Source organism: Bos mutus, chromosome 2, assembly GCF_027580195.1.
Source record: "Bos mutus isolate GX-2022 chromosome 2, NWIPB_WYAK_1.1, whole genome shotgun sequence".
NCBI lineage: Eukaryota > Metazoa > Chordata > Mammalia > Artiodactyla > Bovidae > Bos > Bos mutus.
The window spans coordinates 4,829,391-4,934,083 of NC_091618.1; the positions used below are offsets into that span (position 1 = coordinate 4,829,391).

The 104,693-nt window shown below is 51.7% G+C and overlaps 1 protein-coding gene and 1 non-coding gene across 5 annotated transcripts; one reads left to right on the top strand and one right to left on the bottom strand.

Moving 5' to 3' along the window:
• Positions 1-2,011: 2,011 nt before the first annotated feature.
• Positions 2,012-89,078, top strand: ALPL (alkaline phosphatase, biomineralization associated). Of its 4 annotated transcripts, none has more exons than XM_070382681.1 (12): positions 2,012-2,633; positions 68,117-68,280; positions 73,477-73,596; positions 73,894-74,009; positions 75,443-75,617; positions 76,585-76,760; positions 80,148-80,291; positions 81,881-81,950; positions 83,935-84,069; positions 86,435-86,626; positions 87,103-87,222; positions 88,083-89,078. In XM_070382681.1, exons 2-12 carry the CDS (start codon positions 68,220-68,222, stop codon positions 88,346-88,348), a joined length of 1,575 nt encoding a protein of 524 aa, XP_070238782.1. In that variant the 5' UTR covers positions 2,012-2,633; positions 68,117-68,219; the 3' UTR covers positions 88,349-89,078. The 4 variants fall into 4 exon arrangements, with proteins under 4 accessions (XP_070238782.1, XP_070238777.1, XP_070238797.1 ...); XM_070382676.1 differs by lacking the exon at positions 2,012-2,633 and adding an exon at positions 25,393-25,552; XM_070382696.1 differs by lacking the exon at positions 2,012-2,633 and adding an exon at positions 61,534-61,726.
• Positions 66,943-67,050, bottom strand: LOC138985092 (U6 spliceosomal RNA). Its single transcript, XR_011462362.1, has one exon. It is a non-coding gene; the product is annotated as a U6 spliceosomal RNA (small nuclear RNA).
• Positions 89,079-104,693: the final 15,615 nt, after the last annotated feature.

Below are 104,693 nucleotides of genomic sequence, written 5' to 3' on the forward strand. Positions count from 1 at the left end.
TTTTCTTGGGCTCCAAAATCACTGTGGATGGTGACTGCAGCCATGAAATTAAAAGATGCTTGCTCCTTGGAAGAAAACCTATGAAAAACCTAGTGAGTGTATTAAAAAAGCAGAGACATCACTTTGCCACAGAGGTTCATCTAGTCAAAGCTATGGTTTTTCCAGTAGTGATGTATGGATGTGATAGTTGGATCATAAAGAAGGCTGAGTACTGAAGAACTGATGCTTTCAAATTGTGCTGGAGAAGACTCTTGAGTCCCTTGAACAGCAAGGAGATCAAAGAAGTCAATCCCAAAGGAAATCAACCCCAAATATTCACTGGAAGGACTGATGCTAAAGCTGAAGCTCTGATACTTTGGCCACCTGATGTGAAGAGCTGACTCATTGGAAGCCCCTGATGCGGGAAAGATTGAGGGCAGGAGGAGAAGGGAAGGATGAGATAGTTGGATGGCATCACTGACTCTATGGGCATGAGTTTGAGCAAACTCTCGGAGATAGTGAAGGACAGGGGAGCCAGGGTGCTGCAATCCATGGGGTTGCAAAGAGTTAGACACGACTGAGCGACTGAACACCAACAACTAGGGATAAGAAAAAAGAGCCGGCTACCCACGGAGAGAGAAAGTGTTGCCCCAGGGCCACCAGTTCCAAGGTTGCAGTCCCAACCCCCAGCACCAGGGCCCATTTCAGACCTTAGCTGCCTGAGCACTGTGGTAGCCCTTACTATTCTCTTCCCATGGAATTAGAAATATTTGTCGCTGTTGTTCCGTCACTAAGATTTGTCTGACTCCTTGCAAACCCATAGACAGCAGCACGCCAGCCTCTTCTGTCCTCCACTATCTCCCAGAGTTTGCTCAAATTCATGTCCATTGAGTCAGTGATGCTGTCTAACCATCTCATCCTCTTTCGCCCCCTTCTCCTCTTGCCCTCAATCTTTCCCAGCATCAAGGTCTTTTCCAATGAGTCAGCTCTTTACATCAGGTGGCCAAAGTACCGGAACTTCAGCTTCAACAACACTTCCTGCAATGAATATTCAGGGTTGATTTCCTTTGAGATTGACTGGTTTGATCTCCTTGCTGTCCAAAGGACTCTCAAGAGTTTTCTCCAGCACCACAATTTGAAATATAAATAACATTAAACCGCAAACACCTAACACGTATGCCAAAGTTAAAACTAGTTTATGCTTCCATATTTGAAATTTACTGATTGTAGAATTTTGAATGAGATCGTCCAAATAAACTTTTAAAAATCATTTATCTATTTAGGCCAGACCAAGCAGCATAGGGGATCTTAGTTCCCTGATCAGGGAATCAAACCAGTGCCCCCTGCCTTGGAAATGCAGAATCTTAACCACTGGACCACGTGGGAAGTCCCTGAAATGAACTTTTGCTCTTGAGTTTTGTTTGGATTGGGGGGGATTTCTACTCTTCTGGCACCCTGGGCACATCTTTTTAGCCTAATCACTAGCTGCTAAGGGAGGGTGGGGTGGAGGGGTGGGTGGCGGGAGCGCGGCCCGGCCGGCCCAGGGGCTGCCGCTGCCCCTCGGCCCTCAGTGTGGACACGCCGCCTGTCAGGCTCACTCCATGTTGTCGGGCTGACACCCGCCTTTCCGCCAACCGGACAGGGACCTGTCTTATCTCCCTGGCATTAACCGGGTTTTCAGTAAGCAATTATCACTTTACTCCACAAAGACCCTCTTGTGCTGGGGACATGGAGAGATCAGGACACAGATGTAGAAAATGGCCCAAGAATAAGGAAGAAACTCATGCACCATCCGTTATCATGATACACGGTAGCCATGAGACATTCCATTTCTAGACTATCAGAGCAAGGCGGGGCCAGAGACCATGTCTTGCCCAAACTTGTCATTTCACGAATAAGGAAATAAGATGTTGGTGTTAACAGTGTATCCTGCCAAGAAGGGATTAGTGTGTGTGTACTTTAATTATAGGCGGGTCATAGCACACAGTGGGTTCAAAACAAGTGTTCACTGAGAGCTTCCCCAGGGGCTCAGTGGTAAAGAATCCTCCCACCAGCGCAGGAGTCAGGTTGGATCCCCGCTCTGGGAAGATCCCGCGTGCCATGGGGGCACTAAACCCGCATGGCACAACAATTGGCTGTGCTCTAGAGCCTGGGAACAGCAACTGATGAAGCCTGTGAGCCCGAGGGCCCCTGCTCTGCAACGTGAGAAACTACGCAGGGCAACTAGAACCTGCTCGCTACAACTAGAGCGGCCCCTGCTTGCATAACTAGAGGAGAGCCTGCGCAGCAACAAAGACCCAGGACAGCTGGAAATAAATAACGAAATAAATTTTACCAACAAAGAAAGACGCTTTCCTGAATTTGAATAAATCTTCAGATTTGCTGGAGGAGAAAGGAAGCTGGAATCAGCTCTCGGTTGAGCAGGGCTTCCCAGGTGGCACAGTGGTAAAGAATCTGCCTGCCGACCAAGAGCTGCAGGCTCAGTCCCCAGGTCTGGAAGAGCCTCTGGAGGAGGAAATGACAACTCACCCCCAGTGTTCTTGCCTGGAAAATTCTATGGACAGATGAGCCTTGTGCGTTACAGTCCATGAGGCCGCAAACAGTCAGACAAAACTGAGCGACTGAGCACACACTGGGGTGAGCTACTTCACAAGGTAAGGACGTGGTGGGAAGAGAGGGAGCTCTGTGACCGACTCTGACCCACCTTCCTCCCAGTGAATGGTTGCCTGGTCTATGAACAGCTTCTGAAGCTAGTTAAGTGCAGGAGCACCAACACCGGTGCTTTGCAGGAATCATTTTTCTCAAAGTCCTACTCTGGCTCGTCTTTGACATGCCATGACCAGCCCAGCTGTGGGGACTGGAGAAGGGCCATGCACTCTGGGGACCTTCACATACTGTCCCCAGGGATGCCATGCCCACCCTCTGGGGCTGCGGTTGTAATGATGGTTCCTACAGGCCTTTTTAGGAAATCTGCTTTCTGCCACCTCCCTCCTGGGGGAGGTCAGGTGGCATTGGGACAAGCAGAGCACTGTGGTGCCAGCCATTGTTCTAAGTGTTCTTAAATGGATGTTTCTGGTATACTCTCCGGGCGCAGAGGTCCATGACGCTTTAAGCAGGAGGAACAAGGGGGTGGGCTGGTTGCATCTTCTCTCCTTGGAGAAATAAGGAAGTTGGATAATTTGTGGTTCATTTTAGGGAGAAATAAGGAAGTTAATCTTTCTGAGTAAGGCATTTTTGGTGACCTGAAACAAAAATTTGGATGGAGGGAATTGTGAGGCTGTAATTGGAATTTTCAGGGATCTCCATGGGCCCAGGAAACAAGGCAACCTTACCACAGCCAGGCCCCTCTGGTGAGAGACATGGGAACTGGGAAGTTGGAGACTGAAGTTACCTGCCCAGTGCCTTAGGGTCCACGTCTCTCTTATCTCAGTTCCTCTCTGATCTCTCATCAACTGCTCCTTTCTCCCCTCGTTCAGTGGGCACACTCACCTCCTCAGATCCCATGGAAGTCCCAGGAGAACCCGAGCTTTCCTCTCTCATGGTCAACAGTTGCCCTCCCATTAGCGGTTCTGATTGATCATGGAGTCACGGGACAAGTCTAGGTATTGGCCAAATCTGAGCTGATCAGCTGTGTCCAGAGGGATATGTGAGTGTGAGTGTGTGCGTGTGTGTGTGTGTGAAAGCATGTGTTGGGATAGTGTATGTGGGTGTGCGTGTGTGTGTGTGAAGGGATGTGTTGGGCTAGTGTGTGTGTGTGTGTGTGTGTGTGTGAAGGATGTGATTGTGTTAGTGTGTGTGTGAAGGGATGTTTTGTGATAGTGCGTGTGTATGTGTGTGAAGGGATATGGGTGTGTGTGTGTGTGAAGGGCTGTGTTGTGATTGTGTGTGTGTGTGTGAAGGGGTATGTTGAGATAGTGCATGTATGTGTGTGAAGGGATGTGTTGTGTTAGTGTGTATGTGAAGGAGTGTATTGGGGTAGTGCATGTGTGTGTGAAGGGCTGTGTTGTGATTGTGTGTGTGAAGGAATGTGTGTGATTGTTTGTAAAGGGCTGTATTGTGATAGTGTGTGTTTATGTGTATGTGAAGGGATGTGTGTGATTCTGTGTGTGTGTGAAGGGATGTGTTGTGATAGTGTGTGTGTGTATGTGTGTGTGTGTGAAGGGCTGTGTTGTGATTGTATGTGTGTGTGTGAAGGGATGTGTGTGATTGTTTGTGAAGGGCTGTGTTGTGATTGTGTGTGTGTGTGATTGTGAAGGGCTGTGTTGTGATTGTGTGTGTGTGTGTGAAGGGATATGTGTGATTGTGTGTGTGTGTGAAGGGCTGTGTTGTGATTGTGTGTGTGTGTGTGTGAAGGGCTGTGTTGTGATTATGTGTGTGTGTAAAGGGATGTGTGTGATTGTGTGTGTGTGAAGGGCTGTGTTGTGATAGTGTGTGATTCTGTGTGTGAGTGAAGGGCTGTGTTATGATAGTGTGTGTGTGTGTGTATGTGTGAAGGGCTGTGTGTGATTGTTTGTGAAGGGCTGTGTTGTGACTGTGTGTGTGTATGTATGAAGGGATGTGTGTGATTGTGAAAGGCTGTGTTGTGATTGTGTGTGTGTGTGATTGTGAAGGGCTGTGTTGTGATTGTGTGTGTGTGTGTGAAGGGATGTGTGTGATTGTGTGTGAAGGGCTGTGTTGTGATTGTGTGTGTGTGTGTGAAGGTATGTGTGTGATTCTGTGTGTGAGTGAAGGGCTGTGTTGTGTGTGTGTGTGTGTGTGAAGGGATGTGTGTGATTCTGTGTGAAGGGCTGTGTTGTGATTCTGTGTGTGTGTGTATGAAGGGATGTGTGTGATTGTGTGTGAAGGGCTGTGTTGTGATTGTGTGTATGTGTGTGTGAAGGTATGTGTGTGATTCTGTGTGTGAGTGAAGGGCTGTGTTGTGTGTGTGTGTGTGTGTGAAGGGCTGTGTTGTGATTGTGTGTGTGTGAGTGAAGGGATGTGTGTGATTGTGTGTGTGTGTGTGTGTGAAGGATGTGTGTCATTGTGTGTGTGTGTGAAGGGCTGTGTGTGATTGTTTGTGAAGGGCTGTGTTGTGACTGTGTGTGTGTATGTATGAAGGGATGTGTGTGATTGTGAAAGGCTGTGTTGTGATTGTGTGTATGTGTGTGTGAAGGGCTGTGCTGTGAGTGTGTGTGTGTGTATGAAGGGCTGTGTGTGATTGTTTGTGAAGGGCTGTGTTGTGACTGTGTGTGTGTGTGTGTGAAGGGATGTGATTGTGTGTGTGTGTGAAGGGCTGTGTTGTGATTGTGTGTGTGTGTGCGTGAAGGGCTGTGTTGTGATTGTGTGTGTGTGTGTGCGTGAAGGGCTGTGTGTGATTGTGAAGGGATGTGTGTGATTGTGCATGTGTGTGTGTGTGAAGGGATATGTGTGATTGTGCGTGTGTGTGTTTGAAGGGCTGTGTTGTGACTGTGTGTGATTGTGTGTGTGTGAAGGGCTGTGTTGTGATTATGTGTGTGTGTGTGAGTGAAGGGCTGTGTGTGATTGTGTGTGTGTGAAGGGCTGTGTTGTGATAGTGTGTGTGTGTGTGTGTGTGTGTGAAGGGATATGTGTGATTGTGCATGTGTGTGTGTGTGAAGGGTGTGTGTGTGTGTGTGTGTGTGAAGGGCTGTGTGTGATTGTGTGTGTGTGTGTGTGTGTGTGAAGGGATGTGATTGTGTGTGAAGGGCCGTGCCGTCACAGCTCCCTGGGGTGACAGGTGCCAGGGCGGGGCTTCACCTGGGATGGCGGCGCTGCAGGCAGGCCTTCTCAGTAAGCGCGTCTTCTCTCCGGGAGAGCAGTGATGAGAGGCTGTCCTCTCAGTCTGAGAACCAAAGGGTGAAGGTGGTTTGCAACAGAAGAAAGTGGAATGGCAGCCTTTCATCGGCTGCATGTCCAGACGCCCTCACAAGCCAGTCCTCAGTTCCTTATGCGCTGCCGTGCTGGCCCTGCGTGACCAAGCATCCACAGCTGATCGGACCAGGAGTGGACATGTGCCCAGGGGACCGATCCCGTTCTTTCCTGGGCACTGGCACTGCCACACCCCAATGGGGTTGCTAGAAGCCCTAGGGGATGGGGTCAGGTCCTGCTGCAAAGACTGGCAAGAATAGAGAGTGGGCTTACAGGGAGAGGAGAGTGAAGTGAGTACAGGGAGAAGAAACGAAGTCTAAAAATGGTCTGAAAGCCTAAAACCGGTGACTGATCAAATCCCTGCTTTCAGCCAGCCACTTTGGAAAACAGTATGGAGGTGTCTCAAAAAACTCAAAATAGAACGATTAGGTTGGTGAAAAAGTAATTGCGGTTTCGGACTGTGGATGTTAAATCATTGTAACTAGGCTCGAACACATCTTCGTTAATCAAAGTAGGAACCTTTACAATTAACACATGTTTGTCAATGAGAAATAAGTTTGCTTATTCCTATAGCATAACAATCTGCGGTTCGGGACTTGAGGGGCTCTTGCACACCCTTTTCTGCCTCCTGCTGGTGGTGGAAGCATTTTCCCTGCAAAAAGTTGTCAAGATGCATGAAGCAGTGGTAGTTGGGTGGCAAGAAGTCAGGTGAATATGGTGGATGAAGCATAACTTCGTAGCCCAATTTGTTCAACTGTGGAAGCTCTGGTTGTGCTATGTACAGTCAGGCACTGTCGTGGAGAAGAATTGGGCCCGTTCTGTTGGCCAGCGCTGGCTGCAAGAGTTGCCATTTTCGGGGCATCTCATTCATTTGCTGGACATACTTCTCAAATGTAATGGTTGTGCCAGGATTCAGAAAGCTGTAGTGGATCAGACGGGCAGCAGCCCATCAAACAGTGACCATGACCTTTCTTTGGCTTTGGGAAGTGCTTTGGAGCTTCTTCTCAGTCCAACCACTGAGCTGGTCATTGCCGGTTGTCATATAAAATGCACTGTTCATTGCGTGTCACAATCCGATCCAGAAATGGTTTGTTTTTGCTGCATAGAATAAAAGAAGACAACACTTCAAAATGATGATTTTTTTTGACTTGCAGTCAGCTCATGAGATACCCACTTATCAAGCTATTTCACTTTTCCAGTTTGCTTCAAATGCTGACTGACTGTAGAATGGTCGATGTTGAGTTCTTTGGCAACTTCTCGTGTAGTTGTAAGAGCATCAGCTTTGATGATCTTCTCAACTGGTCGTTGTCAACTTCTGATGGCTGGTCATTTCGCTTCTCATCTTCAAGGCTCTCATCTCCTTCGGACAACTTCTTGAGCCACCACTGCACCGTACGTTCCTTAGCAGTTCCTGGGCCATATGTGTTGTTGATGTTACAATTTATCTCTGCTGCTTTACAGCCCATTTTGAATTCGAATAAGAAAATTGCTCAAATTTGCTTTTTGTCTAACATTATTTCCCTAGCCTAAAATAAACATAAAATGCACAGCAAGTATTAAGTCCTTAGCAAAAGACATAAAGTAAGAAACACACATTAAAATGATGTAGAACATAACCACATTTATTTCAGAACATATTCCTATATAAAATAGCAAATTTCAACAATGCAAAACCACAATTATTTTTGCACCAACCTAATGCTTTATGGCTCAGAAGTAGAAGTAATGGCAGATTTTATTTTCTTGGGCTCCAAAATCACTACAGATGGTGACTACACCCATGAGATAAAAGACGCTTGCTCCTTGGAAGGAAAGCTGTGACAAACCTAGACAGCATATTAAAAAGGAGAGACATCACTTTGCAGGCAAAGGTCCATATAGTCAAAGCTCTGGTTTTTCCAGTAGTCATGTACGGGTGTGGGAGGTGGACCATCAAAAGACTGAGCACCAAAGAATTGATGCTTTCAAATTGTGGTGCTGGAGATTCTTGAGAATCCTTTGGACTCCAAGGAAATCAAACCAGCCAATCCTAAAGGAAATCAACCCTAAATAATCATTGGAAGGACTGATGCTGAAGCTGAAGCTCCAGTACTTTGGCCACCTGATAGGAAGAGCCAACTTATTAGGAAAGACCAGGATGCCAGGAAAGATTAAAGGCCACAGCAGAAGGGAGTGGCAGAGGATGGATGGTTAGATAGCATCACTGACTCAATGGACACGAACCTGAGCAAGCTCTGGAAGATAGTGGAGGACAGAGGAGCTTGGTGTTCTATAGTCTATGAGGTCGTTAAGAGTCAAACACAACTTAGCGACCAAACAGCAACTACAACATGACTCAGAAATTCCACTCCTCGATATATATCTGGAAAAAATAAAAAGAAAGAAAGAAAAGAAAACACTAATTCAAAAAGATAATGTTCCAGTGGCTCAGAAGTAAAGAATCTGCTCGCAGTGCAGGAGACACAAGAGATGAAGGTTTGATCCCCTTGTCAGGAAGGTCCCCTGAAGAAGGGAGTGGAAACCCACCCCAGTATTCTTGCATGGTGAATTGCACAGATAGAAGAGCCTGGTGGGCTATACTCCATGGGGTCACAAAGAGTAGGATACGACTGAAGCAACTTAGCATGCATGTACACAGAAGAAGGGAAATTAAAATGGAGATAGTCCAGTTCAGACTTCAGAAACAGGAGAGTAGACCTTTGACCTTGCTTCTGAACTGTCTGGACACTGCCCAGACTCCATCCCTGCCTGCAAACACAGCTAGTCATGCAGCACTTTAGATAAGAAAGGGAGTGGGTCTCCAAATTCTTGAGCCCCTGGAGGCCTGGCCAATCACCCCAGGGTTTAAGGAAATCCTATGACTCACAGATGATACCACTTTAATGGCAGAAATTGAAGAAGAACTAAACAGCCTCTTGATGAGGGTGAAAGAGGAGAGTGAAAAAGCTGGCTTAACAAGGTGAAAAGGCAGTCTTCAGAATGGGGGGAAACAATAGCAAACAAAGCAACTGACAAAGAACTAATCTCTAAAACATACAAGCAACTCACACAGCTCAATACCAGAAAAACGAACAACCCAATCAAAAAGTGGGCCAAAGAACTAAACAGACATTTCTCTAAAGGAGACATACAGATGGCTAACAAACACATGAAAAGATGCTCAACATCACTCATTATTAGAGAAATGTAAATCAAAACCACAATACGGTATCATCTCACACCAGTCAGAACGGCTGCCATCAAAAAGTCTACAAACAAAAAATGCTAGAGAGGGTGTGGAAAAAAGGGAACCCTCTTATGCTGTTGGTGGGAATGCAAACTGGTACAGCCACTATGGAGAACAGTGTGGAGATTCCTTAAAAAACTAGAAATAGAACTGCCATACGACTCAGCAATCACTGCTGGGCATACACACTGAGGAAACCAGAGCTGAAAGAGACACGTGTACCCCAGTGTTGACTGCAGCACTGTTTACAACAGCCAGGACGTGGAAGCAAACCAGGTGTGCATCGATGGATAAGGAAGTGGTGGTACACATAACAATGGAACAGCACTCAGCTGAAAAAGAGCGCATTTGAGGCAGTTCAAATGAGGTGATGAAATTGGAGCCTCTTGTGAAGGAAGCCTCCAGAGTGAAGCAAGTCAGAAAGAGAAACACCAATACAGTATGTTAATGCATGTATATAGAATCTAGAAAGACGGTAACAACAATCCTATATGCAAGACAGCAAAAGAGACAGAGCCGAAGAACAGACTTGTGGACTATGTGGGAGAAGGTGAGGGTGGGATGATACGAGAGAAGAGCATTGAGACATGTATTTTTTCAGTGTACATGACATGTACAAGTTGCCGTATGTAAAATAGATGATCAGTGCAAGTTTGACGCGTGAAGCAGGGCACTCGAAGTCGGCTCTCTGGGACAACCCAGAGGGATGGGGTGGGGAGAGAGGTGGGAGGGGGTTCAGGATGGGGGACACATGTGTACCTGTGGCTGATTTGCATCTATGTGGTGGCAAAAACCACCACAATATTGTGAAGTAATTATCTTCCAATTAAAATAAATTAATTAATTTTAAATAAGGGAAAGCTGCCTTAAAAATCAACATTCAAAAAACAAAGATCATGACATCCAGTCCCACCACTTCATGGCAAATAAATGGGAAAAAAAGCAGAAACAGGGTTGGATTTCATTTTCTTGGGCTCCAAAATCACTGCAAACGGTGACTGCAGCCATAAAATTAAAAGTTGCTTGCTCCTTGAAAGAAAAGCTATGACAAACCTAGACAGTGTATTAAAAAGCAGAGACATTATTTTGCTGATAAAGGTCCATATAGTCAAAGTTATGATTTTTCCAGTAGTCATGTATGGATGTGAGAGTTGGACCATAAAGAAAGCTGAGCACCAAAGAATTGATGCTTTCGAACTGCGCCACTGGAGAAGACTCTTGAGAGTCCCTTGGACTGCAAGGAGATCCGACCAGTCCATCCTAAAGGAAATCAGTCCTGAATATTCACTGGAATGACTGGTGCTGAAGCTCCAATACTTTGGCCACCTGAAGGGAAGAGTTGACTAATTGAAAAAGACCCTGATGCTGGGAAAGATTAAGGGCAGGAGGAGAAGGGGGCGACCGAAGATGACGTGGTTGGATGGCATCACTGACTCAGTGGACATGGAGACAGTGAAGGCCAGGGAAGCCTGGTGTGCTGCAGTTCAAAGAGCCTCAAAGAATCCGACACAACTTAGCGACTGAACAACAACAACAAATCTCACAAGATGAAACAAACAGCCTTGTAAAAGTGTTGAAGAAAAACCAGAGCTGCATTTTTGCACAAACTGATGATGATATCAGTTTGCAGTCTGGGGTCTTAAGTGGGAACCCCCAAAACTGCAATTTGAAGTCTCACCTGTGGAGTGAATGGACTGCCTGGGACCTTCCCAACGGGGACTCCACATGGCTGCGACTCGGGACTTCCCATCACTCTGTTTAGTTCTGGATGTTGGTCGACCCAATTTGGTGATGTATGTGCTGTTCCTCTTCTCTATTGTTTCTATTTCCATTTTCTTTTAATGACTGCATATTGAAATTAAGTTAAACAATCCTTTATTAAATATTAAAGTTGTCTATCTGTGTCTAACAAGTGGTTTCTTTTGTATACAAATCCTTCGAACCCGAAATGAAAGTGAAACTTTCAGCAAAACAGATACCAGCACCTAATGTTTATAGCAGCATTGTTTACAACAGAGCAACCTAAGTGTCCATCAGCAGATGACTGGATAAAGATGTGGTGTGTATATACAATGGAATACCACTCAACCATAAAAAAATAATGATATTTTACCATTGCAACAACATGGACGGACTTGGAGGGTCTTAAGCTTAGTGAAACAAGTCAGACAGAGAAAGAAAAATACTGTTTAATATCCCTTATATGAAGAATCTAAAAAATAAAACAAATTAGTGAATATAACAAAAGAGAAACTGACTCACCGATATAGAGAAGAAACTAGTGGTTCCCAGAGGGGAGAGGGAAGCAGGAAGGAGCAAGAAAGGGGGAGTGAATTAAAAGGTGCGAACAACTATATATAAAGCACAAAGATATACTGTGCAGCACAAGGACTACAACCAATATTTGACACTAACTATAAATGTAGTAAAACCCTTAACAATTGTGACTCGCTTTATTATACATCTGAGACTTTTACTGTGTAGCAGCTCTATTTCAGTAGGAATACAAAGGCTTTTGAACATCTTCCCTGAGGGGGAGGGGGGGGAAATCTCTGCTTCCAGTCGCTTCTGGAACACCGACTGCCTTCCTGCCCTTGGCTGTCATGGACAATCTTCCCTTTAATAAATGCCTCTTTTCTGTTCATCCAGCAGGAGTGGTTTTCTATTACCAGCAAGTAGAACACTCATTAATACATGTACAATAGAATAATAATTATACTTATCGAATGTTTATTGTGTGCCACTCTCCCCAGGGGTTTATATGGATTTTAAACCCCTCAACAGCTCTGTGGGGGGTGTGCATTATTATTCCCATTTCACAGTCAAAGAAACTGAGGCACAGATAGGTTCACTTGCTCAAGGTTGAACACAGCTAGTGGAGCAAGATTTTTTTTTTTAATCAGTTGATATTTATTTTTACATTATTTTGAGAATCTATACCTGGGAACACTTAAAAAATTTTTTATTGGCATACAGTTGATTTACAATGCTGTGTTAGTTTCAGTACAGCAAGGTGAGTCAGGCGTACACATATCCACTCTTTTTCCTTTAGATTATTTCCCCACATAGGCCATTATAATGTATTAAGTAGAGCTCCCTATTCTACACAGTAGGTCATTATTAGCTATCTATTTTATATATTGGGTTAGCCAGAAGGTTCGTTTGGATTTCTCCATAACATCTAATGGAAAACCCAAATGAACGTTTTGGCCAAGCCGATATAAAGTACTGTGTATATGTCAATCCCAATCTCCCAATTTATCCCTTCCTCCACCTTACCTCCTGGTAATCATAAGTCTGTTTTATTTTTTTTTAATTAACTAATTTATTTTAATTGGAGGTTAATTACTTTAATATTGTAGTGGGTTTTGCCATACATTGACATGAATCGGCCTGGAGCAAGATTTCGTTTTGGCGGCTGTTGGTCTCCATCGCTTCGTGGGTTTTCTCTAGCTGCAGTGAGTGTGGGCTGCTCTCTTGCGGTGTGCAGGCCTCTCACCGCGGTGGCTCCTCTGGGTGTGCAGCAGGGGCTCTGGGACACGGGCTTCAGTAGTTGTGGCTCCCAGGCTTTAGAGCACAGGCTCAACAGTTGTGAGGCAGGGTTTTCGTTGCTCCCAGATCAGGGATCAAGCCCGTGTCTCCTGCCTTGGCAGATGGTCTTTACCACGGAGCCACCAGCGAAGCCCGTGGAGCGGGCTTCAGAGTCTGGGCCGCTGTCCATTATGACAGATTTCAGTTGAGACCGCTGGGAGCTGGGGGCTTATCTGGGGGCCTTCTGAGCACACCCCTCCCAATCGTATGCTCACTCCAGCCCTGCATCCACACAGAAAACTCAAGCAGGAGGAGCTGGCATCTGAGGTGGAGGGATTGCACTCTGACCCCTTGCCCTGTCCACCCCCACCCCCAGAAGTAGAGGGAAAGTCCGGACTCCCCGGGTTTCCATGACACTGCACTTCTGGGCGGGTAAACATTAAACCCACTGGTCTTCCTTCCTCCGAGTGCTCAGAGACGTCTGCAACCTCGGAAGAGGCTGGAAAGGGGACGAGACTGTTGGGAAGGTGCAGCATGTGGTCACTCCCCTTCCAGAATCACTTTTGGGACACTTCCTTCATGACCAGCCGCGCATCCTGTCTCCACTCGGAGGCTGTGAGCCACCACGGCTAGGGGCCTGGGCTGGGAACTGCACACTGGCCACCTGCTCCTGACTTGACCGCCAAGCCGCTGATTTTCTGTCTGTAAAATGGGGCTCATAATAACCCCACCCAGAGGAGAAAATAGGATAATACATTCAGAGGGCTGCAAACCCTGGATGGGATTGTAAAAATGTGTATGTATTAAGCCAGAGAAACAGAGTCTTTGGGTTTTTCTCCGTAAGGGAGAGAAGCCACGTCCTGAATACATCACTGAAATTGAAGTCGCTCAGTCGTGTTCAACCCTGTGCGACCCCATGGACTGTAGCCCACCAGGCTCCTCCGTCCATGGGATTCTCCAGGCAAGAATACTGGAGTGGTTGCCATTTCCTTCCCCAGGGGATCTTCCCGACCCAGGGATCGAACCCAGGTCTCCCGCATTGGAGGCGGATGCTTTGAGACACTGGGGAAAATCTTACCTGAAGGTAGGCTGTTTCATACATCTCCTGTGATCCCCTTCTTTGAGTTTTTGTTTTATTTTGTCTTGCTTTAAAAAAAAATGGTTTATTGATTCTATTTATTTTTGGCTGCACGGGGTCTTTGTTGCTGCCCACGGGCTTTCTCCAGCGTAGAGAGTGGAGGCTGCTCTTCCTGTGGCTCACGGCTTTCTCACTGCAGCGGCTTCTCTTACTGTGGAGTACGGGTTTGGCTGCTCTGCGGAAGGTGGGATCTTCCCAGACCAGGGATCGAACCATGACTCCTGCCTTGGCAGGTGGATTCTTAACCACTGGACCACCAAGGAAGTCCTGTTTTGCTTTTAAGTTGGGGAAAATAGTTTCCTGGTGGCCGAGTGGTTAGGATTCTGGGCTTTCACTGCCAGGGCCCAGTATATTTCTTATTTGGTACAAATTTGGCCCAGGTTCGACCCCTGGTCAGGGAGCTGAGACCCCCACATGCCTCAACTAAAGATCCTGTGTGCCAACACTAACATCTGGAGAAGTCAACCAAAACAAATAATTTTTTAAAAAATAAGTAAATTGTGAAAGAGAAATACCAAAGTGTTAAATGGATTCGCTCTGTGTGATAAAACTACAGGGTATTTTAATTTACTTTTTCTTTTTTGGATTCAGAGTTTCTACTGTGAACCGAGATGATTTATATCTTTAAAAACATACCTTACTGTATCCATATAAAATATTTTTATTATTATTTATTCCAAAGTGCCAAGTATAGAGCCCATAAATGCAAGTGTGTGAGTACTCGCCTAAGTCCTAGAGCCACGTGGGGGAGACATTTGTGACTTACCTCCCCGTCACCCACCCCCTCCTGGCCTTTCCGAGCAGGGTGGGTAGGCTGGGACCTTATCCTGTCTCTACGGGTGGGCCTGGATTAGCTTAAAACTGTGGAAAATTCTGAAAGAGATGGGAATACCAGACCACCTGATCTGCCTCTTGAGAAATTTGTATGCAGGTCAGGAAGCAACAGTTAGAACTGGACATGGAACAACAGACTGGTTCCAAATAGGAAAAGGAGTTCGTCAAGGCTGTATATTGTCACCCTGCTTATTTAACTTCTATGCAGAGTACATCATGAGAAACGCTGGGCTGGAAGAAACACAAGCTGGAATCAAGGTTGCCGGGAGAAATATCAATCATCTTAGATATGCAGATGACACCATCCTTATGGCAGAAAGTGAAGAGGAACTAAAAAGCCTCTTGATGAAAGTGAAAGAGGAGAGTGAAAAAGTTGGCTTAAAGCTCAACATTCAGAAACCTAAAATCATGGTATCCGGTCCCACCATTTCATGGGAAATAGATGGGGAACCAGTGGAAACAGTGTCAGACTTTATTTTCCTGGGCTCCAAAATCACTACAGATGGTGACTGCAGCCATGAAATTAAAAGACGCTTACTCCTTGGAAGAAAAGTTATGACCAACCTAGATAGCATATTCAAAAGCAGAGACATTACTTTGCCAACAAAGGTTCGTCTAGTCAAGGCTATGGTTTTTCCAGTGATCATGTATGGATGTGAGAGTTGGACTGTGAAGAAAGCTGAGTGCTGAAGAATTGATGGTTTTGAACTGTGGTGTTGGAGAAGACTCTTGAGAGTCCCTTGGACTGCAAGGAGATCCAACCAGTCCATTCTGAAGGAGATCAGCCCTGGGATTTCTTTGGAAGGAATGATGCTAAAGCTGAAACTCCAGTACTTTGGCCACCTCATGCGAAGAGTTGACTCATTGGAAAAGACTCTGATGCTGGGAAGGACTGGGGGCAAGAGGAGAAGGGGACGACAGAGGATGAGATGGCTGGATGGCATCACTGACCCGATGGACGTGAGTCTGAGTGAATTCCGGGAGTTGGTGATGGACAGGGAGGCCTGGCGTGCTGCGATTCACGGGGTTGCAAAGAGTCGGACATGACTGAGTGACTGATCTGATCTGATCTGGGGTGGTTGGTTTAGGGAGCTCATGAAGGAGGCTTGCCTTTTCATACTATACAAGGGGCTCTCCATGCAAAAATACTGCAGTGTGTTGCCATTTCCTTCTCCAGTAGACCTCATCTTGTCAGAACTCTTCCCCGTGACCTGTCCATCTTGGGTGGCCCAGCACCGTGTGGCTCATCACTGCACTGAGTTACGAAAGTCCCTTTGCCACGACAAGGAGAAGCGGGTGGCAGAGGATGAGATGGTTAGATTCATCACCAGCTCAAGGGACATGAAATCGGGCAAACCCTGGGAGATAGTGGAGGACAGAGGAGCCTGGTGAGCTCTGTCCATGGGGTTGCAAAAGAGTCAGACACAATTTAGGGACTGAACAACAGTGGAGGTTTGGTCCATGAGACAATTCCAAGACTTGTGTGTGTTTGGGGAAACAGATTTCCATGTTTTTGATGATACATTGCAGGTGATCATCTGGGAACCTTCCCCTGGATGCAAACGGGGCCAAAAGGAGCTCAGAAATGAAAAGAGAGAGAAATCAGGTCCTAGGACATCACCGAGCCACCAAGGATAAAAGCCTCTCCCACGTGTAGACTTGCCTGTTTCATGAGCCAATAAATTTCCTTTAGTTTCAAAACTGGTTTGAGGACTTCCCTGGCAGTCCAGTGGTTAAGAATCCGCCTGCCAGTGCAGAGGACAGGGGTTTGATCCCTGGTCCAGAAAGATTCCACGTGCCGCGGGGCAACTAAGCCAGTGTGCCACAACTACTGAAGCCCACATGCCCTCGAGTCTGTGCTCTTCAACAAAAGGAGCCACTACAAGGAGAAGTTGTATCTCAACTAGATACATCGCAACTATAGAGTATTGCAACCATGCATCGCAACTCGAGAGTAGCCCCTGCTAGACACAACTAGAAGAGAAGCCTGCGAGCAGTCAAAAATAAGTAATAAATAAATTAAAAAAATTTTTTAAAGTTCGACAAATTAGATTTTGTTATTTGTGTGTGTGTGTGTGTGCTAAGTTGCTACAGTCGTGTCTGACTCTGTGCAACCCTATGAACTGTAGCCCGACAGGCTTCTCTGTCCATGGGATTCTCCAGGCAAGAATACTAGAGTGGGTTGCCCTGCCCTCCTCCAGGGGAACCTTCCTGACCCAGGGATTGAACCCATGTCTCTTATGTCTCCTGCACTGACAGGCAGGTTCTTTACCACTAGCACCACTTGGGAAGCCCAGATATTTTTATTTACAACTTAACTGATGAGCAAACGGGGACCTGAGGTAGGATGCTGCAAATCACAGATACTCCAGTGCAGAACTTGCGGGGCAGAGGAGGGCAATACAGCACAGGTGGAACAGGGATTTTTGGCTGGGAAGTTGGTTATTCTGAAATAGCTGGTGGTGAAGGAGTCAGTGTGGTCGGAGTCTGCTGAATCTTGGAATTCAAACCAGGGGCCTCCAAGGCTGCTCTTTTATGAAACTCGTGGGAAAATCTCAGGATTTTGGAGGCTGCTCATTTCTTGCAGTCATTAATAAATTCCTACAAGAAAGAGACGTGCGTGACTCCTTTGAAATTGGACAGGTTGAAAGGAGAGAAAGAAAAACTAGGCAATTTAGACCTGAGGCCTGTGGTCCAAGTTGACAGTAAGCCCAGGATTCCAGCCAAAAAGTGGAATTCTCCACGCTCAGCTATATTTAGTGTAAGCACAGGCCAGCAGGCGGGGGACTTAGCAGGAGATAAAACTGAAGACTCCTCAGGTCCCTCCTAAGCACATTCCATGAAGCAATCTTTGAGATGATTTTGGGGGGGACTATGCCACATGACTTGCAGAGTCTTAGTTCCCCGACCTGACATTGAACCCAGGCCCTGGTTGAAAGCACCAAGTCCTAACCACTGGTCCACCAGGGAATGTATGGATGTGAGAGTTGGACTATAATGAAAGCTGAGCGCTGAAGAATTAATGCTTTTGAATTGTGGTGTTAGATAAGACTCTTGAGAGTCCTTTGGACTGCAAGGAGATCCAACCAGTCCATCCTAAAGGAAATCAGTCCTGAATATTCATTACAAGGACTGATGCTGAAGCTGAAGCTCCAACACTTTGGCTACCTGATGCGAGGAGCCAACTCATTAGAAAAGACCCTGATGTGGGGAAAGATTGAAGGCAGGAGGAGACGGGGACGACAGAGGATGAGATGGATGGATGGCATCACCGACTCAATGGACATGAGTTTGAGCAAGCTCCGGGAGATGGTGAAGGACAGGAAAGCCTGGTGTGCTGCAGTCCATGGAGTGCCAAAGAGTCAGACATGACTGAGCAGCTGAACAACAACAAATGCATGGAGACTTTGCCACATTTTTGTGTTTACAAGTGTCCTGTGGCTGTTCGTCTCCTGACAACTGGTCTTGGGCTCAGTGCAGCCTCCTGTCCTCCCTTTAATGGATGGCTTCTTCCTTTTCATGTCATAGCCAGTTTAGAGAGATATTTCTAGTTTGCCTCATGTCCACAGTTTGCAGGGGCTTCCCTGATAGCACAGTTGGTAAAGAATCTGCCTGCAATGCAGGAAACCTGGGTTCGATTCTTGGGTTGGGAAGATCCCCTGGAGAAGGAAATGGCAACCCACTCCAGTATTCTTACCTGGAGAATTCCATAGATGGAGAAGCCTGGCAGACTACAGTCCACAGAGTTGCAAGAGTCGAACACGACTGAGTGACTAAACCACCACCTCCACCTGACTACTGGAAAAAATCATAGCTTCGACTAGATGGACCTTTGTTGGAAAAGTATTGTCTTTGCTTTTTTAATACACTGTCTAGGTTTGTCATGGGCTTCCCCCATAACTCAGTTGAATATGCCTGCAATCCAGGAGACCCGGGTTCGATTCCCAGGTCGGGACAATCCCCTGGAGAAGGAAATGTCAACCCACTCCAATATTCTTGCCTGGAGAATCCCATGGACAGAGGAGCTTGGCGGGCTACAGTCCATGGGGTTGCAAAGAGTCGGACACGACTTAGCGACTAAAGACAGAGAGAGAGGTTTGTCATAGTTTTTGTTCCAAGGAGCAAGTGTCTTTTAATTTCATGGCTGCAGTCACCATCTGCAGTGAGTTTGGAGCCCAAGAAAATAAAGTCTGTCACTGTTTCCATTGTTACCCATCTATTTGCCATGAAGTGATGGGACCAGATGCCATGCTCTTCATTTTTTGAATGTTGAGTTTTAAGTCAGCTTTTTCACTCTTCTCTTTCATCAAGAGGCTCTTTAGTTCCTCTTCACTTTCTGCCATAAGGTGGTGTCATCTGCATATCTGAGGTGATTGATATTTCTCCCGGCAATCTTGATTCCAGCTGAGCTTCATTCAGCTTGGCATTTCACATGATGTACTCTGCATATAAGTTAAACAAGCAGAGTGACAATATACAGCCTTGAGTACTCCTTTCCTAGTTTGGAACCAGTCCATTGTTCCATGTCCAGTTCTAACTGTTGCTTCTTGACCAGCATACAGGTATCAGAGGAGGCGGGTGAGACGATCTTGTATTCCTAAGTCTTGAAGAATTTTCCACAGTTTGTTGTGGTCTACATAGTCAAAGGCTTTAGCATAGTCAATGAAGCAGAAGTAGATGTTTTTCTGGAATTCTCTAGCTTTTTCTATGGTTCAACGGATGTTGGCAATTTGGTCTCCGGTTCCTCTGCCTTTTCTAAATCCATCTCGTACATCTGGAAGTTCTCGGTTCACATACTGCTGAAGCCTAGCTTGAAGTATTTTGAGCATGACTTTGCTAGCATATGAGATGAGTGCGATTGTGTGGTAGTCTGAACATTCTTTGGCATTGCCCTTCTTTAGGATTGGAATGAAAACTGATCTTTTCCAGTCCTGTGGCCACTGCTGAGTTTTCCAAATATCCTGGCATATTGAGTGTAGTACTTTAACAGCATCATCTTTTAGGATTTGAAATAGCTCAGCTGGAATTCCATCATCTCCACTAATTTTGTTTATAGTGATGTTTCCTAAGGCCCACTTGACTTTGCACTCCAGGATGTCTGGCTCTAGGTGAGTGATCACACCATCGTGGTTATCTGGGTCATTAAGATTTTTTTGGATAGTTCTGTGTATTCTAGCCACCTCTTCTTAATATCTTCTGCTTCTGTTAGGTCCATACCATTTCTGTACTTTATTGTGCCCATCTTTATGTGAAATGTTCCCTTGGTATTTTCAATTTTCTTGAAGAGATCCCTAGTCTTTTCCATTCTATTGTTTTACTCTATTTGTTTGCATTGTTCACTTAGGAAGGCTTTGTTACCTCTCCTTGCTATTCTTTGGAACGCTGCATTCAGATGGGTATATCTTTCCTTTTCTCCTTTGCCTTTAGCTTCTCTTCTTTTTTCAGCTATTTGTAAGGCCTCCTCAGACAGTCATTTTGCCTTTTTGCATTTCTTTTTCTTGGGGATGATTTTGTAGGCTTAGCAGGTGTCTGATCTATTTGCTATAAGAGCCATAAGCCTTTCAGAACATTGCTAAAGAAATCCCCAAGCTGCCAAATATCAGCTTGCCATCGTCCAAGCCCTAAAGTATTCTTGGGCCCTCAAGTTTGCATCTAACAGGAAGTGGGAGGCAAAAATGATACAGCCCCCGGGGGAGCATCTCCAAGGCCCATCTCAGATGTGTCCATTGAAGACAGGGAGAGGGATGGACGGCCAGGAGCATGGATGAATCTTCAGGAAGACTTTATCAGAGGGGATCCAAGTCCTGGTGGGGGGAGCGGGGGAGGAGATCTCTCCACCACCCTGGGTACAAGCTCTCTTCCTACTTATTTGGGATGCCTTCCTTCCTGTCTCCATTCTGGAAATGCCATGGGACTGCTATGGCTGGGCCTGCCTGAATCCGCTCTGATCTCTGGAATCCAGCCCCCAGCAGACAGCCTTGACCCTTCCTTTTGGCCTGCAGCCTTTTCCAGGGCTGAGAATAGGAAGCAACACTCTCTGTCTTGGAACTTGGAGCCTGCTCACAAGTCCCTTTAGAAATATAGGAGAAAATAGAGACATTGTTCCTCAGACAATGGGGTTTTCTCACAGGGCGGGCGCCCCAGGGTTTTGTGAGGAAGGCTTCCTTTAAGTACAGCGGGGGCTGGGGGACACTCTCTGGTCATTTCTTAGGGTACTGGGCACAGGGCTGACTGCCGGGGGGTGCGCGAGGGGGCTGGGACTGCAGATGAGCTGGAAGCTTGGATTAGCACTGCCTGGGAGACCCGGCCTGAGACAGAGAAGAGGAGGGCTGAGCCAGGATGAGGCTCAAGGTGGCATGGAGCAGGCGGCGGGCGGAACTGGGGAGGGGGCAAGTCTGGGACTAGGGCTGAAGCTAGAGCTGGTCCTGGGAAGGACTGTCGAGCACTGCTCAAAAGCTCAGGTAGGGGCTACCTTGGTGGCTCAGTGGTAAAGAATCTGCCTGCCTGCCAATACTGGAGATTCGGGATCGATCCTGAATGGGCAAGATCCCACACGCTGCAGAGCAACTAAGCCCACGAGCCACAGCTATCGAGCCGGGCTCTGGAACTCAGGAACTGCAACGGGAGAAGCCAGCGCAGAGAAAAGACCACACACGGCAACTAAGACAAGGCCCCACTTGCCGCAACTAGAGAAAAGTTTGCTCAGCAACAAGAGCCCCAGCAAGCCAAGAATAAACACTTACATAAAATTATTGTTTTAAAAAATCAGCAATTGCAGCAGCAAATGATTTAAAAAAAAAAAAAAAAAAAAACCCAAAACAAAAAAGCTCAGGCCTTGCCTATATCTGAAATGGTAAAGAATCTGTCTGCCATGCAGGAGACCCGGGTTCGATCCCTGGGTAGGGAAGGTCCTCTGGAGAAGGGCGTGGCAATCCACTCTAGTGTTCTTGCCTGGAGAATTCTACGGACAGAGGAGCCTGGCGGGCTACCATCCACGGGGTCGCAAAGAGTCAGGCATGACTGAGCGACTAACACTGCTACTCCCCACAGGTAGCCTGATCCCCCTGGTGGGCTGGGTGGCCTCAGGAATGCTTTCTCTTGGCTTCCATCTTCTCTATCAAGTGGCCTTGGGCTCAGAGCATGCCCCTGCCCTCGGTTTAAGGGTTGGCTTCTTCCTTGACGTGTCTCAGCAGGGACAGAGCGTGTGTGCGTGCTAAGTCGCTTCAGTTGTCTCTGAGTCTTTGTGACCGTGTGGACTGTAGCCTGCCAGGCTCCTCTGTGCATGGGGATTCTCTGGGCAAGAATAGTGCAGTGGGTCGCCATGCTCTTCTTCAGGGGATCTTCCCGACCCAGGAATGGAACCTTCGTCTCTTATGTCTCCTGCATCGGCAGGCGGGGTTTTTTTTTTTTTTTTTTTTTTTAACCACTAGCACCACCTGGGAAGCCCAGCAGACAGAGAGAGATATTGCTAGTTGGCCTCTTGTCCACAGTCCGCTTCCCAGCAGACGCATCCCAGAGAGGAGTCAGGTCTCCTTGTTAAAGAATGCTTGGGAATTCCCTCGTCTTCTCTCCCCTGAACACTCTTATGCCACAATCTGTCCCCTTCCCAGCACGCCTCCTCTCCCTAATATCTGCTCTAGTTCTTTATTCATTCCCTTATCATCTTCTAATTTACATATAACTTACTTAACTATAATGTTGATTATTATCTGTCTTCCTTAATTGGAATGTCAGTTCCATGAGGCCAGAAGTCTCTGTCTTGCTCACTTGTGTCGCCAGATCCTAGCATAGTGCCTGCACTGAGCAGGCGCCCAGTGAATATTCTTTAAAGAATAAGTTGTTAAGCCTCTCTAAGCCAAGAGCTTCCTCATTTGAAAAGCGAGGGTGACATTAATGACCCTGCCTCAGTCTTACAGAGAGAAGTCAACAAAATTTCACCTGTAAAGAGCTTTACACCAGGCTGCTGGACACTTCTGCAAATGACAGCTTGTATGTGCCTGTTTTCTCATCTGTAAGGTGGGAAAAAAGTCCCTACTCGGTAGGACTGTTGTGAGTATTAGCTGGGTTAATATGTACAAAGACTCATATTGGACCAGAGCCTCACACGAAGTCAGCACTCGGTGATGCTGGGCGGTACCAGCCTTGGTTTAATGATACTGCCTCAGTTTTCTATTTGTTTTTGACTGTGCTGGGTCTTCGTTGCTGTGAGTGGGCTTTCTCTAGTTGCGATGAGCGGGGGTTCCTCTCTATTGCGATGCAAGGACTTCTCATCTCCGTGACTCCTCTTGTCGTGGGGCACAGGCTCCAGGGTGTGCAGGCTTCGGTAGCTGCAGCCCGCGGGCTCTCGAGCACAGGCTCAGGAGTTGGTGCACAGGTTTAGCTGCTCTGAGGCACGTGGGATCTTCCTGGCTCAGGGACTGAACCTGTGTCCCCTGCACTGGCAGGTGGATTCTTAACCACTGAACCACCAGGCAAGCTCCTGCTTCAGTTTTCTTAGTTCCTTTCCTCTGTCCTCTCCTGTCTCCCAGAGTTTGCTCAAATTCATGTCCATTGAGTCAGTGATGCTATCTAACCATCTCATTCTCTACCATCCCCTTCTCCTTTTGCCTTCAATCTTTCCAGCATCGGGGTCTTTTCCAATGAGTCAACTATTTCCATTAGGTGGCCAAAGTATTGGAGCTTCAGTTTCAGCGTTAGCCCTTCCAATGAATATTCAGGGTTGATTTCCTTTAGGATGGACTGGTTTGATCTCACTGTCCTAGGGACTCTCCAGAGTCTTCTCCAGCATGACAATTCAAAAGCATCAATTCTTAGCCATTCAGCCAGTGGTACCTGGGGAAAAATCACTCAGACACAGGGGGCCCAATGCTGGCCATGTGGTGCAACTAGAAGTGTCCATCCCCCAACAGTTTTGGGGAGGTCAGAAGTCAAGGGCAGGCGTAGGAGCCCATAATCGGTGAAACAGGGTCCATCCAAGTTGCTGTTGCCTCAGCCCCCCAGCCTCTGTTCAGGCTAGGACGGGTGGGAATATGCCCCTGGCTCACTGACAGTGACATCATCTCAAGTGTCTTTGTATCTCTAACCCCTTCCTTGGAGTTTGTGAGCAATTACAGAACCCCTCCAACGTTGGAGACTCCGTTCTGGATGCCTTCACTCACCATTTCTCATGCAAAAGTGTTGTTTCCCAAACTTGATTCATTGACCACCTCCATGATTTTTGCCATAATAATCTAACTCATTGAATACATAAATAATATTTAATCAATGTTTTGATTCACTTTCTAAAAACAAACTTATGTCAGGAAGGATGCTTCATATCACTCCTATAAATAAAGAAGCAATATCAGTTGCTAAAAATACAAGAAAAAAGAAAAATACAAAGACCCTCTTGGTCTTTGGTGCTAGTCCCCAGTTCTGGTTCCAGTACACTGACAAGCTGTCTTCATGCTCTGTCTGGGCCTCTGTTTTCTCCTCTCTAAAATGGGGTTGTTGGGAGAAAATGCATGCAAGATGACTGGCCCAAGGTCGGCATGTCCTAGGTAAGATAGAGAATTCTGGGCCAGGACTTTCCTGGTGCCTCAGATGGTAAAGAATCCGCCTGCCAATGGGTTCGATCCCTGGGTCAAGAAGATCTGCTGGAGAAGAAATGGCAATTCACTCCAATATTCCTGCCTGGAAAATCCCATGGACAGAGAAGCCTGGTGTGCTGCAGACCATGGGGTCTCAGTGACTCCGACCCAACTTAGTGACTCAACAACTGGTTCTGCCGGTACTGACAGCTTCTCTGCTCAGGCCTCAGTCTCCTCCAGTCCTGCCCCGCCTCCCTTTATCTTTGAGAGCTTTTAGTTTCCTGTGCACTTTTCAACCACTGTCTCATATTAGTTTGCCTCTCAGAATATGACAGTGGAGATAGTGGAGGACAGAGGAGCCTGGTGTCCTGCAGTCCATGGAATCCCAAAGAGTCGGACACAACTTAGCACCTTAGCACCCGAACAGCAACAACAACAGCAAGTGATACGGGCAGCTGGGGGAGCTGACCTCTGCGGGTTAAGGGGCCGGCCAGGCCACAGGGCTCAAGTGATTTGCCCAAGGTCACCAGGGTGGAGTTTTGAACCTGGGCTGTCTGATTCCACCTGGTGGAAAGTGTGGGCTTCCTCCTCTAGTCACCGGGGAGGCAGGTCCTCACCTCTGGAGGGGATGCAGTCAGCAGGAACCCTGGCTGGCTCTAAGGACAAAGAGGGAATAGTCGTCGTCTAGGAGAGGGGGCTCCCGCCCCAAGCCACCCCCTCCGAGGTATCCCTCCGCTTCCTCTGCTGAACAGAGGAGAGAGTCCAAAGCCAGCGGAGAAAGGGCCAGGCCAGTGGTCTGGTTGGAGTGGGAAGGCGGGATGGGACAGGGAGGAGAGTCACACACACGGGTGGACAGCGGCCGAAAGACACGTGCACAGAGATGGGGAGAGACAGAGGTCCCAAACAGAGCCAGGTGGGTTGTCAGACAGAGAGGCAGACAAGTCCGAGGGCGCGAAAGACACAGCCACGAAGAGACACAGCAGGAAGTTGGAGCCAAGGATAAGGACAAACCCAAAGAGACGGAATCAGAGCCGGAGCTCGCGGAGAGAAAGGACAGAGCGTGGCCTCGCTGGGAAGCGCCCGCCCCAACCCGGCGCAAGGGCGGGAGCCGAGCCGGGGCTCAGGAAGACGGAGGGCGCCCCGCTGCCCGGCAGGCGGCGCGCTGGCCGCGCGGCGCGACCGGCCGGCAGGGCCCGGGCCGGGGGCGGGCCGGGGGCGGGGGCGGAGGCGGGGGCGGGGGCCGGGGAGGGCTGCCCCGGCCGCGCGCGAGCCCCGCGATCGCCTTTATAAGCCCGCGGGGGACTTGGCCGGGGCAGCGTCGCGCTCCCGCCCCTCCGCGTCCGCGCTCCCAGAGCACCGACCCCGCGTCCCTTGCGCCGGGACAGACCTTCGCCCACGAACTCTGCGCAGGTAAAGACTCGACGCTGGTTCCTGGCTCTCCAGGACCCCCGGGATGTGGAGCGTCCCAGGCCCCCTTTCCTCATCCTCCCCTCGCCGGGAGAGGGCGGCGAGGCTGGACATCAGGGGCCGGGCCGGGACCTCCGCGCGCCCCTCAACACCGCCCAAGGCAGCCCATTCGGAACCTCCAGCCACCTGTCCCGCTCCCGCGCTCGCGCGCATCCGCTGCTCCCGGCGGGCGCACTGGGCGGGCCCAGAAAGTGGACGTGGCCCCAGCGGAGCCGGCGAGGCGGGCTGACTGCGCTCGAGTCGGCCGCTGCAGCCCTGCGGTCTCCCTGCCGCTGCCTGAGACCCCCATCTTCGGTCTCGGCACCGCCTCCCGGTGCCCAGTGGCTGAGCGGCTTCTGCGGCGCCCCCTTGGTCCGCGATCAAGAGACTCGGGTTGCCCACCGCAGAAGTGCCAGCCATCTAGCCGTCTCGAGATCTTGGCACAGCCGCCAGGGGAGGGGGCTGGTCTGCCTGGGTGGGCTCCAAAAGTAGTTTGGGCCGGAGCTGGGAACAGTACAGAGAGGAAGGCACTTGGGTCCGGGAGTCGCAGGGGGGCGGGGAGGGGGCGGGGTGGGGGGCGGGGAGACGGGCATCCGGCGTGTTGGAGTCTGTTTGGAAGTTGTAGCCGTGGGGCGGGGGGCGCAGCGGCCTTGGGGCCGAGCTCTGGAAGCCCCCGAAGCTGAGGGAGTTTGCTGCGATCCATCTCTGGGCGTAGGCAGGTGAGCGGCTGGCCCGGGGTGGGTTCCTGCAATTCTTGATTAAGAAAAGGTTAAAAGCCTGGTCACAATGGTGGGGCGGGTAGCTGAGCGGAGCTCCAGCCTTCCCCCGCATTGTCTCTTCAGACCCTTTTTCAATGCAAAATGGGGCTGGGGAGGGGTCTTTACAGCGGCTTGTGGGTGGAGGAGGAGATCTCAAGACCGGGCCGTTCTCAGGCCAGAAAGGACCTCTGGGCTGTCAGAAAGGAAAAGACTTCCAGGTGGGCGCGGCTTCCCTGGTAGGCAGGGGGTGGGCTCCCACACCTGCAAAGTTGACAGCAACCGTTTGTTGAACACCTACTGCGTGCCAGGCTCCAACACTTGACATGCATCATCTCCTTTACAAACAGGGAAACTGAGGCCTGAAGAAGTTAAGCAAGTCTGAGGCCAGGATTTGAAGCCAGACTCTAAACCTACAACCTTATCCCTCTGCTACTTCTACACAAACCCAAGAGATGAGGGGCTGATCTTGGTTCCTCCTTCTGACTCTTCTGATGTTCAGTCTTGCCTCCCCCCACGCCCTAGACCTGTCTTCCAATCTTTAGACCTCCCCAGGGTGTCTTCCCCACCCTACTCTCTACTCCCTGCCCACTCTTGTCTCCCCTCATCTCCCACTCTTGTCTGTCCTCTCCCCTCCACTCTTGTCTCTGTGTCTCCTTTTCTCTTCCTGAACTTCATACATCTGAACTCCATAAGCAGAAAAGGTTCTTGGACGAGGCTTCCCAACTTCCCAGCCCCTGGAGTGAGATAGAGGCTTCAGTGATGGCCCCTGTCTGTATCTGTGACCCCACCTGTAAGATAAGGGAGTGTACCTCTCTCATAAGACTTTTGTGAGCAATAAAAATGAACTGAGGGCAGAAACAGAACGCCGTCTCCATTCAACAAACATTTATTAATGCCCCAAACCCTGTTCTAGGTGCTGGGAATGCAGCGATAAATTACACAGACATCTGCACACTTGTATAACAGAACTTTTTCAGGCTCTGCAACTGACACTTTAGAAAAGGAATCAAGCAATTCACAAGCAAGGAGATTAACAGGCAGTAACATGGGTAAAAGGGATCAGCCAACCTTTCGTTTTCACTAATAGAAAAAGGCAACCTAGCTGTGTGACCTGGGACAAATTCTGTTGCCTGTCCTGCCCCAGTCTCCTCCTTTTAGCTGGGATTAGTAAATAGTATGATTAACGTATGCAAAGTGTTGAGCTGATGCCTGTGTGCTTAAGAAAATTTTGGCTCTCATCAGCTCTAATCTCAATGGAAAATGCAAACTTGAGGTGGGGTGTAGGGTTTTGTCTTGCCCCGAACCCTGGAAACCTGTCACCCACCACCTAGCCCTTGCCCATTCCCCGATGGGTTGTGTTGTCGAGTGGCACGGTGTCTGCCTTGCTCACAGTCAGATACCACCTCCTGTCATCCTAGACTCAGCCTTGGCCAGGAGCCTGGAGCTCCGTGCTTGGAACAGGCCTGGGACTGTTAACCGCCACAGTCCCTTCCGCCTGGATGTGTCCCAGCTTTGAAATGAGGTGAAACCATACTCAAGCCCTACCTGTTGTTACATACCCGACCAACCCTGCAAACTGGATGCAGTCCTACAGATGAAGAAACCCGTCCTGCAGAAGGGAGGTGACTTGTTCAAGAACAAGAGATGCTACCTGGGGAGCTGGGGCTGGAGCCCTGGGGACCAGCTCCAGTGATCTTGGTATTGTATACGTCTTTGGGGATGAGTCCTCCTAATCCAGGGGTAGGATCCAGTGGCACAGCTCAGAGTGCTCACTTTGAATAGGTCCAGCTGGAGTTATTAATACAAAACTCAGAGCTTGAAGAGAACATTACGGGGAGAGTGAGCAAGCTGGGCTGAGGACCAGCTCTCAAAATCTCCGTGTGGCCACAGGAATGCAAACTCAGCTTTCCAGTGCTACGTCGTGGTCCTCGTCCTCCGCAGGCTGGAGCTAGGCTGAACAGTGTGTATTTTTGGTTTTTTTTTTTTTTAGAGATGTCCTTAGTTTTTTGAGGGCTTCCCAGGTGGCGCTAGTGGTAAAGAACCCGCCTGCCAATGCAGGAGACATCAGAGACGTGGGCTCCATCCCTGGGCCAGGAAGATCCCCTGGAGGAGGGCATGGCAACCCACTCCAGTATTCTTGCCTGGAGAATCCCATGGATAGAGAAGCCTGGCAGGCTACAGTCCACAGGATTGCTTTTAGAGGGCAGCTGTGGGCAGTAGATTGGAGGTTCATTCCCAGCACTGCTGTATGACTCTAGACAAGTTTCTTTCCCTCTTTGAGCCTTAGGTGAGGAAATCATCTGTCATATGGGTTAATAATATATAGTTTGCAGAGTTGTGAAGGGTTGGCAAGATTATAATGGTTTTTCACCATTGAATGGCTCAGTTGGAAATGACCACTGTTCGGGGTTGTTGTTGAGGAGTTAATATTCTCTGTGAGACATTTCTGGCCGCTACCAGGTGATTCATGAGGGCCAGAGGGAAGGCCCTGTGTAGGTTACAAAGGCCTCCACAGGAGGCACAAGAATGGCTTTAGGATCAGCACCTTGGGTTCCAATCCTAGCTGTGTGACCTGAGGCAACTCACTTGACCTCTCTAAGTGCTGGGTTCCTAGTGGGCATCCAGCAACTCTTCTCTGATGCTCGGTGTCCAAAGAACATTCAAGAATAGTCTTCCTATTTTTCCACCCCCTCATGCCATCCCCCAACATTTCCTAATTGCTCCCAGAAAAACATCATGCTTAAAGTTTTCCATGCTGGAATTCTCAGCCTCGCTGTGGCATGAAATCAATTGTTTGCATTTAATTTGACTTCTCAAATTAAGGGGTAAAATTGAGACGAGGGTGGGGGTGCAGGAGCTGGGGAGGAGTTGAGGAAAATGAAGTCAAACCAGATGTGTTTTTGTTTAACTGTTGGATGGTGGTTAAACTGCCTGGGTATTTACATCGTTCTTTCTGAATTCCAGTAACTAAGAGTCAAGTTTCACTAAAAATTGTAGTGTTCCTTCCCGGCTACCGTGGACTTGTCCTCCCCATTATTATTATTATTACTATTTTATGTTCATCTGAGGCCACAAAGTACTGGCTGCAGAAGAGACCTCATAGATGCCTAGAATTTCAGAGTTGGAAGGCATTTAAAGGCTGCTTCTGTCAACTGGCTACTTTGCAGACCAGGGAGACTGACGTCCAGAGAGAATAAGGGTTTGCCCAGGGTCTCCCATGACCTTTCTGAAAAGTATCCACTGTCTTGATTTTGGTGTGTATCATTTCCATGGCATATCTTCAATATATATCTATTTTTTAAAAGAAAGAATTGCTGGTAAAATGAGGGGCAGGGAGACAGTTTAGAGGAAGCAACGAACATGTTTGATGGGTAGATAGTAGGTGATACAGAAAAGATACTAAAAAATATTACCACTAAAAATGTCTCTGGTCAGAGGGACAAAAATAAGGAGATCTTAGAGTCTTCAAATATATAAAATTTTAAACAAATTTTGTTAATATAGTTTTACATTTTAATAATGGATTAAATATGAGGAATTTCAACATAAAGACTCTTCAAAAAATAATGACATATTTGGAATATAAAATTATTGAAATGTTAAAAAAAAAAAAAATTGTTAAGGATACAGATGGTGTGAGTTGGTGGGAAAAATCTGCAACTCAGGACAGAGGTTAAGCCGTTGAACTGGTGCTACCCTGCTTGTGTGACCTTGGGCAAGTCACTTGCCCTCTCTGAGCCTCAGGGTCCGTGTCTGTATCCCAGGATGCCCGAAGGGCATGAGCTGGGGATTTAGGACATCCCTAAGACTTGGCGTGGGTCTGATTTAATTTGAGTTGGTCCTCAAACATCTGTGGCTGAAGTTATGGTAGGTCAGTCGCAAACTGCCCTCCTGGGGCAGCAGGGGTGGGGGTAGGGGAATTGTTGACTCCTGCAGTGATTTAAAACTTGGATTTAGTTGTTGGTGTTGTGAAAACAAGTGATTTCGTTTTACATAAAACTAAGGGTTCTGGTTTCTCTGGGAAGATCAAAAGATGTGGCCACGCTGGGCTGCATCCCGCCCGGCCGCGGTGGCTGGAGCCGATCAACAGCCGGTCTGTCCTCTTGACCACAGTCCCCTCTGCACCCTGCTCTCACACCCAGCCCCTTCGTCTCGTTGCCATTCCCGGCCTGCCTTCTGAGTCTGCAGTTTCTGAGCTAGGTGCGTGTGGCTCGAGCTGGCCGTAATGTGGGGCATAACAGACCCCAGCCCCTCTTCTGGGGCCTGGCAGCATCTCTGGAACATGTCAGCCAGGACGAGGGTGCTCTCTTCCTGCTTTGCTCGTCCCGGGAAGGGGCTAAGGGCTCGAGAGTTCGGGGGCTGACCAAGCATCAGCCTGTCGGTCTTTAGGGAGCTAGGGAGCTGGGCCTGGGGTCCACCCTCTTGGGGATAGGCAGCCCTGGGTGCTTCAGACTAGAGATTCCGCAGCCCCCTTAGGGAAGGGACTCCCTTGACATCTAGTGCTCCCAACAGCCCTGTGCACTGGTGATGCTTCACAGACAGGAAGCACCATCCTGCACTCTGAAGCCACAGTGGTCTGCTTTTTCCCCTTTTCTGGGGGCCTAAAGTGAAGTGAAGTTGCTCAGTTGTGTCTGACTCCTTGCGATCCCATGGACAGTGGAGCCTGGTAGGCTACAGTCTCCTCCCCATGGACTGTAGCCTACCAGGCTCCTCTGTCCATAGGATTTTCTAGGCAAGAATACTGCAGTGGGTTGCCATTCCCTTCTCCAGGGGCTGAGGCCCATGAGTAACAGGCAGCATAACAGCTGCAGCACAGATCTCCAGATCGCCATGTCTGAGCTCGACTGTGAGGAAAGCCGTGAAGTCTCATGGTTAAAGCTCCTGGTAAACCGTCTGGAGGGCTTCCCTGGTGGCTCAGTGATAAAGAACCCGCCTGCCAATGCAGGAGATGTGGGTTTGATCCCTGGGTCAGGAAGATCCCCTGGAGAAGGAAATGGCAATCCATGCCAGTATTCTTGCCCGGGAAAATCCCATGGACAGAGGAGCCTGGGGTTGCAAGGAGTTGGACACAACTTAGCGACTCAGCATGAAAGACTCTGGAGGCAGCTGAGATTCTAGAAGGTCTCCACAAGCAAACTGCTCTGGGGGTTACGAGGTGAACGGGGAGAGCCCTGATTCCTGATAGCAGCCACAGGGCCCCTGGTCCTTGCACCCGCAGAGGAGTTCAGGAATGACCTTGAGTGGGAAGTAGCATTTTTGTGAGTACCCGCTGGGTACCATGCAATTTCCCCATCATCCTTGAACCTCCCCTGGCCCTCACACCCTGCTGTTTTGCAGTTGAGGCTCCAAAAGGATATCTTAGGTCCAAATCCCTCCCCTTGGTGGCTCGGTCACCCTGCCCTGACCTGGCAAGGGAGAGAGGGGAAGGGCAACAAAGGCTGTTTCCTTAGCGACCCTGTGATGAGGTGCTGACCCCCAGGCTCATTCGAGAGAAGCATTCTCATCCTCCCAGATCTCAGTCTGTGATTCAAGTGGATGAATTTCACCCAGCCGGGTCTGCAAGCTGCCAGGCAAAGCCCAGGAAACATTTGATGTTCTTTAAAAAAAACTGTTTAGGTGGCTTTTATCTGAAAACAAGTAAGTCCCACCTTTAGAAGGGTCTGCCATGTGACTTTCTGTTAAGTCAAGTTCTTGCCTGCTCTGAGGGACCTTTCACTTTGTCCACAGAACAACAGCGTGGACACCGGCAGCTCTCAGGTTGAGGTGGTCAGGTCACTGTTGGGTTGGTCCTCTAGGCTGACTGTCACTCAGCTGCGTCAGGCGCGGCCTCTCCGAGCATCATTCATCTCTTTCTTCCTCCACCGGCCTCTTAAATACAGGAGTTAATAACTTTCTCACCTGCCACCGTTTTGGCTAGAAAGTGTGTCAGCTGACTCTGAGACCCCCCTCCCTTCACTCCTTCTTAGCACCTCGATAGCTGCCCTGTCTTTCCTGCCTAATTCAGCTCGCTCCCCTCTGCCACCCACAAACACACCCGCTAACACTGCCATGCCCGGTGGCACTCAGCGCGTCTCCTGGAACCGCTCATTTATCTAAACAGCAGCCCTGTGTGGCAGGTGCAATTATTCCCACTTTACTGATGAGGAAGCTGAGGCACGGAATCACCCCGCTGGGAAGTGGGAAATACACACATTCATCTCCTACCATTGCCAATCCACCCACTCAAGGCTGCTTCCTTCTTTGTGGTATGAATGACACAATCTATCTTCCTAGAAGAGTTTGGTTCCTTGTTTTGAAATCATCAAATCTGGTAATTCATATTTCAGCTTTAGCTAGCCTAGCAAGATAATCAGAGATCAATAGATTCCTCTGAACAGCTTATCTGAGCTCTCGCCTTCATCACTTGAGTTCACTTTTGTGAAAATGCTGTGTGTTTTAATTTTTCCCCTTGACCTCATCCTTCCAACTAACATTTAAGGCAGTGGTTCCCAACATTTTTGGCACCAGGGACTGGTTTCGTGGAAGACAATTTTTCCGCGGATGGCAGGATGGGAGGGGTGGTGGTGATGGTTTCCAGATGACTCATGTGCGTTACATGTATTGTGCACTTTATTTGTATTATTGTTATATCAGCTGCCTCTCAGATCATCAGGCATTAGATCCTGGAGGTTGAGGACCCCCAGTTTAAGGTCTTAACTCTGTCAGGAACTGAGCAAATCACTTTTAATGAACTTATTTAACTTGTTATCCTCTCTGTTTTATAGAGGCGAAAATTTGAGCTCAGAGAAGCTGAGTAACTTTCTCAAGGTCATATAGCTAGAAAGTGGCGATGAGACTCAAATTTAGGTCTCATGCCTTCTGTCAGATTAGCGTCTGGATTCAGATTTTTGTCTGGATACAAGCCCTTGCTGTATATATCTGTTTTCAGTAGAACCATCTGTCTCTGGGGTTTGCAGAGTCATTTGGGGTGGGCCGTGTCAGAGGGAGGGGACCCAGCATAGGCACAATCCTGGTTGGGCAGTGGCTTCTGTTCTCCCAAACAATGGGCTTTGGCCTGGACATCCCCTCTTGTAGTCAAGAGGAAGGACACGATGACCCTAGCAGGCAGCATCCTCAAAAAACCAGAGGGGCCTGTGTTCAAATCCCAGCCCTGCCATTGCAAGCTATGTGACCTTGGGCAAGTCCCTTCCCCTCCTTGGCTTTTGGTTACCCTGCCTGACAACTGTGGCTTGTTCCAGGGAGTCAGTGTTAGGACTTTTCTAGTTCTGCTGCTGCTAAGTCACTTTAGTCGTGTCTGACTCCATGCGACCCCATGGACTGCAGCCTACCAGGCTCCCCCGTCCCTGGGATTCTCCAGGCAAGAACACTGGAGTGGGTTGCCATTTCCTTCTCCAATGCAGGAAAGTGAAAAGTGAGAGTGAAGTCGCTCAGTCGAGTCTGACTTTTAGCGACCCCATGGACTGCAGCCAACCAGGCTCCTCCATCCATGGGATTTTCCAGGCAAGAGTACTGGAGTGGGTTGCCATTGCCTTCTCCAATGCATGAAAGTGGAAAGTGAAAGTGAAGTCGCTTGGTCATGTCTGACTCTTAGCGACCCCATGGACTGCAGCCTACCAGGCTCCTCCATCCATGGGACTTTCCGGGCAACAGTACTGGAGTGGGGTGCCATTGCCTTCTCCCTTTTCTAGTTCATGTGTGGCCAAATAGTTGGCATGCATACCGCACCTTCTCCTGTGTTATACATGTCAGACGTTACTAATCAACCACTGTTCTCTTTCCTTCTAAACCTCAGGTCCCTTCTAAACGCAGTCATCCAGGCAGCCATTATTCACTCAATAGAGTTGGCACACACCAAATGGAAAGACATCCTGAACCAAATTCGACTTAGGCATTGTGTGAACAGCGACGAGAAGGGACAGGCCCAGGGTGGTGCCCTGGTCGCTATGCTCTTGAATCTTTCTTTCCTGGTCTGGGAAAGCTGGAGGAACCCTGAGCTAGACCGCCCCAGAACTCGCCTTGGGTGTGGGGTGGAGACCTGCCGAGGAGCACCCGGCTGTGTCCCTGTCCATTCCTCAGAGAAGGTGGGGGGTGGCGGTGGGCTTCTGAGGCTGGTCACAACCCAGGCTTGTTAAGACTGAGAAGAAAGAGGCTGGTTTCAGATCCCTCTTGGAAAGAGTTCCACTCACCGCTTCCCCCACCCTCCATAATAATATCTGTAGTAGTAGAATAGTAATGATGAGTTATTAACATTTACTGAGTATCTGTTAGGCACCAAGCCACTCAGCTAAATGCTTCTATACATTCGTGCTTTTAATCCTTCTAACAGCCCACTTTTCAAGGGAGGGAAATGACTCAAAAGTGAAACACCATGCCTGCGTTTCCTCGGCTGGTGAACCAGTGGAGTTGCTGAGATTGGGGTTTGCCCGTCCACGCAACCCTTAGCTGTCTCCCCTCCCTGCTCAGTCTCCGTACTGACTCCTCCTTACTCACCATCGCCATCTGTCCTTCATGCCTATGACATTCCTTCACCTGTGGAAAGTGCTCTACTACCTGCAGAGCCATCGTGTACATACGGGAGGAGCGCGGCAAGTGGCATCTCCATGTTTGGTTAGAAAATTGGGTCTGGGGTCACCCCTGGGTCCCGGGACGGCCCAGGGGAGCCTGGGGTGAGGGGTGGGAACATGGGTGTGTTGCAGCTGAGGTCGGGCTGAGTTACCCACTCTGTATCCTGCATGAACCAAAATGAGTTCCTGTTTTAATCAGCCTTTGGACCATGGATGAGTCACTTTGATTCTCCCCCACCTCAGTATCCAGGCTCTCAGATGTTTTCCTCTTTTAAAGCTCTTTCTTATTCATGAACCCAGTGAATCCTGGAAACAGCTGGATAAAGTATTATCTTCATCTGCAGAAGGGAAGCAGGCTCAGGTCGAACAGACGGCAGAACCAGCCCTCGCCTCAGGCCGGGATCCCAGGCTCATGCTCTTTCCCCAGGTGTGGCCCGCCCTGTCACATCTTTGCCTTTGCACCTGTGTGCCCGCCTCTGCCGTGTCCTCCCTGCCTGTGTCACCGGTTGGCACCATCACAGCTTTTCTAGATCTTGCTTGGAAATCTTCAGCCCTTTGTAAACTGATCATCCTCGTAGTGTCTGGCCCTGTGTGAGTTTCTGGAGGGCAGGAACCCCATCTGAGTCATTCGTGAATCCCAGTGTCTAACAGTGTACCTGCCTCCAGCAAGTGTCCAGTGACGTTCATGTATTGAAAGGCTGCCCCACCTGGCAGGGACTTCCACAACCCAGGCAGGCTTGGTTCGCATGGGGAAAGCTGGAAATGCTGTCCTGCTGGGTTTGACACCTGAGCTACTCCAGGCTAAGCCTGGCTGCCCTTCCCATGTCTGCATCTTCTTTTTTTACGACTGACATCAGCTCATAGTCATCAGTGATTTGTCAATGATTGGCAGCAGGACGAGCCAGTTTCCCTATTGGTGGCTCAGACCTTAGTCAGGTGTGAGTTTCCCCAGCGTCACACCTCTGACCAATCCTCTTGTCCAACTTGTTCACAGATGTACCCTCAGTGCCAAATAACCTCAGCCAGGAACAGCCATCATTTGCTGAATCTATTATATGTACCGTATATACTATAATGTCTGTACCAAGCATCCTGTGTGCACTTAATACATATATGGTGAATGAGTGAGTGAATTCTTGCAGAGAATAACATCCCTTAGGAACAAAGACCTTATAATGCCTCTGTGCCTCAGTTTCCCCACATGTCTATGAGAGGTACTCGGAGGAGTGATTGACACATACATCAATAGGTGTTTGCTTTAAATAAGTCATGAATCAGGCTCTGTATTAAGTGCATTACTTATATATATTCGCTTATCCTCACAGCTGAGCTCCAAAAAATGTAAGTAATGTCTCCTAGGTCACATAGTCAGTACCAAGTGTAAATATTTTCATACCTTCCAGGATACATGTATTCCAATCTATGGAACATGGTGACCACTTTCCCCAAAGCTCTTTCCATAGCACAGAATGCCCCACCCTGAAGCCTATGGTCATAAGTAGTAGGAGAGTCCAGGGGTCGTTCTGCCCCCTGATTGAGAAACATCTCCATGAATATAAAATGCTTAACACAGGACTTCCCTGGTGGTGCAGTGGATAAGAATCCACCTGCCAATGCAGGGACGCAGGTTCGATCCCTGGTCTGGGAAGATTCCCCTTGTGGCGGAACAGCGAAGCCTAGACACCACAGCTGCTGAAGCCCGTGTTCCTAGAGGCCTGTGTTCTACAACAAAAGAAGCCTTGGTGATGAGAAACCCACGTGCTGCAATGAACAGTAGCCCTCGCTCACCGCAGTTGAGAAAGCCTGTGCACAGCAACGGAGACCCAGTGCAGTCAAAATAAAAAAATTAAAAAAAAATGCTTAACAGGGTGCCGAGCACATGGTAGGTCTTGTGATCATCATCCGTGTAACAGGCGTGGATCCTGCCCTGTGCTGAAGCCCGCAGGAGGAATCTGAGCCTGCTGGGAAAGCTGAGAAAGCCTTCGTGGAAGAAGGGAAAGCGGTCATGAATGACTGTAACAGCGTCAGCTCATGCCTCTTGGGGGGCAGACTCTGCTCCAAGTGCGTTAGATGTAGGAACTCCTTTAATCCTCCTAGCGGGTGAGTATTGTGATGACCCCCACCCCACGGAAGAGGAAACAGAGAAATGAACTCGTTTGTCCGGGTGATGGCAGCCTGGTGTGTGCATCCTGGCCTTCCAGCTACGGTGTCTGGCTGCCTCCTTTTGTAAGGAAAGGCTCATCGAAGTTTCCTGCTGGTCAGTTCACTTTCGCCTGTGTTCAGGCCTGGCTGTTGGCTGGCAGGCCTTTGTCAGGGTCCGCACTGCTATTACATGGTCCCCGGAGTGGACTATTTCCTGGGGAGGCTTCCCCACATCACATCCGAAGGCTGAGCCCGGATGGAAGTTCCAGAAAAGGAAGCCAGGCTATCACCTCACCCCTGCCTGGGGCAGTCCCGGCACGTGTCAGCTCCGTAATTCCCCGGGCACTGCTCACAGTGGACAGCAGCAGGGCTTAGCATCCTTCCTGATGGGGAAGATTCATGACGGTTCTGAGGGAGGTGCTGCTCTGGTTTGTAGTACATAGAGGCAGAAACCAGGTTCATTGTGGTTAAGTAACCTGCCCAGGGTTGCAGAGCTGATGAGTGGTGGGGCTGGCGTTTTAAGCCGGAGCCTGGGGCCTTTCTGCTCTGCCTCTCAGTCTGCTCTGAGTTGACTGGTTTTGGCTCTGGTGACGGAAAAAAGGTCTGTCTTGAGGATGTCTGCTGCAGAGATTCAGGCCAGCCTCCGAACAATCTTAATTTGTTTAGTAATACTAAGAGCTGTCATTTGCCGAATCCCCCACGTATAGCCAGCTAAGTAAGTATTTTACATACCCTTTTTCATTTGGTCCTCTTTAAAAAAAAACAAACTATTTATTTCTTTGGCTGTGGCTCATGGGATCTTTGTTATGTGACATGTGAACTCTTAGTTGTGGCATGTGGGATCTAGTTCCCTGACCAGGGATCGAACATGGACCCCCTGCATTGGGAGCGTGGAGTCCTAGCCTCTGGACTGCCAGAGAAGTCTCTCGCTTGATCCTCTTAAACTTCCCACAGAGTAGGTACTCCGATCCCAGTTTTTACAGGTGAAAAAAAGCACGGAAAAGGAAAGGGACTTACCCACGGTCATGCAGCTCAGACGTGGTTAAGCCGGAATTCGAACCTGGGCAGCTTGGCTCTGGAGTGTGGGCGCCTAATCACTTAATAAATATTAGATAAAACTCTGCAGGCCAGATGCATAGACTCTTCTTGAACCTGATGGTTCTTCCGGAGTCCAACTCAGGGAAGCGGGTGCAAGGCAAGAAACGAGCAAAAAGCAGGAAAAGACCGCGGGATACTCCCCGGCCACCTGAGCTGAGCATGTGGAGTTTATCTACCCCGGTGTGATTCCTGGGTGAAGGCAGGAACAATGGGTGGGGGGACACGGCGGGGCGGTCCTGCTGTCTCCAGAACCAGGGTCAGGAGGAGGGCAGGCAATCAGCCTGGCTGAAGCTACTGCTAACTGCGAATCCTCAGTGGGGGACTGGCCCCAGCCTCTGTCCAGGGCTCAGGCCTGACCCTCCTGAGTTTCCATCTCAGGTTTCAGGAGTCTGCCTGGGGTGGGAAATCTCAGCGCGCTGGTTTGTGCAAGAACTTTGCAGTTTCCTCCTTTGGCACCCAAGTCCCTGGGCTGGTCTGCCTGCCCCACTTTGTGCTTTTGGAGGAAGCAGATCGTTTCCTCTTGAGTGGCTACATGATTTGAATAATCAAGTATTTCCCCACTGGCCCACGGCCAGACAGAGCTCAGTGTGCAAGGCCTCCCGTTCGGGCTCCGGAGCAGGCCTGCCAGCCTCCTGGACCCACAGCTTGCTCTCCTTTGCGCGGCTGAGATGGACAGGAGACCCCCATCCTGCTGGCTTTGCTGGGCAGGCCCCAGATGGTTCCTGTGACAGAGGCAAGGCTGGTCTCGCGCTTTGTCACCTCGCTGTCTGGAGTGGCTCCTTTTGGAGGAAGGGGGGACTGTCCTCCTTCAGGAAATTCATGCTGGAGTGGCCTTTCTTGTCAGCTGGGTGTGACCTCTTGGCGCCTGTTGGTCTGTAGAAAGGAGGAAGCAGAGTCAGGAAGCGGGAAGATGGGTGCAGAACATTCGTTCATTCATTCAGTGAACATTTCCTCAGCCCAGCTGCCTGCTCAGCCCAAGACTGGGTGCTGGAATTCACAGATGAGCCTGGTCTAGTATTTCCTTCAAAGATCATCCAGTGTGTGAGGAGATGGTCATGTAAACAGAGTCCCAGTGGCACAGGATGAAGGAAAGTTTAAGAGCTGTGGGACCAGGGGAGTCCACCTAACCATTCCGCAGGAGACAGCATCATTCTCTTTTTTTTTTAAGCATCTTCTGTAGGCATGCAGAGTTCTAGGTGGAGATACAGGAGTGAACCACACTCTCCTCCCTCCTGGAGTTCCTCTAATGCAAAGGACAGACCACAGAGTGAAACTAGGTTTTATATACAGCAGTGTGTATACATCAATCCCAGCCTTCCAATTTACCCCTCACCCCGCTTACCCTCCGGTAATCATAAATTTGTTCTACATCTGTGACTTCATTTCTGTTTTCTAAAGAAGTTCATCTGCGCCCTTTTTTTAGACTTCACATATAAATGAATGATATATGAAATTTATCTTTCTTTGACTTCACTCAGTATGACACTCTCTAGGTCCATCCATGTACACACTGCTATATATAAAATAGATGACTAATAAAAACCTACTATATAGTACAGGAAACTATTCAATATTCTGTAATGACCTATGTGGGAAAAGAATCTAAAAAAGAATAGATAACATGTGTCTGTATAACTGATATGTGTATATGCATATGTGGGAAGAGAATCTAAAAAAGAGTAGATGTGTCTGTATAACTGGCATGTGTTTGTGTAACTAATCAGAGTTGGACGTGACTTAGTGATCGAGCACACACGCATGGTTGATTTACAGGGGTGTGTTGCTGTACACCTCACACTAACACAGCATTGTAAATCAACCATGCGTGCGTGCTCAATCGCTAAGTCACGTCCAACTCTGTGACTGTGTGCCACGGACTGTAGCCCGCCTGGGTCCTCTGTCCAGGGGATTTTCTAGGTAAGAATACTGGAATGGATTGCCATTTCCTCCTCCAGGGGATCTTCCCGAGCCAGGGATTAAACCCACGTCTCCTGCATTGGTAGGCAGATTCTTTAGCACTTAGCCACCTGGGACTCTGTACTCCAATAAAAAAGTAAATGAAATAAAAATTCAAAAATAAATAATAAATAAAAATTAGGTTAATTTCAGCCAACGACAAGCACTGTGAAGAGAAGAAACGGGATTGTGAAATAGTGAGAGACTGGGTTCAGAGGTGGTGACCTTTGACCTGAAGGAGGCGTGAGCCAGGCGAAGACCTGGATAGCGGGGGATGAGTGTTCCAGACAGGGGGAACAGGAGGTGCAAAATCCCTGGGGGAAGACAGCAGAGCACAGAAGGTCGGAGTGGTCAGGGGAGGGGGCCAGGAGATGACCTCAGAAGCTGGGCTTAGACAGAGCTTGCAGACCTCTGACCCTACTCTGGGAGAACCAGCAGCACCTGCCAGGGCGCATAGGTGGTGGGTGACCTGTTTGTGGGATGGCCCTTTGAAAACTTTTAAAGCAGGAACCTTCAGTGTTCACCGTACCAGTCCTCTCCAGGCACAGAGAGGGCAGCTGAGGCCCAGAGGGAGAGGGAAGGGGACCCTTCCAGATCTCAGAGGGAGGTGATGGACTCTAATCTGGGTCCCCTAGCCTCCCACCGTTTCTCTCCAACATGCCCATGCCGCCCCTCTAAATTAAACACTTCCTCTTTGCCAAGGAAGTTATCTATCTTGCCTCCTTTGTCAGGAGGAAGGTGAGGCTCAGGGAGGTGACCAGGGTTCCATGGGATTGACCCTGGGCAAGTGACTGAACCTCAGTTTACTCTAAAATGAGGACAATAATGATCTCTCACTCACAAAACTGTTGAGCAGTCAGTGAGATGCAACAGGCGTTGAGCTCTTACTGTTCAATTCAGCCGCTCAGTTGTGTCTGACTCTGCGACCCCATGAACCACAGCACGCCAGGCCTCCCTGTCCATCACCAGCTCCTGGAGTTCACCCAAACCCCTGTCCATTGAGTCAGTGATGCCATCCAACCATCTCATCCTCTGTCATCCCCTTCTCCTCCTGCCCTCAATCTTTCCCAGCATCAGGGTCTTTTCAAATGAGTCAGTTCTTTGCATCAGGTGGCCAAAGTATTAGAGCTTCAGCTTCAACATCAGTCCTTCCAATGAACACCCAGGACTGATCTCCTTTAGGATGGATTGGTTGGTTCTCCTTGCAGTCCAAGGGATTCTCAAGAGTCTTCTCCAACACCACAGTTCAAAAGCATCAATTCTTCGGCACTCAGCTTTCTTCACAGTCCAACTCTCACATCCATACATGACCACTGGAAAAACCATAGCCTTGATTAGATGGACTTTTGGCAAAGTAATGTCTTTGCTTTTTAATATGCTATCTAGGTTAGTCATAACTTTCCTTCCAAGGAGTAAGCGTCTTTTAATTTCATGGCTGCAATCACCATCTGCAGTGATTTTGGAGTCCAGACAAATTAAGTCAGTCACTGTGTCCACTGTTTCCCCATCTATTTGCCATGAAGTGATGGGACCGGATGCCATGATCTTTGTTTTCTGAATGTTGAGCTTTAAGCCAACGTTTTCACTCTCCTCTTTCACTTTCATCAAGAGGCTCTTAGTTCTTTCTGTAGTGCTTGTCAAAATGTGAATATTTACCTAGCATTTTTATTTTAATTTATTTTACAGACTCTGGGATCTTTCAGTGGAGTCCTCATGACTCTTGTTCAAGCATATGTCACTGGTTCATAATGGCTCTCTTGTCTGTTTTTTAAAATTAATTTATTTTTGGCCACACTGGGTCTTTGTTGCTGCTCATGGTCTTTATTTGGTTGCAGCAATCGGGGGCTGCTCTTTGTTGAAGTACGCGGGCTTCTCATTTCCGTGGCTTCTCTTGTTGCAAAGCATGGGCTGTAGGGTGTGCGGGCTCAATAATTGGGCGAACCAGTGTCCTTTGCGCTTCAGTGCAGATTCCCTTTTTTTTTTTTTTGTAAATCAAACTAATGCATATTTACTTATTTTTCCAACACTTTATCCTAAAAATTTTCAAACATACACAGCAGTTGAGAGAACTCCATAATGAAAGTTCTGGCCCCTGAGGGCCTTCACTCTGCTGAGCTGGGTTCTGTTCTCCACGGAGCTGTATGTCTCTCATACAGACGCTTTGTCAAAAAGATCGGGAGTCATTGGGCAAACAGGAAAGGGTGTGTAAGAGCTTGTAGCTGCTGTAGTTACTCACGTCTCTCTCTGAAGCCTTGGCTTTTATCTTCCTGCCCCGTTGTGTGGTGATGTGTGTCACTTTGCAGCAAGGCATGTTCTTAACCACTGGACCACCAGGGAAGCCCTGCTGTTTCCGTTTTTAAATGTAGTCTTCTTATTTCTTCCTGAGTCAGTTTTGGTATGTTATGAATATATGGACTTCTTTGGTGGCTTAGACGGTAAAGAATCTGCCACCAAAGAATGTGGGAGACCTGGGTTGATCCCTGGCTTGGGAAGATCCCCTGGAGGAGGGCATGGGAACCTACTCCAGTATTTTTGCCTGGAGAATCCCATGGACAGAGGAGGCTGGCAGGCTGCAGTCCATGGGATTGCATGTATTTATATCTTTTTAGAAATGTATGCATTTAATCTACATTTTTATACTTATTGGCAAAGGTTGCTTATAGCATTTTCTTATTGTATTTCTCTTTTCCGTAATAACTGTATATTATCTCTTTCTGCCTCTATTTTTTAAAATTAATCTTGCCTCATTTATCATCTTTTTTAAAGGACCAATTTGTGGCTTTGATCTTTTCAACTTAATCTTTTTTTCCCCTGTTTTGTTGATTTTGCTCTTTATAATCTTTCATTTTGTTTGAGTTTCTGTTCTAATTTCCTTAATTGGAAACTTAGTTTATTAATTTTTAGCCTTTCTTTGCTGCATTGCACAATTTTTGGTTTATCGTGTTTTATCATCAATTGGTGCTAAGTAGTGTTTAATTTCCAGAGAAGGCAATGGCACCCCACTCCAGTGCTCTTGCCTGGGAAATCCCATGGAAGGAGGAGCCTGGTAGGCTGCAGTCCATGGGGTCGCTAAGACTCAGACACGACTGAGCGACTTCACTTTCAATTTTTACTTTCCTGCATTGGAGAAGGAAATGGCAACCCACTCCAGTGTTCTTGCCTGGAGAATCCCAGGGACAGGGGAGCCTGGTGGGCTGCCGTCTATGGGGTCGCACAGAGTCAGACACGACTGAATCGACTTAGCAGCAGCAGCAGCAGCAGTGTTTAATTTCTACTGCGGCATTTCTCTGATGTATGAGTTACTTAGGAATTTTTTTTTTAATATCCAAGTATATGGGGGAATTGTTTGTTCTTTTAAAAAATGACTTCTAAGTTAATGGTCACAGAATGTGTGAAGACCTGCTATTTAAAATGTGAGACTTGTTTTGTGGCCTGGTATGTGATGAGTGTTCCTGAAAAGAATGTGTGGGTAAACTTTATTTCTCCTACCCCACTTTTTCATTACAACTTATCTTGTTTTTCCTTTAATAGTTTATTACTTTAAAAAATTATCAGCTGTAGCTTTGCCTACAAAGACAAGATGAGCATTTTCTCATATCCCTTGGTCTCTCTCCTCCCTTTCAGCTCTTAAGCTCTTCAACAACTGGCCTTTGAGCCCCCATGATAGCACTTTAAAGATGTCTAGAGTTTTCAGTTCTGAGGGGGTGTGTGTGTGTGTGTGTGTGTGTGTGCACGTGCTAAGTCACTTCAGTCATGTCTGACTCTGTGATCCTACGGACTGTAGCTATATATATATATATATATTTATCTTACTCTTTTCTTTGATCTGGGAATTTTTTTTTAAAACACCAAACTTTACTAAGTTATTTGCTCAGCTTTCATATATCTTAGTATCATCTGAGGAATTTGTTTCTATTACTGAAGTGTTAATAATTACTTCAAAGAATTTGGGGGTGGGGGTTGTATAAACCTTTAACATTTGAATGGCACTTGAGCTGGATATAAAATGCTCAGTTCAGATTCTTTTCCTTGGGTGCTTTGGTCTATTCAATTTGACACTTGCACCTTTGTAAGTGATCCGTTTTTCCCTGGACTTTGAGAATGTTTTTTTATTCTGATGTTCACTCTAATATTTCTCAGTGTGCATTTTTCATTATTTATCCTGTTTGGTGTATTTGGGGCTCTTTCAAAATGAGATCTATCATCTTTCTTCAGTTCCAAGGTTATCTGCATTATTTCTTCCAATATCTCCTCCTTTGATTTATTTTCCTCTCCTGGAACGCTTAATATCTGCTGCTACTGCTGCTAAGTCGCTTCAGTTGTGTCTGACCCTGTGCGACCCCATAGACGGCAGCCCACCAGGCTCCGCCGTCCCTGGGATTCTTCAGGCAAGAACACTGGAGTGGGTTGCCATTTCCTTCTCCAACGCATGAAAGTGAAAAGTGAAAGTGAAGTCGCTCAGTCGTGTCTGACTCTTAGCGACCCCATGGACTGCAGCCTACCAGGCTCCTCCTTCCATGGGATTTCCCAGGCAAGAGCACTGGAGTGGGGTGCCATTGCCTTCTCCAGCTTAATATCTAGATGTTAGCAATTATATTTCATCTCTCTTTTTTTGTAGTTGATATATAATTTCATTCAATAAAATGTACAGATCTCAAGTGTTCAGTGTAGTGGGTTTTTTTTTTTAACTTTATTTTTGTATTGCAGTACAGCATAATAACTATAAAACTCACAGAATCGGACACGACTGAGTGACTGAACTGAATTTATAGCCAAGTAACAATGTTGTGATCATTTCAGGTGAGCAGTAAAAGGACTCAGCCATATGTATGCATGTATCCGATGTTGTGAGTCGCTCAGTATGTCCAATTCTTTGCAACCCCATGGACAGCACCATGCCAACATTTCCTGTCCTTCACCATCTCCCAGAGTTTGCTCAAACTCATGTCCACTGAGTCAGTGATGCCATTCAACCATCTCATCCTCTGTTGTCCCCTTCTCCTCCCGTCTTCAATCTTTCCCAGCATCAGGGTCTTTTCCAATGAGTTGGCTCTTCTCCTCTGGTGGCCAAAGTATTGGGAGCTTTAGCTTCAGCATCAGTCCTTCTAATTTTAGTATATGTGCTGCCAAAGTGAGCACGTACATCAATCCTTCTAATGAATATTCAGGGTTGATTTCCTTTAGGATGGACTGATCTGATCTTACAAACCAAGGGACTCTCAAGCGTCTTCTCCAGCACCACAGTTTGAAAGATCAATTCTTTGGTGCTCGGCTTTCTTTATGGTCCAACTCTCACATCCATACGTGACTACTGGAAAAACCGTAGCTTTGACTATACAGACCTTTGTTGGGAAAGTAATGTCTCTGCTTTTTAATATGCAGCTATGTTTGTCATTGCTTTTCTTCCAAGGAGCAAGCATCTTTTAATTTCATGGCTGCAGTCACCATCTGCAGTGATTTTTGGAGCCCAAGAAAATAAAGTCTGTCACTGTTTCCATTGTTTCCCCATCTATTTGCCATGAAGTGATGGCACAGGATGCCATGATCTTCATTTTCTGAATGTTGAGTTTTAAGCCAGGTTTTTCACTCTCTTTCACCTTCATCAAGAGGCTCTTTAGTTCCTCTTGGCTTTCTGCTATAAGGGTGGTGTCATCTGCATATCTGAGGTTACTGATAATTCTCCCCAAAATTTTGATTCCAGTTTGTGTTTTATCCAGCCTGGCATTTTGCATGGTGTACTCTGCATATAAGTTAAATAAGCAGGGTGACAATATGTAGCCTTGACGAACTCCTTTCCCAATTTAGAACCAGTCCATTGTTCCATGTCCAGTTCTAACTGTTGCTTCTTGACCTGCATGCAGATTTCACAGAAGGCCGGTAAGGTGGTCTGGTATTCCCATCTCTTTAAGAATTTTCCACAGTTTGTTGTGGTCTACACAGTCAAAGGCTGTAGTGTAGTCAATGAAGCAGTAGATGTTTTTCCAGAATTCTCTAGCTTTTTCTATGATCAATGGATGTTGGCGATTTGATCTCTGGTTCCTCTGCCTTTTTCTAAATCCAGCTTGTACATCTGGAAGTTCTTGGTTCAAACACTGTCGAAGCCTAGCTTGAAGGATTTTGAGCGTTACTTTGCTAGCATGTGAAATAAGTGCAATAGTGTGGCCGTTTGAACATGCTTTGGCGTTGCCCTTCTTTGGGATTGGAATGAAAACCGACCTTCCCCCTCCAACCGCAGTCAATGTAGCAGTTTGACCAATCACATTACCTTATAAACAGAACCCCAAAATAAGATTTTAAAAAATTTTCTCTCTATCGAGTTCCCTCATACCCCTTTCCAGTCTATTTTTCCTCCCAAATAGCATTCATTATTCCCATTCCTTTTACCATAGATTAGATTGGTCCTCTTCTAGAGTCTCACAGAAATGAAATCATACAGCAGGTACTCTTCTTTGTCTAGCTTCTTTCACTTAGCACAATGCTTTTGATATTTATCTGTGCTTGTTGCCTCGGTAGCTCTCTTTTTTTTCCCGCCAAGGGGTTTTCCATTGTATTGATATACCAAACCACCACTGTTTATTCATTCTTCAGTTACTGAATATTTGAACTATTTCCAGTTTGGGGATATTATGAATAAAGTTCCTTTGAATACTTTGTAATCTTTGAGTGTAAATACTTAGGAGTGAAATTGCTGGATCGTGTCATAAGTATATGTTTGCTTGACAAACTCTCTTTCAAAAGATTATTACACAGTCATGAGTTTTTCTACATTTTTGTCATGGTGACTTGGTTTTAGTCATTCTGGTAGATGTGAAAGGTGTTTTAATTTTCATTTACCTGATAATGATGTGGCGTACCTAGAGCTATTGGTCATTTGTATGTTTTCTTTTTTTTTTTGAAATGGTTAAGTCTCTTTCTGTTTGTGTGGGGTGGGGAGGAAGAGTTAATCATTTTATTGTGAACTTCGTGTGCGCATGCTCATTCATGTCTGACTCTTTGCCACTCCATGGACTGTAGCCCACTAGGTTCCTCTGTCCATGGGATTCTCCAGGCAAGAATACTGGAGTGGGCTGCCATTTCCTCCTCCAGAGCATCTTCCCAACTCAGGGATTGAACCTGCGTCTCCTGCATTGGGAAGTGGATTCTTTACCACTGAGCCGCCTGGGAAGCATTGTCAACTTCAGGAGTTCTTTATTTCCTGGATACAGTCTTTTGTAAGCCATGTGTATTGTGCATATTCTCTTCCAGAATATGTCTTATCTATTCAGTTTCTTAATGCTGTCTTTTTTTTTTTTAAGATTTATTTATTTATTGGCCATGGTGGGTCTTGTTGCTGCACCCTGGGGCATTCTTTCTTATGGAGCGCAGGCTCTAGGCATGGAGGCTTCAATAGTTACGGCTTGTGGGCTTAGTGCTCTGTGGCATGTGGGATCTTCCTGAACCAGGGATGAAACTGGTGTCCCTTGCATTGCAAAGTGGATTCTTAACCACTGGACCACCAGGGAAGCCCAGTGCTATCTCTTGATGAGCAGAAATTTTAAATGTTGGATGAAGTCCAACTTATCAATTTTTTAAATGAAGTCAAGACTCCTTGTCTTACCCAGAGTCACAAAGATATCTGCTTATGTTATCTTCTAGAAGCTTTACGGTTCTGGCTTTTTATTTATTTTCAATTGAAGGATAATGCTTTATAGTTCTGACTTTTATAATTAGGTTTATGATCCATTTCAAATTGACAGAGTAAGATTGGGGTTGGTGTTCAACTTTTAGCCAATCTTTTACCGTTTCTTTCATATTTTCTATTTCTTCATCCCTCCTGGCTTCTTCCTAGAGATATTCCTCCATCTGATATCCCAGTTCCCTATTTCATTGCTCAGATGCTGTATCTGTTCTATAATTCATTCTACCTATTATATTTGTTGTTTCAACTGGTTTTTCATATAGAATATTTCCACCTGGGTCCTTTAACAATTTCTTATTCTCTTTTATTTCACTAATATCATATTTCTTTCACGTGTTTCTAATGCTTGTTTTAGAATTCTTGTTTTAAAATCCATCTGTTGAACCTGGCCAGTTCCAGTGGTATCTCTAATCAGTTATCTCTAATCAGTTTGTTTTTCTTTGGAAGCCCGTCTGCTCCCCAGATTCCCTGTTCTTTAACCTGTGATCTCATTCCTCAGGGGAAGGGAACGTTCAGCTAGCCTGTCTGGGGCTGCACATTGGGGTAAAAATCCAAGCCTGACCCTGGTCTCTGTCAGCATCGTTGAGCCCAAGGAGAGGCCAGCCCCAGAGTGGAGACCCTCAGGTGCCAGAGTTGGATAGCTCCTCCCCGGGTTTAGCGTCACAACACCCCCCACCCCCACCAAGTACCTAACTCTACAGGACTGAGCCTCACTTTCTTTTCTTTAACTGTTGAATTCGGGCTGTGCTGAGACTTCATTGCTGTGCACAGGTGTCTTCTAGTTGTGGCAGGCGGGGGCCAGTTGCGGCACGTGGGGGCTCAGCAGTTGGGGCACGTGGGTTTAGTTGCCCTGTGGCATGTGGAATCTTCCCACACCAGGGACCGAACCCACGTCCCTTGCATTGGCAGGCGGATTTTTACCCACTGGATTCCCAGGGAAGTCCTGAGCCTCACTTTCTGAGTGCTAGGAAGAAGCAGCCAGGGGAGGGGGCTCTCTGCCTAGGTCAGAATCCTCCAACCTCCAGGTCTGGAAGAGAAGGGCTGGTGCAGTGGCTGTGTCAGCCTGTTAGTTCGCTCCTGATTTCTGCAGTTCCTCAGTGCCTGCTCCGTGGCCCTGGTTTTACTCCCGCGGGCACTTGGGCTGTCTGCCTGGTCCCTGCCTGTTCCAGTGAGAATGCTGGCCTTCATTTCTGAAGGGCAAGTGGGCATATTTGGGGTGCGGGGGCCGGGAGGGGGGATGGAGGGGTTGTGCTGGGGAAGTCTTGATGCAAAAAGGCAAGAGCAGAGCTCACACTCTGTTATCTGTTCCATGGTGTTCTCCACGCCCGCTCCAGGCCCTACCCCTTCTCCCGGCTGCTAGGTCCCCACCCCCTACCCCTGCACACACCGATTTAACCACCCCCTTCCATCTCCCCAGGAGATTCCGCTTCCCTCCACAAGTTCCTAGGCTTAGTGACGTTTTGCTCTATTGTTACTCTGGTGTTGATTTGCGGGAAAGGGGCCCAGAGCCACATGTCTTCCCTCCTGTTTGAAGGGAAAGTACATGCAGCACCCCCACCGCATCGCCAGCCAGAGCACAAAACTTCAAAAGGAAAACAGCAAACTGACTCAGGATAGCACTGGAGTCAGCGACGTTGGGACAGAAAGGCCCAGAACTTATAATTAGCATTAAAACATAGCTTTATCATCTGTTCCTGCCCCAACCTTTGCATGCAATGGGAGAAGGCAATGACACCCCACTCCAGTACTCTTGCCTGAAAAATCCCACGGGCGGAGGAGCCTGGTGGGCTGCAGTCCATGGGGTCGCTAAAAGTCGGACTCGACTGAGCGACTTCACTTTTGCTTTTCACTTTCATGCATTGGAGAAGGAAATGGCAACCTACTCCAGTGTTCTTGCCTGGAGGATCCCAGGGACTGGGGAGCCTGGTGGGCTGCCATCTATGGGGTCACACAGAGTCGGACATGACTGAAGTGACTTAGCAGTAGCAGCTGCTCACTGTTCTCTAAAAAAAGGACTTTCTCCTCCAGACCTTCACCTGTGCTGCTGTTCACTTTAATTAGTCTGTTTTCCATGCACTTCTGCTGGAAAAATTCTGGTACATCCTCAAGATTCTTTCCCTGAAGGCCTCTCATGGGCAATGTGATACTCATTGATAGCATGGGGTTCTAGAGTTAGGAAACCAGGTGCCTGTCCTGTTCTTCAACTAACTGACTGTGTGACTTTGGGAAAGTCTCACTATCTCTCTGGACCTTTAGGCCCCTGCTGGGAAAAAATGAGAGTATTGAGTTTGATTATTTTAGAGCCCCTTTTAGCTCTGACAGGCTGGTACAGTTGTTTCAGGAAGTGGGGGGCCCCATTCAGGGTCTGGAAGTGGGCTCTTGTCTAACACTCAGAATGAATTGTCTGGGGAGACACATACTGACGAGGCAAGAGACTGTTTTGAGAATCCAGGAGTGCTGCTCCGCTACGTGGCTTGCAGTCTCGGGGTTTATGGTGATGGGATGCGTTTCCAGGTTGTCTGTGGCCAACCATTTTGACTCAGAGTCCTTCCTGATGGTACTCGCGTTGCTCAAGCCACGATGGATTCCAACAAGGAGGACTCTGGAGGGTTCGTAGGACACATGGCGTCTCCTTTTGACCTTTCCCAAATTCTTCCGGTTGGTAGTGGCTTGTTAGTTCCTTACCAGGACCTCCTGTCATAGAGTAACTTATGCAAATGGTTACTGTGGTGCCTGGCCAGGGCAGTTTCCCCTAACAACTCCCTGCTGAGAGACTTCAGTTCCTACTCAAGATACTTCTTGGGAACTGGGGCAGCGATCTCTTTCTTCTGTAACTGCTTCCAGCTGAGATGACTGTAGTCCTGCCTCCACAAGATCTGCATATAGGTATTCTGTGCCCCAAACCGATACTCACCCTCGTGGTAACAATTTAGCCTGAAACTATTTGACCCTGTCGGAGATGAAACAGAGACCAAAACAGGAGACCTAGCAGGATGGTCATCACCAGGCCCCAGAAAAGGAAGGCGAAACTGGGTTGGGGGCTTCAGGGTGTGATTCTCCTCTGATTCGTTGATGATGAGGTAATAGGTCCAGTGCTGTCTTGCCTGGAGAATCCCAGGGATGGGGAGCCTGGTGGGCTGCCGTCTATGGGGTCGCACAGAGTCAAACATGACTGAAGCGATTTAGCAGCAGCAGCAGCAGCCAGGTGTCTAACATTCAGCCTGAAGTTACCATCCTCCACCTGGGTGGGGGCCCCAGTTCTCAAAGGTATTGTTACGCATGTTTGGTGAGTGGGCGCCAGGATCCTGCCCCAAGACTCGAGCGCCGCTTGACTGCTTTTCCCCTGTTTCTGTACTGCCTCCCTTCCCTTATCAGCAGTGGCTTGAATCTGAGTTCCAGAGAACTCAGAAAAGGTCAAGGAGGCCGAATGACGCCTATACCCTACAAGGATATAGAGAAGGATCTGAATTCCAAAGGCCCACAGAGTCCTGCTCAGTTTTAATTCAGGGAACTGGGCCACTATGGCTCTGGCAACTTCCTGTCAAAATGTGGCATGATGCTGCCTCAATTTGAAGAATAAACTCTGAACTGTAAGTTTTTCTGAGTTGCAAGTCCTAGATCTGAGTCTTCTTTGATTAAAACCTCAATCCCTTGGTCTGCCATGTTGGTGTAACCGACCCAATTAAAGGTAGTTGGGGGAGTGACAACTGGAATTTTAATAGAGTAAATCTCATTTCTTTTCAGGAGAGTAAGCCTGAAACCCAGTCTGGACCAGGTATTTTGGGGAAACTCATCTAAGTAGGTTTTAACTTTAAATGTAATATTAACATATAGATACAAGGTGCAATTGGTCATCATATATGTCTCCTCTTTTTGTTAGTGTATGATCTAAAACAATTTCCTTGTCTAAAAATGTAACAGTTACAAGAGGAGACCTTTAAAAAGTAAGGTTGCAGTTACTAGCTGCCGGCAGACATTGTTTTGAGAACATCTGGTGGCATCCAAGTCTGACACAGCTCAGAAAACAATTTCTTGGCAATACAAGGACTAGCCTTAAATTACCATAGTGTCATCTAGTTATTTCTTTGGGTGTCTGAATCATAGTTACTCCATTTTTACTTTTAGTTGTAATATTCTCCTTAATAGCCAAAGCAGATGTCACCATTAATGATGTTAGTATTTCTCTAGGTATGAGAAGATGCTAGAATTGAGACTCATAAAATCTTCTCCTGGAAATACCTGTTTGAAGACCTCTTCTTCCAGCTTTTCCCTGAGCACAAGTGCCCCCTTCCCGGTCTCCACCCTGAGCTGCCTTCAGGAGGGTGTTGAAGGTCAGCAGCTGCAGTAATTTGATCCTTGTAGAGGTAGATGAAAGTGCCAGTTTCCAGTCAGCAGATTCTTTACTAGCCTCTTAAGATACAGGAAAAGATTCCCTCTTGTTGCTTCTTCCCATATCTCAAATTAGACACTGTTGTAATTATTGATCTCATATGGATCTACATGGCATCATTTTATCAGAGGCTCATTCAAACATTTGGTTATGTAGGAAATAGCAATTTTATAAAATAGATAAAATACAAATAACATAGATAGCAGTATTAGTAAAGTCATAAGAATTAAGCCAAAACTTCCCTTAGGTGTAGCCCAGTATATCCCAGGTCATCTAATGTAGTCTATTCTGTACCAGTCCTTATCTTTCAAGGAAATTATGTATTGGCATTGTCCATAAAGAAGATCCCCTGGAGGAGGGCATAGCAACCCACTCTAGTGTTCTTGCCTGGAGAAGCCCCATGGACAGAGGAGCCTGGTGGGCTACAGCCCATAGGGACGCAAAGAATTGGACACGCCTGAAGCAACTGAGCACGCATTGTCCACAAGGCACAAAGTCCTAGTGTTACTAGACTGATCATCCTTGCTGCTGCTGCTAAGTCACTTCAGTCGTGTCCGACTCTGTGCGACCCCACAGACGGCAGCCCACCAGGCTCCCCATCCCTGGAATTCTCCAGGCAAGAACACTGGAGTAGGTTGCCATTTCCTTCTCCAATGCATGAAAGTGAAAAGTGAAAGTGAAGTCGCACAGTCCTGTCTGACTCTTTGCAACCCCATGGACTGCAGCCTACCAGGCTCCTCCGCCCATGGGATTTTCCAGGCAAGAGTATTGGAGTGGGGTGCCATTGCCTTCTCCGATTATCCTTAGTATGATTTAATTGTTCCCAACATAGAGGAAACTTTAAATTTAAATTACCATAGCCTGGTGTTTTCTACATAAATCCATCCCATAATTGTGGGAGATTTTATTGTTTGGCTGAAACTTTGCTTGTTGGTCTGACTGAGCTTGATTCACAGAAGAAAACTCATATTTATGGCCAGAGTCAGAGTAGACATTATGAACCGACCAGGTGAGGGGATTCTACCTGGGAAAACCTGAACAGGACTGGTGGGGCACACGTTGCTCAGCCAAAACGGGTTCCAACGAGGAGGATTCTGAGAGGTTGGTAGGACACGTGGCATCTCCCTCTGCCCTTTCCCGAATTCTTCTGGTTGGTGGTGACTTGTTAGTTCCATGTTCCTTACCAGGATGTGTCGTAAAATAAAAGTGGTTACTGTGGTGCCTGGCCGGGGTGAGCGGTTTCAGTCAGTGGTTAAGAGCCTTCCTTCTTAAGAATGAAGGTTCTGGACTTACTTAATCTCTGTGTTTCAATGAGTAGCTAGTTCAGTTCGTGAAAGCTCATTTACTGACCTAGCATAGTGGTTAAGAGCTTACCCTTCGGGCTTGGACAATTTGGGTTCATAATCCCAACTCTGCCACTTGTCTGCTGTGTGACCATAGGCAAGTTGCTTAGTCTCTATGCTTTTCCCCCCAGCTTCTGTCTAATAAGGTTGATCCGAAGGGTCCCTACCTCAGGGTATAGGAGCCGAATGAATGCAGCTGGCGCTGTGCTGATGGTGGTGGTTCACCATCACACAGACCTTTTCTTCATTCCAGTCCATAGAATCTTGATGTTTGCCTGCCAGGTTCTATCTAAATTTTTAAAAATTCTACCCAATATTATTGTCTAACCGATACTCTCTATTGCATTGCATCTTTAAAACAGCCTTGCAAAATCAGGATGTTTTAAAACAACCTTGCAACCTGTAACCCTGTCTTACATTGCATCTTTAAAACAGCCTTGCAAAATCAGGATGTTTTAAAACAACCTTGCAACCTGTAACCCTGTCTTACAGATAAGGAAATTGCAGCCTCAAACATAAAATCACTTTCAAAGCCGTACCGCCAGGACCTAACCTTGTAACCAGCTTCTCCAAGGCCAAGGCCTTTCCACTCTGCCTCATAATCAGAAAGATCAGTCTGGGGTTTGGGAGCTTATTGAACAAATCCAGATGGGAAAGCTTGGTGAGAACGCCCCCTCCCCCTTCCATACTTACGCCCGCTGTCTGCCTGCCCTAGGCCTTCCCCAAGATGTCTTTTGTATGTTTCATGCAAATACAGGTTTTGTAATGGGCCAGAAGTTAATTGAGGAGACAGAATGACGGTGGGTTGGACAATCAGCGGCTCAAGGAACCTGAGATAGGGAGCCAGAGGGGCTCTGGGAAGGAGAGCAGTAATCTTGGAGGACACGGAGTTGGCAAAGAAGAGAACTGAGATTCAACCAGCCCGGAGCTGATGCTGGAGAGCGAGGCCTGCGGAAACAGTTGTAGGTCTTGCTAAGAGGCAGTTCCAGACTGTGGCACCAGGGCTGACCCCAGCCCTGTCGTTTATTCTTGCAGGTTTGAACATGTGGCTTTACCTCTCAGAGGCTGCAAAAGGGCTGCTAGTAACCTTTGGTAAGGGAGAAGTATCAGTGCACCAGAATCTCAGCTCCACGGCTCGTTAGGTTGGTGTGCATGGACTTTATTTAGTCCTGAAGTCTTGGTTTCCTTATTTGCAGTTCTCAGCTGTGTGGGACTATTGGAAGGCTCCGGTGAGATGATTTCCTGGTGAGACCTTCTCTGATCTCTCTATTTAAAACTGCAAAAAAAAAAAAACCCACCCCAAAACAACAACAAAAACTCCCCTGCAAATACCACCTCTCCTCCCTGCCTTCTATTTCTCCATCTCACTTACCTACTGATTTTACTTATTTTCCTGCATTATCCTACTGATTTTACTTGTTTTCTTGTTGTCTGCTCACCCCACCAGCAGGGATTTTCCCCTGGTATATAGTAGGTGCTCAGTAAGCAGTGGTCAAATGACGGTTGGTTGATAACGTATAGGGAAGCCCCTAGGGTATATCGGGGATGTTGAGGCAGTGTCAGTTGGATCTTAAAGATGCTGGACAGAGGTAGCAGGACAGCTCGCTTGGGATACCATGGGCTGCCCGTGAAAGCATTTGGAGCCTGGATTTTAGGGTGGTGGCTGGACCCTCTCCGGCCACAGCCTGCAGGAAGTGAGCCCTGTAGGAGAGCCCTGTAAAGCCGGATGGGCCTGAGTACTGGGGCCTCTCATGGAGCCAAGACCCTCAGGGCAAACAGGAAGCCCATGATACTAGGCTTCCCTGCTTTCTTTGGCTTTTTAAACCGCTCTGATTGCCGTGTGCAGGTGTGCTCAGTAGCTCAGTCGTGGCCTCCTCTTTGTGGCCCCATGGACCACAGCATGCCAGTCACTCTGTCCATAGAATTTTCTAGGCAACAATACTGGAGTGGGTTGCCATTACCTCCTCCAGGGGATCCTCCCAACTCAGGGATCAAGCCTGCATCTCCTGCATCTTTACCACTGGGCCATCTGCAAAGCCCTCTGATTGCCCCTAAGTGGAGCAAACTACCTCAAAGAAAGGCCAGTCCTAGCACCGTCCTTACCGTCCAGAAGGCCAGGAGAAAAGGCACTGGGTTTGGAGTCAGATAGATCCAGGGGCATTGCCCCTCTTTAGCAGTTGGGAGAGTCACTACACCCCTCTGAGTCTATTTCCTTCTCTGTGAAATGGGTGCATCAATTTCCCCCTTGTAGGCCAGCCTCCTAGGGCTTTGTGTAAAATATAGTGTAAGTGTGTTTGGTGACCTAGCATCATTAGACCAAAGGGCCTAGAAGGCTGATTGTACCTGTGGCCCCCAGCACAGGACCAGGCACATAGTAGACACTTGGAACCAGGTGGTCAAAGAGTTGTTAAACTCAACTGACGACAACCTGTTGGAAGCGGAGGGTCTGAGTCTTGCATGTAGAAGAGCTTTTAGGCAAATCCTCTCCATGGACTTTCTACAGTTCTACTAGTTAATAGATTCCACGAAGACCTAACTTGTATTGGTTGGCCTCATTTTATCACCCACTTGAAGCTTACTGATCCATCTTTAACTCGTTTGCAAGATTTTTTCCTTTGATAGAGACAACTAGCTGAGTGACATGATGTGGTTGTTTACAATGTAAGTAGCTGAGAAAAATGGGCTAAACTGGAGTTCTGAGCTCAGGCTCTATGTTCCACATAACATAAAATCCAAGATAAGCAATATGGGGAGGTAATTAGCTCATATAACTTGGATATTCAGAGGTAGGCTTCAGGCATGGCTGTATCCAGGGGCTCAAGCAATGTCATCAAAGATTCAGATTCTCTGCATCTCTCTATTCCACCTTCTGAGAGCTTGCTTTATCTTCAGGCTCTGCACAGTGCACCTCCCCATCGCCCCACACTCTCACATCACACCATCCAGGTGGGAGAGTCTTCCAACTGAAGCCATCAGGACCCACCTGCAGCTGCTGGAGGTAGGATTGACTCAGACCACTTGGCTGAAAAAGGGAGAGTTGCTTCCCAAAGGAACTCTGCAATATTGTTAGGAAAGGAGAATGGATTCTGTCTGGGTGGCCAAAAATGACAGCAGATGTCCACCACAGTCCTCAAGGGGAAGCAGCAGAAAGCAATAGAAACATCTGATAGCACTTGACAGTTTGCAAAGTTCCTTCCCTCTCAAGAAGCTATTTCTGGAAGTGGAGTGGCGTTTCTTGTCCCTGCTTTACAGATGAGAGAACAGCCCTTGCTGACCAGCCACGACTCTGACTTGTAACTCTGAGCTGTCACCACACACCTCAGCCCCTTTTATAAATTTATAAACCCAAAGGGACTGACCCAGGAGGGAGGGGCCAGTGTGACTGAAACCCCTCCTTAAGTGCCTGTTCCAGATAGGAGAGGTCCCGAGGAGACTGCAGTCATGTGGAGGCCCAGGAGGAGCCAGTCTGGGGACAGAGGCCACACCCTGATGTGAGGACCGGTCACGGGGCTGGACGCACGCACAATGGGAGCCCTGCTTTGCTCACTGCCAGGACTCTGCAGCATGCGCACGTGCACACACACACACACACACGTCACATGGCACACTGACGCAGGGCTCCCTGTACTGGGGGTGGCTGAGCCATCGGGATCTGCTGTCCGTGATGGTGACTCTGATGGAGGTTGTCCGGCATGTGACTGGGCTGGGGGAGCCAGTGCCCTGGATACGGAGCCAGACATGCCTGGCCTGCATCCCAGCTCTCCCACATGGTTGCGGTGTGACCCTGCATCCCCCCGCCCCCTCTCCGAGCCTCAGCTTTCTCTTCTGACCCGAGCTGGTAATTCCCACCCGGCCAGGTTCTTGGAAGGTTGAACAAAAAGCTCCCGGTGCGTAGTAGGTGCTTCATTCATTAAGCTTTTCCCTTTCCCTCTTCACAGTGGTCCTCCTGTTGACAGTTGTGTGACCCCAGCCAAGTTACTTAACTTCTTTGTGCAGGGGGAGCAACGACCTCCTGTACTGTGTGTTGTGAGGATTAGACGAGGGAAGGCCTGGAAAGCGCTTAGTGCCTGGCAACCTTGTTATCACTTCTCCCACTAGCTAACATTTATTTGGGTGTTTAATATGGGCCAAGCCCTGGGTCTTTGTCTTACTGTTTGTTGTGAAATTCGGTCTGGTGATCGCCCAGTGATACAGGTACAGCCCGCGAGAAAACTGAGGCCCGGAAACGGCAAGTGACGTGCCCGAGGTCACAAAGCCAGCAAGAGATGGGGGCTCTGCTCAGCCGCGCACCCCTGGGTTGGGACCCTCACCTCTGCAGGCCCGTATTTCCTGCCTGAGGTGCAGGGTGCATGCCCTCCCGGAGTCAGCAGGGATATCAAATAGCAGGAGTGCCAGGAGCCTCCATCCACCGGAAGGTTCCCTGGGAATGTGAGGAGCGCTGTTATTGTGGGCCCAGGGCAGTGAGACCCGTCTCTGGGAACATCCGTGCCCTTCCTGTTCCGACGGGAGCCGGGCATTCGAGAAACCAGACACACGCCACCCAGGGATACTGCTTGAGTTGGCTGCTGCCCAGAAGGTTACTAGTTCATGGCCCATTTCTCTGAAGTCCAGAGCCGCCTCAGCCCCCCACTTGCAGGGCCTGTGTGGGCCGTCTGTGGAATGGAGGTTTCTTCTCCTCGGGGAAGGCTGCCAGGGCACGTGGCGCAGTGGGGGCAGGCGGGGAGAGCAGCCACGGTGGTCCAGGGTCCTGCAGGAGGGCCAGCCGAAGTGCGGGATGGTGGGGGAGGAGGGGTGTGTCCAGGGGTTGAGACAGGCCTCCAGCCGAGGTCCGCCCCTCCCCCCACCCCGCACACCTTGGGTGGTCCCCTCTGCCGGACGGGCCTCCTGTGATCAAAGACTTGGACTCAGCCACTCTCTGTGTGACCTGGGGCAAGTCATCTCTCCTGTCTTTGGTGATGTCGGGGCAAGAAGGCCTCCCGCAGGGGCTGAGGTGCACATTCAGAAAGAGCGAATCGTGAGTGTGAGTCAAATGGTAGCTGTGTCTATTCCATTAGTCGACACACTTATCACATACACATTGCAGGTAGAAAAGATGTGGTTTGTTTCTAACCTGACTGATTGCTTCAGGAGTTTACCCTTGGCCCCGGGAGACAGGAACATCCATAAGCGATGTTGAATTCTTGACTCGGTCGCTTTCTGGCTGTGTGACCTTGGATAAGGTGCTTAACCTCTCTGTGCTTATGTTTCGTTACCTGGAAGTTGGGTGGATGGCATCACCGACTCAATGCACATGAAGTTGAGCAAGCTCCGGGAGTTGGTGACGGACAGGGAGGCCTGGCGTGCTGCAGTCCACTGGGTCGCAAAGAGGCAGACACGACTGAGCGACTGAACTGAACCAAAGTTGGGTGTAATCATTGTGGAGACTGAATGAATTAATATAGGTGAAGTGCTTAGAACAATGTCTGGCACCCAGTAAGAGCTATGAAAAGATATGCTATTTTTGTCACAAATGTAATGACCAAGTATGTAAAATAAGGATTTTTCTAGAATAGGATCAATTTGAAATGTTCTTTTCAGTTGACAGGAACCACTAATGTTTGGAATTCCAAGACACTGGCATCCAAGCTGTGCCTCACAGACGGCCCAGTGCTTCCCATAATAGTGCCGGAAATCTTAGCTGGTTGGTGGGGTTGACTGCTGCGTGACCCTGGGGAGGTTGCACACCCTCTCTGTGCCTTTCGTTCTTGTCCGCTGTGAGAGTAAGCATTGGACAGCTTGTCTCCTGGCACCAGAGGGGCTTCCGCTGCAAGAGTGCTGAGTGAGGGGCCCAAGGGCAAGAGACAGCAAACACCCCGGATGCAAAACACATTCCCCACCCCCACGCCACTCAGCTCCCAGGCTTGGCCGTGAGCAAGGTGGACTGGGAACATGTCCTTCCTGTGGGAGGAGGGGAGCCCGTGTGGGAGCATCCCGGACCCCCCTCTGCCTGGGCACGGCGTCTCTGGGCCCTGCCCTCTCCCTCCCCCACCTCCCTGCTGCCAGCTCGCCTCTCTCCAGTTGAACCTTGACTGGCTTCAGTCCTTTGCCCGGGGAGCCAGTGTGTGGCACCCAGACTGGGCCAGGCGCCCCAGAGAGCCTCAGAAAAACCTCCAGCTCTAGAACTTAGACCCTTGAGGCTTTCGGTTCCAGCTCTGCTGTGTGGCCTCGGTCGAGCGGCAGACCATCTGAGCTTCAGAGTCCTCATCTGTGAGTGGGTCAACAACAGGCATGTGAGTCCGGTGGGGCCTGCGAGCGCCTGCCCTTGGTCCTGCTGACCTCAGGCAGCAAAGCCCTCTGTGGTCTGTCCTGGCTGACTTTGTCGTCTATCACCAACGGACCCCTGCCTTTTGCCCCCTGACCTCTATATGCCACATTGCTACCTCCTTGCCTTTGCATTTTCGGGTTCCCCTGTACGGAGTGCTCCCTCTCTCTATTCATTTTAACCCCACCATCCAGCCAGCCCGGCTCTCCTCCCCACTCCACGGAAGCTTCCCCTGTTTCTTCCTTCTTTAAGAGAAAAAGGAAGTGGCAGGCCGCCAGCTGGGTGGTTTGTCTGTGAGAGAGAGACAGACAGACGGATCTGGTCCTCAGGACACGCGGCACCCCTTGACTCTAGGAACTGGAACCTCCATCTCTTAACTAACTCCTCCCCCGGCTGGAGGTGCCCAGTAGCCAGGCAGGCTTTTCGGTTTCTGGAGTCTTGGAGCGAGAAAGCCCTCCCGGACCTCCCGGGTGGGCAGGTCTGTGGTGCACCCGGGGAGAATGACCGCTGGCTGAGTGGGCAGGGAAGGGTCTGTCCGTTCTCGGCGCTAGCTTCTCGCCGGCCCACTCGTCTCCGAGTCCGTCCCCACACTGCCCAGTGGCCGTGGCTGCCGGGTGATACTCACTGCCTGCTTGCCACGTCTCGGGCTCTGTTTTAAGCCTTCCTGTGTATTAACTCATACAATCCTTACAACGATCCATGGCTTCTGTTGTCTCCCACTTTGCCAATGAGACGCCTGAGGCTCCAGGGGTGGGCTCACTGGCCCTGAGCGCCCCCTGCCCTGGCTTGAGAGGAGGGATCTGAACCTGGAGCCCTGGAACTGGCTCGCTTCCTGCTGCCGAGCCGCCTCCTCCGTCACTCAGCATTGACCTGCCACCCTTCCACCCACCTACCCACATTCCTGCCCAGCCGGCCAGCTGTGCGCTGGGCTCTGCCAGCTGCAGGGCGGCCGCCATCCACAGAGCAAGATCCCTGCTCGCTAGGAGCTCACACCATGGTGAGGAGCGACCACCCATGGGTCTTCAGGGTGCTCCAGGTCTTGAGCACCCGGCTTCTAGGGGAGGAGCTGTAACTCCCGCCAGGTCCTGGGCGGGGTGCTGGGCAGCCCAGCAGAGCTGAGGTCGAGGGGGAAAGGGTGATGGGAGGACTTCATCGGGTGGACAGCAGGGAACATTTGAGACCTGTTCCAGACCAGGGAACGCAATGTGCAGAGGGGCTGAAGCTGGAGGTGCCTGGGTTGAGGGAGCGGAGGTGGTGGTGGAGAGAAAGCTGGCATCTTATTACAGCTCTGAAGGTGCCACGGCTTGGCAGCAGGCAGGGCTGACACCAAGCCTCCCCAGGCACTCCCGCGCCTGTTTTCTGCCAAGATGGGGTGCTGTCAGCAGTGACTAGAGGTCTCACTCCATCCCAGCACCTGACCTGCCACCGTCCCAAGGAAGTCTGTCCTTGGGTCTGACCTGAAGCCCACTCTGACCACCACATATTCCTTCCAGAGCCCTTCACCCTGAGGCTGCTTTATGGCAGAAACCATAAATAACTTCCGTCCTGAATGAATAAACTCCCAGCCAGCAAGTCTTGCCAGGGACGCTGGGCTTGGCTGTGAGAGCGATTCCGTGTCCCCTCTCTCTGACCCTGCAGCTGAAATGTTCCTGGGCTCATCTTCAGTGGCTCCCTCTCCCCAGGCAGCCGCTGCAGCCCCGGCTGGTGGTGCCGGACCCCCTCCATCTCCCATCCCATTCCCCACACCGCTCCCCCCGGAAGCACTGGGAACATTTAGCCCTTCTCTTCAGTCACAGTTCCTTGAAATAGCCAAGAAGGCCCAGCTGACAGCCCAGAGGCACTGGCTCCGGGCTGGTTCTGACTGATCTCGGTGCATGTCTATGGGGAGTAGGAACTGGGAGACCCGGGGTAAGTCTTTTATCTTCTTTAGGCCTTAGTGTTCCCATCTGGGCAATGGGATCATCTCTAAGGCAATGTTTCTCAAACTAATCTGCTCGTGGGATGACTTCCCAGGCCCTGCCCTGGGAGATTCTGAGTAGGTTTGAGGTGGGGGTGGAGGCTAAGAATTAATTAGGTGGGGAGGTTGTCATGTCTCTTTAATTTTTTTTTTTAAATTTGAGTGCAGCCACCCCCAGGACACCTCTTCTTTCCCAATGTTTCCTTAACTCAAATATCGACAGACCTTCCTCACCTAACAATTCGGGCAAGGTGGGGGTTACTGGCCCCTGGATGAATTTTTACGTGTTTATACACTTTACCTCCCAGATCACTGTAAAGAATGCTTCCATCACGCCATAAAGTTCCCTAATGTACTTGCCAGGCTATGCACCTCCCTGGGTACCATTTGGAAACAGGACTTTTCCTGCAATCACCCAGAGTGATTTTTGTGGTCTGGGACATTTGGGAAGATCTGGTCAAAGAACGCTTCCCAGCCCAGACATTGTTGAACTGTGACCTCTAGACTGGGGGCTCCCAAGGACAAATAACTAATACCCCCACCAAGCACTGCTAGGGAGCACACGGTGACACTCCTGTGGTCTCATATCGATTTATTAGGCTGGTGCGTAGGGGAGCTACAAAGGGTATCTCGGGCTTGGGAGCTCAGTGGAGGTGGGGAGGGCTCCTGGGTGAGTTGCGGTGGGAAGTCTGGAACAGGGGTGACCCCTGGGTGGGGCCCACGTGGAGCCCTGTGAAGGCCTGGCTCTGTCCCCCCATCGGTGTACCCCTGGATCATCTTCACCACGCCCCCTGGGCCTTTCTTCCCTCAGCTGGAAAGGGGGACAATTGTATCCAGCTCTCAGTTAATAAGGATTAAAGTAAGATCAGGTAGGGGCTCCCCAGGTGGTGCAGGGGTAAAGAATCCTCCTGCCAGTGCAGGAGACGCAAGAGATGTGGGTTCGTTCCCTGGGCTGGGAGGCTAACCTGGACTAGGAAATGACAGCCTACTCCAGTATTGTTGGCTTCCCTGGCGGCTCAGATGGTGAAGAATCTGCCTGCCATGTGAGAGGCCCAGGTTCGATTCCTGGGCTGGGAAGATCCCCTGGAGAAGGGAATGGCAACCCACTCCAGTATTCTTGCCTGGAGAATCCCATGAGAGGGGAGCCTGGCAGGCCATAGTTCATGGGGTCACAAAGAGCCGGGCACGACTGAGTGCACACAGGCAAGATGAGGTACTTCACATTTCAGTGCCCAGCCTGCCTCTGGGGCCTCCTAAATGGGAGAGAGATGTTAGGAGGAGAAGGCAGCGGGTTCTCTGATGCAGGAACTGACCAGCATCACACAGCTGGGGAGTGATGGAGCTGGGACTTGAACCAGACTTGCTGGCCGTGTGACAGCTCAGAACGGCTTTCCTGATAAGCCCCATTTTCCCCCATCTACCCTGCCTATATCATTAGGGTGTGGTGAGGGTCTGAAGCAAAGTGAGAAAGAAAAAGATGTAAGGGAGTAGCGCTATGGGTTTCCTGTTTTCATAGTGAGCTCGGTGGGCTTTCTGTCGCCAGGAGAAGGGCCCCTCCCTTGGCACCAAGAGGGTAAAAGCATCTCCTCCCACCAACTTTGGGTACTTTGTTCCATGGGATCTGAGGTGTCCCAGGAGGCTGGATGTATAATCGGAAAAGGCCTGGTCTCTTAGGCACCCAGGCCCCGTGGGTGTCCAGTGGCTTCACCTCTCTGAACCTCAGCTTCTGAATCTATAAGCCGGGAACTATAATCACCATCCTGACTTGAGAGGTTGTCGGAAGCCAAAGAAAAATGAAGGGCTTCCCTTGTAGCTTAGTTGGTAAAGAATCTGCCTACAATGCAGGAGACCCGGGTTTGATTCCTGGGTTGAGAAGATCCCCTGGAGAAGGAAATGGCAACCCACTCCTATTCTTGCCTGGAGAATCCCACGAACTGTAGCCTGCCAGCCTTCTCTGTCCATGGGATCGCACGGGTCGGACCCGACTTAGCAACCAAACCACCACCACCAAAGAAAAATGAAAAGGGGGTTGGGGACACTTGGGAAGCAGGAAAGGCCCCTCTAGGCAGGTGGCGGTTCAGCGCCCTCCAGCCTGTGTGTGCTGCCTCTCTGGTGATGGCTGGGTTTGCACACCTGGCTGAGGCTTGACCAAAGCCTCCTTGCCGCCTTGCAGGGCTGGTACAATCCCAGACCTGAAGCAGTGCTGGGGTTGGGGTTACAGCTGTGATGGCCGGGTTCAAATTCCAAGTCCATCATCGCACCTCTGAGCATCTGTTTTTCCTTCATCTGGAAGTGCTCAGTAAGGACAGTTGCTCTTATTCTGGACATGGGTTCACCTCTCTGGCTGATTCAGTGCAGACACAGGTTCCTGGGCGTGGAAATGGGTTGCAGCGGCAGCTAGTGCTGGGAAAAAACGATTATGCAATTTGTCCCTCCCCCATGGCCTTTTCCCCTTTGGCATCAGTGGGTTTGCTTTCTGGGTCTATGAGTCTGTTTCTGTTTTGTGGGCGGGTTCGTTTGTACTGTTGTTTTGAATTCCCCACGTAGGCAGTGTTGAATGGTGTTTGTCTTTATCTGACTTGCTTTACTTGGTATGATGGTCTCTGGGACAATCTGTGTTGCTCTGAATGGCATGGTTTCATTTTTTTTATGGCTGAGTAATATTCCTGTGTGTGTGCCACGTTTTCTTTATCCATTCTTCTGTTGACGGACATTTGGGTTGCCACCATGTCTTGGCTATACAATTTTTTTACGTTTTTAGGAATTCTCTTTTGGCAAAGCAGAATCATCCAATACATTAGTGTTTAAAAAAAAGAAAAAAGATCATGACCCCAGGTAGGGACTCCTTTCCTTCTGTGCTTTTATTCCACAAGGTGCCCAGCACAATGACCGACACATAGTAGGTGCTTTTCCTATCCTGGCTGGTCAAGAATCTCCAGGAAAACAGGCAGTGTCTGTCCTGTTCCCCACTGAGTCCTTAGCACCTTGAATAGAGCCCGGTACCCAGCAGGTGCTCAATAATGTTTGGGCATGAAGGAGGAATGGGCAGGCCTCAAGTGGGGGTGGACTAGCCGGGGGGACGAGAGCCTCGGGGATTGTCCCTCCTCCCGTTTCGCCCCTCCTGGGCTAATCCCCAAAGATTAAGCCCAAGGAGCAAAGCCAGGTCAGGGCCACTGACCCAGGGCTTTGGAGCAGGCGTCCAGGGCTCATGTGACTGAGTGTTCCGGGTTGTGGTGGCTGCTCCGTGGGGCCCTCTTGGCTCAAGATGGCCCTGCTGTCCCCCACCCTGGACCTGGTCCTCACAGCAGTCCTCAGCCTCCTCTTCCTGGTGCTGACCTTGGCCTTGGTCTGCTTCTTGACCCGTCTGGCCCGGCCCCTCAGGTAGGGCTCGCCCCAGCCTGACTCCCGCCCTGCCAGAGATCCTGCCCTGGATTCGTGTGGCTTCTGTTTGCTCTTGTGGGAGGGGGAAGGGTGGGCACTGGTCGCTCTCCCTCTCCGTGGTGGGGAAACCGAGGCCCCAGGAGGTTGAGCCAGCTGGAGATTGAATCGCGCTTGGCCACGGACTAGCTGAGAGCCTTTGCTCAGGTTCCTGAACTGTAAAACGGGATCTAACGGCACTTGTTAAGTGGGATCACAGATATACACTGTTGTTAGCGCAGGGCTGGATCCGAGTGCCCAAGAAGTGGCAGTGATTTGTGTCAGTCCTGTTACTCTGCCGTGTGTCCTGGACCTTCTGAGGCCCAATCCAGGGCTGGCTTTCTGCCCAGCTTCAAAGGGCTCCAGGGCCCTCTGTCCCAGGATGCTGAGTCAGTCCTCAGGGCCAAAGCCCAGCCTCCGCTTCCTCCCCTAACCTACCAAGTAGCTGCTCCTCCCGCAGCCAGGGCTTCTGCTGTGCATAATCAGGGCACGTAGCTGGGAGCCTGGCAGAGACGGTCAGGCTGGGAGGTGGGGGGCGGGGGTGGTGGTGAGGAGGGCAGACACACACCCTGAGGCTCCATTCTGAACTGGTAGAGCGCTGGCAGAGGGTGGTGGGCAGCCGGGGTCCCTGAAGCCCCAGACGGAGCCCCACGCAGCCCATCGCCCAGGGCCACCCACCCGGAAGCGGACTTGGAGCCTCTGAGTCCGGGTGGGGGCCGAGAGGAGGAGCCAACCAGGGCGACTGGCCCTGGAGTTTCCTAGGAGACCCTGGTTTCCTAGATTCTTGCCTCCTCTCCTTCCCAGGCTGAGGCAATGGGAAAAGGCACCGGTTTGTCTTCAAAACAGACCTTTCTCAAAGCCACAGCCCTGGGGTCAAAATTCAGAGCATTCCATCCTGAATCGGGGAACTTTTCATTGTTAGCGTTTACAGAGCCGATTCTGTGTGCTCCGGGTTGGGAGTCAGCGATGGGGAAGAGGTGGGTCTTCACTCTCTCGGAGCATCAGGCTAGCAGAGGAAAAGGACAAGAATCCCAGGCAGGGCCGGCTGAGCCTTGGAGAGCTCCTGGGGCCACCTTCACTTTCTCTTTTCCTTACTGATGTGTCTGCTTTGGATCTGTGGTGCAGACAGCTGAGTAAGTCCTATTCCTCAACGTATGGGCTTCTATCGTGAGCTCAGTTTTTGTTTTATTTGTTCATTTTCCCCTTCATCCCTGCTCCCCAGTCCCAGTCCCAGCTGTTCTCCAAATGTCTTCATGCCAGCATGCTTTAAACTTTAGAGCTGGACGTGACTTATCGACTAAACAGCAACAACCATCATTAGAGTCACGATCTATGCTCCCAGGTCGGCTCCCCTCGCTCAGCCTCACCTTCATGGGAGGCATCCCTGTTGATGTGTATTCTTCTCAATTATCCTCATTGTTGTGTAAATTTCCTTCTCGTGAACCCATACAATGCATTTATCCATCTCACCAAGGATGGACAGAGGGTTGAATCAAGAATCAACATCCCTTTTCCAGGAGTAGAGTGGTTTCTTTTTTTTTTTTAATTTTAATTCAAATTTATTTACCCTTTGATTTAAATGTTAATTTCATCCCTCCATACACACAAAAACCCTCACAGAAACATCCAGAATAACGTTTGAACAAATATCTAGTTTTGATCCCATGACACAGCCAAGTTAACACATAGAATGAACTATGACATATGTCTTAAGTAATTTCCATGGGACTGATATTTGAAAACAAAAGCAAAAAATATGGAACGCTTCATGAATTTGCATGTCATTCTTGCGCAAGGGGCCGTGCTAATCTTCTCTGTATCATTCCAATTTTAGTATATGTGCTGCCGAAGCGAGCACTAGAGTGGTTTCTTATCTCACACGCCGCTGTCGTGGTAGAATGTTGTACCATTTCCCATAACAAATGAAATAATCATTTTTATCTTGGTTTTGGTGAAAATACTAACATTAATTTCCAGTGAAACTCTTGCCGTTCAAAATTCCTCATCTTCCAGTAACATTTATACACAACAGGGTTAGTACATTTCTCAACAGAGTTAGCACACTGCTCAGAAATAGTCATTCACAATCCTACTACCCATAGAAAACCACAGCGAACATTCCTGTGTGTCTCCTTTCAGTCTTTTTAAAAAATAACATTTGAAAAAAATTATAAAGGTAACATCTCAACACAGAAGGAAAATTTGGGAAAACAACAATGAAAAAAAACAATCAGTCATCTAACATGTCACGACCCGGAAATGATCACGCTTGTAAGACAATCTTGTCCTGTATGTAGCTTGTATAGTTTTTATATCTCTTGCCATAAATGACAAGCTGCAGAAGAGATCGTAGCAAATATCGTTGTCCTGTAAGAGCAAATGTAGGTGTCCCTATGAGAAAAGGTGGACTCTTTGTTTTGTCTCTGATGTACTGGGACACAGATAATTCAAGGCTGAAGACAGATGTTCCAGAACAGAGCTTCTCACAGTAGGGTCTGTGAGCCAGCAGCCGCACCAGCATCTGGGAGCTTGTTAGAAATGCAGTCGGGGTCTCTGGGCCAGGGCTGGGGGAACTGGAATCTGTTTCCACAAGCCCTCTGGAAAATTCTGATGCATCCTGCAGTTTGAGAAGCACTTCACAGAGAAGCTAAACTCTGATGGGTTCTGGGCTTCAGCTGGGTTCAAAGTGGGCCTTCACTTGAGGAACGAGAAGGAACCCGCTGGCAGCACAGAACTCACTTATGCCTCTACAGCTCTTTGTGTGGTTAAGCTTCCTGATGGAGGGACCACTTCGATTTGGCATCCTAATGCCTAGCCTCCTGTAATAAGTGGGAAATGAATGAATCAACAAACAAATAAGTGAATGAACAAATGACCTCTGGAGCTGTGACTTTCATGTCTTTTTTTTTTTTTTTTAATTATAGGATTGGAACGTCAATTAACTTCTGACCACTGGCAGCCCACCTTTCCCACGCACATCCATCGCACCTCTGGGCTCCAGAGAGAAAGCAGGTCTTGGAGGGCGCCATGATTTCACCATTCTTACTGCTGGCTATCGGTACCTGTCTTGCCAGCTCCTTAGTGCCAGGTAGGATTGGGGGCAAGGGTGGAGGGAGGGGGAGAGCTGGTACAGCTGGGATAGGATGAGGGCAGTGTCCGTGGTCAGGGTCGTAGAGTCACCCACAGTATTTAAGAGCTGGAAACAAATGTTCAGAGCAGGACATCCCAGCTACTACATGTGCTTGTGTTGGAAAAGTCAGTCTTTTTCCTTTTATATTATTCTTTAATTGCAGTTTCTAGTCTCGCTTAGCTCTAGGAATCTGAAATAGAACTTACCCTATAAACTCTTCTATAAACTCCTGATAGAACATTTCTTTATATTTTGTAATTCTTGCTTTAAAACTCACCTTCAAGGAGTTGTATTTATTTTTTTGTTTTTGTAGTTTATGTTTCCTATTGGAAACTCACATGAAAGTGTTTCTATAGTGTGGTATTCTGTTTGATTCTTCGATCAATTCTGTAAAAGTGTTTATGTTAATTTCTCAGTTTGGGGCTCTTGCACTTTAAATTCAGGCTCAGATATGGAGTGTTTTATAATTTTATTTATTTTTGACTGCTGGGTCTTCGTTGCTTTGCATGGGAATTCTCTAGTTATAGAGTGTGGGCTCGGAGTCGTGACACACGGGCTTAGTTGCCTCACAGCATGTGGAGTCTTCCCGGACCAGGGATCGAACCCGTGTCCTCTGCACTGGCAGACGGATTCTTATCCACTGTGGCACCAGGAGAGTCCTTCAGATTTGGAATTGAGTTCACATTTCATCGCTGGCTTTCTCTCTCCAACCCTTCCATATCTCCCAGGCAAAACACGTACCTGAAAGCAGTCTCAGCTGTTTTATATCTGCTCGGGGCCTCCAAGGGCCCCTCAATATCAGCTCCTGTGTACCTGCATGGTTTTGAATTCCATCTTAATTTCTGCCTCCTGGGAATTACCCTTCTGCCTCCTTTTTCTGCCTTCTGCCTTTTCTGCTTTTTCCCCCTTCTGCCTTCCTTTTGCAAGCTGTACACTGTTCTCAATTGTTTTTTCCTGCAGCATTTCAGTGTCTGTGGTAGAAGGGGAGTCTTCCTTAGCTCACTCCATCATGTGACTGGGAGTCCCCCAGCTTGCCTTCCCTGAGCCTTGATTTCTCCATCTGCTCGGTGGAGATACTGATCTCTCCTCCTTAGGGCTGCTGTGGGAATTATAGGGGCAGTCACAGTGTCAGGCAGGGAGCAGGGGCTCATGGGCAGAATATATTTCAACGGATGAGGAAGTTGGGGTGCAGAGAAGGGACTGGGCCTCCCAGTCACACAGCACGTCCGCAGCAGACCTGGAGACTGAACCTGAGCTGCCAGGCTCCCAGGCCATTGCTCCTGCTGTGATCGCATGATGCCTTTCAGTGTGACTCCTGGGGGCCCAAGGTCACTCTGGGACTGAGTTCTTGCTTTCTCAGCACTCACAGCCCTCTTGAAAGATGAGTGATGAAAGATGAGCAGGTGGATGAAACGTGAGAAAATGAAAAAGTGACAAAATGAAAAATCTTCAAATATTCAGCTCTTTAATTTTTCTTCTCTGCTTCATTTTAGCCATTCTGATGGGTGTGTAGTAGTGTTACATCGTGGCCTTTTCCTTTTTTAAAAAAATTAGGGGACTTCCCTGGCGGGCCGGTGGTTAAAACTTTACCTTCCAATGCAAGGAGCGTGAGTTTGACTCCTGGTCAGGGAGCAAGCTAAGCTTAGTTTAGCTAAGCTTGGCCAGCTTAGATGGCCAAAAAGGCCAAGGCTGTAAAACAAGTGATACATTGTAACAAATTCAATAAGGACTTTAAAAATGGTCCACATCAAAAAAAATCTTTAAAAAAGTAATTAGGTGTAACTTACAGCAAAGTGCACACATCTTAAATATACAGCTTGATGAGTTTTGACATATTTTGGTACCCATGTAGCCATCACCCAGATCAAGAAAGGACATTTCCAGTCATGGGACGCCAAGGGCTTTCCTGTGCCACCCCCCGCCCCACCCCAAGCAGGGAAGAGGAAGTGACTAGGTTTCCTCTTGCTACCTTAGACGAGTTTTACCTGTTTGGGGGCTTCGTATAAACGGACTCCTACAGTACGTACTGATAAGTACTCTTCATGTAGCATTCGTTACAGCACAGGGATTTCCGAGTGTCCTTTAATGGTCTCCGAAAACAATAGCCTTCTGATGCTCAGTTGTCCAAAGCCACCGCTTAAACCAGTCCTCAGACCGTGGAGTCAGTTTGACATCCACCAAACCCTTCTTGGACCCTGGCATAGTGCTGGTAAGAAAGACAAGGGCTGTGCCTTCACCAGACTCCCAGTGCCCCGGGGAGCAGGCAGAGCAGGGAACTGGCAAACAGGTACAGGGCTCACCTGGAGAAGAAGCAACGGCAACAGGGAGGCTGAGGCAGCCTGGCTCCAGGGTGTGCACCTGGTGCCAGGCGGAGGGCAGGAGGGGCAGAGGCTCATCACCACCCAGATGGCACCCAAATGGCCAATGAAGCTCCTTGACCAAAGCCTCGGCACTGTGGTCATATGTGGGAGGAAGGCAGGAGGGAGATTGAAACCCGCCCACGGCTAGTAGATCCCTGATGAAAACCATTAGCCCGCGGAGTTGGGAGTTAGTAGATGCAGACTCTTACATGTAAAATGGATAAACAGCAAGGTCCTACTGTATGGCACAAGGAACTATATTCAATATCCTGGAATAAACCGTGATGGAGAAGAATATGGAAAAAAAAAAGATATGTCAATAACTGCGGTTCGTTCCAGTAGTCATGTATGGATGTAAGAGTTGGAGTATAAAGAAAGCTGAGCACTGAAGAACTGATACTTTTGAACTGTGGTGTTGAAGAAGACTCTTGAGAGTCCCTTGGACTGCAAGGACATCCAACCAGTCCATCCTAAAGGAAATCAGTCCTGAATATTCATTGGAAGGACTGATGCTGAAGCTGAAGCTCCAATAGTTTGGGCACCTGATGTGAAGAGCTGACTCATTTGAAAAGACCCTGATGCTGGGAAAGATTGAAGGCTGGAGGAGAAGGGGACGACAGAGGATGAGATGGCTGGATGGCATCACCGACTCGATGGACATGGGTTTGGGTGGACTCCGGGAGCTGGTGATGGACAGGGGGGCCTGGCGTGCTGCGGTCCATGGCATCGCAAAGAGTCGGACATGACTGAGTGCCTGAACTGAATGAAATTGAGAAAAAACAACAACTTCTATTTGAAAATCCAAGTTTAAGAAAAACAAAACCACTGGCCAAGGGCACTAGCCCAGGCTTTACGTCTTTCGGTCCTAGAACTGCCTGTGAGTAGCTCCGTCTTCTTGTTTTCCTAGAACAGAAATTCAAGTGGCAGGAACTTGCATAAAGGCACTCAGCTGGATGGAAGGACCACGGTCTCTGGGCTCCAGCAGGAGCCTCCAGCCAGGAGGTCTGAACTTAGGGAGCTTCGGAAGAGAGGGGTGGTGCTGGGGGCTCCGGTGTGAAGGTGGTGGGCTAAGGGATCAGGGTGAGGAAGGGACCGCTGCGTGGGAGTGGGGCATGGACGGCTCCCAGGCTTGAGGTGAGAATGGCTTCCTTCCTGCCCTCATTGCCTGCCCCATGCAAAAGCACCGCCACGCAGTGTGGGTTTCTGGCTCCTCTGTGGCTCAAATCTCAGGATGTTCAGTTTCCCCATTCCATAATGTGGAGGAAGTAATGGTAGCCATTCCATCAGGCTGCTGGGGAGGGGGAGGCACTTGGCACGAGCCTGGGCGCCGTGCGTAAGAAGGGAGCGCTGTGAGGGGGTCCCTGGTGGTGCAGTGGTTGAGAACCCTGCCAGCGCGGGGGGGGGGGTCATGGGTTCAGTCCTGGGGGTCGTGGGTTCAGGCCCGTGCAGGAGGATTGCACATGCGGGTGTCTTCCAACGAGAAGCGCTCTGCAACTAGAGAAAGCCCACGTGCAGCATCAAAGACCCAGCACAGCCATAAAAAAAGGAAAGCTGTGCTCTTCACCCGCACTACGAGCCTGGGCCTGAGCTGGGCCAAGAGCTGAGGCCTGTGTCTTCAGCTGTGAATGTGTAACATGACCTTGGACACGACCCTCCCACCTCTCATGGCCTCTGCCTTCCTTCCGGGCAATGGAGGCCACTGAAAGAGAGAATCCCCGAGGAGCGCCCTTCTCGAGGCTTCTGTGCCTGGATAGGCAGGCTTGGTGAGGCCCGAGCACAGAGGAGAAACCAACAGGAGGTGGGAGGGCCCTGATGCCCTGGGGGGGTCTCTGGGGCCTCTGCTTGGAAGGAAAGGGGAGTTCGGGTCTGGTGTGGAATTGTTGGGAGTGAGGTGTTGATCTTCTCCTGTAGGTCCGTGTGTTGCCTTATCTAATCCTGTCCTCATGAGACCCTGAGGGTGCAAACACCCGCATCTGACAGGGAGGAGACTGAGGACCAGGGAGCTCGGCTTCGCACAGCAACTGTTCTGCGAGGGCTCTCAGGCACTAGAGTGCTCTTTCTGCTGGAAAATTGATGACTCAACCCATGGACATGGTCGGGGGGTTGGGTGGGGAGAGACAGAGAGAGAAAAGAAGGCATTCCTGGTTTTCCAAGGAATTAGGGACACAGAGCATCTTCTTGGCCAATTTACACTAACAAGAGTGAGGCTGTACCTGGCTCCTTTAAGTTTGTTACGGTAAACAGAAAGGCAAGCCTTGCTTTCCAGCCCTGCTAAATAGCTGTTGCTGAGTCAGGTTCCTGCCAAGCCTACTTTAATGAATAAGCCAAGTAGAGTTTATAATTGATAGCTGGGATACATCTGGGAGTTCCTGCCATTGGAAGTAGCTTGTTCTCTTGAATAGGTTAAACATTACCCTCCTGATTGTGCTCGCACTGTTCATTTGCTGCCTGAGCACAATGCCTCTCCACTGGGTGGAAGGAAAGAGCGTGGGCTTTGGAGTGAAGCCCAGGTCTGCCAGTGTCTGTCAGAGCTGTGTGGCCTTGGGCGAGTCACTTGGCATCTCTGAGCCTTGGTTCCTTCGCTCTCGGGTGTGGGGAGAAGACCCAGAGTCCTCAGGCTTGTTTGGCCTGGCAGAGGCTGGCAGACCTCAGGATGGCTGTCTGGGATGGGGCAATGACTGCTTGCTCTGCTGACTGCAGGCAGGCACACCATCGCCATGAGAAGTTGGGGTCTGTAATGGCTGGGGGAGCTGCCCCGCTCCTGCTGAATAACTCTGCCTCTCTGTCTCTGCAGAGAAAGAGAAAGATCCCAAGTACTGGCGAGACCAAGCTCAGCAGACCCTGAAAAATGCCCTGAGGCTTCAGACTCTCAACACCAACGTGGCTAAGAATGTCATCATGTTCCTGGGAGACGGTGAGGCCTGGGGTGGGGGACCCGGGGTGGCAGGCAGAGGTGAGGGGGCTGTGTTGTAGAGGCTCGGGCTCTGGGGGCATGTTGCAGAGGATGGGGGTGGGGGTGTGGGGGTAGGGGCGGGGCGCAGGCTGTGGGCCCTGAAGGTCTAGGGAAGGAAGGAGGAAGGTCAGGTTCTGGTGCCCCCTGCCTGACCTGCCTCTGCCCCAGGCTGGGGGGCTGCGGGGCCCTGAGAGGCCTGATTGAAGAGGCTGGGAGCCCAAAAACCTGAGCTCCCCCACCCCCCAACCTCTACCACAGGCATGGGCGTCTCCACCGTGACAGCTGCCCGCATCCTCAAGGGTCAGCTCCACCACAACCCTGGGGAGGAGACCAAGCTGGAGATGGACAAGTTTCCCTACGTGGCCCTCTCCAAGGTGAGCTCCAGCCCTGAGCCTCCCACCTTCCAGGAGGAAGTGAAGGGAAGTCGCTCAGTCATGTCCGACTCTTTGCGACCCCGTGGACTGTAGCCCACCAGGCTCCTCCATCCATGGGATGCTCCAGGCAAGAGTAGTGGAGTGGGTTGCCATTTCCTTCTCCAGGGGTATCTTCCCGACCCAGGGATTGAACCGAGGTCTCCTGCATTGCAGGCAGACGCTTTATCCTCTGAGCCACCAGGGAGGAAAGGGCAGGGGCGTGGCTCCCGCTAGACCCCTCAAGCCCACTGACAAGGCAGTCAGCCCTCCTGGGGATTCCGTGGCCCCGCCGTGAAGAAAGGACAGCTGCTTCCTAAGACTTTGAGGATTTCAGCTCCCTGGTTTTAAGATCTGTTGACACACAACAAGCGTAGAGAGAAGGGCACACGTGTGCGGGGTGAATTTTCCGCCAACTTTCCACGTGTCCGTGTGACTAGCGTTGGGGCTGAGAAGCTGAATGTGGTGGCAGCTGGGGCTCCTGCCCCGCAGCCCCCTGCGGTTCTGCTCCCTGACTTTTGGTGCCATGGATTAGCTGTTCCTGCTTTTGCGCTTGATGAGAATGGAATTGCGCAGCGTGTACTCTTTGCACGGGGCTCTGTGACGCTCATTTCTCCCAAGGCGGCTCAGATGGAAGCTGTCAGCTCTGTCACGGGGGTTGTCATTGCTAGTGCTGGGGGTCCTCTAGATGCTGTGGGCAGATAGTTTCAGGGTCCCCACCGGTGGTCTGAATAAAAGGAAAGTGACGTCGCTCAGTCATGTCCAGCTCTTTGCAGCCCCATGGACTGTAGCCTACCAGGTTCCTCTGTCCACGGGCTTTTCCAGGCAAGAGTACTGGAGTGGGTTGCCATTTCCTTCTCCAGGAGATCTTCCTAACCCTGGGATTGAACCTGGGTCTCCCGCATTGTAGGCAGACGCTTTACCATCTGAGCCACCAGGGAAGTCTGAATAAGGGGGTCCGCATTTCCTCCTCCCAGATCCTGCCTCCCCCTCACTTTCCCTCCCCTTCCCCAGCTTCCCTCCCTCCTTCAAGAACCCTCTCCCTTCTCCACACTCACCTGCCTTTTCCACCCCTTGCTGGCTCCCGGAGCCCCAGACCCAGGGAGAGCTGACCCAGGTCTCACCCTCTGCCCAACGAGTCTCCATGTGCTAGAACACTGCGTTCCTGCCCCTTCCTGTTACCCTGGCTGCCAGGGCGTGGGGGTGGGCAGGAGGCAGGCAGCTAGGGGATCTGGTGGCTCTAGGTGTGGGAGGACCTCGGTGGGCAGCAGGGCTCAGCTATGATCGCAGGAGGCCTCTGTCTCCCTTGTGTCCAGGCCCCATGCTGTGAGTGGGGTTGGGGGCAGCAGGGTAGACCGAGGCCAGGCCATCTCCTGACCATCCTTTTCCACCTGCAGACGTACAACACCAATGCCCAGGTCCCTGATAGCGCAGGCACCGCCACTGCCTACTTGTGTGGGGTGAAGGCCAATGAGGGCACGGTGGGGGTGAGCGCAGCAACCCAGCGCTCCCAGTGCAACACCACTCAGGGCAACGAGGTCACCTCCATCCTGCGCTGGGCCAAGGATGCAGGTGAGTGGGGCGAGCCGTGCGGAACGGGGCCCGGCTCTGTGACCTGTCTGGGCCTCAGTCTTCCCAACTGTACAATGGGGAGAGAGCAGAAAAAGAGGCTCGCCAGGGCCCTTCCAGCTCCGATGTTCTGGGACTCTGCAAACTCTTCCGGGACTCTCTTGCATGACAGCAAAGTCTCGCGGTTTAGGGGATTGCTCAGTGTGGGTTTGCTCCCAACTCATTTCCCTGAGTCTATTTGTTTGTGCTTGAAAACGTAGCCCCTTGTAGGTTCAGCTTGAGGAAGGTGAGGGATCTAGCCCAGCTCTGGTCTCATGGGAGTCCAGTAGCTGTCTTTCCCCATTCCTTTCCTCCTTGGAACTGGGAGGCACCATGATGTCCCCCTGGCACCTCTGGAGTCACGGTGTGAGTCTGGCTGATGTAGGTGACAGAGCCACATTCCATCTTAGAGCTCTTCGGAGGGGTCCCTGAGTTCTTGCAGGGCAGCCGTGGGGCTTCCTGCAGGGGTGGGACTCGGGGGGTCCTCAGTGGAGAGGAGGGCTCCCGCCTAGGTGCTCACGCTTCAAGGGCCCTCGGGAGCAGGGAGGGTCAGAGAGGCAGAGGGTCTGAGCTGTCTGGCTATTTGGAAGCCACCCACCCTGCCGTCCCAGGTAGCTCAGCGCAGAACATGCAGGAGACCTGGGTTCAGTTCCTGGGTCGGGAAGATCCCCTGGAGGAGGACATGGCAACCCGCTCCAGCATTCTTCCCTGGAAATTCCCATGGACAGAGGGGCCTGGTGGGCTACAGTCCATGCGGCCAAAGAGTCGAGTGACTGAGCACACACGTAAGCCTGCCTTAGTACCGATGCAGAGCCTGGGCCCAGGCCGACAGCGGAACTGGCCCGTCTTTAGCTAAGAGAGAGAAAGAGAAGAGCTGGTTTGGACAGCCCTATGTCCAGATGAACCCGACCCCTCCTCCCCCACTCCTCAGGGAAATCCGTGGGCATCGTGACCACCACGCGCGTGAACCACGCCACCCCCAGCGCCTCCTACGCCCACTCCGCTGACCGGGACTGGTACTCGGACAACGAGATGCCCCCGGAGGCCCTGAGCCAGGGCTGCAAGGACATCGCCTACCAGCTCATGCACAACATTAAGGACATCGAGGCAAGTGCGGGGCAGGTATAGCTGGGGCAGGGCGTGTGAGGCGGGGCCCCTGGTGGGCCTGAGGCCTCAGGCCCAGACTGGCCCAGGATAAGTGGCTTGGCCTGGGTCTGCCCTCACCTGGGAGGGCTCCTGGCCCATTAGGGGATTTGCGGTTGGGGCAGGGAGGCACTGTGGGATTTCACCGCAGTGGGACTGAGGGATGAACCCTGAGGTGGCCGCCACCGCGCCCCGAGAGTCAGGCGCCCAGGGATTATTCTATCCATTGGGAATTGGTGCTGCCCTGGAGCATGGCGGTGACACGGTGCCATCTGAGGGGAGTACCCGCCCCATATGTTCCCACATGCACGGACAGGCGCGAGTCCCGTGCACTCAGGCAGCATGCCCAGAGAAAAGGTGATGTGCAAGCTGTGGTTGGTGCAGGCTCTTACTTTAAAACTTGGGGTCACGTCCTTGGCCTGCTGTTTGCTAGCTATGTGACCTTGGGTCAGTTACTTAACCTCTCTGAGCCTTCCCTTCTAAAGCCCTTTTGTGAAATGTACCTACCTTATAAGCCCATTGCAAGATCTAGATAAAATAATCCCTGTAAGAGTTTAGCGCCAGGCCTGATGCCTCGTGAGTGTTCAGAAGGTGATAGCATTTTCTCAGGAGCGGCCATGTGTCCCTGCCCTGAAACACGAGCTGTGACGCACGGAGCAGGCTTAGCACATGCCCCAGTATCATCCACCTGAAGCTCAGATGGGCCCCAGCCTCTGTTTCTTAAATGAGACCCTCTAGTTGGTTCCCTTTTCAAGGTCTTGTTACTTACCTTGCCGGGAGTTTGGGGGTTGGGGGGCGGGCTGGTGAGGGGGAGAGAGGACCTCAGCCCCTGAGCTTAGAATGGGGGTTCAGGGAGGCTCAGAGAGAGAGCCCCCAGGCCCCTCCCACTCCATCTGCTTCTACCCCCACCAGACTAACTCCCTGGCTCCCAGACCCCCCATGCCATCCCCCCAGTTTCTAAGTGCCACCTGCCCCTCTTCCAACCTCTCGTTTCTCTTCCGAGCTGTGGATTGAGCTGCCCTTCTCGGGACGTGCAGTCCTGGTGACCAGCTCCTAGCGAGCGAGTATCTCAGGCAAAGCGCCCTTCTGACTTTGCGGGTACCCGACGGGTCGCTTCCCTCCCCCGAGCCTCAGGGTCCCCACGTGTGTAGTAAGAGCAGAGCGCCCCCCTCCCCCCGTCCCCTCCCCTCCTCCCGGGGCTGCTGGAGGCCGAGGTGAGGTCATGGATGTGAGAACATTTGTTGTACAAGTGCAGGCTGCAATTACGGGACTGCTCTTGAGAGAGATTTGGCGGCAGCCGCCTGAGAAGGGGACAGGAGCTTAAAGGAAGGCTTTGCTGGCGGAGGAGGCGGGCGCGGGGGTTGCACCCCGGCCTGAGTGAGGGGTGCGGCCGCTGGGAAGCCCACCCCGCCCCCACCTCCTCCCTCAGCCCCCTGTCCTTCTCTGCCCCTCCATTGCCACCCCACCACAGAGCCCCCCAGGCTGCACATGAAACAGAAATGCTGGTGTCCGCCCTGAAAATAAATATCTTTTACTAAAAAAAAAAAAGAAAGAAAGAAAAAGAAAAATGAAAGACACAAACCCAAAGCCCAAAGCCAAACAGCAAGTCTGTTATTTGGGAGTTTAATGAGTGTGTGAAGTCCCTGCTGGGGCTGGAGATGACGAGGCTCCCGGCAAGAAGATTGGGGGCTTCATTTTCCATTCTGAAAATGCCAAGGGGTCAGGTTCTGTGGGAACAGTCTGGGGGGGCAGGGAGCCAGTGACCCGGGGTCCCCTTCTCCTTTCTCTCAGAAGCCTGCCCCGCCCTGCAGAGCACCCAGCTGGAGCTGGCCGTGAGAAGCTTGCCTTCACGGAGCCACCCTGAGCTCCACTACTTCTGGCCATGAGAATGCCTTGCGGGGGAAGCCAGCCCCCCGGGGTGGGGGCGGCCAGGACTGGACTGCCCGTCACTGCGTTTCCTCCTGGGACAGTCCTGTGCGTGGGCTGTCCATTCCGTTTAATAGATGGACATATGGAGCCAGACAGCTTAAGCACCCAGACCTTGGTCAAGATACAGCAGAGCCAGGATTCCAACTCCAGGCTGACTTCAAAGGCCTTTCTGGTTCCCGGGATCCAGGATGGCCCTGTATCCACCACCTGTACCACCAGCCTGGACTCCTGGCTCCCTGTCCACCCGGCAGAACCTGGGTTCTGAGGAGGGCGCCTGTGAGATGCCAGCCCCGGGGACGGCAGGTCTAAGGCCGGGCGTCACTGGACTCTGCGCTCCCGAGGTGTCAGCCAGGGGCAGCGGCCTGGGCTGACGCCCGCGGTAACAGGAGGACACCGGTGTGGTGGTCACCGCGGGCGGCGGCTGTTATGCCCTTGGCCCCCGTTTTAAAAATAGTCAGGACTTCAAACATGGACTCCCAAGGAAAACAAACAGCCCCGCGTCCGTCTGCCCGCATGGGTCAGCGCAGTGGGTAAAATTAGCCTGGCGGTGACTACACAGACGTGGGCGCTGGCCCGCTGTTTGCCAGGCTCCCAGCTGGGCTGCCCCAAGGCCTCCCTGGCAGAGGCCTCTTGCCTCCCGGGTGGGGGCAAAGAGGCAGCTCTCGGTCGGAGTCCCCATCCTCCGCTCCATGGACACAGCAGGAGCTGGAGGGGCCTTGGGTTCACATCCTGGCTCTGTCCCCTTGCTGGCTGTGTGGCCTTAGGGGAAAGAAATCATATTTCTGCACCCATTTATTTGGGAGAGGTCACGTGGGCAGCCTTGCAGCCTCGTATGACGCTGAACAAGATCAGGTATCTCGGGCCTTTAGGGCTTCTCAGGTGGCTCGGGGTAAAGAATCCGCCTGCTGATGCAGCAGACTCGGGTTCCATCCCCGGGTCAGGAAGATCCCCTGGAGAAGGAAATGGGCAACCCACTCCAGTATTCTTGCCTGGAGAGTCCTGTGGACAGAGGAGCCTGGCGGGCTACAGTCCATGGGGTCACACGTGTGGGACACGACTGAGCGACTGAGCAACAGCCGCAGTCTCAAGTCCTTAGTGCCCGACACGTATGCTGTAAGATGCTATCGCTCTCACGCCAGCCGAAGCTGGTACTGGGCTTCTGGAAAGCCAGGTAAGGGAGGTTAGCACCAGTATTGCGCTCCGAAGCCCAAACCACAATCCCGGTAGACTAGTGATTTCATTTCCGGCCCAGCCGGAGGAGCAGAGGCTCAGGGAGAGTGGCACACACGGAGCCAGGATTCACCACGCCGGAGAAACGTCCACTCCGCCCGTTCCCCGGGGAGCCCAGCTCTCCAGGCGGACCTCTGGGAACCTCCAGACGGCATGGCACCCCCGGGGTACTGATGGCTGTGTCCCCTTTAGGTGATCATGGGGGGCGGCCGGAAGTACATGTTCCCCAAGAACAGAACCGATGTGGAGTATGAGCTGGATGAGAAGGCCAGAGGCACGAGGCTGGACGGCCTGAACCTCATCGACATCTGGAAGAGCTTCAAACCGAAACACAAGGTAGCCTGTCCAGGGGCCTGGGTGGGGAGGTGCTGGGGGCGTCCTTCTCTGCATCTGTTCATTTCTGTAGAATGGGTTTGTAATTCTTAGCTCAGGCCCAAAGGACCTTACGGGTGTCTGAATGGCACATAGTGGGTGCCCCTTGATTCCTTCCTTCAGGCAGTGAGAAAGAGGGTGGGTCAAGGAATGACCTGCACGGACATGCAGCCCACCGGCACCCCTACTGAGTGCGGGGCCCCTGGCTAGGCCTGAGGTCCAAAGGATGAATCCATGGTCAAGCAAACGTGGAACACTGTACTTGGATGGCGAGATGCCCAGGACCTACGGGAACTCAGAGGGGACAGACCACAAGGGAGGGGCTGAGAAGCCCCGAAACGGGGGAGGGGAGGAGGCCACGGTGCAGGGAATCTCCCAGGCCACCGTGGCAGGCAGGGGCCAGAGTCAGGGCACGTGCTGGCCGGGGAAGGGGGGCCGAAGCGTGGGAAGACCTGGGCACTGGCTCCCGGGAGCAGCTCCGACCCGTGAAATCCATCTGCCGGCCGCGGGGCCTGGGGCAGCTGGGGTCTGGAAATGACTGTGGTCGGAGCTGAAGACAGTGGGGAGCAGCCTGGCGGCCTCTTTGATGTCACTCTGGGGTTGGGTTTCCGAGGCTTCCAGGCCTGGCCCCTGGGGAGGCCTTGTGGGATGGGGCTGGGCCAAGACTGAGGTGGGGGTAGGGACAGGGGAATGGCCCCCTGGGGTGGGTGGGGGGCAGGACCCAGCTGCTTTGAACTCTCTCCGTGCCTTCTGAGTCAGCGCTGGCTAAACCAGAGCCCCTTCCCAGCCCAAGCTTGAGAGACACCACCACTCGAAGCCTCGGTTTCTCTACCTGGCCCCCCGGGCACGAAGTGAGGGACAGCAGGGGAGCCCCACTTTCTTAGCCTTCCCACCTTCCTTCCCAGAGCAGCCCCGGAGGTTTGAAAAACCCCTGATCCCAATGCCATCACCCAGAGAAGGCGAGGAGCTTGCCTAAGGACACACAGCTGATTCCTGGTAGTTGAGGGCCCCACCCCCCCGTCCAGGCCTGAATGGCACCCTCTCCAGGCAAGCTGGCCAGTCCCTTCCCATGGCCTCTGCAGAAGCTGTACTTCCTTTACTCCCCCCTTGGCTGGGGTCCCCAGGCAGAGCTAGGGCCTTGCTCCCTTCCCGGCTCTGAGAACACCCACAGCCCACACCTCAGTGAGTGCTCAAGGCCGCTGGTGACCTGTGCCTTCCTCCTCTTTGCTCCACAGTCCTTCCCCTGCTTGGAAGTCTATTCCCTGACTCCAGCCTGTTCAGTTCTTACTTGTCCTCCAGGTCCCCATTAGGACCTCACCTCCACCAGGGAGCCCTCCCTGATCTCGTCTCTAGGTTCACAGTGCCCCTGGTCTCAGAATTCTCATCACCTTGCGTTAAAATTACCTGTTTATTTGCCATTTCTTGAAGGCAGGGATGGTAGGTCCTCAGAGAGGGGCTGTTAAATGACTGAAGGACACACATGCGTGCCCCAGACTCTGAGGCCAGCTGGCTCCCCCAGTCCCAGCATGACTGACGCTGGCCCTTCCTTCCAGCACTCTCACTATGTCTGGAACCGCACTGATCTCCTGGCCCTTGACCCCCACAGCGTGGACTACCTCTTGGGTAAGTGGAGAGGGTGGAGTGGACATCCAGCTGGGCGCCCTGGGGCCAGGGCTGTGTGAGCCAGCACTGGGGGATGAGGCCCCAGCCACCTCCCTCCACAACTTAGGGACCTTTGTCCCAGGCTCCAGGACCTGGGAGGGGTGAGGGAGGGGTTCCGGTTCATAGAATTAGACCTGAAATTTGCTGGCTGTGCAGGGCGAACAGCTCCATTGAGCACAAAGGGAAACAAAGGTCAGAGAAGGAGACGACCTCTGGCCCGCATGGCCCAGGTGAGTCTGAACCCTAGCTGGTGCTGGGACTTAAACAAATCCTTGGCTGTGGAGCCAGGGGACCCAGAGCCAGCCCTGCGGAGCTGCCAGGGCAGAAGCCAGCTAGATTGTCTCTGCCGGTCTTGACTGGGGGGTGGGGTGTTGCCCCCACCTCCCCAGGGACTGGGTAACAGCTGTGGGACCCGGGGCGGCTCCAGGTGAGGTGGGACGAGACCCTGAGTCCCACCATGCAGACATCTGGATCCCCATTCCCTCCTGGCTGTTGGGCCAGGCAGGTGGTGGCAAAGCCCCCTGCAAGGCTTTCTCAAGGAACACGGCCCCTGGGTCCTGGGCGTGTCCGCGGAGATTCTGGGCTTAGAGCAGGGCACCCGGAGGGTCGCTCCGACACACGCAGCTCTCTGCTCGCCCGGGCCCCACAGCCCACGCTGCCTGTAGAGAATTACGCCTGTACCTGCAGAGCATGAAAATTCCGTGTATGGGTTCAAATCCAGCTCCTACCACTCATGAGCTGTGCAATCCTCTGTGCCTCCGTCTTCTATAAAATGAGGATTATGAATCCTCTGTACAGTGGGTACAGTGATCGGGTCTGCCTCAGCGTTGTCATGAGGATTAAATGAGCTAATGTGTAAGTTATCTCTGTGGCCACATAGCAGATTATCCCAAAGCTTTACAGTTTAAAACGAGAGCAAACACTTGCTCCTTCACGGTTTCTTTGGGTCAGGAATTTGGGAGTGGTTCAGCTAGGTCTCTCAGGAGGCTGCAGTCCTCTGAGGCTTGACTGGGGCTGGGGCTTCCAGGGGGCCTCACTCATGGCTAGTAAGTCAGTGTGGGCTGTTGGCAGGAGGCCCCAATTTCTCACCGTGTGAATCTCTCCACTGAGCTGCTTGAGTGTCCTCACGTCATGGCAACTGGCTTTCCCCAGAAAGTAGGAGTTTGCAAGGCAGAAGCCACAGTGTCTTACGCTCGGGTCTGGAAGTCACACGCTGTCGTCTGGACAGCATTCTGTTGGATACACAGGCCAGCCCGAGTCAGTGAGGGAGGGCACGTGACCGTGAATTCCAGGAGGAAGGGTTATTGGGCGACCTCTCGGAGGCTGGGGCCCAGGTGCTTCCAAAGCACGCAGGACGACATGTCCCAGAGTAAGCGCTCTCTATTCACTGGCGCCCCCTCCACGCGCCCACGCATGGAGGGCAAGGTGTTCTGGAAGCACACCCAGGACTGGAAAACAGCAACCAGTATATGTGGAATCTTGTGATATGAGCAAGGAATGGATCTCTCTCCTTGTTTCACGAGGGGAAAATACCACACTCAGGGAACAGCAGAGACAGTGACCCCAAACCTTCTGTTTCACTGTATAAGCACTGAGCCCTTCAAACCTGGCATGGAAACACACACCCAGGCTGTCTCATTGAGGCCGGGACACAGTCCTCTGCCATGTCCAGGGCCCTCCAAGGCTCGGATGGGCTGATGGAGTAGAATCCCAGGTCTCCCATTAGCAGCTGAACATAGCGAGTTACGGAACACCTGAGCCTCAGTCTCCTCCTCTGTGAAATGGACACAGTGCCCCCCTCACCATGGCGAGGCTGAGAAGATGAACGGAGGCAGCCCTCCCAAAGCCACCCAGAGCTGCTTCCAACCCCCACCTCCCTTTACCCAGTCAGGTGTGAGAAGCCTCTGCTCCCCGAGACACCCACACCCTCCTGGCTCCTCCTCAGGTCTCTTTGAGCCGGGGGACATGCAGTACGAACTCAACAGGAACAACGCGACTGACCCTTCACTCTCTGAGATGGTAGAGATGGCCATCAGGATCCTGAACAAGAACCCAAAAGGCTTCTTCCTGCTGGTGGAAGGTAGGGGGCCCAGGCCTGGCTGCAGGGCTGCTTCCCTGGGAGCATCTAGGCGGGTTCAGGGTGGGGTGGTCAGCTCTCAGAGAGCACTGTCCCATTTGGGGATGAGCAGGGAGATTCCGTTGGGGAGGATGGGTCATGAACGAGAGAGGTGGAGAGAAGGGGCGGTGCTGAGGCTTCCAGCCCAACAAGCTCTTCTTCTTTGGGCATGGAGATGGCACATCCGGCTTACCAGTCCAGGAAGGCTTCCTGAGAGAGGAGGCAGGTTTCTTCCTTTTGGAAATTCCTCCCCAAAGCCTGTCTCCGGAGGGGTGTGCAGCCCCCTCAGCTTCACTCCTTCCCAAAGACAAGTCTGCAAGCCCCTGTAGTCAGAGGTGCCCTGAGCAGCTGCCTGGCTGGGCCCAAGGACACCAGCCCAGGGTCGACCAGATGCCCATTGGTCTGTGGATGCCCTCACAGCTGGACAGCAGACCTCTGCTGTGACTAGGCCCATGTGGGGCCAAGGTTAGAGAGGAGACGGCCCAGGGCAGCCCCTGGGTGTATCCTGGGGGCCCCAGGGCTGGGAGAGCCAGGCCCTCAGGAGGCAGCAGTGCTGTCTGCCAGTACTCCTGGGGTTTCCCGGCGCTGTCTTAAGGCCCTGGACTCGTTGTCTGAGTGCTGCCACCCACTGGCTTCTGTGACTGTTACCTGTGCATTGCTGTAAAAATGAGGCCCAAAATAGTCCCCTTCTCCAAGAAGGACTATTAGCATCCATTGAGTCCAGAGACATAATGTACTTGGAAGGGGGCCCAGCAGAGAATAAACCCTCAATGCTTCTATTATTATCATTATTATGATTGCCCAATAGCTAAGGCGATCACAATAGAAAGTAAAAGGAAATGATAAAGTCTCTGGAATCTTCCAAAGTTCTAACAACTATTCACATTCTGCCTGGACACACACACACACGGACACACTTGCACACATCCTCCCACCGTACATTTACACATGCTCGGGCCCTTCCCCTCTCCAGAGGCCCGCGGCCGCCAACCCAGCTTGGCTGCCTTCCTGCCAAACGCTGGGGTTCCCACTCAAGCACGGCGGTCTCGGCCTGGCCCTGAACGGGCCTCTGATGCTGAGGAAGCAGCCAGGAACCAGTGGTGACGAGCACGAGCTCCCTCAGGAGCGGTCCTCTTTGTGAGCAGGGCCAGGACCAGGCCGGCAAGGCCAGCTGCTCCCAGAGCCACAACAAAGGAGGGACCCACCCTGCCAGCCGGCCAGGCCTGTGTGGTGAGGCCCAGGCCAGCAGGAAGGCAGGGCGGCCAGGCGCCCAGGCTCCGGACCCTCAGAGTTGGGAGTGTCCTCTTAGAGATGGGAGGTGCTCCCTGCAGTCGCAGTCTCAGCTGTAATCTTCCAGCCAGGCTTCCTCTGCTCACCTGGGGGAGGGAGCATGGGGTGCAGGCTTCTCCAGGCCTGTATGGAAGCCTGCTGTGGGCGCTGCCCAGGCACCGAGGGCTTTTCCCCTCTAAGAGTGTGCTTCGCACGCAGTAATTTGGAGTGATTCCCTGAGAGCTCAGTTGGTAGAGAATATGCCTGCAATGCAGGAGACCCCAGTTCGACTCCTGGGTCAGGAAGATCCCCTGGAGAAGGAATAGGCTACTCACTCCAGTATTCTTGGGCTTCCCTTGTGGCCCAGCTTGTAAAGAATTTGCTGGGTTCAGAAGATCCCCTGGAGAAAGGAAAGGCTACCCATGCCAGTATTCTGGCCTGGAGAATTCCATGGACTGTATACTCCATGGGGTCGCAAAGAGTTGGATAGGACTGAGCGACTTTCACTTTCACTTTACACTCAGAGTGGATGTATTCAAAGATGGAAAAACAGGGCTTCAGAGTGGGTCATCTGAATTCAAAGCCCAGCAGATCTCACCTTCGACACGTCACTTCCTCACTCTTGGCCTCAGCTGTTCCATCTGTAAACTGGGCTGATTGTGCCCATCTCTACCCCAGTTGTCAGGAATGGAGAACAAGACGTCAGCTTGTTCTGTCTGGCACCTAGTAGGTATTCAGGCATGTTGGGTCCTTTCCCTAACTCTCTGAGATCTTCAGGGACTCTGAGCAGCCAAGGAAACAGCTCAGGAAGCAGTGTTGGATGGTGGATCTGCTTTAAGCCTGACTTTGCAGTGTCCACACGTGGGCCTGTGGTCCAGCGACTCACCGTCTGAGCTGCTGGGAAGGTTGAACAGCTGTATTAAATGCCCAGCATGGTGCCTGGCCCAGGGGAGCTCCCATCAAAGAGGTTAACCTGGCGGTTAACCCAGGGGGATGGGAATTGGGGATAACACCTCCTTCCCCGCCCCCTGACCAGAGGCCTTTGCCTTGGCATCCCAAGGGGGCAGGATTGACCACGGGCACCACGAGGGCAAAGCCAAGCAGGCACTGCATGAGGCGGTGGAGATGGACCAGGCCATCGGGCAGGCGGGTGCTATGACCTCCGTAGAAGACACGCTGACCGTTGTCACTGCTGACCACTCCCACGTCTTTACCTTTGGCGGGTACACCCCCCGTGGCAACTCGATCTTTGGTAGGTAGGCCTCCATTGGGGTAGGCACTGGGCATTCCCAGGGTCTGCCATCTGGGAGTGGGGGTAGGGGAGGAGAGCTGGCAAGCCCAGGGCCTGGCACATGTGGGACTTGGAACTGGGGAGGGAAGAGACGTTACTGGCAGGTGGGGGAATAGAGGGTGGGGGGCGTGGAGGGAAGTGATGCCTGGGTGCATGGGTGGCCACCGGGATGATGGATAGGTAGAAGAATGAGAGGCAGGATGGATTAATGGACAGGGGAGAGGAGAGGATGGAGGGATGGATGGACGGATGAGGGGTGGATGGACCAACAGATGGGAGGACATGGGCACAATAAAAACTGAGGGATGTTTGGTTGGAAATAAATTGGGCTTGGAAGGTGGCTTCCTTGGGAGGGGACCCAGGGGTCCTAGCCGGGGGTTAGGGCCTGTACCCCTGGTGCTCCAACAGGACCCCTGGACCAATGCCTTCTTGTGCAGGTCTGGCCCCCATGGTGAGTGACACAGACAAGAAGCCATTCACCGCCATCCTGTACGGCAACGGGCCTGGCTACAAGGTGGTGGGTGGTGAGCGAGAGAATGTCTCCATGGTGGACTACGGTGAGAACCAAGGCCCAGGGCTGGGAGGGGACAGGGAACCCCCTCAGGGATGAGCTCAGAAACAGTACAGTCCTCTGGTTAAGGCTGGGAGCGAGGTGTCCCAGGATAGACAGGAGTTGAGTCATTGAGTCAGAACAATGTCAACTTGAATCCCCTCCGAAAATCCAGCAACTCTGTGACCTTGGGCACTTAACTTCACCTTCCTCATTTTCAGTTTCCCTCTGAAGAATGGTCTGCCTCCCGGGGTTGTCTGAAGGGCTAGCTGGACCTGATGAGCTCAGTGTGGGGCCTGGCACGTGCTGTGCTGCACCGTCGTTTTTACTGGCTGTATAGTGTTCCAGTGTGTGCGCGCCTTCCCAGTTTGCTTATCTGATTGCATATTGTTGAATATTTGTTCATGATGTCCCCAGCACCCCCCTGGGGGTCTAAGGGCACAGCCCAGGATCAGAAGCTTTTCCTGGGTTGGCTCTTCCCTTCTAATCCAGACAGCCCAGATGAGATCTGTGGGTTGAGAGGGCAGACTTCTGTGTCAACAGACTCAGGCTTGAGTCCTGTGGCCTGGTGTAGGAAATGACTTCCCTGCACTGAACCTCAGCTTCCTCGTCTATAAAATGGGGGCATTTGGGACTTTCCGAGTGGCCCAGTGGTTGAAGACTCCACGCTCCCGATGCAGGTGGCGTGGGTTTGATCAATCCCTGGTTGGGGAACTGGGATCCCATGTGTTGCACAGAGTGGCCCCCCCTCGGAAAAAAATATGGGGGAGGAGGGCATTTGAGCCAGCCCAGAAGTGGGCACGGAAAGCTGCTGCATCGTGCCAGGCCCCCTGGCAGGCGCTCAGCAAGCGTTTCTCTGGCCCACAGCTCACAATAACTACCAGGCGCAGTCCGCGGTGCCCCTGCGCCACGAGACCCACGGCGGCGAGGACGTGGCCGTCTTTGCCAAGGGCCCCATGGCGCACCTGCTGCACGGCGTCCACGAGCAGAACTACATCCCCCACGTGATGGCCTACGCAGCCTGCATTGGTGCCAACCGCGACCACTGTGCCTCAGCCAGCTCGTCCGGCAGCCCCTCCCCCGGCCCCCTGCTGCTCCTCCTGGCCCTGCTGCCCCTGGGCAGCCTGTTCTGAGGGCCCGGGGCCCGGGCACCCACCAGCCCATGACCGATGGCCGGTGCTGCCCACAGCCTGGCAGCCCACACCTCAAAGGGGCAGGAGGCAGAGACCCCCACCGCCTCTGCCGCTGCCGGCAAGGGGACCCAGGAAACCAAAGTCTGCCTGCCGCCCACCTGGCTCCCCTCTGGAATCCTCCATTGCGGCCAGATCAGTTGCTGGCCTCCAGCCTCCCCCGCCACCCGCTGCCCCCTTCTGGCCGACAGGGTAGGTTTCTCTTGGGCAGGCAGAGAGCATAGACTGCAAAACTTCTCAAAGCCTCTTATTTTTCTAGCAACTCTATTTCTCCAGACCCAGAGGCCCTGGAGCTTCTGTGGAACATTCCGGATCTGACCCTCCCCCACCCCCTTCCCCGTCCCTCTGGAGCCCACCAGGCTCATGGCCCGTTCCCCAAGTCTGTCCATAACTGCAGGGGAGACCAGGTCCTCCTCGGGAGGGAGGTTTCCTCACTCCCTCATTCCAAGGTCGCCCCGGGGCTCCCAGGAAGTCGGTTCCGAGGACTGGCCATCCAGCCCCAGGTGACCCAGGCTGGGAAGAGGAGCCTGGCAAAGTGGACGCTTCCCGGCTCTAAACACACACGCCAGCCTCTCTGAAGGGACGCTCCTGCTCGAAACAGCCAAAAAATTTTCTCTTTTTGGTGTTGGTTAAAAGGGAACACAAAACATTTAAATAAAACTTTCCAAATATTTCTGAGGACAGGACTGAGTCTTTGTGGTCAGTGAGGAAGAGACTGAAATAAGCTCATTTCTCTGGGGAGAGCAGGACTCGGGGCCCAGAAGCGCACGCAGGTGGGGTTGGATGGGGAGGAGAAGGGGGTCTCCCGCTGACCTGAGGGCTTCGCCACGCATTACCCGGGTGACTGTGGACAGAGTCCTTTGCGTCTCTGCCTCTCTGTTTTCTTATCTGTAACATGGGAGGCAGCCCACTGCAGGACTACCATGAGGATTAAAGAACGGTGCCTCTGAGCCCACAGCCCACAGCAGGAAGGCTTTCAAGTGCCCCGGGACGCCCTTGCTGCGTGGTGCCCTCAAACAGCTGCCCGCCGTGGCCCATCGTACCCGCTCCCTCATCCGTTCATTCAGCGAGTATTGAGCATGCGCCAGGCACCATACCAGCCTGAGAGGTTAGGGGTTGACCTCACAGAGCCTCAGCCTAGACAGGGATGGTGATCTGTCCACTCCTGATTGTCAAGGCTGGGTACACACTCAGGGTTACACCTGATATTGGGGGAGAGGACCCCAAGTTTGCTCCTCTTGCCTTCCTGGAACGAAAGACTCAGTCATGATGACAATGATGATTATTTACTGTCTGCCGGTCTCTGAGCGTGATGCTTATGTGGATTCATTTCATCTTAAGAAGCAGGCCCCCTTGGTCCATCCACACTTATAGACGATGAAACCAGGGTGCAGCAAGTGACATGAGGGCCCAAGGTCCCCCAAGCCGTGGAGCTGGGGTTTGAGTCCAAGGTTCCCACACTTAATGACATCCTGTATTTATAATGCATTTCCAGCCTCCTGCCAACCAGGCTCTGAGGCAGCCGGTACTAATGACTCATAACACACACTAGTTAAAAATGAACTCGGCAAGAAATTGTATGTTAGAAGCAAGGCATCCTTCAAGAATGAAAATACGAAAAAAAAAAGAAAAAATGCAGCTGAGAAGATTTAAGTTTCCCAGCAGTCCTGGCAAAAAGGGCACAGCCAAGCTGATGCTGGGCTAGTAAACTACATGCCCACATTCTTGCCAGGCAGACGCCTTGCCTGTAACTGTACAGTGCCGCATTTTCATTTGTTGTTCTCATACCATCTTCACAATTTTTGCCATGTCTCTATTGTCACGTCCTAAACACTTCTTTAAATTCACATTTAAGCAGTCTGTCTTTAAAAGTTCACCGGTACCACGCAAAGTCAGTGTACAAACCCCACGGGTGTGCAAACCACACTTGTGTCTTAGGTTGGGTTCTTCTGAGGCGGAGCCTGTGACAAGGATTTGAATACAGTTTGTAAAGGGGCTTCCCAAGTGGCTCAGCGGTAAAGAAACCTGCCAATGCAGGGGATGCAGTTCCAATCCCTGGGTTAGGAAAAGGAACCCAGGAAGCACCAGGCAGAGTGGGGAAGTGAGCCGGGAAAGGAAAGGGTGTGTGTGAAGCAGGTCACCATCATGGGCAACCCGGGCTGTCCCACTGTGGGCCTCCAGGATACAAGGGAGATGCATCTAAGGGTTATCTCACTGTGGAGTGAGGGAGCTGGGGTATTTATTCTTCAGCTCTCCTTTCTCACTGGCTTAGAGCTGTTCTGAAAAAATGAACACTCTGGCCCTTCCAACCCACCCCTGGAAGGGCTGAGAGCAAGCCCCAAAGCCTGAGCCAGGACAGTAAATGCTCAAAGGATACAAGCAAAGCACGAACATCATTTATTAAACTTTGGGATGGGGTTCAAAAGCCTGGGCTGCCGCCGGTCAGAGAGGTAGGGGTTCCCATCACTTTCTTGCTTCCATGAACTCAGGAGAGTTCTTTAACTTCGCTGATGTTCCATTCCTAACATCTGAATGTACTATCCCGACACTGAGCTGAACACACTGAGCTCTCAGGATCCCACGAGGGAGTTCCTAGCTCCTCCTAGCACGAGTCCAGGCTGTGGCTCATGTGTGTATGCTTCAAGAAGAATCAAGGGTGCTCTGACTGCTCCAGGGCCTCCCTTACCCAGGCTGGGCCCCGCACGCACCGTCAGCTCACTCATCACCCCTTTATTCTAACTGTTGGTGGCTCTGAGTCCTAATCCAGGCCAGGGGTCCAGGCCGAAGTCCCAGCTCCACCCATCCCCCCTTAACTAGAGGCTAAGGGTAACAGTAAGACATTTTCTCAGTGAGGAAGAACAAATCTTAAGCTGACAAATCCTCTTCTAGTCATCCAGATAACCCTGTCTTCTGTTAAAGAGAAATCTGGAATTTAACACAACGAGTTCATTTCTATCTCAAACATCTCGGGGTGCCTCTGGTCAGGTGCCTGGGACCCAGGCTTGTTCCACCATGTGGCTCTGCCCTCCTCTAAATTCCAGAGGTTCCATCTTAACCAGAATGCCTATCTAAATTCCATCTGGCCACCACACTGATGAGGGAAGGGGTGGAAGGGGAGGGGGGCTCACGCTCACGTTTTAATCACTTCTTCCTGGAAGCGACACTCATGACTCCTACTCACAGTCCATTGGTGAGAACTAGTCACATGATTCTACCTGGATGCAAAGGAGGCTGGGAAATGTAGTCTTTGGTTGAGCAGACACTTCCCACCACCAACTCTTCAGTTCAGTTCAGTCCCTCAGTCATGTCTGACTCTTTGCAACCCCATAGACTGCAGCATACCAGGCCTCTGTGTCCATCACGAACTCCTGGAATTTACTCAAACTCACATCCATCGAGTCAGTGATGGTGCCATCCAACCATCTCATCCTCTGTCGTCCCCTTCTCCTGCCTTCAATCTTTTCCAGTATCAGGGTCTTTTCAAATGAGTCAGTTCTTCCCATCAGGTGGCCTAAGTATTGGAGCTTCAGCTTCAGCATCAGTCCTTCCAAAGAATATTCAGGACTGATCTCCTTTAGGATGGACTGGTTGGATCTCCTTGCAGTCCAAGGGACTCTCAAGAGTCTTCTCCAACATCACAGTTCAAAAGCATCAATTCTTCAGTGCTCAGCTTTCTTTATAGTCCAACTCTCACATCCATACATGACTACTGGAAAAACCATAGCTTTGACTAGACAGACCTTTGTTGGCAAAGTAATGTCTCTGCTTTTTAATCTGCTATCTAGATTGGTCATAACTTTTCTTCCAAGGAGCAAGCATCTTTTAATTTCATGGCTGCAGTCACCATCTGCAGTGATTTTGGAGCCCCCCAAAATAAAAATCTGTCACTGTTTGCATTGTTTCCCCATCTATTTGCCATGAAGTGATGGGCGAGATGCCACGGTCTTAGTTTTCTGGTTCTCAACCTGGGCACTCTTGGCACTTGGGGCCGGATGTCTCTCTGTCGTAGGAGGGTTAGCAGCACCCCCAGCCCCTCCTCCTGAGATGTCTATTGCTGCCCCTCCCCCCACCGTTGAGCCCTTTCCTCCACAGTAAGGAAGGGGTGTGGGAGGTCTGGGTTGTCTTGTCTCAGCTTCACGTGTGCTCAGGGCACCTCCCACTCGTGCTCCCCAGATGTCACTGATTATCCTCACAGTGTTTTAAAACACTGGGAACTTGCACAAAAGATTTGGAGTTCTGGCTTGGTTGAAAAATTGGAAGGTCTGCTCGCCTTGCCCCACATTTATGCAGAGCAATGGTCAGTCAGAGCTGAGAGACGGCCGACCGTCATGGGTGTAGCTCTCCTGCCTGCCACACTCCCCAGCATTCCCGTCTGTCCTCCTACAGGAAGCCCCTGTGGACTGGTGTTCCTTGTCTGGCCATGGTGGAAACTGGGCGTGTGGCCTCTGCCTTATTCTGGGCCACACCTGGGAGACGACAGTGAACGGGCTTCCTGTCCTCAGGAAGCTCGTGTCTCATGGAAGAGAATGCCAGAGGGAATCCCAGCACGATGGGGACGCAAGGAACCATGGGGGCAGAGTTGTTGTTGTTCAGTCGCTCAGTCGTGTCCGAGTCTTTGCGACCCCATGGACTGCAGCAAGCCAGGCCTCCCAGTCCATCACCAACGCCCGGAGTGCACCCAAACTCATGTGCATCGAGTTGGTGATGCCATCCAGCCATCCCACCCTCTACAGCACTCTTCTCCTTTGCCTTCAGTCTTTCCCAACATCAGGGTCTTTTCCAATGAGTCTTTAACATTGTCTTCTGTTAAAGAGAAATCCAGAATTTAACACAATAAGTTCATTTCTATCTCAAACATCTGGTGGTGTTTGAGATAGAAACAGCCCCAACAGCCCCAAAGCTGCTGTTTGCATCAGGTGGCCAAAGTATTGGCGCTTCAATATCAGTCCTTCCAGTGAGTATCCAGGGTTGATTTCCTTTAGGACTGACTGGTTGGATCTCCTTGCTGTCCAAGGGACCCTTGAGAGTCTTCTCCAAGACTTCTCCATTGAGGGCATAGAGAGGGCACCTCACCAGCTGGGGCATGGGTGGGATGGGCACAGAGACAGGGCAATGAATGAGCTGGGGCTTGACTAGGAGACGACTGAGGCGGGGCTTGAGGCCACAGAGCAGAGTTAGAGGGGACCCTGCAGGGAGACATGAGTGGGGGAGCCTACGATACCATCCCAAGAAACTGGGAGGCGACCTTGGAGACCCTGGGGAGCCACGGAAGGTTCTGGAACCAGACGTGCGCATCGCTTTCAAAAGACCATCTTGGCTGCCAGCTTTGAGGGCAGCTTTGAGAAGAGCTAGAGGCTGAGAGGCCAGCAAGAAGTCTGCTACAGGAGGCCAGGCAGGGGATGCTGGGGCCATGGAGACAAGCAGGAAGAAACAGGCCCCAGATCTGCGCCTGTGGGTCTCAGTCCTGCTTATGAAGAGGGAAACCAGACCTGCGTGTGAGTGGGTGGGTGGTCAGCAGACTGACTGCGCTGAGAGGGAAGGCAGGAGGGAGCAGGAGGCCCACAATGCACCACACACCCTACTAAGCACCCAAGACGTGCAGTGAAGTTGCTGCCCTTGGGGAGGTGGTGGGGGGGCGTATATTGGACACATCCACATAGCCCACCGCCATCCCGTGACCTGGGCACTGTCATCCCCATTTTACAGATGAGAAAGTTGAGGCTTGGCAGGGCACAGTGACCTGTTCCGTGTTTCTTAAGTGACAGCTGCAAGTTGAACCCTTGACCCCTGAGTCCACCTCCCCCCACCCCCTCCGAGGCCCTCATCTCTCCAAGGAAAACAACCCAGACCCCATTGCCGCAGAAGCCCTTCAATGGGGTGGTGAGAGCCCCAAACCAGCAGCGTTTATAATTAGCCCTGGTGGCTTACCCCCAAGACCTCCCACCAAGATCTAGCCCCAGCTGATCCGGGGGTGGGGTGAAGGGATTAAGTTCTCAGAAGAGGATTTGGGCTCCTGTGTGGCTTCCCAGGGCCTCCTTGTGATGCTGCCTTGATCATGGCGCCAGGCTCCTTTCTGACTCCTCAGTCATCTGCCCCCAACCTCAGGATGGGGGGCACACATGTGACCCACCAGCCCGGCAAGGGCAGGCCGGGCCAACCGGCCAGTACCACGTCTCCCTCCCTGCCCATGAGAACCCAGGCTTAGAGTCGCTGAGGCGGTGGATACACCATTGCCAGCAAAGCCCAGACCTTTCCACGGGGCTCCCTGCATGCCCGGGACCCTTCCGAGTGCCTCACAGGGAGCCTAACCCATTCACCCTCCCAACCACTCTCAGAGGGCAGGGACCGCTGCTGTCTGTGGTTTACGGATGAGGAGACGTATGCAGAGAGAAATCTGATAACCTATGTGAAGTCCCACAACTGTTTTTAACAGGATATGGAGGAGGATATAAAGGCAAAATTGGGCTTCCCTGCTGGCTCAGACGGTAAAGCGTCTGCCTGCAATGCAGGAGACCTGGGTTCTCCAGGGGGTTGAGAAGATCCCCTGGAGGAGGAAACGGCCACCCACTCCAGTATTCTTGCCTGTAAAATCCCATGGATGGAGGAGCCTGGTGGGTTACAGTCCATGGGGTCGCAAAGAGTCAGACACAACTGAGCGACTTCACTTTCACTTTTCACTTTCATGCATTGGAGAAGGAAATGGCAACCCACTCCAGTGTTCTTGCCTGGAGAATCCCAGGGATGGTGGAGCGTGGTGGGCTGCCATCTATGGGGTCACACAGAGTTGGACACAACTGAAGCGACTTAGCAGCAGCAGCAACTGGCTCAGACGGTAAAGCGTCTGCCTGCAATGCAGGAGACCTGAGTTCGATCCCTGGGTTGAGAAGATCCCCTGGAGAAGGAAACGGCCACCCACTCCAGTACTCTTGCCTGGAAAACCCCATGGGCAGAGGAGCCTGGTAGGCTACAGTCCATGGGGTCGCAAAGAGCTGGACACGACCGAGTGACTTCACTATAAAGGCAGACAGTGCGGCCGCAGGGTGTGAGATTTAACCACGCACCGGGCAGGGTGAGGGGCAAAAACGAGGATCAGGATTGTAACCCTGTAAAGATTCAAGGGAGTGGGCTGCCGGCGTCAGTCAGGAGATCCTGACCCCCTGAGCCTGTGCCCTTGTCCTAGTGGGAAGCGCCCGGTAGCCTTGGGCAGAACCCCGGCCTCCCCCGGCCCGTGCCAGGGCAGGTGGCCCCAAGCTCTCCGAGGTCATCAGACCTCCTGCCACTCAGGTGACCTGGTTGGGGAACAGTGGCAGCTAAGAGGCCGTGTCCTGATGACACAGGACTGGGCTGGGATGAGAAAGAGGGCTCTGGGGCAGGGTGTGGACAGGTTTTTGGTTTCGTTTTTTCCTGTTTATTTATTTGGCTGCCCTGGGCCTTAGCTGCAGCATGCGGAATCTTCAGCTGCGGCACGTGGAATCCAGCTCCCCAGCCAGGAATTGAGCGCAGGCCCCTCGCACTTTGTAGCCTGGAGTCTTAGCCGCTGGACCGCCAGAGAAGTCCCTGGAAAGGTTGGAAGTATGATCGTTCCCTCTTCTCCCAGGGTCCTTGCAGGGTCAAGGCCTGAGTAGCTGCTGCCTGTTCTCAAGGCGTGAGGGTACTGTGCCCACACTCGGGGCAAGAGTCAGCGCTGGAGGGGTCTTTGGCCCTGAGCCCTCCACTCCTGAGGGACCATCCCCAGACAAACTCAGGGCTGGAGTCGGCTTCTGCACCAGAGGGGAAGGTAAGCAAGAGAGGGTCAGGCACCAGGTTGAAGTCACAGAGTGAAATGGGCAGAGGACCCCAGCCAAGGGGCAAACCCCCGGCAAAGGGTCCTCACCGTCCCCTGACCCCTGGGCACTGAGGATGCCAGGGAGAGAGGAGGACTCACAGGGGCCCGGTGCCTGCCTCAGCCTGGCATTTCAGTACCCCCTCCTCCCTGACCATCTCTTCCCACTCTCTTAGGTAGGGCACTGGCATTTACTCTCCTTTTCAGTTCAGTTCAGCTCAGTCGCTCAGTCATGTCTGACTCCTTGCGACTCCATGGACGGCAGCACGCCAGGCCTCCCTGTCCATCACCAAATCCAGGAGCTTACTCAGACTCACGTCCACTGAGTCGGTGATGCCATCCAACCATCTCATCCTCTGTCGTTTCCTTCTCCTCCTGCCCTCAATCTTTCCCAGCATCAGGGTCTTTTCTGATGAGTCAGGTCTTAAACGAAGGTCCAGAGAGTGACTGGGGGCCCTGCTATGGCTGGTGGTCAGTGAAGACCAGAGGAGGCTTGGCTGTGACCGAGTTGGTAAGGTGATAACTTTGCAAGGAGCTGGAGGAACGATTATTCCAAGTCAGGCAAAGCAAGTGCAAAGACCCAAGGACAGGAATAAGCTTAATATGCTTGAGCGACAGACATAACCAAAGTGGCTGGAGCCCAGAGAAGGGGGAGACAGTAGGTGGGTTAAGGTGGGAGGGGCGGATGGAACTGTGTCCCATGGGGAACAACAGGAAGTGCCTGCATCTTCTGTCTCAGGGGAAGGTCAGACGAAGCGAGTGACCCGATCCAGCTTATGCTTTGGAAAGATCGCTCCGGCTGCCAGGCGGCGACCGGGAATGCCAGGAGCTGACGCCGGAGGGCAGTCCGGAGGCCTTTCTGTTGCTGCGGGTGGAGGTGGTGGTGGCTTGGACCAGCTGAGGATGGTGGTGGCGGGAAGGAGCTGGATCCCAGACACGTTTGGGAACTGAAGCCAGCTGGGCTTGCTTATGGACCGAACCCTGGGAGGGGGGCAGGGGAAACAGCGGAATCAGGGATGCGCCTGGAGTTTGGCGTCTGAGCACCTAGGTAAAATGTCATCTGTGGATATGGTGGAGCAGATTTGGGGAGGAAATAGTTTGTTTGGATCATGTTAGCTTGGAGATCGGAGAAGGCAATGGCACCCCACTCCAGTATTCTTGCTTGGAAAATCCCATGGATGGAGGAGCCTGGTGGGCTGTAGTCCATGGGGTTGCTAAGAGTCGGACACGACTGAGTGACTTCCCTTTCACTTTTCACTTTCATGCATTGGAGAAGGAAATGGCAACCCACTCCAGTGTTCTTGCCTGGAGAATCCCAGGGACAGGGGTGCCTGGTGGGCTTCCATCTATGGGGTCGCACAGAGTCGGACACGACTGACGCAACTTAGCAGCAGCAGCAGCAGCTTGGAGATGCCCATTGGACTTTAGACACGCTGGTAGGAAGTCGGAAAAATTCTGGAGTTCAGGCAAGGAGCCCAGGAGCTGGAGACAGGACCAGGACCACTATGGCGCTTGAAGCGATGTGGCAGGAAGACGGGGGAACATGCCCAAGGTCATGGGGAGCCGGTGGCTGGGATTGGAGCTGCAATGTGTCAGACTCCACAACCCGTGGGAGCTCTTTCCACTCCATCAGGCAGTCACCACTGGGAACAGAGGCCTAGGGGTATAGGAGGGTGGGCTACAAGATTCAGTGGGGGCAAGAAGAAGCCCCTGGAAATGAATTTGAGAACAACTGAGATCCTTCCAGCCTGGGCTGCCCACCCCACCACCACAGCCTGGTGGAGCTCTTGCTGAGCGTGGAGTCCTGACCTCTGCCCATTGTACAGATGGAGAAACTGAGGTCCAGAGGAAAACAGGACTGAATGTTAGGTCTTCTGCTTGCCAACCCTGGCGTCTCCACCCACCGTTAAGGAGGGTTCCTGTCTGAATCAACTCAATGGTTGAGTTGGAACCACCCAAAAATGACAATCCTGAATTGGGTGGATGTTTCTCTTGAGCCCTCAGGGGGACCCGGTGCCTAGGGCCTTCCGTCCTGGGCTCCCCCCAAGGCTGTATCTCTACCCTGCCCTACCCAGGTCTGCATCTACGTAGTCCAGCCACCTCCGGCCTTCAGGATCCCTCCAGTCCCTGGCAGGGCAGCCTCAAGTCTCGTGGGGCATGGCTCCTGCCCCATGGCCAGGATCAAGGGACCCCTGGCCCCCGCCCAGACCACCCAGCGCCAGGGCCTGGCGGAGCCCAGCAGGGCCGGTGGGCAGTCTTCCCAGGCCGGCCCGTCGCGGTCTGGCTCCGCCCGAGAGGGGCTGCGGCCTGGGAACCACTAGCTGTCTCCTTGGGGAAGCAGCTGGGATTTCCAGAACAAACAGGGAAACCGCAGGCCCGCGCCCCGCCCGAGGAGGGGAGCTGCCTCTGGCCTCATCTGCAAACGCCAGTGGGAAGGAGCATGTGGACAGGGAAGGCTGGGGGGTGGGGCTCGAAGCCCCTGGGAGTGGGGCGGGTTGTGGGGGGTTGCTTGGCTGAGCTGGGGTGAGGTGTCTCCTGGACCTCAGGCAGGGAACCAAGCCTTGGAATCAGACCGACCCAGGTTCCTATCTGGACTCGGCTGGTGAATTTGCTGCTCTGTGCCTCAGTTTCCCCTTCTGCAACAACGGCCGCGGTCGCCCTGGCCTCCCAGAGCCGTGGTGACATGACCTGGAGTTGGCTCCATGCAAAGCGCCCAGGCTCAGCGCCTCAGGCACGGTAGGCCTGGAAGGACTTCAGTCCCTGAACCATCTGGTTCACCGGGAGCCAGAACAATTCTGGGGGATTCCTGGGCCTGGCAGGGCAGGCCGGGACAACCTCACTGATTCAGAGCTGCGGGGAGCGGGGGGAGCAGGGGGACCGGGGGAGCAGCTGACTCCACTGAAAGCCGCAATTAGAGCTCAATTTACAGGGACGCTGTTAGTTCTTCCCAGGCCCGAAGTGATTACAGGCTCCGAGCTAACCCGTTACTGACGGGGTGACACGCACAGGGGCCAGTCCGGGCCAAGGTGGGGTGTCCAGCCCCTCCCCCTCGCTGTATGACTGGGGAAACCGAGGCCCGAGCAGGTGGGACCAGCTCCAGGTCACACTGCAGGCCGGGGTGTGGGGGGCCAGGCCTCCCTGTTGGCCAATGGCTGCTTCAAGCTCCATCCCCAACTCTCACTTCTCTCCGAAGGATGGATGTCTTGCCGATCTAGAAGCCATAGGTACCTTGTGGGAGCAGACCTTCCTTGAAAAGGAGGGATGGGGGCCAAGAAGGCTGAAGCCCCAAGAGGAGGGGCCTGTCGTGATGGCTCAGTGAGGCTCGAGTCCTGGGCCCTGGACTTTGGGGCCACCCGCTCCCAGCCCAGCCCACAGGGGCCTCAAAATGCTACTGATAATCACAACAGTAATTACGGCAGCTCCCCGCTCTAAAGCTCTCACCGAGGGCTGGCCTCATCTCACACCTTCACCGTGACCTAGCAGGGAGCTGCTAGCCTTATCCATTGTAGAGATGGGGAAACTGAGGTCCCAGCTGGTCAGTGACTGGCCCAAGCTCACACGGGGAGCCAGCGGCAGGGCCGCTGGGACAAGTATGCTCCGCCAGGCTGGGAGAGATGCCACAGTCCTTTCTCCCCGGGCACAGAGCCATGCCGTCCTAGTGAATGGTAACAGTGAGGGGGCAATTAGCAAGTGAGAAAATCAATGAACGAATGAGCCAAAAGGCTGTTGAAGGGACTCTGCCGTGGGGGAGGTGTAGGAGAGCCACAGGCCTCTTCTTAGTTGCCCCCTCCAGGAAGACCCCTGCGCTTAGTGGGCTAAAGGAAAAGGCCCAAATCTTACCTCCCCAGAAACAAGTGTCCTCGAGTTTCTTGGTCCCAGGAATCCCCAGACTTGTTCAAATGCCCCTCTAAGGAGCCCTGAGCAGCCAGCCACCTCTTTGGCCTGCCCTCTGCCTTGGTCCCAACCAGCCCCCAGGGCCAGAGGTCACCCTCCCCCCGTTCCCACGCCTGACGTGTACCCTTGCCCAGGCTGGACTCTGAGTTGGGGGTGGGGTCTGCGGTGAGAGCGGGCTAGGCAAAAAGCTGGCATCACCTCTCCATGCCTTCTCCCCACTTCCTCCTCCTCCTCTGCAGCTCACTTTGGGGGTCCCCTGGTGGGGGGCAGTACACCCTCCCGTGGGATCCAAGCAGCTTGGGAGGTCAGTGTTGGAGCCTCTGCTGGCCAGGCACCCTCCCACTCCCGTGGGCATGGGCTGGGAGAATTCTTCTCTCATTTGACAAATATTGATGAAGCCCCTACTATGTGCCAGGCCCTGGGTGAGGCTCAGGGGCTCAGGAGAGACCCTCCTTCTGATGTCCGTCCTGAAGAGGTAGCTGGCGTCTGTGCGGCCGGTGAGCTCCACCCACCAAGCTCCCAAGGACTGCCCCCGCCCCTTCACCAGAAGACTGAAAGCTGCCTGCGGCCAGGAGTCGTGCCTCCCGCATCAGACCGGGATTTCCCCAGGGTATAGCTACCTCATCCTCGCCAGGCGGGGGCTCCCTCAGTCTCTAAAACCTGCCGTTGCTAAAAAAATTTCCCTCTCACTCTTAAAGCCTCCCAGGAGAGGGCTGCCAGATAAAATATAGGATGCCCAGTCAAACTCGAATTTCAGATAAACAAGGGAGGATTTTTAGTCTGTGTCCCAAACATTTCATGAGGTATACTTAAACTAAAAAATCCTCCCTTGTTTATCTGAAATGCAACTTTACCTGGGCTCCGTGGGTTTCTACTTGCTAAATCTGGCAACCTTACCCCCAGAGTTCATTCCTTCTGCTCGTGCCCGGCCGGGCCGGGCCGGATGGCCCAGGTCATGCCTGGACACAGCCCCTGCCTGCCCGGTGACAGCTCCTGTTGGCTCCCGGGACAGCTGTCCTTCCCTCGGCGGGCCCCACCTGCAGCCCCAGCTCCCGAGGGGACACCTGCCCCCTACCTGGCACGCACAGTCCAGCCGACAGGCTGTCAGGAAGGCGCCAGCGCCTCTTGCATGAGGGACCCAGGCAGAGGGGAACAGAGTCATTGCCACAGAGACTCCAGCATCAGAGACAGAGAGGCAGAGACCCAGAGAGGCAGGGGCAGGGTGAGGGAGCAGAAGGAGACCGTGAAGACGGCTAAGACAGAGACCGACAGCGAGCTTCCGGTCCAGGCAGCCCAGTGCAGAGGGTGGAGGTCTGGAGAGCCCACCAGGGTTCCCTCAGAGTGGCTCAGGGCAGAGGCTGGGCCCCCGAGCCCCATTTTGGGGCCAGAGCTCTGGGCCCTGGATGGGCCAGCTTTGGGACGCAGCCTGGGGTCTCCGGCGCCGGTCTGTCAGGGGTGGGGGTCCTCCGGGCCCCTCTGCCCTCTCTCCCCTCGCCCTGCCTCCCAGGGGCCAAACACAGGGACATTCACGGCTTCCCAGAAGGGCCTATTGGGCAGCCAGAGTGGCGTTTAAAATTAGCCTCGCTAACCAGATCTGGTTATTTCAGGAGGCTCCGTCCCTGGCTGTCCCCTCGGCAGGGCGGGACCTCCACATTCCAGGGTCCCTGGTTAAGTACCCCCTGTGGCCTGAACAGCAGAGAAAGGCCAGGTCGCAGTCCCCTGGCGCTGGGCGGGCCTGGGCCTGTGGCCGGCTCTTTGGCAAAGCTGCCCCAGGGTAAGCCATGGGCGTCCAAAGACACCCCAGCGGCTGGGAGATGGGGGGAGGACCCCTCCTATTGGGCACGGGGTCCAGGCCAGGTCCCTTAGAGGCTGCGAGAGCCTCTTGACAGCGACAGGTAGGGCTCTGCCCCCATTTTACAGGTGGGGAGACTGATGCCTGGGGAGACAGGTCCCCATTCTGAGGCAGGGGAGATGAGGCTGTCGGTTCAGCCGGGCACCCAAGTCCCTCTGCAGGGGCCTCTCACCTCCTGTGTCTGGAGCAACCTCTGCCAGGCGTTTGCAGCACCAGAGTCATTTCTAAGCCGAGTCCAGGGCTTCCCGGGGCCTGGCACCCCCCACCCAGGCCCTAATTCCAGTCTCGGGTCCGTGTCCCGGCTCGCCCTGCCCACCTCTGAACCCAGGGCGAGCACAGAGCTGGCGCGAGCACAAGAGAAACAGGACTGGATGCTTTGATCACAGAGGCTGGTTTGGTCCTTGGCCTCCCCCAGCCCCACCCTGGAGTCTGGAAGGGTGGGGTGGGGTGGGGGCCCCAGCTGAAACCCAGCCCAGAAGCCGGTCCCTTCCACTGACGGGGGCGCGGGCACAACCGGGCAGGCCGAGGGGGCCAAAGTGGGTGCTGCTCGCCCAGCTGGGCCCCAGCTTCTGGGCCAGGTTGGCAGCGGGCCAGAGCGGGGGTGGGCACCCAGTAAAGGGACCCAACGGACACACCCAGTTCTTTTCTGAAAGGATCATCAAGCCCAGGGAAGCCCTGGAGGCTGGGGCTCAGGGATGCAATTGATCATCGTACATTGCTGACACCGGTCCTGGGCCAGCCACCTCATCGCCCATGCAGAGAGCTGGCCCCATGGCCTGCGACGTGGGTTGTGGAGATGTCCTCATTCGTGGCTAAGTGCAACCCCCACACAACGCACACACTATTTTTTTGAGCCCACCTCCTGCTAGGGCTGCACCAAGAACTTTGTGAGGCATCACCTCATTGAATCCTCCCACCCGGGTACTAAAGGCGGGGCTATTAGCACTCCCAGTGAACAGATGAGGACCCTGAGGTCCATGTGCCCAAACTTACCGAGCTTATAGGAGGTAAATAAACTCAAAGCTATGCTCTTGATATTGGGGCTGGACTGTGGCTACTGGCCCTTGTTGGAATGGAAGGAGGCAGGGCCTGGGGGCCAGGGTGGGGGGCGCAGGTTAGAGAAAAGGGGTTAGGCAGAGGAGGGGAGTTGGGGGTGGTTAGCCGGGACCCGTTGAGTCTAGGGCGGCCAGGGCCAAACCCGGGTGGACGGGGCTGGGGAGTGAGTCACCAGCCCTGGGGGGACCCCAGACATCCGAGGGTCACAGCAGGGCCCCGTCAGGAAGGCCCTAGGGTGCCTCCAGCATCGTCCCGGGGAGGACATGGGGGCTGGTGGTGGGGAGGGTGTGAGGCCAAGGCATCGTGAGCCCCCCAGGGACCCACCTCCAAGCCCCAAGTCCCCCAACCTGCCCTTCTTCCGACGCGCCTATCTCAGAGAACCCCCCCATACCCCCTTCACCAACACTCGGGCCGGACCCCTGAGCACCTCCCAGCTCCTCCCTCAGCCCCTTCCTCCAGACGCTCAAGTCTCCCAGCACCTTCCAGACCTGCCCACTGTCCTGGGCACACTCCGTGTCCTCGGCACCTTGGCAAAGGGCTCCTGGACCGACGCTGCCCGCTGGCCCCCGCCAGCCAGGCCCTGCTCCCGGTGTCCCATCCTGCATGGCTTCCCCACTGACCCTGGCATAAGGCCTTAGTCCCTGGGTCCGGCATCCAAGGCCATGCGGCCTCTGGCCTGATCCCTGCCCTCTCCCTGCCCCTCCACCATCACCATCCCCTCCCCTTCTCAGCTGCAAGCAGCTCTCTCTGGCCTCCTCCCGTTGCACCTGTGGCTTCCTCCCCAAGGACACTATGCTAAGCCTTTCCGGGGGTGCTCAGGAACCACGGTGTCTTCCCCATTCCCCCTTCAGCCAGGCTGCACCCCGGGGCTCCTCCCACATCTCCCGCACCCCCACCCTCCCCCAGGCCCTCATCCCCGCTTATCACCGGGTGAGCTCCTTCCCGCAGCCGGACAGGTTCAGCGCCGGCTGCCCGCCCCCATCAGTGCAGGTAAGCGATCCCTTGGCGCCCCCTGGTGGCCACACAGGGAACGCACGAGAAATTCACCCACAGGCTGCCCGACGCTGTCATGGGTGTTCAACGTGCACCCATCAAGGCATCCTCAGGACGGACCCCTGGGAGAAGGACTACCACTCCCATGTTACAGAAGTGGAAACAGGCTCAGAGAACCTTTTAAGTTTCTCAGCACCACCAGCTAGAGGCAGGACTCCAATTGGCGGGCATGAGTTTGAGCAAGCTCCGGGAGCTGGTGATGGACAGGGAGGCCTGGCGTGCTGCCGTCCACGGGGTCGCAAAGAGGCGGACACGACTGAGCGACTGAGCTGAACTGAACTGACTTCAAGCCATGTTCTCCCTGCTGGGGAGAGGGAACAAGGTGGGAAAAGGGCAGAGCGGTGGGAGGAAAGCTGGTGGTCAAAGAGCTCATCACTTGGACTTGGAGGTGTCTGCAGGCCCAGGAGCTCTGATTGGGTGGGGATGGTGGGGTGGGGATGGCGGGGTGGGGAGGTTGGGGTGGGGTGGGGGTGTGAACAGGCTCTTGGTCTTGACCACAGCACCACTAAGATCTGTCTGGGCTTGATCTGAGGCGGGGGGAGAGGGTCACATGAAGCCAGGTCCAGCTCGGGGTACAATAGCGATAAATAGAATTTATTTTGTACAACTGT

Bases quoted from the DNA above. Each gene is read 5' to 3' on its own strand.
- ALPL (XM_070382681.1), top strand. From the start codon at position 68,220: ATGATTTCACCATTCTTACTGCTGGCTATCGGTACCTGTCTTGCCAGC. The intron at 76,761-80,147 runs GCAAGTGCGGGG...TGTCCCCTTTAG, and splicing joins ACAACATTAAGGACATCGAG to GTGATCATGGGGGGCGGCCG. The intron at 87,223-88,082 runs GTGAGAACCAAG...TCTGGCCCACAG, and splicing joins TGTCTCCATGGTGGACTACG to CTCACAATAACTACCAGGCG.